At 41.6% G+C, this 122764-nt stretch overlaps 3 protein-coding genes across 7 annotated transcripts; all 3 read left to right on the top strand.

The window, feature by feature from the left end:
- The first annotated feature begins 5245 nt into the window (after positions 1-5245).
- Positions 5246-41160, top strand: rassf1.L (Ras association domain family member 1 L homeolog). Of its 3 annotated transcripts, XM_018256302.2 has the most exons (6): positions 5246-6322; positions 16692-16816; positions 38152-38256; positions 39128-39422; positions 40266-40381; positions 40494-41160. In XM_018256302.2, the coding sequence occupies exons 1-6, from the start codon at positions 6001-6003 to the stop codon at positions 40638-40640; spliced, it is 1110 nt and encodes a 369-aa protein (XP_018111791.1). In that variant the 5' UTR covers positions 5246-6000; the 3' UTR covers positions 40641-41160.
- A 4823-nt stretch (positions 41161-45983) lies between these two features.
- Positions 45984-57790, top strand: tusc2.L (tumor suppressor 2, mitochondrial calcium regulator L homeolog). 2 transcript variants are annotated; one of them, NM_001114836.1, is given in 3 exon segments: positions 45984-46264; positions 54347-54467; positions 56040-57790. In NM_001114836.1, coding segments are annotated over 3 exon segments (321 nt in total). In that variant the 5' UTR covers positions 45984-46130; the 3' UTR covers positions 56106-57790.
- Positions 57791-91934: 34144 nt separating this feature from the next.
- hyal2.L (hyaluronidase 2 L homeolog) lies at positions 91935-104503 on the top strand. 2 transcript variants are annotated; one of them, NM_001171974.1, is given in 8 exon segments: positions 91935-92012; positions 100269-100895; positions 100897-100899; positions 100902-101083; positions 101085-101100; positions 101103-101230; positions 102855-102944; positions 103181-104498. In NM_001171974.1, coding segments are annotated over 7 exon segments (1419 nt in total). In that variant the 5' UTR covers positions 91935-92012; positions 100269-100300; the 3' UTR covers positions 103586-104498.
- Positions 104504-122764: the final 18261 nt, after the last annotated feature.

Here is a 122764-nt window from a genome sequence, read left to right as displayed (position 1 = left end):
CCCAACTCCGACTCATCTGTTTTTAAAGGAACATTAACACCAAAAACTGAAAGTGTATCAAAGTAGTTAAAATATAATGTACATATTGCACTGCACTGGTAAAACTGGTGTGTTTTCTTCAGAAAGACTAATATAGTTTATATAAACAAGCTACTGTGTAGCAATGGGGGCAGCCATTCAAGCTGGAAGAAAGTAGAAAAGACACAGGTTACATAGCAGATAACAGGTAAAACACCATTGTATTGTACAGAGCTTATCTGTTATTTGCTATGTAACCTGTACCTTTTATCCTTTTTTTCAGCTTGAATGGCAGCTCCCATGTCTACACAGCAGCCAGTGGCGTAACTACCGGGGGAGCAGGGGGGTGCTATTGGGCCAGGGCCCGCACCCCCTCAGGGCCCCTCGGCAGCTCGCGCGCAATGAATTCCGTGCAGTTCCGGGCGTACGGAGGGGGCCTGGCTGTGCGTCCCGCGCCAGGGCCCGCCCCACTCTAGTTACATTACTGACAGCAGCTTGTTTATATAAACTAAAATAGTCCTTCTGAAGCAAACACACAGCTTTTACCAGTGCAGAGCAACAGTACATTATATTTTAATTACTTTGATACACTTTCATCTTTTGGTAATTCTAATCCAAAATCAAAGTTAAACTACATAAACCAAAAACAATTGGAAAACCTAAAACAACTTGTATATTAATTGAACCTGGCATATAGCTGTAGAATAGCTGTTAAATATAATCCAAAATGAACTAAAGTATTGTTCTTAGAAACAGAATTGCTTCTGCCATATCCTCCTTCATAGAAGCTCTTCAATCTGATTTGATTATTTTCAGTGCTTGTATTTAAAGTTATTAGGAGTCGGAGTTGGTACACTTTTGGTGACTCCGACTCCAGATACCCAAATTTGCTTCCAACTCCACGACTCTGACTCCATAGCTTTGGCATGCACAATATGAATGCAGAGTTTTAACCCCTTTTATTGTGCCAAGTCACATGGCAGAGCTGGAGAACGCTCAGGTGACAAATTGCTTGCAATCTCCCCATGTACCATTAACCTAACAAATACCAGCAACCAACTTATCAGATTGTTACAGTCTAGAGCAGTGCTGTTCAACTGGCGGCCTATGGGCTGCATCTGGCTCGCGACGCCCCCTGTGTGGCCCCCACAAATCTGCCTGTCTATTTACCTTGTGTAAGCTTTAAAAGGTATCAGTACTGAGATTAAATGGCTCCTGCATTGATTACACTTCAGATTCAGACACCTCATACAAACTGATGGAGTGTGCCATACTCTGCCTGTCCTATGTTCCATGTGTGCCATACTCCGCCTGTCCTATGTTCCCTGTGTGTGCCATACTCCGCCTGTCCTATGTTCCCTGTGTGTGCCATACTCTACCTGTGTGTAACATGTTCTGCATGTGGGAGGTGAACCTGGTGGGAGTTTTCTTATCATTTGGAAATACTTGTTAGGAGTCCCCAAGGTGTATAATCATGTGCCGGGGGTGCTGTGTTATCCAAAGGGAAGGATGAGGCATATGGATTTAAGGGTATATTTTAACATGACTTACATTTTTTACATATGATTGATATCCCTGCAGTGAGCACCAACCATTTGGTTTTTTGGTGTGCACAATTAATGTGGACATGGTCTTGAAAGTTCTTGGTGGTGACATGGGTGTGGTTCAAAGTGGGTGTGGTTCAAAAATAGGGAGTTGTAAACATTGGCTTCCATCATTGTCCATCCACCACATAGGCTAGAAAAATTCCGGTCCTTGGAACCAGGGAAGTTGGACAGCACTGATCTAGAGAATCAGTGACCAGGCTTACTGGAATACCACTGAGAAGCTTTCCTTTTAAAAGTACATTACAGAAAAATGTAAACATTATTAAGCATATTGTTTGAAATCACAAAAAATACCCTTTATTTTTAAAATCCGTAAATCATAAATATACTGGTTAACTTTTTTTTAAACATTTTAATTCTCCAACGGGGGTGCCCTGGTGCCAGCTGTTTGGGGACTGCTCAGCTTACCCATAGGCTAAAGCCATCCCTTTAATCCCAGAGAGGGCTCATTCCCTGCCATTCTTGCTGGGGAAATGGCATGTGTTGTGCCCATGCAGATCTGCTTCTTACGATTCTACAGGATTCCCAGTTTGTTAGTTGCACAAGGAATGTTCAGCCTGGAGGTGGAACAGAGGTTACTATGAGCCAAAACATTAATTCATCTGCTTTTCAGAGGAAGTACTGTATCTGGTTCTGTAGATCTGTTGTCCTAATACAGAGATTTATGTCATGTATTTCTTGCCCTTTATGTGCCAGCCTATAGTCCTCACGGGTCAGATGTGTTTGCTAGTGAAGTACAGGTATGGGACCTGTTATCCAGAATGCTTGGGACCTGGGGCTTTCTGGATAATGGATCTTTCCATAATTTGGATCTTCATACCTTAAGGCTATTAGAAAATCATGTAAACATTAAATAAACCCAATAGGCTGGTTCTGCTTCCAATAAGGATTAATTATATCTTAGTTGGGATCAAGTGCAAGGCACTGTTTTATTATTACAGAGAAAATGGAAATATTTTCTAAAAATTTGGAATATTTGATTATATTGGAGTCTGTGGGGGACGGCCTTTCCATAATTCTGAACTTTCTGGATAACGGGTTTCTGGATAACGGATCCCATACCTGTATTTTATTTCAGCGATTATAGATGAGAATAGGCTAGGCTTCTAACAGGCTCCTATGATGTTAAGAGAAGGCATGGATTGCTGAAACATCTACAAAAGAGAGGCTGTGAGCTGGTGCGGCAGTGAACAGGTTAAAATGTCAGGAAGTGCAGTTGAAAGTGAGGGAAATGAGTGTACAGTGGAAATCTCAGGGGGGCCCCAGCAGTGCGAGGAGCAAAAAGTAGGATGAAAACCATAAGGAACAAACACAGCAAGTTTTACCAGCCACAGATCTAGAAGAAAATCTACAGACACAGAACTTTCTCTGAATGGAAACAAACACATCATTCCGGGGAGGGGTCCAGCACACACAGATTAGGGGTGTCACCATGTGTCTTCCGGCTGTACATTCTAAGGCAAAAATGATTCCTTAACCCTTGTGTAGCTGATTGGTGCAACCAGAGATGCTCATACAAGCACATTGCTAACATATGCGGGGGGGCCCATCACTTGTGGGCCTTGGAATACAAAGACAAGCATTGTTGTTAAAATGGAGGGTTCAGCATCTTTCACTTTCACTGCTGCCATTAAAGTGTGATTGTTACTGCTCCTTCTGTTAATGGGCAACACATGCACAAACTAACACATATAGGGGCAGATTCACTAAGCCCAGAATTTGCCATATCGTCCGCTTTGCTCACATCGCAACACTTCGCCAGGCGTAAATTCGCCAGGACAACGCTAATTCACTAAAATCCAAAGTTGTATCCAGGGCACCGAACGATGGCGAAGTTGTGCTAGTGTTACTGCGGCAAGCGAATCGAAGTTGCGCTAACGTTGGCTAATTTGCATAAGGCGGGAAGTTAAATTTGAATGGGCGTCTATGTTTCATCAAATATATTACACAACACAAGCCCAGGAAACCTTAATAAAATTAAATAGAGTTGTTATATTGCCCAGTGTATAGTTTATGTGCCATATGTTAGGAAATGTAGGGGGGAAGCTGGGTACCCCAGAAAAAAATTACGATCTTTTGCAGCCTATCACCCTGAAAAATGAAAAGTCGCCAGCGTTTTTTCAACTATTTTTTAAGGAAGTCTAATGCACTTCGCCTGGTCTGAGGTGGCGAAGGCAAATCCGCATCTTAGTGAATTTGCGCAGTTACGTCCCTTCGACAGAGCGCAACTTCGCCAGGTGTAATGGAGCGAATTACCGCTAGAATCTATCTCCTTCGCTAGCGAAATTACGCCTGCACCCATCAGTAAATCGGCAAAGTAACAATATGACGTCACGCTGGCGAATTTTCGCCCTTTAGTAAATCTGCCCCATAGTGTACTCCAATAAAAGTCAATGAGTCTTCCTCTGGTTTATTACTCTGCCTATTCAGTGGTACCTGCTTCCTCTAAATATAACAGTCATCTGGTCCCAAGAAAGTATTTTCATTCCCCCCATATATTCATGAATAATGTACAGTATTTACATTATGTTTATTTAGAATAATGGCAGACTGGGTGATTCCTACCAATTTCTCACTCCATAGGAGGAGGACAAAGTGCTAGAAACTGCCTCCTTTTCAATGGCAAATGCCACCAAATGCCATTTCCTGGACCTGGCACTTGGTGGCATTTCTTAATGACTTTAATTTCTAGCATTTTGTCCCCCTTCCACATACAGAGAAAATGCTAGAAATCTAACAGTCAGCCATTTTAGGTAATACAATGAACTCACTTGGATGTGTCTGTGTGTAATGATCCGCTGAAGGTTCTAAAAGCATAATTTACATAATAACTGAATGGTAGACCCCTGCACATATTTATATAATGGGTGGCATGTTTCCTAGATGATGATTTTAATGAGATGCCAAAGTGCAAACCTCAGTCAGTGCCAGTTATGAGACTGGGTTTCTATAGGTGGCACTGAGGATGTTAATTGGGTGCTGACAGGCTGATGCAATATCTGTCAGTCCATTTGCAGACATAAGGTGGAAGCCAGCACTGGTGCATCTACATCAGCAGAAAATGAGCCAAATACTCCTGACCCTAACAAAGAATTAGGCTTCATATGCTACACCTTATGTTTTGGGGTTCATTACGAGCCCAAGGCAACCATAGCTCTTTAGCAGTGAAGATCTGTGAACTTTAACATTATTTATTGTCGTAGCTGGCGCAACCTAGTGTGTCTTTCACCATTGGCAACAACTGATCACATTTTGAGTGACAGGTGACGTTCCAATGGTGGAAACTTGCACCTTCTGTTTTAGACTTTTCTAGCTTCGCAGCTATAGTATTTGTTCTCAGAAACAGGGTCTGATAGAGAATGGCAAGGCATTGACTGACTCATTGGTCATCTTCCAGCTGTTGGCCAGTTCATACCTGGCTGTGCTCTACAGGCATTTGTTCTTTATATAGTGCTGTGCATAGTGAGATATTGTTATTATGAATGTTCCACCATTGAAATATATATAGCATCTGCAGAGTTGCTTTCCCAGTACAGTTGCCTCTGGGCTCACTCCCACCCTCTGTGCTCTCTGTGCAGGAGTCGGACATTGCTCTGCCCAGCCCTCATTCTATCTTTCACTCTCTCTCTCGTTTCTATCTTTCTCTCTCTCTTGTTTGTGACTGGCTTCTCCCAGCTCAGATGCCCCTCTGACTTCTGCCGAATTACCGCTGCGCCTTTTGGCTGCACTTCTTCCCTCCCTCAAACCATCTCCTAATTATTTTAGTGACTCTACATTTTTGTTGTTTTTTTTTTTTTTTTGCCTTCTGACGTGTCCTGTAAGGCTGCTTTTCTTCCAGAGATCTGGATTTCTTTGTCTTGATTCTGCAGGAAACTTGGGGGCTTATTTCAGAGGTGCAACTCTATATTTTGCCAGGACTATGAATTAGTTCCCTGCCAGGAGGAGGCTGCTGCCCTGCATTGTTTTGTGCATTCTTTGCAGTGAGCTGATAAGCATCCTGGGAGCTGCAGGCACAGTCACTAAGGGGCAGTGGATATGGGTCGGTGGCCCCTCTCTGAATTCCTGCTGTCAGTGGGACCCTCCTCCAGCAAGAACTAACTCCATCCTGAGCACCATGGCACAAGCTCTGAGATGAAATGAGGACACCACATACTAGTTGCACGCTTTTGTAAATTTCCTGTTGCTGCTTTTTTTTTTGTTGTTTAAACCCTGCAATCTTAAGTCATGAACAGAGCGGGGTGCTACAGAAATACAAAAAGTCAAAGACACGGGGAGGGCGGAAGCCTGAGACTTTAACATAAGAGAGCAGTTGTCTCATGCCAGAGAAAGACAAGGAGAAGTTATTTGACTCCCCTGCTGACTGGAATCCTGTGAGATGTGGGAAGATGGGGCCGGCTATGAGATAATTGAGCTGAAGGATCTGAAGCCGTGTGATGGCATTGATCTGACGCAAAACTCCCGTGGGGGGCACCGCCTGGAGCGCACCAACGCTGTCAGGATCCCTCCAAGCAGGACACCCCCCATTCTACAGAGGAGCCTGAGAAGGAGAATACTCGGTGGTCAAGGTGACACACAGCCGCCTGGGAAAGCAGGAGAGGGACACTATTTCCAGGCCACATCCAACACTCAGAACACTTGGTGTGACCTCTGTGGGGACTTCATATGGGGCATCTACAGGAAAAGCCTTCGCTGTGTGTGTGAGTATCAGGGGCTAAAGCAAATGATAACCCTTAGTTACCATATCCTATCTACATTCTGTCATAGCCCCATGTTATTTGAACCAGTAAAAATGTGGATATTATATATAAAAATGTCACTTTTTGCCTATATGGATATGAGCTTCTGTGCCACAAAAGCCCTGCTGTGTCGGTACCTGCCCACTGGCATTCTGTGCTGTGGTCACTGTTAGGCTAATGGCACACGGGGAGATCCGCAGCATCTCAAGGATTACAGGTCTGTCACTATTATAGTGATTCTCTTTCACTTTATATGGTGGGTTGCAAAGAGTCAAAACACGGGCAACCTCCCTGTGTGGTGTTACCCTTACAATGTGTTCTGCTGCATGCTACCACTTTCATTAAATTGATACTGATGCTAAAAAACTACTTTTTAAAATATAAATGTACATTACATGTTACCTATAGGTCATGTTTTTTGCTGAGAGGTTTGTTTTTGTAAGTTATTGTTAGATGAAGTTCCTAAAGGTCGCCTTATTCTATAAGATCCGCTCATTTGGCGACATCGCCAAACAAGTGGATCTGCTATATCGGGGGTAATCCTATGGCCGAACGATCGGATTGCGACGAGCACAATGGGCTCCTATGGGTCTGTCAGGAGAAAAATCAAACCTTCCTGATCGATATTGTGTCCAGATATCGATCGGAAAGACCAGTCGGAAGCCCCCATACACGGGCACATAAGCTGTCAAATTGTTCTAAACGACCGATATCGGCAGCTTTATCTGCCCGTGTATGGCCACCTTAAACCTGACTGTTTTGCCAACCTGACTGTCCCATCTCAGCCTGCTGCACAAATATGGCAGCCCCCTCATAGGCGATCACAGGGAGTCAGATAGGCAATGTAAAAGCATTGGGTAAATACTTTATGGCAAAATTATAAGAAGCATGCAAAGTCAATTTTATAGTAGATGTAAAAAAAAGTTTAATTTCTGGTGTCAGTAAGTGGTGGAAATAATAATAAACACAGCTCTGTGTAGATAGAGATGGAGACAATTGCAAAATGAAGAAAATATTACTCCTATAACATTTAATACTAAAGTTGTCTCCATCTCTTTGGGTACAGAGCCTCTTGGATGAATTGCACCAATTGCCAGTAATCAGTAACTATAGGTTATAGGAATATGAAACAATAAGTATTTAACTAAATTCCAAAATGATTGATGTTGAATTTGTTACATCCTTAAACATATCAAGCAGGTTATAGCTATAGGTTCTGACTTTTAGCTTAAAGGGATACTGTCATGGGGGGAAAAAAAAATTTCAAAATAAATCAGTTAATAGTGCTGCTCCAGCAGAATTCTGCACTGAAATTCATTTCTCAAAAGAGCAAACAGATTTTTTTATATTCAATTTTGAAATCTGACATGGGGCTAGACATATGGTCAATTTCTCAGCTGCCCCTGGTCATGTGACTTGTACCTGCACTTTAGGAGAGAAATGCTTTCTGGCAGGCTGTTGTTTTTCCTTCTCAATGTAACTGAATGTGTCTCAGTGGGACATGGGTTTTTACTATTGAGTGTTGTTCTTAGATCTACCTAAACTCAAATTTATCTGGTTGGGCTTTTCGAGTAAAAACTCAAATTGTTCATGGAAAAAAAGTCACATTTTTTGAGATTTATTATACCCTGATGCTTCAAAAAGCCTGAATATGAAAATATGCCATCTCAGACCTGCCGGGGTCATGTATAAGTCAATGGGAGATGTCCCTATCCTAATTTAAAGATATTGTGGTTTGCGCTGGGTTTAGCTTGATAATTCAATCAATTTAGGGTTTTCTGACAAAAACCCCAAAAAAGCAAGCGATTCAACGGAAAAGGTCCGAACAAATCATACGATTCGGATTTTCACTTGATTTTTAAGTTTTTTTTCCCAATCAGATTTATTTGAGTTATATTATTAATAAATAAGGCAAATTCCGGCATGGAAGTTTGGTCGGACTTTTTTTAATTCTAATTACGAGATAAATCCGGATTTTAGTAAATAACCCCATTAATGGGGAATGTAATATGCTTTGTTATTGCAAAAAACATTCTCAAAGATGCTTGCGCAGGTTAACGACCATGTTAGCGCCATTTTTGATTGATTAAGGCTTCCTCGCAAAGTTTGCGACCAAACTGCTTGTGCGAACGTTTGCAGTGTATGTAATAAAATTTTGCAATTGCAAACCATTTTTTGCGACAAAATATTTAACCAAACTCCAAAGCAGCTGTTAAAGGTTCACAATGGGCAATTAAGATTCACTATGCAATAAAAGCCTAACGAATAGTGTAATAGCATTTTAATAAGGAATATTTAGGAACCCTAATGGGATACTCACAAACAGGTCTGGATCGAGAATCAAAATAGGCCCTGGCATTTCAGGTACCCAGAGGCCCCGACAGGCCGCACAAAGGCCCGAACTCTCCCCCACCAGCCCACTAAATAGTGACTTTCTATGGCATCTTACAGCAGCCCCTCTGGCATTTGCCAGACCCCACAGATTGCCAGTCCGGGCCTGCTCACAAACCGAGATTCTATCCCATTTGGGTTTCTATTTATTACACTATTTTGGCGCCCTTTGTTTTCAGTGGATATCCACATAGGATACACAGAAGGTCCCTGATGAGAGATTGATGTTTGGCCTAGCTATACATGCAACTGGTGAGTAGGTGATTCAGCCACGGTATTGGTATTTAGATCACCTTACACCTACACATGATTGTATGGAAAAGATTTGCACTCACACTTTTAAAGGAAATGAAGTAATAATACCGGCACTTTAATTTACTTCATTGAAGGAATTGCCTCTCCCAATCTCCTGGCCCTAAAAAAAAATAAAAAACTTTGCACATGCACGTGGCTCCTTTTGCGCATGTGTGCGGTGTGGCTCTTTTTGCAAATGCACGGCATCACAGTAGGGGGTCCTGGACAGCGGCCCTGGACAGGATTCCCAGGTCCCCCAGTCGGACCCTGGGTTTATTTCTTGCGCTTCCCTATAGAATTGTTGATTTCACTTATTTCATAGAGAGTTGCAACAATTACAGTCCATAAAGCTGTCTAAGGCAGCCAAGCATGACCTGTGTGTAGGAAAAATGGTTCTGTCCCGCCAGATGGGAAATAACACAGACACATGTACAGTATCTATTCTGCAGTGTACTGCAAGTGTGGAGACTCGCACAGCTGTGAGAATAAAAGTTCAACATAAACAACTTAATGTTAAAGAGAGGCACACGTTGGCTCTCCCACCAAATCCCTCAAAGGGAATGTAACATTTTGCCTAATGGAAGCAAATTTTTATAACTTTTTTTTTATAACTTATTGCAATTGAAAGCAGTATGTGTCTGTCCCTTTCTGCACTGCTAGTTCAGCCTTTTGAAACAATGTAGCAGAAGTCAGCCTGGCTTTGCAGGTCTGTTAATCTGCTGTTTTCTGCTCCATTGTTTCCTCCTTTCCTCCAAAACATACAGGCAGGTTACAAAATTGTCTCCAGTGTGTCGTGGGGCAGGGACTGAGCTGATTGATGATCACTGTAAAGCACTGTGTGAGGCTAGGGCCACACCATATGGATCTCGGATCTCCCCCTAATAAATCTGGTTTTCATTGAAACCCTAAAATGAGGACATGTTTACAGCAAAAACTTCATCACTGAAACTTTGTGGGCTGAAAATATGATCTGAACATCAAGGAAAGGGTTACATTTATGAATGGAGCACAGTCATTGCTGCTAAATGGGGAATTCCACCCAAATCCTCAAGAAGTTATTTTGTAAGTGTAATTGCTGGTTCTGACTACATGCGCCATTACAACAACGTAGCAGAAGTCTCCTCCAACCAATACTCCAGTCGCAGCAATGTCCTGTTCTGTAAAGAACAGATCTATGAAAAAGAAGAATTACTGAATCTGTAGGGCATTGTGGGCAATGGAGGAAAGCTGATTCTTGCTACATTGATTCATGGTACAGGAAGTCAAGACCAGCAGTGCAGTGAATTATAAGGTACAGATAGATAATGCTGTCGATAGCAATTACAGAATTATAAATAATCGCTAATGTTTAATTGAGGTATACTGGAAAGCTGCTAAGAAATACATTCTCTTTCATTATGCAAAATGTTATGTATAGTTCACTTTTCGTTTTTTTTACATCCACCAAAATGGGACAGGACATTGTGAAGTTGCAGAGCAGCTGCTGTTCCAGTGTAAATCGACTCACATGTGCCTGGAATCAATTACATCTCGTGGTCAATACGAGGGGATGCGTGGGTGACGGTTGCTAAGGTCTGAATTGATATGTTTTGGTTTCCCCTATATAACATGTTCCTAAAAGAGCCAGTAACACCAAAAATAGAAAATGCCCAAATATGTTATTAGAAATGATTCTTCTTAGTGAGAAGATATACAAGTCAACTCCTTGTGCCGAAATGGTCAAAGCTGACCCTTTCTGTGCCCTCTGGCACTGACCAGTGTATTAGTAGTACAGGTATGGGACCTGTTATCCAGAATGCTCAGGACCTGGGGTTTTCTGGATAACGGATCTTTCTGAAATTTGGATCTTCGTACCTTAAGTCTATTAGAAAATCAAGTAAACATTAAATAAACCCAGTAGGCTAGTTTTGCTTCCAATAAGGATTAATTATATATTAGTTTGGATCAAGTACAAGCTATTCAAGGAAATCGCTCTAAAACTTTTGGATTATTTGGATAAAATGGAGTCTATGGGAGATGGCCTTTCTGTCATTCGGAACACTCTGGATAATGGGTTTTCCGATAATGGATCCCATACCTGTACACACACAAAGGAGATAAGTGCAGGAAAAACTGTCGGATTTGGCAGTTATGCAAATGCAGAATGGCTCATGTATTAAATTCTCTGTTGCAGGTTCTAGAGCAATTGTACTTCCCTCTGGGCTCTGAATTGAACACAAGGTGCAAAGCAAAGCACTGTGGGCACAAAGTAGGTCTGAACTTGTCCTGTTTCATTTAGCACCTAGATTGCAAGATATGGGCATCCAAGAAGACACACACATACCCAGCATCAGACTGGATACTTGGGGCCCATTAGGACTATTGCCAACCGCACACCCTCTTCCAAATCAGACCCGGGCGAAACCAGCAATTTGCAATATCTTATATAGCAGTGCCCGACCTGCCCATGTCTTATATCACCTAGGGTCAGGGTTGGAGAAAAAATACCACTGCAGCACCTCTTTGTTGCAAAAAGTGAAAGGTTGAGAATTTATTATGTCAGACAATCAGGCATCATTTCGGGCTTAGTCTCGCCCTTTCTCAAGTTTGCAACAAAGAGGTGCTGCAGCAGTATTTTTTCTTACATGCCTATGTAACCCCTGGCTAGGGTTCCCGGACTGCTTTGCACCCAACTCACACGTTTATAAAAGGTGGTTGAAGGACACATTATTTCTACTACTTAGGACCAGGGTGGGGCGGGTATATAAGAGATTGAGGCTGCCGGGTTGAGTTGGTGGACTCTTGGCTACAGGGCCCACTAGGAAAGGGGCCCACAGGGAGTCTAGCCAGGTCATCCCTGCTCATACTGACTCCAGCATGCCCTTCATACTGCTAAACACAGTGAGCTCTGCATTCATGGGAAAAGTCTTTGCACTATATTTTGAAGCATTAAGAGTTGCACCTAGGGTGCCCTACCACTTAGTATACGACTCCAATATTTGTACATTCCTCCACCTTATTCTTCATTTAAAAAAAAAAATCATGCTGCAAAGACAATTGACCTGGTATATAATAATAATATAGGGATGTTTTTTTTACATGCTATAGCTGTAATAGCTACTGAGTAAATTAAACCAGCACCGTTCTTGCTGTGGACATTCAGTACCCTTTACTGGCGATTGGAACCGTGGTAATTCTATGGGACCCAGACCCCTAGACCCATCCTAAGGGACAGTTTGGATGGAATATGGGGTTGAATGCTTATATATGAGCTTAGAAATTGCTGGAACCGTAGAAGGTGAATGTGCTGCCAAATACTGGCCAACAGAAAAAGGCCTTTAACCCCAAAACCTCTGCAATAGAGCAACCTGCACTACACTCCCACTCAAGTTAGTGTGTACCATGAACTGGCTTGGTGTTCCATAAACTAATACAATAGTATAACTAACAAAGCCAGCAAAGCTGATAATCTAGATTTATTGCAGGTAGTGGGAACTATATTTCAGCTCTTTCTTGGCTAAAAGATCATTTTAATGAGACAATTCAAATGATTTCTTCTGTGATCTTGTTAGTGTTGAAATATATATTGGCCAATAAAATGTACCCTACAGCCATGCTCCCCACCTGCTCTTAATCTGCAAAACCACTGGGCTTTAACTACCACTAAATGTAAAAATGTCATTTATTAGTAAGGATATACATTTACATGGTATGTACACTTCCTTAGAAGTTACAGGAATTGTTCAGTGTAAAAATAAAAACTAAATAGATAGATAGGCTGTGCAAAATAAAAAAAAATAGAGTTAGCCCAAAATGTAATCTATAAAGACTGGATGTGTAACATAATAACCAGAACGCTACTTCCTGCTTTGTATCTCTCTTGGTTTCCACTGATTGGTTACCAGGCAGTAACCAATCAGTGATTTGGGGGGGGGCACATGTGTCATAACTGTTGCTTTTGAATCTGAGCTGAATGCTGAGGCTCAATTGCAAACTCACTGAACAGTTATGTCCCATGTGGCCCCCCCTTATAGTCACTGACTAACTCAGAGTTAGAGAGCTGCAAAGCAGGAAGTAGTGTTCTGGCTATTATGTTACACATCGTCATTCCAGCCTTTATACATTACATTTTTGGCTAATTAACTATATGAGAAACATTTTTTATGTATACCCTGCAATGTCCCTTTAGAGCCTGTTCAGTATAAAAATAAAAACTGGGTAAATAGATAGTATGCGCAAAATAAAAAAAGTTTCTGGTAACCAATCAGTGGAAACCAAGAGAGATGTAAAGCAGGAAGTAGTGTTCTGGTTATTATGTCAGACATCCAGTCACTCCAGCCTTTATATATTAAATTGTTGGCTAAATAACTAAATTAGAAACATTTTTTGTGTTGCATAGTCTATTTATTTACCCAGTTTTTATTTTGATACTGAACAATTCCTTTAAAGGAATTGTTCACCTTTGAGTTAACTTCTAATATTATGTAGAGAGTGGTATTCAGATTGCTATTTCAGCAATCTGGTTACTAGGGTCTGAATTACCCTAGCAACCATGCACTGATTTGAATTAAGAGACTGGAATGTGAATCGGAGAGGTCCTGAATAGAAAGAGGAGTAATAAAAAGTAGCAATAACAATAAATGTGTAGCCTTACAGAGCATTTGTTGTTAGATGGGCCAGTGACCCCACATTTGAAAGCTGGAAAGAGTCAGAAGAAAAAGCCAAATCATTAAAAAATATGTATATGAATAAATAATCAAGACCAACTGAAAGTTGATTATCATTAGCCATTCTATAACATACTAAAAATTAACTTAAATATGAACCGCCCCTTTAACATTGGGTCCCCAGATGCTGCTGGACTACAGCTCCCAGAATTCTTTATCATATAATCAAGGGTTTTAGCATGGTGGTAATTGTAGATCAACAACATCTGGGGACCCAAGGTTGGTAGAGAAATACACAATAGGTGCTAATCAAACTGTGTGATCTGCACTGCCCCTAGTTAGTGGCAGGGGGGGAGATAAAGTATCAAGGTGTATTCTGTCCCGTCCCAGCAAATCATTATAAACGCACATCTAATCATAGCCCATAGTAGTGCAGTGATATAACCTTCACAGCCTTCATAACCCCTCACATACAGCAGGCCGAGTTGTTAAATCTCCAAAAATTACAAAAAAAATTAAATTAAATTAAATTAAAAAAAACCTCGAATATTAGAAGAAAAAAAACATTTTTTAAAAAAAAGCCAGAATCCGAAAATCCGACTTCTCAGACCTTTCGAGGTCCTGTATAAAGGTGGCCATACACGGGCAGATTAAAGCTGCCGATAACGGTCCTTTAGACAGATTCGGCAGCTTATCTGCCCATGTGTGGGTGCTCCTGACGGGTCCTCCCGATTGATATCAGGCCAAAAATCGGGCAGATATCGATCGGTCAAGTTTGATTTTTCGTACGATCCAGGACCACATCGGCTAGTTAATGTGGTCCTGCGACCTGTCAGAGCCCATTCGTAGTATTGTAATCCGAACGTTCGGCCCCGATCATCCGATATTGCCTAGCCATAAGTGGGCAAATCGGGTTAAGATCCACTCGTTTGGCGACTTTGCCAAACAAGCGGATCTAATGGGAGAGGCATCTATCCCAATTAGAAGTTATTGTGGTCTGCGCTGGGTTTAGTCTAAAAATCCGATTTTTTCGGGGTTTTCGGAAAAAACTTTCATGATCTGATTAGATCAAGTTTTTTTAAAAATAAAGTTAAAATCTGGCATGGGAGTTTGGTAAAGCTTTTTTTTTATTAATATTATGAGATAAATTTGGATTTTAGTAAATAACCCCTAAGTGTGATAAAAGAATAGCAACTCAGAAGCTTTGCTTTTGTCTGCTGATGCTTTTATTTTTAGACTTTAGGTTTTTCCGCTACTTTTCTATCAAACAAAGGCCTCATTCAGTGGCCCCTCAGCAAATTCATTTTAGGCCCCACCCTCCAATATATCCAGAGGTTGACCTTTGTACCAATATATGTTGAAATTGCTAACTAATTCGAGCTTTGTGGGCCCCTATACCTCGTGAGCCCCCTGCAGCCGCAGGGTCTGCATCCTCTGTAGTTATGCCCCTGGCCTCACTCATGCATCTTGGGTCAGTCAGTTGGTTCTATAAATCAGATGGGGAAAAAGACCTGTTTTTTTAATGAGTTTGGTGGCTCCGTTAAAGGGGTATAATGAACTTTAGCATGGTATAGACAGTAGTATTGTAAGATAATATGCAATCAGTCTTAACTTTTTATGGTTTTACATTTAACTTCCCTAGTAACTATTAAGCAGCAGGGATATTATACCGGAAAAGGGCTTAAATAGGAAGATAAGCAATACCAATAAGAATTACAATAAAATTTAGACCTAATTTTGGTTGCTGGGATCAGTGAATCCCAATCACCAGGTTGGAACAGAAAGGCTAATAAATCAAAAACCATAGAAAACTGGTATTGGGTTATAGTGATGTGTGGGCTGACCCGATACCCGCGGGTTCAACTTCCGCATACAATTGTCAGGTCATGGGCAGGTTCAGTTTAAGCTCTTCCTTCCGCTCTCCCCGCCCACAACCTGTGCTGGCTTCCTCCTCCAGGTTTTATAGATTCAGCCTGCATGGCCCCGCTCCTTCTGTGACCTCATTGCGTGGCAGGCGCAAGTCTATAAATTTGGAGGCGTGTCTGGTTAGGAGCGGGTGTGGGTGGTGGAGGGGCAGTTTAGGGTCGGGTGTGGGTTGAATTTTTCTCAGCCCACTCATCACTATTGGGTTAAATATATAAAGCTGGAACTTTGTGTGTTGAGTTTTTATATGCCATATACAAGGCGTTTAAGACTGACATGTTGACCTGATTATAGAGGAATTTCTGTATGTCTGGATTGCTCGGGTTATTTACTTTACATGCAACATGCTTCTAATTTGGGGCCTATACTTACTGTAGGGGGTGAAAGTCAGAAGGAGGGTTAATGCAGTCAAAATACAGAGCTAGCTCATAAAGCATTTGGACCCATCTTGCAGATGTGTTTGGTTTCAGTGCAGTAAATGAGACCTATTATCCAGAATACTCGGGACCTGGGGTTTTCCGGATAATGGATCTTTCGATAATTTATATCTTCATACCTTAAGTCTACTAGAAAATCATGTAAACATTAAATAAACCCAATAGGTTTTGCTTCCAATAAGGATTAATTATATCTTACTTGGGATCAAGTACAAGCTACTGTTTCATTATTACAGAGAAAAAGGAACTATATATTTTTTGGATTATATGGATAAAATGGGAGACTGCCTTTACGTAGTTCTGAGCTTTCTGAATAATGGGTTTCCAGGTAACGGGTCCCATAACAGTACCATATTACGAAACATAATTGTTCATTAAAATAGCCTATTGCCCTATAGCACCACCCAGTGGACAGTATGCTAAATGCATGCAATACATCTGTCAAACTCCTAGGGAAATCCATACACTGAGTTTTACTTTATGGTTTTAGATCATTAAAGAACCAGAGAAGTGTTTAATTAAATAAAATATATGCTGCTTCAAATAAAATCTCTATCCTATTAAATTCCTTGTCCTGTTTAAGATGCCTCTGTCTATGACTTTATACAGTCTCTAAATCTCTCTTGCACCTTCTCTTAGACTGCAGTTTCAGCTGTCACTATCGATGCCGAGCTCTCATACGATTAGACTGCAGCAGAGAGACTGATATAGAGACTGAGAGTGACCCCTCTGAAGATACCTCATGGGAGAAAGAATCGAATGTGGTGAGTCTTTTAAACACATTTTGAACATTATTGCCTTCTGAGGCATATTATTCATATTATTATCCTTTATTTAGTAAGCACTGCTATATTCCACAGTGTTTTATAGAGATTATACAGCATTCACACCAGTCCCTGCCAGTGTTGTATTTCAGTCCAGTGCCAGTGTGCCACCCTAGGAACCAGACCCATTGGACTGGGATTCAAAATAGGCCCTGGCATTCCAAGAACACAGAGGCCCAAATAGCCCCCACCAGCCCACTTAATAGTCACTTTCTATGGCATCTTATAGCAGCCCTTCTGGCATTTGCCAGAAGCCACAGATTGCCAGTCCGGGCTTGAGACCTAGGAATGTCCCCCAGTCACCCAACTACGCATGATGTGTGTGTGATGTCACGTCTGTGCGTTTTTCCTAACTTTGTGCTCCCTAATGACCAAGTTACCCCTCCCCCCTGCTCTGCTGCTAGATTTAGACAGTAAGTCTGGCTGCAGAGACAATTTATTTTTTCTTTTAAAAAATGTACATTTTTATATACCTACCCGAGGTGAGGTAGGTCCCTTTAAATCTGCTGCCCTAGCCACAGGCCTATATATACAGTAAATACGGCCCTGGACCCTGCCCCAGTTGAACTTACAAATGACTTACACAGGGGCACTGGGCAAATGAGGTGAGTTGAAATGCTCAGCTCAGACGGCAGCGCTGACTAGGTTACCAGGGGGGAAAAAAGCCGCCTCTGGTACCTTTAAGAGTTGAAATTCTGGTTTTTAAACTGGAAATTCTGCTTTTCTGATGCCAGAGAGTGCGGGAGCCACCTCAGAAACACCCCTCGGCTTACATTACATTGTGTTACTATGATACAGATCAGACTAATATTTCATTGTGTTACACTTGGCCCAATTGTTTCTGTACAAATACACTCAATTTTGCTTTTACATGAATCAAGTGCAATGGCCTAAATGGGCAGATTTAAGCTGCAGATTCACCCCCCTTCAGAAAATGTAGGTCTGTCTGACGTGCCACCTTCACATTTTACCATCTCTTATGATCTCCACAATTGTAATCACAGCCCCCAAACCGGGGACAGAGTGGCAGTGCTCTGCAGTGATCTTAGTACCCAAATATTTGCATTATTCAAAGACATGCGTGTGCTGTTCCTATTACCCTGTAAAATTGAAGTTTTTGGAGAGTTCTTTCCATATAATGGTGTGTTTTATATATATATACACACACAACAGAGCAGAAAAGCTGATCTGTTGGCTTCTCTGCAGAATCTGCATGTCAACACAAAAACAGACCAGTTTTCAGCATGACAAATGCTTAAAGGGATCCTGTCATTGGAAAACATGTTCAAAACACATCAGTTAATAGTGCTGCTCCAGCAGAATTCTGCACTGAAATCCATTTCTCAAAAGAGCAAACAGATTTTTTTATATTCAATTTTGAAATCTGACATGGGGCTAGACATTTTGTTTATTTCCCAGCTGCCCCTGGTCATGAGACTTGTGCCTGCACTTTAGGAGAGAAATGCTTTCTGGCAGGCTGCTGTTTTTCCTTCTCAATGTAACTGAATGTGTCTCAGTGGGACATGGGTTTTTACTATTGAGTGTTGTTCTTAGATCTACCAGGCAGCTGTTATCTTGTGTTAGGGAGCTGTTATCTGGTTACCTTCCCATTGTTCTTTTGTTAGGCTGCTGGGGGGGGGGGAAAGGGAGGGGGTGATATCACTCCAACTTGCAGTACAGCAGCAAAGAGTGATTGAAGTTTATCAGAGCACAAGTCACATGACTTGGGGCAGATGGGAAATTGACAATATGTCTAGCCCCATGTCAGAATTCAAAATTGAATATAAAAAAATCTGTTTGCTCTTTTGAGAAATGGATTTCAGTGCAGAATTCTGCTGGAGCAGCACTATTAACTGATTCATTTTGAAAAAAAATGTTTTTTCCCATGACAGTATCCCTTTAAGTATACATTCTTCACCAATATCTGCTCTGTGTGTGTGTGTGCTGTGAGAACTCTAACATTACAGTGCACACACATAGAGGGGGTTTATACACACCGGTGTAGAAAACAACCCATGTCTATCTATCTTTATTGAGCTTAAGATGGCCATGTGCAGATCCGTTTGTTTGGAGAGGTCACCCATCTTGAGTAGGTGATATCAGGCTGATCCAAGCATGGGCCCTAGGTCTCAACGACTGGTCTGTACGAGGATCACATCAACAAACCAATGCAGTCCTCAATCCAACTGGATTTTTTAACCTGCCAATCGCGATGTGGGCGATTTTCGGTCAGATATTGGTCAGGGAAGCCCATTGGATACACTGGTCAATTAGCTAGCAAATTAGTCAGTAGGCAGCTTTTATCGGCCGGTGTATGGCCATTTTTAAACGAGACAAAGGGGAAACTCAAATGGATCACTACCCAAAACCTATTGCATATTGTAAGAAAATACAATACTAAGCGCCTTTCCAATATACATATACAACATATAATATACTTAGTTTTACGTAATTTCATTTGTTTTATGAAATTCTAATTAGAAACCAATCCTAATAGACTGTAAGCTCCTTGGGCCTCATCCCAACTGTATATTGAAAGCTCTATGCATAGATTTATTATATTTGTTACTGTATAACTTAATATACCTACTGCATTCTCACCTTGTAAAACACTGTGTACCATTGTAGGGCTATATAAATAAATATATACATACAAATGCCTGTACATACATACATATAATTACCATTGTAAGTCCTAAACTGCTTAGAATGACATTTGCTTTCAAAATAATGAAACAGTGTTTGGGTGGAGGTTCAATTAAACATATAATAATGGTGATCACATTACAATGTACCCAGCACATCACAGCAATTACTCAACAATTAGTGTTACAAATCTAGTAATCACTAGACAAATAAAAGCAAACTCCTGATTGGCTGCTCCTGATTGCAACGTTCAGCCTGTGATTGAGAATATCCATCATATGATAACACTTAGGTCAATAAGTATATTAATGTCAATGTGTTTAACTTAGTGGTGATAACATATCTGTCTGTATCTGACTGTCTACACTCACTGAAGACACTGATGTAAGAACACTGACATTGGTGGCTCTTAAAGGGCAAGTCCAACCCAAAATATAAATTAGCCTAATAAAATAAACCATAATTTTGAGTAACTTTCCAATATACATTTATTAAAAATTGTCAGTGCTTTTAAAGTTCTTTGTTAAAACAATTACTAATTTGACAACGGTTGGTTGTGAATTAAAATAAATCACTTCCCGAAGGGAGGGAGGTGTGTATGAAATTGTTTTTTTGTAAAAGACAGTCAAAGCTGGCTCTTATAGGAAGTGAATTAAACCCAAACCGCCATTTGAGAAAAAAAGTAGGACATTGAAAATAGAGAAGAGGTGGAGCAGTCCCAAGAAACTGATGCCTGGTTGTTTTTCTAGGCCCTGGGACCCCACACGGGGAGAAAGTAGGTCACTGGGGACTGTGGTCTCAAGTCTACTTTGCTATCTTAACAGGAGAACTGAACTTCCCTATAAAACCACAAGTCCACCAGAGCCGTGTAATAAAATATATAAAAGAGGTACAAATGCGGTAAAATCAGGTTAAAATCTCTTAAAGTTAAGTCGGTTATAAAAGCAATGTTCAGTACTGAAAAGGGAGACCTATTGGATTATCAAATTAAACACAGTTTCCCCGAGAGGGATTAATGAACGCATTAAATAAGATATTTTCATTAATCCCTCTCGGGGAAACTGTGTTTAATTTGAAAATCCAATAGGTCTCCCTTTTCAGTACTGAACATTGCTTTTATAATCTACTTAACTTTAAGAGATTTTAAGATGATTTTACCGCATTTGTACGTCTTTTATTTTATTTATTTTATTACACGGCTCTGGTGGATTTGTGGTTTTATAATGAAGTTCAGCTCTCCTGTTAAGATAGCAAGGTAGATTTGAGACCACAGTCCCCAGTGACTTACTTTCTCCCCGTGTGGGGTCCCAGGGCCTAGAAAAACAACCAGGCAGCAGTTTCTTGGGACTGCTCCACCTCTTCTCTATTTTCAATGTCCTACTTTTTTTCTCAAATGCCCGTTAGGGTTTAATTCACATCCTATATGAGACAGCTTTGACAAAACCAATTTTAGTTAATTGTCTCTGCACATGGGCAATATGTCGTGGCACTAGCACTTTATAAGTATTTATCTTAAGGCCCCCATACACGAGCAGATATAATATGTCAATCGGCCAGGCTTAAAAATCCCATCGGAATAAAGACCGTATCAGTTGGTTGGTTGCCCGTTCTCTCCTCGTTGTGATCCGACAGCTCGAAATCACCCACTAGAAGGTGAGGTCCCCAAACGAGCGGATCTCCATATGTGTGGGCAGCTTTATTTCTCCAGCAAAGACAGGTCTGTTAATCAGCTGCCTTGTCTTACATTGTATCTACAGTCTGAGCCATCAGGGCAGAGAATAGAAAGGGACAGACAAACACTGCTTTCAATAGCAATACATGTACAAATAACTTTATAGAAATAGAAAGTTTGTAATGAATGAATATTGCAAAGTTGCTTCGAATTATGTTTTCTTTTATTAGGCAAAAATTTATTTTTGGGTTGACATTCCCTTTAAAGGGTTGGTTCACCTTTAAGTTTTATGTTATAGAAAGGCCAATTCTAAGCAACACTTTCCAGCTTTCAAATGGTGGTCACTAACCTCATCTAAAAAAACAAATGCTTTGTGAGGCTATAAATGTATTGTTATTGCTACTTTTTATTACTCATCTTTCTATTCAGGCCTCTCCTATTCATATTCCAGTCTCTTATTCACATCAATGCATGGTTGCTAGGGTAATTTGGATCCTAGCAACCAGATTGCTGAAATTGCAAACTGGAGAGCTGCTGAATAAAAATTAAAGTAACTCAAAAACCACAAATAATAAAAACCAATTGCAAAATGTCTCAGAATATCACTCTTTACTTAAAGTTAATTTAAAGATGAACAACCCTTTTAAGGTGGCTGATAAAAGCTGCAGATAGACTAAGTTGGAATCTTATTGGCTTGTGTATGGGGCCTTCTGACCAATATCTGGCCAAAAATTGCAGCATGTGATGACATCACTTCAGATGCATGGCTCGCCAGTGTGCCTTAAAGCCCCTTCACTCCCCCCCTTCCACAACCAATCTGCTTTTTCTTTTATCTCAGATCCAGCTCAAGCCTACGTTTAAATATTGCTATTTCCTAATTTTTTAGATTTTTGCCTGCTTTCTAGACTACAATTGTTTGCGCCCTCCACCCTTTTACCTGCACCTCAATTGTGATTATTGCCTCATCCTTGTCTGTTCATCTGCCAAATGTTTATTGCCTTTCTGCTCACCAAAGTGAAGTATGTTCTCTTCCAGTATTGCCACAGTAAGTTCCGGGTACCCAAAAGGGCTTCGGGGGAAGAAGTCATTTTAAATTTTTGGTGATCCCATATGTTTCAGGATATCTCCAATAGAGTAGCAGCCCTGTCAAGCCACAAAACTTCCAAATCAGCTTAAGTAAGCTCTGGAGAACCACAACAATCTCAGTGTATTTTTATTTTTTACAACATGTTTCGGATATAAATATCCTTCATCATGTGCTTGTTACAGTATAAGCTATTTATTAACCCAATTTACACCAACAACAAGTGTGTCAGCTCCAACTTGTTGCTTCGGTGAAGAACCAGAGCTTGTAGGGTTTCAAAGACTACAAACTGTCTTCTAGGGTTCATTCAACAAACAAACCATTACAATGGTATTTCCACTTCAACATTTGGACCCAGTGTTCCTGTGGAAAATGTGTTGGGGTGAAACCTCCCCAACGACCACAACCCAGTCTCCAATATACAAGAAACCTAACAATATTAAGCAGCAATCATAACTAGGGCCCTGGCACAGTTATAGCTGTGATTTTCTGACTTGGTTCCTGACTTATTGTCACATACACACTACCACTAGCACTGGCTTAAGCTGGCCATAGATGTAAAGATTTTTAAAAGATCCAATCGTTATCGTGAGACCACGATTATCTTGAAATCGTTTAAATGTACTAAAAAGACCGTTTCAGGTGATATTGCCAGCAAAACTGAAGAGTAGCTGCCTGCTTGGCCCTGCAAACATAGATAGATTGCACTGGGACCGACAAAGATTTTTAAACCTAGCCGATCAATTTTCTGACAGATGTCGGCTGAAAAATTAGTAAGATGTACGATCGTTCGAATCCCACTAACCGCACGATAATTTGATGGATTGGTCGGACTGCGCTGAAATCGGTCGTTCACCATAGAAGAATCGTCGCGTCTATGGGGACCTTTACACTCACATCGAGAAGGGCAGAAGGGGCCCCAAGCTGATAGCAAAATATTTGTTTTTATTATACATGGATGCCATGTTTTACCTGTGCTTATGTGGCAGCTGTTGGGGCAGCTAATCCCATGGATTTGCTAAAATACAGATGTATATTTGATCAGAATTTTAGAATATAACATATATCCTTACTCTAAGGGGTGGTTCACCTTTAAGTTAACTTTTAGTATGTCATAAAATGGCTAATTATAAGCAACTTTTCAATTGACCTTTGTTTTTTTTTAAATCTTTTTATAGTTTTTGAATGATTCGCATTCTTCTTCTGACTTTTTCCAGCTTTCAAATAGGGGTCCCTGACCCAATCTAAAGACAAATGCTCTGTAAGGCTACACATTTAGGAGCATATTTATCAAGGGTCGAATTTCGAATTGAAAATACTTCGAAATTTGAATTCAAAAAGACCAACCGAAATTAATTAGACGTTTTTTTTTGGTCGAAAAACGTTTTCGATCAAATAGGTACGTATTTGGCCAAATTAGAATCGTTCGAATCAAAGAAATAATGCATTTGATCGAATTCGATTTGAAGTTTGACTCCATTGACTCCAAATGAGTTCTAGAAGGTCCCCCATAGACTAAAACAGCAATTCAGCAGGTTTTAGATGAAGAATGGTCGAATTCTAATTTTTAAAGAGACCGTACATGATAAATTTCGATATTCGAATTTTCAAATTTTTTATAAAGTACAAGTACACAAAAAATAGCTTGAAACTCAAATTTTTTTCATTCGAAAATTCACCTTGACCATTGATAAATCTGCCCCTTATTGTTATGGCTACTTTTTATTGCTCCTATTTCTATTCAGGGCCTCTTCTATTCGTATTCTAGTCTTTTATTCAAGTCAATGCATGGCTGCTAGGGTAATTTGGACCCTAGCAACCAGACTGCTGAAATAGCAATCTGGAGAGCTGCTGAATAAAAAGCTAAATAACTCAAAAACCACAAATAACAGAAAATGAAAACCAATTGCAAATGGTTTCAAAATATCATTCTCTACACCACACAATGTTAATTTAAAGGTGAACAACGCTTTCAACTTTTTACAAACTGATTATTCAATAATAATGTACATTTTGCAGTTGCATTATCACAAGTTATACACCATACTGATCCCACAATGTACATTATTAATGTAATATCCTGACACAGTTTGTAGGTCCATCTGTCAGTCAGCAGAGTTTACATTACCGGGTCTGTGACCTTAGAAATCTGATAGCAGTGGCAGGCAGTCCTGGGGATGGGGTGGTAAAAGGACAACTGTTGGAACACACAGAGTCCCATTCAATGGAAGGTAATATTGTCGGGGCACTGATCTGCTGACATACATATGTGAGCTGGTGTAGCCTCCCCCATTTCTTTGTGTATTCAGATCTTCCTGGGGTGTAACTGTAGAGCTGGTTATCTGTTTGCTGTGAGTACAGTTTATATTGACTTCCTGTAGCCCTAAGGTAGTTAACCTCTACATCAATCACCTCACTGGAAAGGATCAATGAATAGATGAATTCCTTTCTTGGCTTCCCCAGAGCAACTGTGGCACCTCTTTTGTACTGGGGTCAATCCTAAATTCTTTATGGTTGGGTGTGGGAATAGTAGAGTTTATTTATTAAAAGGCTACAGTCAGTATGTCATTTATATTCTTTTAATCATTTTCTGATTTGCGGTTTAATGCTTTCTGAAATAGTGCTGTACAGTTTTCTGGTATCTTAAAGTCAGTGGAACATAAATCTGGTTGCCAATACTTGTTCTGTGGCCAAACAGATATTCTACCAATGAAAAGCAATAGTTGTGAATTATTCATACCATGAAAGCATTATAAGTTACATTGGAAATAGCAAATTCAGAATATCTTGGAAATAACATAGAAACTGTAAAGGGAAAAAAATACCTGTTTTAAAATTAAGGAAGAAGAGAAAAGGAAAAAAATAATACATATAGAAATTACTGCTGGGATAAGTAAGCAATTGAGAACCCCATCACCTAAGGGTGGTGGCAGACGGAGATAAGTCGCCCAGCGACAAATCTTCTCTACTGGGGGTGACTAATCTCCCCAAATGCCAAATGGCATACTAATATCGGATTTCCGAAGTCACCCGAAGTTGCCTCACAAGGAAATCTGGGAAATCTGAAGTGATTCGTATGCCATCCCGCCAGCGATTCATATTCTTGCTGGAAGGAAGGCATTTCGGGGAGATTAGACGCCCGCAGTAGAGAAGATTTGTCGCTGGGCGACTAATCTCCCCGTCTGCCTCCACCCTTATAGAGCATTTGTTTTTAGAAGGGGTCAGTGACCCCTATTTCAAAGCTGGAAACAGTCAGAAGATAAAGGCAATAAATAAAAATATATGTATATTAAAAAAAAGATAAAATGAAAGCCAATTGAAAAGTTGCTTTTCAATTGTTTATCTATTTTTGCCGGTGAAAGAGTCACCCGCAGTAGAGAAAATTTGTCACTGGGTGACTAGTCTCCCCTTCTGCCACCACCCTAAAGATGGCCATACACAGACAGACAGAGTCAGCAGGTAATAATGGCCTGTATATAGGGCCCTCTGATGGGCTTACCTGACCATATCTGGCTGAAAACCGGCAGACAGGTTAGAAAATCCCATTGGAGAAACGGGCAGCGTTGATTCATTAATCGCTCTGACCTTTATTCCTGTTGTGATTTGATCATTGGGGCTTAGCACCCGACAATCGGATCAACCTGATAGCAACTGATATCGCCCACCTCGCCAAAGTAGATCTTCAAGTGTATGAATAGCTTTAGACCTCATGTCAGTTTTGGGCCAATAATTATAAAGTTATAAAAGGACCTCTGAAATCTATAGTGTATCCATGGAGGCCAGATTTTACAAAACGATCCGATCCTTTACATTTTCACTAATGCAAAATGAATAAAGGGGAAGTTCAAAGCTTTTACCTGCCACACTGCCAAGAACATACGTTTCAGCAATCAATGGGGTCTCAGGGATATATATGGGTCTTGTTTCAAGTTAAATTCATGTAATATTGGGGGGAAAAAAAGATGATAAACTCTGATCCAAAACCTAGTGAGTTTCTGGCAGGCCAGAAAATATGCAACATTGTTCCGAGGGAAAAGCAGCCTCTCTAACACTTGCCCCGTGTTCAGCCATCTTTTATCAATTTTCTAAAAAAAGTCCCATTCAGTCTGTATTTAGTAGATGATCAAAAGCACTACCAGTTGTCAGGCTTTCTAGGACAATTGTCAATTATTTCCCTTACTTGTCAAATGACTCATTGACAATGACTCTATTATTAAAAAAAATGATGCTACATCCAGAAACCCGTTATCCAGAAAGCTTCAAATTATGGGAATGCCATCTCCCAAAGACTCCATTTTAATGAAATAATTAAATTGTTTTACAATTATTTCATTTTTCTCAGTAATAAGACGACAGTACCTTGTACTTGATCCAAGCTAAGATATAATTAATCCCTATTAGAGGCAAAACAATCCTATGGTTTTTTTTATGGCGATCCAAATTACGGAAAGATCCTTTATCTGGAATTCCCCAGGTTCTGAGCATTCAGAATAACAGTAAAGTTACCCCTGAGTCCATGAACTTTATGAAAGTATTAGGGCCTCTGGCCAAATCATCACCTCTGATATGCTCTTTATATATATAAAAGGGTTGCTCACCTTTAAATTAACTTTTGGTATGATGTAGAGAGGGATATTCTGAGACAATTTGCAATCGTTTTTCTTTTTTTTTTTTTATTATTTATGTTTTTTATGTTATTTAACAGTTTATTCAGCTGCTTTCCAGTTTGCAATTTCAGCAATTTGGTTGCTAGGGTCCAAATTATCCTAGAACCCATGCATTGATTTGAATAAGAGACTGGAATAGCAATAACAATAAACGGGTAGCCTTAATTAACATTTGTTCTTTAGAAGGGGCTAGTAACCATCCATTTGAAAGCTGGAGTCAGAAGACAAATAATTAAAAAAAAACTATTAAAAATAAATAATGAAGATCAATTGAAAAGTTACTTAGAATTAGGCATTCTATAACATACTAAAGGTTAACCTGAAGGTGAACCACTCCTTAAGGAAGGGATTAGATTATCCACTATATAAATTTGTTCTAAATAACCAGTCTCATAAAACACCTTGGAGTTAGCGCTACTATTGATCTTTTTTATATTGCTGGGCATTCATTTATATACCTAATTAATACCTTGTGTTTTTTTAATCTCGTGTGATGCTTTGTAACTCCTTATTGCCACCACTATAAAGCCAATGGAATAACTGGATTTCCAAGACTATATATCTGCCATTATCTGCTAGTTTTAGGAAGGATGTCTGGTAGAGCAAATTTCCTTCCCTTGGGACTGACCTTAAGGCAGCGGTGCCCCAGAGGATACTATTAGCCAAGAACTATTAAATGCAGGATGTTCCCATATCTGGCAGGAGATCAGGCCCAGGTTACAGTGGCATCATAGTGAGTCCCAGCCAGGAGATAAGCACACTAGTGTTCCACACAAATATCCTGCTTTACTAAAATATAATGTTATACATGGAGTAAATACTGATATGAAATTCTAAATGCTTAGATTGTTTATCTACTACATCTACCAGCACAGTGTCGGACTGGCCCGGCGGGAAACCGGGAAAAAACCCGGTGGGCCCCGACCCTCGTGGGCCCCCGCCGGGCCAGAACCCGTCTCTAAATATTTCCTATCACGGGGAAAAATTTTTTTCCGGCGACGCTGTTGCGCATGCGCGCCGAGCGGCGGTGTTGCTGGCCAGGCGCATTTTTGTAGGGCTGCGGGGGCCGGAGGGGGGCCCCTGGACAGCAGTCCCGGTGGGCCTCGGGCCCCCCAGTCCGACCCTGTACCAGCATCCATAGCCAGCTCAGGATTCTGGCCAATAATGAATAGTTTATAAATACTGAAGGGCGCTAGACTAACAATCACTTTTTTGTATGAATAAAATGAAATGATCACGAATAGCAAAAGAGGGTTTTGTTATAGGGGTAATTTGCCTTAATGTTAACTTTCAAGGGTTCCTCCAACCAAAAGTTATTTTTGCATAAAGAAAGGAAATATCATTGTATTAAAAGCAGGATCTGTCTCACTGTTTATACTTTTTAGCTACTGATTCTAACTTTGGAAACAATGTTGCAAGCTGGCTGATTAACAGACCTGGAAGAGACCAGACTGCTGTTACACTGTTTTATCTTTAAATACGTTTTAGTATGATATAGAGAGTGATGTTCTGAGACAATTTTCAATTATTTTTTTTTATTATTTATGGTTTTTGTGTTATTTAGGTTTTTATTCAGCAGCTCTCCAGTTTGCAGTTTCAGCAATCTGTTTGCTACAGCCCAAATAAGTTTAGCAACGATGCATTAATCTAAATAAGAGACTGAATGGAATAGGATTTGTAGAGAGCCTAAATAGAAAGACTAGTAAAAATAGTAGCAATAACAATAAATCTGTAGCCTTACAGAGCATCTGTTTGTGAGATGGGTCAGTGACCCCCATTTGAAAGCTGGAAAGAGTCAGAAGAAGGCAAATAATTAAAAAAATATGAAAAAAACTATAACAATTGAAATTTGTAATTCTATAACGTACTAAAAGTGATGATAACAGCTAATTTATAGGTGAACTAACCGCAAGATAACATGAAAAGCATGCAAGCTTAGAATGAATGCTATTGAGCTGCACAAGTTCACTGCAATGCAAAGTATCTGTACCAGGGCAGAATGATTCACAGTGCAGCTGAACTTACACTCCCAATGGGGGTCTACTGGGCTTCAGGCCAAAGAAGTTTCTTGTGATTTCTAACATACAGTGGAGAGGTGGCCTGCCCATAGTTTTGCACCAGAGCCCAAAATAATAGGGATGCACTGAATCCAGGATTCAATTCGGGTTTTGGCCAGAATTTGGCCTCTTTCAGCAGATTTCAGATGCGGCCGATTCCTTGTGCCTGGCAGAACCGAATCCTTATTTGCATATGCAAATTAGGGGTGGTAAGGGACATCACATAACTTTTTGTCACAAAACAAGAAAGTACATTTTTCCCCTTCCTGTCCCTAATATGCAAATTAGGATTGGGTTCTGTATTCGGACAAATCTTTGATGAAGGATTCAGGGATTCGGCTGAATACAAAATAGTGGATTTGGTGCATCCCTACAAAATAGTCCTTCAGCTCCTTGGGTGCCCTCTAACTAAAAGACATTGGTGCCGAATGTGAGTCTGCAATAACATGGCCTTGCTCACTGTGAATATCTGTTAAATGGTAATATTTACACTTCCCATGGTCATTACCTACCCCTCATGCCACATCAAAAAAATCTGCCAGACTTTCTTTCTTAAAGGATCAGAGACTAAACTTGTTCCATGGATTACTACAGTGCAGTCCCTGACATGTGCAACTGTCATGCAAGCAAAGAAATTCCAAAGCCACTGCCAAGGGAAAAGTTCCCAGCATCTTGTTAGATGTCACATGGTGCTTTATTACCCTTGTCTGGCAGTTGTACGTGATTTTACAGATCATTGTAAACTTTGTCATGTAATGTTGCTGAGTTGTGTAGAGGGGCAGTAACCCATAGCAATCAAATAATTGCATCTATCTGCTAATTAACCAATATATATATATTTATATATATATATATATATATATATACACTGTGTTATTTATTGACGTGTCATGAACATTGAGTGAACTAACATGACATCCAAAATGCCGCCTGTAATTGTCTAAATTAACCCTAAATCAAGGGGGTTATTTATTAAACTCCGAATACCAAAAACCTTGAAAAAATTCTGTTTTTTATACTATTAAATCCAAATTTTTAGTGGAAAAAAACCCACAAATTTTTTGGGATTTATAATACCCCAGAGAATGTAAAAAGTCAGCATCCGCAAAATCCAGTATCTCAGACCTGCCAAGGTTGCATAATCTGTAAGTCAATGGGAGAATTCCCGTAGATTTCTTGACATGCGCTGGGTTTCGTTCAATAATTCGAAGATTTAATGTTTTTTAGAAAAAATCTGAGTTTTCGAGTCGAAAATCCGAAAAATTCATATGATTCATTTTTTTTTCACTATTTTTTTCTGGGTGTTTTCCCGCACAGGAAATTTTCGGGAAAATTTATTGATAAATAAGGGGGAAAACCCGTGCGGATTTGGTCGGAGTATTTTTCAGAAAGTAATGAGATAAATTCGGACTTTGATAAATGGGCCTCTAATTGTCTAAATTAACAATGACAATATATTTTATGTAACCAGCAGGGGTATTTCTGCTAAAACACAGGACATCACCTTGCAGTGGCGGAACTACCGGGGAAGAAGGGGGTGTGGGCCCTGGCAGCTTGCGCACTGCAAATTTCCGGGCGCATCAGTTGATTTCGGGTAAAATAATCAGGTACGGAGGGGGGCAGGGGGCACGGTAGCACGTCCCACACCAGGGCCCGCCCCCCTCCAGTTACATTACTGTCACCTTGCCCCAAGGAGCTGAATGTCCTACTTTTTACAGGCAAGCCAAATAATATTAGTGCCCAAGGCAATACTATTGGTCAATAGTAATACTAGTATAATGCCTAAATCTATGCTTGCTGCCTGTCTTGATCTCTGTCTAATTATAAAAGATATGGGGGGTCCCTCAGATAATAGTCTGAACTCCTAATATCCCTTTTGGGGTTAAATAGAGACATGAAGGAGCCCTGCTAATTCAGTGTGCTGCTCAGTAAAGTTAAATTACTTCTTAGTACCCACAGCCCTTGCCTGACTCATACTCCCCATTCTGTCCTTCCAGAAGAAAAAGCTTCAGTAAAACAGTTCCATCTCAAGTAGGAAAATTGCTTTTCTGATTCCAAACAGCCGTTTGGATTCTACCCTGGATTCCAACATATCATCGCTTCAGTAACTAGTTATATTTTGCTAAAATGCAATCCAGAGACTTTTGTGAAGCGGTCTCCTCAATCGAGAGCAGGGCTAATAGGCGAATTTGAGTTTGCAAAGAGTATGATAAATATCAAAAATCTAATTCAAATTTTTTTGAAAAACTCGAATTGAATTTGAATAAAAATTCAATTCGAACCTTGATAAATCTGCCCCTTAGTGTTAAATTGATTTTGTATAAGGATTCATTGACATTTTGAAACAGTGTCCACTGGGCCATGGCTTCTAGTACCCCCCACCGACCACTTATATCTTTTAGCAGGGCTGGTTTTACATCTTGGTTGCCCCTAAGCAGGACTGGACTGGCATTCCTACTACACAGAGGCCTAAATAGGCCAAAACAACCAGCCCACTAAATAGTCACTTTCTATGGCATCTTACAGCTGCCCCTCTGGCATTTGCCAGAACCCACAGATTGACAGTCCTGGACTGCCTCTAAGCCCACTGTTTGTTGTCCCCCTCCTTTTATGGGAAATTGAAAAAACGATTGTATCTCCTGCGCATCCTCAGTGGTTCTGAACCAATGTGGGTATGGCTGGGCAGCACGCTGCCCCCTAAATTTCTGCTGTCCTAGACCCGGGCCTTGATAGCCTCTCCACAAATCCCGGCCTGCCTTCTAGCCCCCCCTCCAGCAGTCACAGGGTCAACTCCCTCTATCATTAGACCCCTATCCACTACTGTTAGCAACAGTACAACATTATGGCAGTTGCCCAGTAAAGCGTCGGCAGGATTAGCACTGGTGCAAAGAGCAAGAACGCCTTGGAGGCAGGAAGATCATAAACACTCACAGCTCCCTATATATCTTTTTTTTCCCTTGATGCCTGGCAGAGACTCCAACTGCATGTGCTGCTGCAGAACTTACAAGGGTTGTTTACTTTTGAGTTGACTTTAAGTATAATGTAGAGAGTGATATTCTGAGACAATTTGCAATTGGTTTTCTTTTTTTATTATTTGTGAGAATGGCCCATGATATAACATACGAAAAGTATATGTTAAACTTAAACATGAACCACCCCTTTAGGGACAAGTCTATAACACACAAATTCTGAGATTCTTGGGTTGAAAAAACTGCCAGCATGAGGGGTGACAGTTGCTATTCATGTGGCAGGTGGTGAAATGCACTTTTCTTCTCACAGAAAACAGCAGGTGTGGTATCAGTGTGTATGTCAGTGTGTATATCAGTGTGTATGTCAGTATGTTACAGTGCCACTACTTGTCCCACCACACTGGCAGCTTTTCCCTATAAGTGTACAGGGCATTGCTAAGACACACACAAGTAACTTGCCCTTAATAAGGAGCCGCCATGATGAAGCGCTGCCAGCAGAAGGGCACAAGTCCAGGCCGCACATGTCAGCAGCACAGCTAGAGGAGAGGCCTGTTCTATTTCAGGAGTGCGCTGCCCCCACCCTGCCTTCCCTCCTCCCGTACCCCGGGCTAGTGATGAAAGATCTGTGGCAGGAAGTGGGTGTGTCCGGGCAGAATGAAGTCATGGCTTGCCCCATCCCCCCCACATTATGGTAAAGTGTAGTCTGTGCTCCAATCACAGCGCGCCATTCCGACTTGTGTACTTTCAACTGGGGCATCACAGGGGGAGACTGATAGTGACAGGAGCGCCGGGGAAAGGGGAAGTTATAACCACACAGAGAGACGTGCGCTGAGTTACCTGCTGCTCTACGAGTTCTGTGAAAGAGTCGCTACTATGGGGAAGGGAGACAAGGACACGACAGCTTTCGAAAGGACTTGGGACAGCACCTCCAGCAGTGGCTACTGCAGCCAGGAGGAGTCCGACCCGGAGCTGGAGCTTTTCTATACTGCGCGGACCTCTCTCTTCCCACGGAGGACTCCAGCTCGGCCCCTGGTGAGGCGCTTTCACTCACACTCGTGGGAGGCTGAGGGGGGACACAACTCTGATAAGACTTGAAATTAAGGGATGGGTGTTGTGATGGAACTTGGAGGTTAGTGCTGGAACTAAAGAGTTGGGGGTTTAGTGCCGGAACTAAATAGTTGGGGGTTTAGTGCTGGAACTAAAGAGTTGGGGGTTTAGTGCTGGAACTAAAGAGTTGGGGGTTTAGTGCTGGAACTAAAGAGTTGGGGGTTTAGTGCCGGAACTAAATAGTTGGGGGTTTAGTGCTGGAACTAAAGAGTTGGGGGTTTAGTGCTGGAACTAAAGAGTTGGGGGTTTAGTGCCGGAACTAAATAGTTGGGGGTTTAGTGCTGGAACTAAAGAGTTGGGGGTTTAGTGCTGGAACTAAAGAGTTGGGGGTTTAGTGCCGGAACTAAATAGTTGGGGGTTTAGTGCTGGAACTAAAGAGTTGGGGGTTTAGTGCTGGAACTAAAGAGTTGGGGTTTAGTGCCGGAACTAAATAGTTGGGGGTTTAGTGCTGGAACTAAAGAGTTGGGGGTTTAGTGCTGGAACTAAAGAGTTGGGGGTTTAGTGCCGGAACTAAATAGTTGGGGGTTTAGTGCTGGAACTAAAGAGTTGGGGGTTTAGTGCTGGAACTAAATAGTTGGGGGTTAGTGCCGGAACTAAAGAGTTGGGGGTTAGTGCCGGAACTAAAGAGTTGGGGGTTTAGTGCCGGAACTAAAGAGTTGGGGGTTTAGTGCTGGAACTAAAGAGTTGGGGGTTTAGTGCTGGAACTAAAGAGTTGGGGGTTTAGTGCTGGAACTAAAGAGTTGGGGGTTTAGTGCTGGAACTAAAGAGTTGGGGGTTTAGTGCTGGAACTAAAGAGTTGGGGGTTTAGTGCTGGAACTAAAGAGTTGGGGGTTTAGTGCTGGAACTAAAGAGTTGGGGGTTTAGTGCTGGAACTAAAGAGTTGGGGGTTTAGTGCTGGAACTAAAGAGCTGGGGGTTTAGTGCTGGAACTAAAGAGTTGGGGGTTTAGTGCTGGAACTAAAGAGTTGGGGGTTTAGTGCTGGAACTAAAGAGTTGGGGGTTTAGTGCTGGAACTAAAGAGTTGGGGGTTTAGTGCCGGAACTAAAGAGTTGGGGGTTTAGTGCTGGAACTAAAGAGCTGGGGGTTTAGTGCTGGAACTAAAGAGTTGGGGGTTTAGTGCTGGAACTAAAGAGTTGGGGGTTTAGTGCTGGAACTAAAGAGTTGGGGTTTAGTGCCGGAACTAAATAGTTGGGGGTTAGTGCCGGAACTAAAGAGTTGGGGGTTTAGTGCCGGAACTAAAGAGTTGGGGGTTTAGTGCTGGAACTAAAGAGTTGGGGGTTTAGTGCTGGAACTAAAGAGTTGGGGGTTTAGTGCTGGAACTAAAGAGTTGGGGGTTTAGTGCTGGAACTAAAGAGTTGGGGGGGGGGTTAGTGCCGGAACTGCTGGTTGGGTGAAGATGAAGAGTTGGGTGTTGACAATGGAACGTTAGAGATGGGTGTCAGTGTTGGAACGTTAAAGATGGGTGTCAGTGTTGGACGTTAAGGATGGGTAATTGGTAGAACTGCAGGGATAGATGAGGTGGAATTAGAGGGATGGGATGTAAAAGACTGAAGTACAGAAATGGGTAACTGAACAACTTGCAAGAATTCTAATAGCAGAGAAGTCAGAAGAAGAAGAGGAGGGCAGGGTGAGGCCATTACTCAGTGCTGGAATGACAAAGGTCCATGTGGCAGCTGCAGGGAATGCAGAACAAGCTGTAGACTAGTGGTCATCTCTAGAGGAAGTCCCGGGAGGAATGTGATCATCTGTAGGTTTCAGTATGAGCAGAAGTTCCATTAGAAATCACCCATGACTAAACACAGGAAATGTTTATCAGTTGAGAAAGTGTTACTCATGTCCACCTTGTTTTTAATTGAGTTTAACCCTGTGTTCCATTTACTGGATATCTAATGTAAAGGTCAGACTGCTGGGCCCTGATGATTTTACACATATTCACTTCTATAATAGGGAAGCTGTGCGTCATTTGTGTGAATGCAGCGATACAGAGAAAACAATGTGTGGGTGTATAGCAATCGTACATACACACTGGTGGTTATATAGCTATATCATATACAGAGAGAGAGCCCTAAATTGAATTTATACATAGAAGTGATAATCCAGAGATTACTGTACAGGATATTTTCAGAACAGTTTAGCGGCTGGAGAAAAACCCACTCTGAAAAATCCCCTTTTTTATGTAACAACAATATTGTCATTTGGAAAGTACTGCACCTACTGAGGGTGTATTGGAGATAACCTTATATATATATATATATATATATATATACCGCCCATCATATATATATATATATATATATATATATATATATATATATATATATATATATATATATATATATATATATATATATATACACATATATATATATAGATAGATAAATAGAGAGATAGATATACATAGATGTAGATAGATATATATATATATATATATATATATATATATATATATATATATATATATATATATGTGTGTGTATATATATATATATATATATATATATATATATATATGATGGGCGGTAGTGAAATACAGAAGCAGTGTGCAAGTTGCTAACACAGAGAACCTTTATTCAGAGGGTGTGTGCCGCACTTCCTTCCTTCCGTACTTGCTGTTCTCAGGACATGGAACATAAACACCTCATCCCAAAACCTGCATATCTGAGAAGGGAGCGGGCTGCTGATAAAGGGCAGGACAAGCCCTCCTCCAGCTTCTTTTCTCCATTTCCCTCCCCGCCTTCACCCGTCCCAGTCCCAGACTAGCCTGATGCAACCATGACTAAACTGTGAGATTTAGGAAAGGAGGAGGACTCTACAGAGGAACTGGCTGATAATCGCAGATGGATTTTTTTTTAAAGGGGTGGTTCACCTTTAAATTAACTTTTAATATTTTATAGAATGGTCCATTCTAAGCAACTTTTCTATTGGTCTTTATTTTTTTATAGTTTTTTTTTAGTTATTTGCCTTTTTCTTTGGATTCTTCTCCGCTTTCAACTTGGGTCACTGACCCCATCTAAAAACAAATGCTCTGTAAAGCTGTACATTTATTTTTATTGCTACTTTTTATTACTCATCTTTCTATTCAGTCCCTCTCCTATTCATATGCCTGTCTCTTCAAATCAAATCAGTGCATGGTTGCTAGGCTAATTTGGACCCTAGCAACCTGACTGCTGAAACTGCAAACTGGATTGCTGCTGAATAAAAAGCTAAATAACTCAAAACCCACAAATAATAAAAAATGAAAACCAATTGCTAATTGTCTCAGAATATCACTCTCTACATCATACTAACATTCGCTCTAAAGGTGATGTAACAAACAAGCGAATCCCACTCCGGTATGCCCACATTGAGGTGGGCGATATCTAGCTGATCCGATTATGGGCCCTAGGGCCCAATGATCGGATCAGAATGGAGGCAATGCAGGGTCGGATCATGGGACCGCATCAACGAACAAATGCGGCCGCAATCCAACGTGATTTTTAACCTGCCCAATCGAGATCTGCACGATTTTCGGGCAGCTATCGATCAGGGAAAGCCCGTCGAAGGGCCCCACACGGGCCAATAAGCTGCCGACTCGGTCTGTCGGCAGCTTTTATCGGCCTGTGTATAGGCCTTTAGAGGCATGTTTAATAGTAAGTGTTGAATAGTAAATTCCAATTAGAATTTTCAAATAGTTTTTTGGGGTCAAAATTCAAACATTCGAATTTTAATCGCCCCCTGATTCGAATGTAAGATTTTTCACACCTTGACCATGGAAACTGTTCTAATTTAGAATATTCGCCACCTAAAACCTGCCGATTTCATTTACATGTCAATGGCAGAGGTCCATTGAACCATTTTAATGTGTTAATTGCCTTTCTGACATTCGAGTCTTTTTCAGAGGGAAAACTCTATTCAAATTTTCGGGTTGGGACTATATTGAATATTAGACGTTCAAATTTTTCTTAACCTTCCATTCAAGTATTTTCAAATTTATTAAAAATAAAAAAAAAATGACATTTGAAATTTAACCGTTGATAAATATGCCCACTAGTATGATGAAGAGAGTGATATTCTGAGAATATTGGTTTCTATTATTTGTTGTTTTTGAGTTATTAAGCTTTTTATTCACCAGCTCTCCAGTTTGCAATTTTAGCAAGCTGGTTGCTAGGGTCCAGATGAACTAGCAACCGTGCATTGATTTTGAATAAGATACTGGAATATGAATAGGAGAAGGCCTGAATAGAAAAATGAGTAATAAAAAGGAGCAATAACAATACATTTGGAGCCTTAAAGAGCATTTGTTTTTTTTTAGATGGGGACTATGACCCCCATTTGAAAGCAGGAGAGAGTCAAAAGAAATCATTAAAATACTATAAAAAATAAATAATGGAGACCAACTGAAAAGCTGCTTAGAATAGGCCATTCTATAACTTCTAAAAGTTAACTAAAGTTTCCATATATCTGCAACCCCAGAATCCACCACGTCTGGTATTAGCCCAGTGCCTTTGCCTGCTCTGAGCTTCCCAGTAAGAAAATAATTCTCATTATGAACCAGAAAGGAAACTGAGTCACATGGGAAACAGGAAATGCACATATTCCAAAAGTGACTATTGCTTTTTCAAGATTTCCCAATTCTGCTTTAATCTACACAACGCCTTCAACCCTCAAAGCAGCATTATGTTGTAGATTTTATTTACTGTGTACTCAAAATTAGAGTGCTCTCACCCATGCAGGTATGATAATCATCCGTTGTGATGGTTGGTGCTCGCTTGTAGGTCTCAAGCCTGTAACTGGAGACGTATTTGTAGACAAACCGAAAAATTAGCGGCACACTAGTAGTTGCAAAAAGTGAAACTATTTTACTATTTACTGGTATCAGTTTGGAGTTGGACTAAAGAACTGAACCACAGCAACCAGTCACCTTAGAATTATTAGAATAATACATTGGCTGGTCGCTATGGGTTACTGTGCTGGTACCATTGGAACTAAATGAGCCTTTTGAGTCTATTCTTTGTGACCTATTCTTTGGACTGTCTAACCCTAAGGCTTACAATATTAAATTACGTATGTAATATGTGGTTTATTTTTATTACAGGATGAAAAGCCAGAAAAGCAGCCACAGGCCCTGAGCAAGGCAGAGATAGATCAGAAAATAAAGAATTATAATTCTCAGATAAAGAGCAATCTCTTCATGAGCCTGGTATGTTATGTGTAATGCACAGTGTGTGATTGTGATGCTGAATGTATATTTGTCACCCACTCCAAAGGAATATTGTATTAATTAATTCATTTAGTGGCTTTCACTTTTTATAGTTTAGCCATGAGCCCTACCAAGATGCTGCCTTCCATTGTTCACAATGCCCCAGTAATAATGTATGTATTTTGAGCCACTGAAAGAAGCCTGTATCTCTCTATGTGATAGTATGGCTGAAGGGAAGCCCATTCCTATTTGTGTTACAGAATCACTGACTTGTGACACTTGAATTATGTATATGGCAACTGAAAGACGATTACACACTAATAAGACAGACAGACTAAGAGAAGAATGTACTGTAAGATAATTTAACTGACTAAAAGCTCAATTCTGCAGCAGTCGGTGTGCAGGGCCGGATTTACATAGCGGGCAACCCTAGGCCCACTGCCGTTCGTTGCCCTCCCCCCTCTTTATTTGGGCAAATTTTGTTCACTGGAACCAGAGCAATGGGTATTGGTGCACAGGAAATTTAAAAAACTATCATATCTCCTGTGCATCCCCAGTGTTTCTGAAAAAATGTGGGTGTGGTTGAGCAGCATGCCGCCCCCCCTAAAATCCTGCCGCCCTAGGCCCGGGCCTTGGTGGCCTTTCCACAAATCCAGGCCTGTCGGTGTGGCTGTATGACTGACAGAAGGCTTTACTTGTCAATATAACAGACCAAAAGTATCCTATAGTGTCTATTTGATAATACAGATGACTGTTTGTCTCTGTGAGTGATCGAGGGAATCTCTTGCTGATCTGTGTAACAGTATGCCAGAAGCCCTTACCTTTCTGCTTGAAGGACAGACCACTAATCTACCATTTTCTTTTCTCATAGAATAAGGACGGCTCGTTTACCGGATTCATTAAAGTTCAGCTGAAGCTTATCCGGCCCGTTTCTGTCCCAGCTTCCAAGAAGCCTTCATGTTTGCAGGATCGGAAAGGTAGCGTACGCTCTCAGCCGGTCAAACGCAGGACCTCCTTCTACCTTCCCAAAGATGCTTCAAAGCACCTGCATCTGAGTTCAAGGACGCCAGCTAGTGAGGTCATTCAGGCTCTGCTGCGGAAGTTCACTGTGCTCGATAACCCCAGGAAGTTCGCTCTGTTTGAAAGGGCAGAACAGGGTGGACAAGGTAAGGAAAGAGCATTGGCAGCAGTAATAGTATAGTAATAGTATAGTCTAAAATCAATAACACACGCATATGGTGGATGGAAAAACCAACAGTGTGAGTCTCTCATTGGCACATGGATTAAGATCCCCATACACGGGCCTGATAAAAGCTGCCGACAGACCGAGCTGGCAGCTTATTTTTCCCTTGTGTAGGCCAGATCTCGATCGAGCAGGTTAAAAAATCTCGTCTGATCGCGGCCGCATCTGTCAGTTGATGCGGTCCAGCGATCCGACCGCCCGTATTGACTGCATTGTAATCCAAACTTTGGGGGGCATATCGGGAGACATCGCCAAACGAGCGGATCTCCCTGTGTATGTCAGCCTTAAGGCATACAGAATGAACAGGTGCCAATTCCACATTCTTACTCGTCTTGTAGTGGATAATAAGGGGCAGATTTATCGGGAGTCGAACTGGAAATTCGAAATTCAATTTTTTTTTATGATCAAATGCAACTAGGGAGTTATTCAAATTCGATTTTGTAAAAGTTTGTAAAAAAAATTGGAATTTGATTTTCAAGATTTATCATACTCTGGCCCTTTAAGAATTCAAATTGCCACCAAAACCTGCCGAATTGCTGTTTAAGTCAATGGGAGAGGTCCGGGGATCAATTTTCTCCGAAAAAAAAAATCAAATTGAGTTTTCAGGCCAATTTAATTCATCCGAGTTTTAAAAATTAGATTTTTAAAATAAATTTTGATTGGTCGAAGTTCTAATTTTGGGGAGTTTTTAAAAACTCGCATGAATTCGAAATTTGACCTTTGATAAATGTGCCTCCCCATGTCTAACCCTAATGCCTCCCTACAGTGTCCTTGAGGAAGTTAACGGATGACGAGGAGCCTCTGAAGCTGCGTCTTTTCTCAGGACCATGTGAGAAAACTTTGAGTTTTGTGCTTAAGGAGAACGAGACAGGAGAAGTCAATGTGAGTTATTCCGATTCTTCAGCACAGCTCGTTGTGCTTTTTATTTTTTGTTTTGTCCTGATGCTTCTTTCTTTTTTTTTATCTATTTCAACACAATCTTCCTTTGTTCTAGTGGGATGCATTCAGCATGCCGGAGCTGCACAATTTCTTGCGCATTCTGCAGCGTGAGGAAGAAGAGCACATGCGTCAGATTGTTCAGCGTTACACCAGGTGCCGGGAGAAGATGCAGGAGGCACTGGCATCACGCACACCTGGCTGAAACACCCATCCAGCTCCACCAAAGAGGAGAGTATGAAGACAGTGAGGCTGAAGCTAAAGACGCAAGCACGGTGTGACTGAGACTGAGTGAAGCACTTCCTGAAGTGCATGGGAGGGGGGTGAGCCTCCCTGGGCGAGATGTGAGTGAGAGCATAAGAGAGTGTGTCTGTGTGGGACACGAGATATTGCGAGTGTTCCTGTGAGAGATGCACAATATGAAGGAGGCTTATTAGTGACACTAAGGATGCCTTTCATCACTTTCCACGCTGCAGAGAGGATTCAGAAGAAGCTCTTGTGTACTGATAAATCAGCCCCTTCAAAAAAGTGAATGCCAGAGAGCTTGGCAGATTCTTGTATGTTTCTATGAGGGTCCTAAATGGCAGAGCTGGTGTCACTTCATAGTTCTACCAGTTCAACCTGTACAGAACTGAAGTGACACAGGACTTTCCTGAACGTTTTGCCTGCATTTTGTGATCCAGCTGTGCTTTTGCACATGCCACACATAAAGAATTCTGCTTTTATACCCGTTTGTTGTGTCACTTATTTGATCTATTTAATGCCTGTAATGTGAGTAAAGTACGAGAGTGTATTAATATTTTAAGAGATCTTTTAGTCATAAAATGTTTTGTGTGAGGCAGCATGGTGATACCCCCCTAACCCAGACAACTGCCCATGGAGTTCCCCTTTAACTGCCCATTTCATATTGAATCAACTTATATTTAAATGATTTAGTCCCATTAATAAATTATCAGTGAAAGCAATGTGCTGCACCTTCTAGACCGCAGGATATCGAGGCTCTTTTCAGCAACAGTAAGGATTTTAAATAGACTGCTGACTGAGTGGATGGGGAATACTGATGGCACCATTGTGGTGTAGTTAGATAAGTAAGAGGGCACACACAGACAATTTAACACAGCACCACTTCCTAATCACCAACTTTTCTTTCACAAGATGTGCCACCATTTGTGCCTTTTTGGGCAGCAGGGACCTGTGCCTCATCCTAAAGAGGAGGGTAGCCATTCCAGCTCTGTAATGATTGTGTGTAGGTTCTGCTCTGTCCTTTACAAAATGGTTTACAAGTCATGAACTCAAACGGGGATACAGTTAATATAAACAGTGAGAATATCTACATAAGTGCTTGGAGTTTTAAAACACGGTTGTATGAACAGCTTCCAGTCTATAGTCATTCATGAATGGTCTGTAGGATTGCAGGCATGGGATCCGTTATCTGGAAACCATTATCCAGAAAGCTCCAAATTACAGAAAGGCCATCTCCTATAGGGGCAGATTTACTCGAAGGCGAAGTGGCTAATGCTAGCGTCAATTCACCAGCAGTGCTGCTTTCAGGGACTTTGCCGATCTAGTCACTAGTGAAGGAGAGACGCTAGCAGTGATTCGCACTCTATAACGCCAGGCAACTTTTCGCTCTGGCAAGTGGACATTACTCAATAAATGTGATTTTACTGAACGTTACCTCTTTCGTCAGACTTGCCTTTGCCAGCACAGATCAGACAAAGTGCATTGGAGTGCGTAGAACTTCCTTAATCTTCAGTTACTTACATCATATTCATGCGCCAAAAGTCACGAAGTTTTCCGATGACTTTTGGCACATGCGCAGTAGATCCGTACCGGTAAAATGCTCCTACTGTGCGCATGCGCCAAAAACGCCGGTCAAAGCAGGAAGAAGACCGCTTGGGAGAAGATGGCGCCTTTGAACTCCGTGGGCTGGACCTGCGCAGAGGGGTGAGTAACAAGTTAAGGGCATTTGCCCGACGGGACAGATAGCCCAGGGGGAGGAGGGGTAACACAGGGGAGGGGGGAGGGTTTTTGCGCCCAGGGAATTTCCTTCTCCTTTAAGCAATATCAGGAAGGAGGGTAAAATGCAGAAGGAATCAGTTACCCCATAGTGGGTCCAGGCCCGGACTGGCAATCTGTGAGGGGCTGCTGTAAGGTGCCATAGACAGTGACTACTAAGTGGGCTCGTGTAGGCTGTTTGAACCTCTGTGTACTAGGAATGGCAGGGCCTATTTTGAATCCCAGTCCAGTCTAGGTGGCATCCAGCCTTTTGGAACTACTAACTGTCAACATTAAGGGGTGTTCCTGAAATGCGTTAGGCATCCATTACACTGCAGCCACCTGTTTTTTAATGTTTTAATAAACAGTGTTTTTTACATTATGAGGCAGTGCACCCTTTCAATTTTTTTTTTTGGTCTTTGAATTACTGCAATCCGAAGAGCTCTGCATGGGTGTTGGCGCACTGAACCTCCTGCAGTCCATGAAGGGAGCAAAGGTGAGTCTCAGTTGTATTGTGGCCATCAACGTGGACACATAAAGTGTGCCTGAGAGGTTCAATAAATAACGACAAACACACAAATATCCTTATTAAAACAATAATCAAGTATGTTCAGCATAAACCCTCTTTATTAAACCAATGTTAAAAAAAAGTGTATACTGTGCTTTAAACTTGGCAGCTATGGATGATGTGCCCTTACCGTTCTGAGGTGGGATGATGGTCACGAAAGTCAGATCTGTATGAATGACGCCCCAGGATTTTCTGAGGGTGGGCGGCTCTGCTCATGGAGCTACACAGTTCTCTGCTATAACTATAAATGGAATTCTTGGTTTATGAATGCATGCTGAGATGTTATTTTTCTTACATGCAGCAATTTCCTTCTCCCCACTGAAAAATGCACCAGACTAGGATACTACTGTAGGGAGAACCTCCATAGTGTTTCTGATCCCTGCAATCATTGTTGCTGGGCTGTGCTCATGTCCAATACAACAAAATCCCAATTTTGCTCCATGTGCACAAGTGAGGATCACAGGGAACAGGAGAGGGGGCAAACAAATGGGCACCTCAATGATTTAGCCTTTCCTTGAGCTTTAATGGTAACATAGATGTAAGGGGCAATATCCTTTTAGTTGAGAGAAGCGCTGTGGTGTCTTGATTGGCTCCAGTCTCAAGCTTTTAGTCAGGGTACCCCTTCACTTTAAAACACTTTATACCGAGGTTACAGCAGGGTTGCCAGGTTGGCGGCTTTACAGCCAAATTGGGCTACTAATTTAAAGGGCATGTAAAGTCTAAAATAGAATAAGGCTAGAAATGCTGTATTTTGTATACTAAATATAAACATGAACTTACTGCACCACAAGCCTAATCAAACAAATAATTTATGCTTTCAAAGTTGGCTACAGGGGGTCACCATCTTGTAACTTTGTTATACATCTTTGCAAGACTAAGACTGTGCACATGCTCAGTGTGGTCTGGGCTGCTTAGGGATCATCATAAACAAAGCTGCTTGAGTTCTGCATGGCTGGGAAGTAAGGCGGGGGCTCCCCCTGCTGTTCATAAGTATGATTGTTTCCCTGCTCAGCAGTTAGGGACCGTCTGACAATTCCTATCCACAGCAGTAAATGAAGGGAGAATTTCACTGCATACAGTCAGGTTTCTTATAAAAACGGTACACGTTTTTTAATTAAAGTATATTGGAGATAGGTTTCTTTTTCATTAAAGAAAGTAAAAATGGGATTTTATTATTTTGCCTTTACATGCCCTTTAAAGCCAGGCTGGTTTTGAAAGTATAAACTAGCCAAGGTACGGATTTGGGCTACTTTTTGGGCATTTGGCTGGTTTGTACTTTGGAAACCAGTCACAGTTTTTTCTTGCCCTAATGTGCCGAGCCTGCGATGCATTGAGTAATGTCGTTTTTTTGTTTATCAATCTGCAGACTGCCAAGTTTACTTTAAGACTACACTACCCAGCATGCAATGGGACTGACTTGTGTAGAAGTTGGGAGTTACCAGATTTTGGGCTCTGTACCCCAGTCTCCCGTCCCTCTTAATCACTCACATTTTCCCATGACTTTCCTCAATTTCAGACAATTTGGGGGCAAAAATCTACTGGCCACCAAAATGTCTGACCTGTTTTATCAATTTATATTGAAATTGTATGTGTTTTAGGCCCTTATGGGGCCCCCCATATCTCCTGGGCCACTTTCTGTAGTTACGCCCCTGATGACGAGCGAATCTGTCCCATTTTGCTTCATGGAAAAATTTGTGAAAGTGAAAATTTGAAAAAGGCATGTCTTCACATATATTCATTTCTTTCCAGACTTTTTTCACTGCACATATTGTGCTATTTTTTGGGCTACTTCTGAAGTTCCTCTTGGCTAGTTTTGGGCTGGTTTTGTAGCGGATTTTGAAAATTAGCCCTGGCAACTCTGGGTTACAGCTACATGCGGTGGCAAAACCAGTCCAAAAAAGTAGCCCAAAAATATCACAATATGTGCAGTGAAAAAAAAAGTCTAATAAATAAATACATGTGAAAGTACGCCTTTTTCAAATTTTTACTGTTTGGCAAATTTTTTCATTAAGCAAAATGGGTCAGATTAGCCGGTCCCCAGGGGTGTAGGGGCCCCATGAGGCCCAAATGCATATACAATTTCAATAAATATTGGTAAAACAGGTCAACCTCTAGACATTTAGGTGGCCAGCAAATTTTTGCCCCAAAATTGTCTGAAATTCAGGAAAGTCATAGGAAAACGCAAGAAGGCTTAAGAGTGACAGGAGACTGGGGAACAGAGCCCAAAATCGGGTAACACGCCACTTCGACACAAGTCAGTCCAATTGCATGCTGGGTATTATAGTCTTACATTAAACTTGGCAGTTGCCAAATTGTTAAACAAAAACTACATTGCCCAACGTGCACTGGGAGACACAGGCTTGGCACATTAGGGCAATAAAAGAAAAATTTGGCTGGTTTCCAAAGTAAAAACCAGCCAAAGGCCCAAATCCATACCTTGGCTAGTTTGTATATTCAAAACCCGCCTTGGGCTTTAAATAAGTAGCCCAATTTTCCTGGCAACCCGGCACACACTGACCAGGGTCACCAGGTATAATTTTCAAAACCAGCCAAAGTCAGCTACACAACCAGGCCAAAACTAGCCCAGACTAGAGGCCCGTCAAAAGTAGCCCAAATTAACACATGTGCAGTGAAAAAAAGAACATTTTTCACTGATTTGCACATTTTTAACTGAAGCAAAATGGTAACGATTCTCCCCCTTCATTCGGCAAATTGTTAAACAAAAACGACATTACCCAACATGCACTGGGAGACACAGCCTTGGAACATTAGGGCAAGAAAAAAAACTTTGTCTGATTTCAAAGTAAAAACCAGCCAAAGGCCCAAAAAGAAGCGCAAGAAGATGCCAAAACCCGCCTGGGCTTTAAACCAGTAGCTCAATTTGTCTGGAAACCACCAGCCTGGCAACCCTGACACTTGTTTTTATAGTTCCACGCCCCCAAACCGATATCTAAGTATTGATTGGCTCCCGAGGAGCAGGAGCGCGTTTGTTCGCCGGTCACGTGACGCGGTCTTTTCACGCGAGGAAGTGACGTCGCTGTGGGACGGAGTGTGTGACAGACGTACCAGTGGAGCTGGGATCTGACCTAAGGAAAGATTGTGGGGCTGAGGCAAAGGATTTGCCCTGTCATGGGCGGCAGCGCCTCAAAGGCCCGAGGGCTGTGGCCTTTCTCCTCAGCGACAAACGAGGTGCAGACAGACAACGCCGAGCAGAGTGAGACCCGTATGCGGAAGGCCACCCCGTTTATCTTTACCCGGCGAGGGTGAGAGCTGCTGTTGAGGCGGGGGTCCTGGGGGAGGATGTGCTGCGGTAACAGCTGGTGGGTGGTGGGAAGCTGCTGGCAGTGGAGCAGGTGACTGGCTACAAGCTGTATAAATAAATGATCAGAGACCGCCTCGAGCAATAACACTCCGACCCTGTGATGGACATAGAAGTGAATGGGGCAGGGCTGAGCCGGTCTCTGTGCAGAGTGATTATTCTGTATAAAGACTACAGTCACTTCCGGTAAATCACGTGTGGCTTGGAGCTCTTCAGCCTGTCCTATAGGGGAGTCTGGGAAATGTAGTGCAACTAGCAGGACCATGAACTCTATGACTTCTAGTGATTAGTCCAACACAGAATGTGCCTGCAATGTCAGCCTTGCCCTAGAGCAGATGTTTTGGTTTGATCCTTTTGGGGGTTGAACATTTAGTCAGGGGCTCCCTTAAAGGACCAGTAACATCACATTTTTTTTTAAAGAAAAATCCTTAGTATACATTGAAAAAAAAGACACCAAGACAAATTAAGCTTTAAAATCGCAAAGCCTTTATTAAGAAATAACTTACCGAAACTCCTCTTCAGAAAAGGGACAGGGTGACAATCTATCGTGCGGCGCTCGATTTCTCCTCCCTGGCTGTCTCCTATAATGAAGACAGGGAGGAGAAATCAAGCGCTGCACAATGCATCGCCGTCGCCTTTTCTGAAGAGCAGTGCAAGTGGAGTATCTGTAAGTTATTTCTTAATAAAGCCTAATTTGTCTTATATATATTTTTTTAAATATTTGATGTTACTGGTCCTCCTACCAACCAAGGTTGCAGAAATTTAAAGGAGAACTAAACTCTAATAACAAATATAGGTAGAATTGCTGTATGTTATATACTTTACTTTATACTTTATATGTCTTTACTGCACCAGTCTAAAGTTACAGAATGATTTGGGCTTTCAAACTTGGGAGGGGGGGGGTATTGGATTTTGTTCAGTGACAGTCACCAGCTCTGTGTGGTCTGAGCAGCTGTTGAGAAACAAGGCATAGGGGTTGTCACTAACTGTCAAGCAGAAAGTGAGGTTCACGTGTCATAGAAGCTGATGCTACAGAGCTAATTGTTACTTTCTGATGCAATGATTTCTGTGCTGCCATGAAATGAGAATCTGAAGTAGTTACTGATCAGCCTTATATTGTGACATTTATATTATATATATATATATATATATATATATATATATATATATACATATATATATATATATATACAATTCCAACTTTTATGATGCACTAATCCCAATGTATATCAGAGTCAAGGGTGCTGATCCCAATAGCAGTGAGTAATTCCGCTTCTTAGTTATATTGGTCCAACCAGATCGCACTCCATATTTAAAACATAGCTTTTATTAGCTTGTTAAAATGTATCAAAAAATGGCATTCTTCACAACATAGTAGCAGCGTCATTTGTATCAAGACACTTATCTGTTAAAAGTCCAGCATAAACGCTATATTCATCCACACTCACGCGACGTTTCGGGACACATCCGTTCCCTTTCTCAAGCGTATGTATCGTGTAGTAGCGTGTAGGACTCCATTGCACACACTTTCTGCTTCCTCGTTAGGCGGGGCATACGTGGTAAGTAACTGTGATGATGCTTCCTCACCTGGAGGCCGGATCTGCACGTCAGTCACCACATATCTCCACCCTCCCGTTACTATGCAAAGTCCATAGTTACCAAAGAAAAGAAATATATCAGTAACAGCAAATTACATGGGCATTTTTCACTATATCTGATAATTGTAGTTGTTTGAGCAAATTATGCCAAAATGAAAAGCAAAAGTTGACAGATGAAATGGCAAAAAAGAAAAAAAAAATTTTTTTTAAAAAAATACAAAAGTACTTATAAAGAAAAAATATACACAAAATAATATTAGTTGCCCAAAATATTACTACTCACCCTAAATGGGTACTTTACAGAAATAAATGCAAGTCAAAATCACGATTTAGACCCCTTGGACTGAGAGTCCCTAGCCTGTCAATCCATTTAACTTCTGCTCTTTTTAATGCTAGAACACGATCTCCTCCTCTTTTCAGAGGTGGGACGTGTTGGATAACTCTGAATTTCAGCTCCTCTGATGTATGTCCTTGTTCTAAACAATGTCTAGAGACTGGCAATGATCTGTTGCCCACGTGTATAGTTGATCTATGCTGAGAAAACCTATCCTTCACCCTCTGGGTGGTTTCTCCAACATAGACCAACCCACATGGGCACACCAGCATATATACAACAAAATTGGTATCACACGTATTGTAACCCCTAATTTGATACTTCTGATCCCTATGTGGATGGTCAAAATCAGGACCTACCAATACAAATCGACACTGGGCACAACCCTTACATCTATACATGCCCTCTTTCTTGGGACCCCAAAACATTGCCTTATTAGGTGGTTTCCGTATGTCTGCATTCACTAATCTACTCCCTATGGTTGCTCCTCTGCGATAGGACATCATAGGGCCTTGTTGAAACTCTGGAATTGAGGGATATGCATCTTTTAATAAGTGCCAATGTTTATCTAGTATGCATTTAAATTTGGAACTGGCAGAATTATACTGGGATACATAAGCTAATCTGTTACCTGTAGTACGCCGATCTCTTGATGTACATCCAAGAATCCCTTCCATAGCAGCCTGTTGATTTTTTTGTATTAGCTGATTCGGATATCCCCTATCTGTAAGTTTCCTAGACATTATTTCTAAGTCTTGTTCCAAGACCACCGGATTATTTGTAATTCTACTCACTCTGGTAAACTGGCTGATAGGAATCGATCTCTTAACTGAGGGGGGATGGAAGCTGTCATAAGAAAGAAGTTGATTTCGATCAGTGGGTTTTGTATAGATACGAGTATCAAACCCTGTCTCGGTTCGTGTAACCAATACATCTAAGAAAGTAACTACTTGGAGATCAGCTGTCATCGTGAATTTAATGTCATTATGGGCCCCATTAATTGCCTCACGGAAGACGGCCAAGGAGTCCAGGTCACCCCGCCATAGGAGGAACACGTCATCGATGTACCTCCACCAGGCACAACAGTGCCTAGTGAAGAGTACATTTTGATAGACATGCTCCTCCTCAAACCAACTCATATATATATATATATATAGTATAAAATTGGGGGGTTGTGGAAGCACTCATAAGGCTAAATCAAAGTATATTTAAGTATAATGGAAGTGCTACTTACAATGCACTTCCCTGGGCCCCTGTTTCATAAGCAATTCAGTATAAATGCAAGTGCATGTGTTTACAAAAACAGGGGTTTTTTAGTTACAAAGTTATGATCATAAAGTTGAAAAGCCACCATACCACGTCAAGGTAAACCCCATATGGCGGTCCCTAACTTGTTTATTCTCAGGTCATAATATAAAAAGACAATTCTCTGCATAATAGCATTACCTGTATTCAGTGTTTGTGGATATAGGCTCCAGAGTGAAACCAATGTTCCAGAAACACTGAATACAGGTAATTGCTTATGAGACAGGGGCCCAGGGAAGTGCATTGTAAGTAGCACTTCCATTATACTTAAATATACTTTGATTTAGCCTTAGGAGTGCTTCCACAACCCCCCAATTTTGTATACTATATATATATATATATATATACAGGATATTGCTAGTAGTCCCTAAGCTTATTAAAGGAGAATTCAACCCTAAAGTTAAAAAAACCCCTACCCTACATAAACCGCCTTCCCTCCTCCCCCCAGCCTAAGTTTTAGGCAAATGCCCCTAACATTTACTTAACCCTCGGTGCAGTTTCAGGCATCAGAGTTCACAGGCGCCATCTTCAGCCGCTTCGGTAATCTTCGTAATGAGACCGGCTCTGCTGCAATTTTCACGAGTTTTGGCACATGCGCAGTTGTCACAAAGCACAAAATTGCTCCAACTGCGCATGTGCCGCCACGCCAGTCTCATTCCGAAGCAGCTGATTATGTTTTGAGCTTCTGTACCAGCCCAAGGCAACCACATCCCTTTAGCAGTAAAGATCTGTATCTCCAAAGATGCCCCAGTAGCTCCCCATCTTCTTTTCTGCTGATTCACTGCACATGCTCTGTGTTGCTGTCACTTACTGAGCTTAGGGACCCACTCACAATATACAGTACACATAGAATATAAATTTCACAAAATAAGGCTGATTAGTAATTAATACAGATAATTACTACATGACAGCACAGAAACCAGTGTAATTAGCATCAGAATGTAATAATCATCCCTGTAGCATCAGCTTATATTAGAGATCAACCTCATTTTCTACTTGATAATTAGTGACAACCCCTAAGTTTAGCTTCTCAACAGCTGCTCAGAGCCCACTGAGCATGTGAGTGTCGTAGACACTTTCCAAGATGGTGACCCCCCTGTGACAAGTTTGAAGTCCTGGATCATTGCTGCTATTGACAAGCTGAAACTACTCTGGTGCAATTAGTTCAGTATATAAAAGATGGCATTTTTAGCCATATTCATTTTTTTAGGGTTTAGTTCTCCTTTAAAGGAGAATTCAACCCTAAAGTTAAAAAAACCCTACCCTACATAAACCCCCCTCCCTCCTCCCCCAGCTTAAGTGTTACCTGGGCAAATGCTCCTAACATTCACTTACCCCTCAGTTCAGATTCAGGCATCGGGGTTCATGGGCGCCATCTTCAGCCGCTTCGGTAATCTTCGGAATGAGACCGGCGGTTCAGCAATTTTCGTGAGTTTCGGCTCATGCGCAGTTGACGCAAAGCAGAAAATTGCTCCAACTGCGCATGTGCCGTCACGCCGGTCACATTCTGAAGAGAAGAAGGTGGCGTCCGTGAACTCTGATGCCTGAATCTGCACCGAGGGGTTGAGAAAACAGTAGGGGCATTTGCCCGGGGTAACATTTAGGCTGGGGGGAGGAGGGTTTATGTAAGGTAGGGGTTTTTTAACTCTACGGCTGAATTCTCTTTAAGTGACAGCAGCACAGAGCATGTGCAGTGAATTAGAAGAAAAGAAGCTTGGCAGCTACTGGGGCATCTTTAGAGGTAAAGCGCATGAGCTGAGGTGAAATTGGTGCTGATGTAGGAGCCCAAAACATATTTTGGGCTCCTACATTTCTAGCTACTTCTTTGTTTTCCTTTAAATGTTGCTATATCAGCCTAAGTTTCAAGAATATATAAGCCAGCAGAAAAAAAGATTATCCACCCTGCTTTATAGTCTTGGCTTCAAGTCATATTTTAGGAGAGCCAAGTCGGCATTCTCCCTAAATCTCTGCCTAATTGGTCTTCAGGCTGAAAAACCCTGTCACTGCTTCAAGAGAATTTCATTTATTAGTGTTACTGTTCCTTTAATGCTTACATGATCTTCTAGTAGACTTCAGGTATGAAGATCCAAATTACAGAAAAAGATCCATTATCCAGAAAACCCCAGTATACAAAGTATAATATTTCTAGTTGTGGGACAAGCTCCCCTAATCACCTTGTGTCTTATTCCCTTCCCTTTAGATTGTGAGCTCTTTTGCACAGGGCCTTCCTCACTTTTTGTACCGGTATTGGTGATGTATGTAACGCCATATCTTCTATGTATGTAATCATGTGATTTAGTTGTAGAAACACATTTACTTTACAGCGCTGCACAATATGTTGACGGTCTATAAATACATTTTAACAATGATAATAATATGTCAGTTGTTGTAGTGACTTTGGCCTCAAACGTGGGCAAGGTATTCAACATGAGCTCTTCTATACTAAACTAATGGCACTAATCCAGCTTGTATTTACAAGAATCTCAGAGGTTTCCTTTTTTTTAGATTCAAGCCCCCACACGGGTCATCATTCATCCTGGAAAATACAAGTTCACAGACCGTGTCCAACTGTCCTGCCAAAGGGACAGATGATCTTGTGATGGGCCCCAGCCAAGAACAATTCAGATCAACCCTTTTTATTTTCCTCCTAGTTCCCACCGGAGAACCTGCCATTGAGAGACAACTTGTACACAGTAGACATATAACACCTCTTATATTTAGCTTTGAGAATGAGTGGCCCCCCAATGTCAGCTTCTCTGGTTGTTCCTAGGAAGCCCAGTCTGGTTACAGAAATATAAAATGATTGTTGGCAGTCACTTTGCTGTAGTTTTCAGTTTTCATTACACACAATGACACACATGCATTCACCCCAATTTTCACCTTCATTGCCTTCGGGTTGGGCTTCCTCATCCACTGCTTTGGGCTCCCTTAGTGGGTCAGCCCCATAATTTATTACCCTATTTTTAGGTAATGCCTCTATTTTGTCCTTTTCATTTTTTCTTAATTTGAGATGGAAGATTTTGCTAACAAAGCCCCACATTTTACTCTTTCTCTGTTTTACGTCTGTTCTTGCTACTTGCTGTTTGGTGCTTTAGGGAGCTAGCACATGGGCAGATTTGGGGAGATTTATTCGCCTGGTGACTAATTGCCTTTTCTACGGGGTGACAATCTCCCCGAACTGCCTTCCCCTTGCCTGCCGCTTGCTAAAATGAAAAATCGCCTGCAGCAATGCACTCGCAGCGCTTCGATTTCCGAAGTTTACCTTGTGAGGCAGCTTCGGGTGACTTTGGAATTCGAAGCACCGCAAGTGCATTGCCGCAGGCGATTTTTCATTGTAGCAGGCGGCAGGCAGGGGGAATCTCCCCGAATCTGCTCATGTGTTAGCTTCATTAAAGTAATGTTTCTGTTGTGAACTGTAGAATATAATTACTTCAGGTAATACATTAACCATCTTCTGTTGAATGGCCTTTGTTCTGCTGGTGACTTGATCGTCTCACATGTCTTCTCGTTGCTAAATACACTATACAGAATACACTCACATGGGAAGGGGTTTTTAGGCAGTAATGGATGTTACTTGGCTGTTGGGTTTATATATATATATATATATATATATATATATATATAAATATCAAAACAGGGGGGTTGTGGGAGCACTCTAAAGGCTTTAAAGTATATATAAGTATAATAAATGCTATTGCATATGTACCCAAAACAGGGGTTATTTTGTTACAAAGTTATGATCATAAAATTGATAAGCCACCATACCACATCAAGGTAAACCCCGAATGGCGGTCCCTAACTTGTTTTATATTTTATGTGCATTTTAGCATTACCTGTAATCAATGTCCGTTGAACGCTGTTTTTTCACTGAGGGCTAAATCCTCCCCAGCCAGCAATCAGGCTTTTAAAGGAGAGATATTCCCAAAACAAACGCCCAATTTTAAAAGCATAGGATCACCACTAATTCAAAGGGGGGGTATGGGGTGCTACAACCACTGAAGCTATGCCACAGCTCCTGGCGAAATATACAATATCAAAACAGGGGGGTTGTGATCACTAGTGGTGATCCTATGCTTTTAAAATTGGGCGTTTGTTTTGGGAATATCTCTCCTTTAAAAGCCTGATTGCTGGCTGGGGAGGATTTAGCCCTTAGTGAAAAAACAGCGTTCAACGGACATTGATTACAGGTAATGCTAAAATGCACATAAAATATAAAACAAGTTAGGGACCGCCATTCGGGGTTTACCTTGACGTGGTATGGTGGCTTATCAATTTTATGATCATAACTTTGTAACAAAATAACCCCTGTTTTGGGTACATATGCAATAGCATTTATTATACTTATATATACTTTAAAGCCTTTAGAGTGCTCCCACAACCCCCCTGTTTTGATATTATATATATATATATCACACATGCGAAGGCTCGGGCACACACTGCAAGTACGAGTACCTGGGTGCTGAACAGAAAAATTGTATATCCACTCAAATATGCTGACGCACACCAGGATTTTTCTTCAAGTGATTTATTTTATTTTATCGACGTTTCGATCCCCAGGGGGATCTTTATCAAGATATATATATATATTGGGAGGTAAAAGGCAAGGGCTATTTAATGTTAATTTTATAAATATATACACTGTATATATATATCTATATATATATATCTATCTATATATAGATAGATATAGATATATAAAACACACCCAAATATACCTCCCACCACAAGCTTTTATTCAGGATTCTGTATGATGTGAGTTTTACACCTTGGTTGATCTCCCTTTCCGCAGCTCTATGTATTTTGATGAGGATGGGGATCTGGCCCACGAGTTTTACGAAGAGACGGTTGTGGTGAGAAATGGACGAAAACGGGCAAAGCTGAAGCGAATTCAAAAGAACTTGAGACCTCAGGTAAACTGAAATGCCTTCTGGGCTTTGTACTTGAGGAGGAACAGTAAATAGAAAGAGAGAATGGAAAGAAAACTGTGTAGTCTATTCAACATATTGCTATTTATATCCCCCTTAGTATTTGTATGATTTGTATGATAGTGACCTGAAATCGAATATTTAAGTTCTGTAGCTTTGTTTGACTTATTAGTATTCATTAACATTGGCTATAGGGCATGTGTGCTAATACATTTCCACAATAGATCCTGCATCACATAACATTTTAGGCAAAATGAATGTAGTGGAACATATTTTGTTCATCATTTTGTTCATCTTTTCAGTATATCAGATTCTCTAGCATTACTATTTTAACCAAAATGTGAGGCAATGTTTCCTGCCCTGGATATTCCTGCATGACCATAGTTGCCTCCTCTTTCTTGGCAGCATGCACTACTCCTCTGTCAAAACTCCCCCGTGCCCTATAGCTTTATTATTTATTGTACACTCTGATGGACATCAAGGTACTAATGTGTTTGGCCTACTCATTAGGATATTTAATGCACCGGTGTGTGTGAGGTCCAACACTGCAAGTGTCAGCAGTGACTGAACTCACTAGCATGGTGTTGCATCGGGTACAGGAATGCTATGGGGTGTGGAGGATTATTTACAGAGAAGGATCACAGACTGCCTTGTCCTTAAAGGGGAAGTAAAGTCTAAAATATAACAAAGCTAGAAATGTTGTGTTTTGTATACTAAACATAAACTTACTGCACCACAAGCCTAATTAAACAAATAATTTATGCTTTCAAAGTTGGCCACAGGGGGTCACCAACTTGTAACTTAGTTAAACATCTTTGTAAGACTAGGACTGTGCACATGCTCAGTGTGGTCTGAGCTGCTTAGGGATCGTCATCAATTATCAAAAACAGCACAAGTCAAATAATATCTGCCAGAATCTGATACAGCAAGACTGATTAATAATCAGAATATACAGAATGCACTGGGTCCTGTGTTGTCATGTAATCTAATGTGGATTTTATAGTTTTTGTATTGTTCAAACGTTCTCCAACTCTGCAGAACCAGTGGCTGCAGCAAAATAATCCTCCAAATAGAATCCCAGTTTATCTGTTTCAATCTGGCTCCATGATCTTTGTCCCTGCAGCTGGAGTTGGAAACAGTAAAGGGGATGTAAAAGCAAAAATAATATACAATACAAAAAAAATAAAATCCCATTTTTACTTTCTTTAATGAAAAGAAACCTATCTCCAATATACTTTAATTAAAAAACGTGTACCGTTTTTATAAGAAACCTGACTGTATGCAGTGAAAGTCTCCCTTCATTTACTACAAATAGTCGAATTCGAGTACTTAAAGGGCCAGTGTATGATAAATCTTAAAAATTGAATTTTTTTGAAAACTCTCTGGTCGAATTTGACAGTTTTAAAAAAAAAAAATGGAATTTTCAATTGGACCCTTGATAAATCTGCCCCTTAATGTCAGGTTTTGGTATATATGCACATTTGTGCCGGTAGGTTAAAGTCCTTTCCTGTCTAATGTTCAACATACATTAATACCTTCCTATTTACTTTTCATTAGGGCATCATCAGGTTAGATCATCCATGCCTCCATGTGGACTTTCCGGTTGTAATATGTGAGGTCTGACACTGGCTGAGAACCACTGCCTGCCATGCTGTTCCCTCTTCTACCAACCTCTGTGCCCATTGCTGTGCTCCTGAGATAGGGAGCAGTAATGGGGAAACACAAGAACAGTCCCATACAGAGACTTTAGTACTATCTGTGCTGACTGAAGAAGTATGATAGAGACTGCACTTTCACACTTCGCTGCCGTGAGGCACATTGCCTTTCTTACAGGATCACTCCTGGGCTGTGCTGTAGAAGGAATTCCTGTAACCAATGGGTGAAGTCTGTGCTGTAGAAGAAATCCCTGTAACCAATGGGTGTAGTCGGTGTTTGTCACCCCTTAGGGTTTGTCACTGACTGGGAAAGGAAGGCTGGTGGTACAGGCACCTCTTATTGCTGCCAGGAAATGTGGTTCAGGTTCATAACCTCATTTCTGTCCTAAGCAGACCAGCACATTAATACTATATGCACTACAACACTTCTCACAGGTTTGCCAAAACCTTACTCCCTGTAGTACTCAGTGGGTTACTTATACCTAGCATAGATGCCTTGCTACGTATATGGTGACAGTAACAAATCAGGGATGTCCAAAGTGTGGGTCCCCATCTGTCATGCAGCCACAGACTGCAAAAGACTCTATTTGGAATGCTGACAGTTGCAGTTTAAAGGGGAACTATGAAATGAAAATGTAATATAAGCTTCCTTATACTGAAATAAGAAACTTTCTATATAGAATCAATTAAATATTCAGCATCGTTTCTGAAATAATCAAGTTTATATTCGCTATTCCTCTCTCCGCATCTGTTTCTCCTCATTCAGGAGTTGGGTGTCAGATGAATGATCAAATATATCTTAAAGGGGGCTCCTTTTGCATAGAAGCTCACTCTGTTAAAATCACCAGACATCATGTCTCTCTACGTGCAGAATTTGTGCAAAAGGCAGTTATTTTGTTATATTTTTGTTTGTACTGGAATCAGTTATTTGAGTGAGCTCTAATTCATCTGCTAGGAAAGGAAGCCCCCCCCGCCATAAGATATATTGGATCATTCGTCTGACACCCAACTGCTGCATGAAGACAGAATGAAGAGAAACAGATGCTGAAAGAGGAATAGTGAAGATAAACTTGATTATTTCAGAACCAATGCAGAATTTTAAATTGTATTTAGAAAGTTTCTAATTTCAGTATTCTGAAGCTTATATTACATGTTTGTGATAGTTCTCCTTTAACAACAGCTGGTGATGCACTGGTTTTACTTCCCTGTCTCTTTATTTTCCTTGCTTCAACCTAAATATTTCATAGCTGCCTAGTTCCACAGATGCTGTCTTCTGCATCAGTCTGCTCGTACTTGAGTGCATCAAGCACCAAGTGATAAAATGTGATGTATAGTAGGATTCTATTAATGCACAACTAGCAGCTCTCTGCACTGGGAAGGATCATTCATTGTTGTCTCTACAAGCAATGCAATGGATTTCTGGCAGTTGGCTCTGCCATGGGAGATTGCGCTAGGATTATCAAGCAAATAATTATGTATGTATAATTTTCCCTATATATATATATGTTAATTTATTACCTTTTTATTTGTGTCCTATATGCCTCATGTATTTTCTTTGCCTTGGCCTCACTGCTGTGCCTCTTTCAGCTTGTGTCAGCAGGAAGCACCAGGTGCATGGAATACATATCCCCAATAAAATCCATCTTTGTAATACTAAGGATTTTCTCTGTGTTGAGAATACAATGCAGACGGGAAGCTTATGTATTAAGTTCAGGTCTTTTCTCTAGTGATTGCAAGTAATTGTACACTGCCAGCAATTAAAGGAGAATTCAACCTGTAATTTAAAAAAAAACCCTCCCCCTACCCTGGGTAGAACCCCCTCCCTCCTCCCCCCAGCCTACCTCCCTAATTTTTTACTCACCCCTCCGTGCTGATTCTGGCCTCGTAATTTACGGCAGCCATCTTTTTCTCCGGTAATCTTCCTGTCTTGACTGCATTTTTGTTGCATGCGCAGTTGGAGGCATGCAATGAAAATCTCCACAAATTTTTTTGGACATTTTTGTGACTTTTGGCGCATGCGCAGTAGTTCGGGACCGGAAATTCACACCAACTGAGCATGCGCCGAAACTTCAGGAAAATAATGAAAAAAGAAGATGCCACCTGTGAACTCCGAGGCCAGAATCTGCACGGAGGGGTCAGTAAAAATATGAGGGCATTTGCCCGGGTGGGGATGAAGGCTGGGTGGAGGAGAAAGGGGGGTCTACCCAGGGTAGGGGGGAGGAGTTTTTTTTTTATATTACTGGTTGCATTCTCCTTTAAGGGCTCAATACGGCACTTATGTTCAAAAACAGTTCAGAAATTTGGCATTTTATTTAAAATCTTTGAAAATTACAGAAAGGCTGTATCCCATAGCCTCCAAATTTTTATGATTTCTGTTTTCTCTGTAATAATAAAACAGAACCTTGTACTTGATCCCAACTAAGATATAATTAATCCTTATTGGAAGCAAAACCAGCCAATTGGGTTTATTTAATGTTTACATGATTTTCAAGTAGACTTTAGGTATGAAGATCCAACTACGGAAAGATACATTATTCAGAAAACCCCCAGGTCCCGAGTATTCTGAATAACAGGTCCCATACCTGTACATCGTTCAATCTCCATTCAGTATTCCCATAGGAATATATTGCCCACTGTCTGAGTTGAGTAGAAACAGCAGTAATTATTTTAAAGGAATAGTTCAGTGTAAAAATAAAAACTGTGTAAATATATAGACTGTGCAAAATAAAAAATGTTTCTAACATAGTTAGTTATCCAAATATGTAATGTATAAAGGCTGGAGTGACTGGATGTCTAACATAATAGCCAGAACACTACTTCCTGCTTTGCAGCTCTCTTGGTTTTCACTGATTGGTTACCAGGCAGTAACCAATCAGTGACTTGAGGGGTGGGGAGCACATGGGTAATACCTGTTGCTTTTGAATCTGAGCTGTATACTAAGGAACTGCAGAGAGAGAACGTCGGCTCAGTCCCCAAAATCTAAAATAAGGTTAACGGCTCACCCAGCGCAGAGTAGGACCCAGGTGTTCAAACCCTGTGTCTATCGTAGCAGGGTGTAGCTTAGACCAGTATATAGCATTCAAATCATAGATATCCACAGTAATCTTGTATAAATGGAAACTCACCGAAGATGTTAGGTGGCCCGGGTGCAGCGCAGCTAACCCGTAGCTGGGGGAGTGACTCAATGTAGATAGCGAAGAAGCACGCACTCCATGGGCCAGTCGATGTGATTAAAAGTCTTTATTCAAAAAAACAGCTAAAACAATGGAACCTTACGCGTTTCGTATCCGAGGATACTTACTCATAGGCATGATTGGAAACAGCCGTGAACAGAATTTAAACAGGTAAAAGGGATATGACGTACAAAGTCAGTGATCCTAAACATTAACCCTAAATTATTTTAGCTGAAATGAAACATACGTTTTTATCCTTTTAAATCAATACAAATCATTTCAAATTATTTCAAATCATTTTAAGTCATTTCAAATCATTATAAATCATAATGGAATGCTGAAAAACAGTAAAGTTAATGCTGGCTTTATCGTAAAAAACCATCTTATTACAATAGTTAAAACAATTCATGTCTAAAACTAGAACGATATTATTATCAATGAAAGATTAATGCCACATCAAAACCGATATATTAATTCAAGAGATGCCTATTAACATCGTGTAGCCGATACCAAATATAAATAAATGAAATATAGATATAAATTCATATCATATTATATTGAAATCTCTCCACAGACAAGCTTTCGATGTATAAATAAACATAAACATAAGAAAAGGGGAAGACATTAAAAGAACATGAAAATAACTTCCCAACTTTTTGGTCAACCTATGGGTCAGGCACATCATATTAATAAAGCACATGATGTTAATTATCCAAAAACCTCCAACCTAACTACATCCCTCTATCCTACAATATCTCCATATGATGTAACTATAATTTAACAGTGTATCTAAAGAACTTCCCCGGCGCTGCTATGAAAGAGCTCCCAAGTTCGCATGGGCGCATCTTAGTTCCTCAAAGTAACTCACGGTGTCCCGGTATCACTGTTGAAAGCGGATATAGCAACCAATGGTGTTAAGGCTCAGACAGCTAGTTATTGGTCCAACGGACTCGATTCTTCTACTAGTATCTATCAGACCTCTTACATTGTTATGTGCTTGATGCATTATAATGTCCATTCACCTCCAAAATAAATTCATCAATTGCAAACTCACTGAACAGTTATGTCCCATGTGGCCCCCCCTTAAAGTCGCTGACTAACTCAGAGTTAGAGAGCTGAAAAGCAGGAAGTTCTGTTCTGTTCTGTTAGACATCCAGTCACTCCAGCCTTTATACATGACATTTTTGGCTAACTAACTATATTAGAATTTTTTTTATTTTGCACAGTCTTATCTATTTATCCAGTTTTTATTTTTACGCAGAACTGTTCCTTTAATTCCATATTTCCTGCTGCCCAAACAAGGGAAACATCCACAAGGCTGAATACATGTTGTGAATATTTCACTATAGCTGAATAAGCTCAGCACCCAGACTTCACAGTATAGGAGGGTGAGAGACACACAGAGCAAGTCAGTTAGGGTTGCCACCTTTAATGAAAAAAATAACCGGCCGGTGGGGGGCGGGTACAAAAAGGAGGCGGGCCATGATGCAAAAAGGGGCAGGGCTACATAGCGCGACACAAAAGGGGCGGAGCAACATCGCGGCGATGGGGGTAGGCCGAGGGCTTTTTTTTAAAGGATATTACAAATTACCGACAACTGCATTGCCGGTAAACTTGTAATACCGGCCCCGGCCTTGGCAGGTGTTTAACCGGCTAGGCCGGTAAAATACCAGCCGGGTGGCAACCCTAAAGTCAGTGCAGGGGTAGGATTTGTAGTAGTGCTGCTGAAATGCTACTGTATATGTAGGAAGAGTTTCTGAGAAAAGACCCCGATTCACTGATTCATTCTCACCAGCAGACTGCTTAGAATGAGACACTAATCAGTAGAAGAGTTTTATTACAATAATATGATCCCTACTGGTGTCGGGCAACAATGGTTTCCCTGAAGAATAAAATCTACGGTGCCTGACAGTTGGGTATTTGTCTATTCTCTGTAACAGGTAAGTGGTTAAACGGTGTCGGTGACATCAGGATTCAAAAATATCAGAGCTCTAATAAATAAAATGATTTATTTGGAAAACAAATCCACAATCCTTGTGTTCTTTCATAGCTATTGACTTATTCAGTAATGTTTTTAGACTAAGCTTTTCACTGATTAACAACCGTGTCTTCTCTTTCCTGTTTTTCAACCTATCCCTGGAGCCATTAATTAAACCAGCAAAAAATACACACAACTCTTTTGGGTTAATAATATATGGGCAAGAAAGAAAAAAAAACGTGTGGCAAATGCTGATGACATTTGAATTATTGATCATTAGAAGCGATGATCAGTCTGCTAAAAAATATTGTGAGATTGCAGACACTACACAAAGGGGGAATGGGAGTGCTCCAAGCCTTATATGAGTAACATGCAATGGAAGTGCGACTGACCCAACCAATTTTACTAAAAATAAGTCCGAACTTGGCATTTTAATTACACAATGGCCCACACAGCCACACAGCCCCCCAAATATTGACTGGCATCTTTCAGATGCCCCTCTGGTATTTGCCAGAATCTACAGATTGCCAGTCTGGCATAACAAACCCACAAAAGAAATGGAGCTCATTCACATTTCAGTTCTACTCTCACACATACTAAATTGCTAATAAAACTGGACCAATGGATTAATCGCCTCATTTGTATGTTAAGAAGTACATGTATGGGATCTGTTATCCGGAAGCCTGTTATCTAGAAAGCTCAGAATTACGGAAAGGCTGTTTCCCATAGACTCCATTTTATCCAAATAATCCAAATTTTGAAAAATTATTTCCTTTTTCTCTGTAATAATTAAACAGTACCTTGTTCATGATTGAAACTTAGATATAATTGATCCTAATTGGAAGCAAAACCAGCTTATTGTGTTTATTTAATGTCTACATAATTTTCTAGTAGACTTAGGGCAGAGGGAGACAAGAAGATTCGGGGAGATTTAGGCGCCGAGCAACAAATCGCCTCTTCTTCAGCGACTAATCTCCCCTAACTGCCTCCCCGCTGGCTAGAATCTAAATTGCCAGCGGGGTGGCACTCTGAGCGCTTTGTTTTCCAAAGGTCATCCAGCCAGTGATTCTAACAGAAGAAGAGGCGATTTGCCACTGGGCCACTAAATCTCTATTTCCGAAGTTTAGGGAACTTCGGACGACTTCGGAAAACGGAGCGCTCCGAGTGCCATTCCGCCAGCGATTTAGATTCTAACCAGCAGAGAGGCAGTTTGGGGAGATTACTTGCCCGAATAAGAGGCAATTTGTCACTGGCCAACTAAATCTCTATTTCCGAAGTTTAGGAAACTTCGGAAAACAAAGCGCTACGAGTGCCATCCCGCTGGCGACTTAGATTCTAGCTGTTGGGGAGGCAGTACTGGCAGATTAGTCGCCCGAAGAAGAGGAGATTTATCGCTGGGCACTAATCTCCCTGAATCTTCTAGTCTGTCTCTGCCCTTAAATTATGAAGATCCAAATTACGGAAAAACCCAAGGTCCAGAGCATTCTGGATAACAGGTTCCATACAAACAAAATAGTATAAATTGTGTTTAATTCAACCACCTTGTATAATCTTGGGAAGCCCTTGCCAGAGGATAAAAAAATATATCACTGCAGCACCTCTTTGTTGCAAAAATGAAAAATTTCATTTATTACATTATTATCTTAGAAGAAAAGGATTGCTGAATTTATGGACATTTTTGGTTTAATGAAATCAGCGATCCTAAATAGACCTCAAATAAAAAAAATACCATGTTCCAGATTAAATATTAGGGATTGTTTGCCTGTCTGACATAAGGCTACACTATTTCAACTTTTATGACATTGGGGTCAAAGTTAACTTAATTATATTATAGAATGGCTAATCCCAAGCATATTTTCTATTGGCTTTCATTTTTTATTTGCTAATGTTTTTGAATTATTTGCTATCTGACTGTTTCCAGCTTTCAAATGGGGGTCACTGACCGTATTTAAAAAAAACAAATGGCTACAAATGTATTGTTATTGCTACTTTTTATTACTCCTCTTTCTATTTAGACCCTCTCCTATTCATATTCCAGTCTATTATTCAAATCAGTGCATGGTTGCTAGGGTAATTTGGACCCTAGCAACCAGATTGCTGAAACTGCAGACGGGAGAGCTGTTGAATTAAAAGCTAAAGAACTCAAACACTAATAATAAAAAATGAAAACCAAACGCAAATTGTCTCAGCAGAGCCGGGCCAACCCAGCCAGGCGCCCTAGGTAACCTGGCCGGCCACGGCGCCGGCTTAGTGTGTGCTGAATTGCGCATGTGCGAAAGTACGCGCCAGCGTGCATGCGCAAAAGTACGTGCCAGCGCGCATGCGCGAGACTACGCGCCAGCGCGCAAGCGATTTAGCGCACATTACTAGCGGCGGCCAGGAAGACACAGGACCGGACATGGGGTAGGCGAAAGAGCAGGTACGTGCCTGGCGCCCCCTTAGCTTTGCGCCCTAGGCACGTGCCTACTCTGCCTACCCCTAGTTCCAGCCCTGTGTCTCAGAATATCACTCTCTACATCATACTAAAAGTTTACTCATAGGTGAACAACCCCTTTAAAATCCAATGCACAGCACATTGAAGAGGGTGCAAAGCATTCTTGTACCTGCTATAGAAGGGCAGTTAATACAGGGCTATGTATGTCCTATGCACTATGTGCTCCCTGGCACTCCATTCCAAAGTTAGGGGGGAAGGGTAGGGGACCCCTATATACCGCCCATAGCCTGCTCAGCTTGAGGTCCTTTCACTCTATTCACTGGGTGGGGGAGGAGTCAGTAGGGAGCTTTACTGTATACCAGGCTTTACTTCTTTAAATGAAACATTTAGGGGCACATTTACTATGGGTCGAATATCGAAGGTTAATTAACCCTCGATATTCGACCATCGAAGTTAAATCCTTTGACTTCGAATATCGAAGTCGAAGGATTTACCGCAATTCGTTCGATCAAACGATCGAAGGAACAATCGAACGATTCGAAGGATTTTAATACATCGATCGAACGATTTTCCTTCTATCACAAATTGCTAGGAAAGCTTATGGGGACCTTCCCCATAGGCTAACATTGGTGCTCGGTAGGTTTTAGGTGGCGAAGTAGGTGGTCAAAGTTTTTTTTAAAGAGATAGTACTTTGACTATCGAATAGTCAAACGATTTTTAGTTAGAATCTTTCAATTCGAAGTCGTAGTCAAAGGTCAAAGTAGCCAATTCGATGGTCGAAGTAGCCAAAAAAAAACTTCGAAATTCGAAGTATTTTTTATTCTAATCCTTCACTCGAGCTAAGTAAATGTGCCCCTTAGTATAAATAGTCTCATGTCTGTTGCATTGTAACAAATAACTGTCACTAGATGTCCCTGTTGCACAGAGGGTTGAAGAGATTACAGCGGCTGCAGCAAGTTCACCATGTTACCGTATTTTAATTGTTTATTCATTAAGTGCCAGCATTTTGCTCAGTTCTTTATAATACAGACAATAATAAGGCAATTCAAAGAATTAGAACAAATGGCTGGAGGGCCCTGCTAGTGAGAGCCTACACTTCCTCTTGTACACAAAGATTAATTCGATTTATAAATCAGCTCTTTCTCCTTTGCGTATTGGCTTATACATCTGCACTTGGATATGGCACGTTTGCTCAAGAATCCGGTTTGTTCTCATTTTCTGGAATTGTAAATTGCTATTTATCAACCGGTGCACAAGGCTTTATGCAAAAGAAAAAAAAGGCATCAAATGAAAGTGCTGTTTATCAAACTGTGTTATTCCTCTTGCTCTTATTTTATTTTCCTTTACCATTTCTGAAATCAGAAGGCAGACTCCATTACAAAGAGTTACAAGGTGTGTTTTCTTTTACTCCTGCTCATAAACCCATTCAAGTCAATGCAGCTGAGGATGAAGTCTGTGCAAAGCAGTACTGCTGAATATATAAAGTGTGTGTTTTGACTCTTGTATTTATTATGGTGTGTAGACCACATGTATAGTCATGGGAAGGTTCAACTTTTCTTTAGCCCACATACTGTAGAACTGGTAAATGTATCATTCAACTTCATGATAAATAAAGTGCAAATGAGCTCCACTAAGGGCCAGTTTAATGAAGCAGCATTCTCAAAATGTAGCAGACAGTATCATTTAATGGGGATTACAGATTTCTCAAGAACCAAATATTCTTTTTATTATTTTTGGTTGACATTTACAGTAAGTCTCTTTGTCTTTGGCATTTCCTATACCGACAGCAGATTGGGTTTGATTGCCCATGCAGGAGACTTCTCCATTCCCTATGCAGAATGCTTCTCCATTCCCTGTAAATGAGGTTTATCCTTTTCCTGTGCAGGAGGCTTCTCCATTCCATATGTAGGAGGTTTCTCCATTCCCTTTGCAGGAGGTTTCTCAATTTTTAGTGCAGGGGGCTTTTCCATTCCATATGCGGAGGCTTCTCCATTCCCTATGCTGGAGATTTCTCCATTCCCTATGCAGGAGGTTTATCCATTCAATATACGGAGGCTTCTCCATTCCCTATGCAGGAGATTTCTCCATTCCCTATGCAGGAGGTTTCTCCATTCCATACACAAAGGCTTCTCCATTCCCTATGCAGGAGATTTCTCCATTCCCTATGCAGGAGGCTTCTCCATTCCCTTTGCAGGAGGCTTCTCCATTCCATGTGTAGGAGGTTTCTCCATTCCCTTTGCAGGAGGTTTCTCCATTCCATATGCAAGAGGCTTCTCCATTCACTATGTAGGAGGTTTCTCCATTCCTTTTGCAGATGGTTTCTCCATTTCCAGTGCAGGGGGCATCTCCATTCCATATGCGGAGGCTTCTCCATTCCCTATGCAGGAGGTTTTCCATTACATCTGCAGGAGGTTTCTCCATTCCATATGCAGAAGGCGTCTCCATTCTCTGCGCAGGAATTTTCTCCATTCCCTGTTCAGGAGACAGGGAGACTATACAGGTGGTTCTCCATTCCTATGACACAATCATCTCTGTTCCCTATGCAGGGGGCTTCCCGTGGCTATGCAGGAGGTTTCTTCATTCCCTGTGCAGGAGTTTTCTCTATTCCCTATTTAGGCGCTTCATCCATTCCCTATACAGAAGACTTCTCTGTTGCAGTTTCCCATTCCCTATGCAGATGGCTTCTCTATTTGCTATGTTGGCTATGCAGGCGTTTATTTCATTCCCTTTGCAGAGAGCTACTCTATTCCCTGAGCAGGAGGCTTCTCCATTCCCTATGCAGAAGACTTCTCTGTAGAGTAGACTATGCCAGAGTTTTTTCCATTCCTTATGTAAATGAGGCTTCTCCACTGACCATGGTTCAGTCAGAAGCATCCAGTGTCAATTCTAGTTTAAATTACAATCTGAGTAAGAGAAACATGAAATGATTCAACTGTTATTTACAAAATAAGTAAATAAAGTCCAATTGCAAATTGTCCTAAAATGCCATTGTCTCTATATGATACTAAAGTTGTAACGTAAAGTGAATTTTGCTGTTGTGTAATTTCAGTGGTCATTGTGAGGATGCTCAGGGATCAAAATAATGAAGGAAGGAGAACTCCAGCAGAATCTCTGCAAAACATTTATTCCAGGTTGTGGTTACACGACATGTTTCGAGTAGATACCCTTTATCAAGTGTACCTTTATCAAATGTTTTTGTTTACACTTGATACAGGCTATCCACCTGAAACATGTTGTGTAACCACAACCTGGAATAAAAGTGTTGCAGAGATTCTGCTGGAGTTTTCCTTCCTTTATTATTTTGATTTACTGGCACGGTAGAGTTGTTGGCACAGAGCAACTTAATTGGAAGCAGAACATTCAATTCCTCTTCAGCTGTACAGACCACCAACAAGTCTTTACCTTAGAACGCTCAGGGAATACAGTAGAAAACTTTTTTTACACCCCTGGATTTTACGCTTTCCCAGGATTGATGCCTTTTTTTGCATGGTCCCATGCAGCCAAGCAGTGTTTTAAAAAAACCTAAAATTGGGATTCTAATGTAAATGTGTGTTGTGTTGACAGCTGATACACTTCCCTAGGCCAATACTGCTGATGTGATTGTGGGTAATACAGGGCGTTGAACACGAGACAGCAATAAGGTTATCTCAGGCTGATGTTTTTATCCCAGAACTCTAGCTCTGTACATCCCTTTCTTCTCTTATGTGACAGAATATACGTGCGTCCTGGCCAGATCCTCGCGTGACGGTGAAGCTGACCTGAGAGGATATCCTGGAGGAAGCAGAGGGCAGCATGAGATTTCATTTCCTCTGTCACAGCAAATTAATCTTTCACTCACATCAGGATTCTTTCATGTGCAGTCAGGGGTGCTCCGCCAATGAGGCGAGTTGAGGCTGTCGCCTCAGGCGGCAGCACACCACTAGTTGCCAGGGGCAGCAAAAATGCTGCTCCTGGTACTTTAAGAGCGAATTTCCTGGGGAGGGGGGGCAGCAGCAACTGCTGCTGCCTCAGGCGGCGGAGGGGCCAGGATCGCCCCTGTGTGCAGTGTATTTGCTCCTCTCTACCACGTTAACTCCAGCAGAGGCTTTCTATAGCCTCTTTAAATCTGTGTTGGCCTTTAGACATTGGGGTGTCTAACCATTCTGTTAAAGTGGCCATAGACGTAGAGATGCGAAGTGGGCGATAGTCGCCAAACGAGTGGATCTCTCCCCGATATGCCCACATTGAAGCGGGCGATATCCTAGGGCCCAACGATCGGATCATAATGCATCCAATACGGGCGGTCAGATCGCAGGACCGCATAAACGCACAGATGCGGCTGTGATCCGGACAGACATAGATCGGGAAAGCCGGATGGATGGCCCCACACATGGGCCAATAAGCTGCCAACTCAGTCTGCCGGGAGCTTTTTTCGGCCCGTGTATGGGGGCCTTAAGGCTTATAAGTCTGTTTCACCTACCAACTGCTCCTCAGTCTGGACTCATAACATGAGGAAGATTTGCCATTGAGGTAGCTAGAAATATATATTTTATAGTCTTGAAACTTTTATTTTAAAGGAACAGTAAAAATTAAAGTAATGAAAATATCACGTGCTGTTGTCCTGCACTGGTAAAACCCAAAAATCAGTTTGCTTCAGAAACACTACTATAGTTCATATAAACAAGCTGCTGTGTAGCAATGGCAGGAATTGAAAAAAGGCTATATGGCACAGGTTAAATAGTGGATAACAGATATCCTGAGCCTTTTCTTCTTTGAATGGCTGCCCCCATTGCTACATAGCAGCTTATTTATATAAACAATAGTAGAGTTTCTGAAGCAAACACACCGGTTGTTCCAGTACAGGGCAACATTGCATTAGATTTTTGTTACACTTAAAAACAATGTAATTTTTTGATGTTACTGTTCCTTTAATATTAATTTTGCAACGTTCATACTTCAAGGTAGGGCTAAAATGAAAGACATCTATAGACCTAAACTGTTGGGGGTAAATATTTTTATAGTATATTTCCCAAAGGTTAGGGGGTGCTATAATCTGTAATGGCTTAGCACAGCACAAGAGATAAAATATAGCAGGATAAAATGGAACGTAGGAAGTCACTAAAAGGCAAAAAAAAAATCTAATGTCAAAATAATAACATTAGATGTATATTTATTACATAGTCAAAAGGACAAATGTCTTAGATTCTGATACGACGACTGTGTTTTGGTAAATTGTCTTTTCAGCCTTTGATAAATAAGCACTATAGTCCCTGAAATGAAGTTATTAATCATCCAGTACAGTTGAGTGCATTTTTTTAATCACAGGGACAGTATCCATTTAAAGAAATGGATAACAAGATTCTGCACTCCCTTCAGTGCAATAGACAAGAGCCACAAAATGATTACAAGCTTTGAGCAGTCATTAGACTCCCATGAGATTCCCATGGCGGGATATGGGCTAGTTATTAAACTGCTCACGTATTTAGGTCTGACACTGTCCTAGGCACCAGATCTACACCCCAACCTTCCCTGATCTCTGCATCCCCATCCCCTAAAGTGTCTTTATAGAAATTCCAAGGTCCATTGCTGATTAAAATAGGTAAGTACAACACATGAGTAATCTACAAACAAACAATGATAGTGGGTGGGTATTCTAAATAAACTGCAAAAGAAAAAGAGACCACCCAGGAGAGAGACAAGACTGCTGACACTGACGAGCAATTAGGGAATGGAAATGAAGTTCAACCTTAAAGGAACAGTAACGCCAACAAATGAAAGTGTTTTAAACTAATGAAAATATAATGGTGTAAATTTACTTACCTGTGAAAATTCGCCAGAGCTGGCTTCGCCTAAATTCGCCTGGACAACGCTAATTCACAAAGATCAAAGTTGCGCACAGGGTACCGAACGCTTGCGAAGTTGCGCTAGCGAAAACACGATCAGCAGTTCGAAGTTACGCTAGCGTTGGCTAATTTGCATATGCCGTGCAGCTAAAGTACAATGGGTGTATTTGCTGCAGCAAATACATTACACTACACAAGGCCAAAGAACCTTAATAAAATTATATAGAGTTGTTATAATGCCCTACACATGAGCCCACAGTATAGTTTAGGTGCCATATGTTATCAAATGTAGGGGGGAAGGAGGGTCCACCAAAAATTTTTTTCAATCTTTTTCAACCTATCACCATGTAAAAAGGAAAAGACACCAGCGCTTTTTGGGACTTAGAAAAAATGTCAACTTTTCTGGACCAAGCCCTATCTACTCTATTGCACTTCGCCTGGTCTGAGGTGGCGAAGGCAAGTCTGGCGATAGAGGTAACGGTCAGTAAAATCAAAAACTTTGTGAATTTGTGTAGTAACGCTCTTTCGCCAGAGCGAAAATTCGCTTGGCATTAGAGTTGCGAAGTTGCGCCAGAGTCTATCTCCTTCACTGGCGTAATTACGCCAGCAACCGTTAGTAAGTCGGCGAAGTGCCGAAATTACGTCATGCAGGTGAATTTTCACCAGCGTTAGCCACTTGGGCCCTTCCCCCAATGTTGTGTTGTCCCGCACTGGTAAAACTGGTGTGTTTGCTTCAGACAGACTACTATTGTTTATAAAAAACAAGCTGCTGTGTAGCAATGGGGGCAGCCATTCAAAGATCAGGTTACATAGCAGATAACAGATGGACTCTGCAGAATACAATTGTATTCCATTACAGAGCATTTCTGTTATCTCTAAAGTAACCTGTGTTCTATCTCCTTTTTCAGCTGGAATGGCTGCCTCCATGGCTACACAGCAGCTTGTTTATATAAACTATAGTAGTCTTCCTGAAGCAAACACATAACTTTTGCCAGTGCAGGGCGACAGTATATTATATTTGAATTGCTTTAAAACACTTTCATTCTTTGCTTTTACTGATCCTTTAAGATTTACAAGAATTGGAGAAAGGGAATAAGGCGATGAGGCTTTACACAAAGAAATAGATTCCTTAATAAAAAGGCATCTCATGGCATGAATACAATGAACATGAACAGACTAGATATTCTCCACTGGATATACCCAAAGCAAACAGGAAAATCTGATGATACACATCCTTACCTTAGGTTCAGACAGAGAGATAGAGGCCACAACCTCACTTACACCGATAACATACTTGGTTAAAGTACATATGTCATATTTGCATTATGCAATAGTTAGTGAATATGATATAATGTCACATAATGTCAACAGGAAGGACAGTGAGATCTTAGTGCTGAACACTAAAGCAACAACTATATTATCTATGTTGTTTCAAAGAGGATACAATGTGGCCCTAATCAGGAGCCAACACAGGAACAACTTTAGCAAAGAGTCACATTTAGTGTACACAAGCAGGTCAATGTGCTTTTGGCAGGCTGTATATCCAGTGTACCTTAAGGTATCACAGAAATGGGGCACCGGGCAGATGGGCAAGGCACTCTACCTCGGAACCCTCTGAGATGCATTTATGGGGCCCAGTAATATCTAGTTACTGTACATTACTGATTGTAGCATTCTCTGCAAAAGTGTTTGTCTGTCTGGAGCTGGCAGGGCTGCCTTGGCCTATTATACTGCCCACCCTAGCACCTGTCCATCCCCACTAGTCATGAGCAGGAGGATCACTAACATCTCAGGCGGCAGCCTAAAACGATGCTGCTTGGTGGCAATCGGTTCATGAACATACTACACTATCTTGCTTTTTTTGTTTTGTTTTCAATTTTATCTACTTCCTTGTGCTTGATTTTGTATTACAAGCTATGCTCAGGTAACCAATCACAAGCAACTGAACTTGGCCATGGGGGGGGGGGGGTTCTTCAAATGACTACTTATTGCTTTTTAGGGCACCAAAAAAAGATTGAAGCCAGTGGAGTTCTACCTCCAGAAGCCCATGATGGTTCCTTGAGTTATACTATCCAAGGAAAAATACATTTTTATATAAAGATTATATATTCTCCTTTTAAAGGGACAGTTTTCAGTCCAGGTTCAGTGCATAGGGCTTGTGTTGAATACACTTTTGCCAGGTTGAAATATTTATGTTTTTTTGTTAGTTCTTGAACTGAACAAGTCAACTACAGTATCTGTATTTGTTCATCATTCTAAGGTGTGTGTGTCTTCCATATCTTCTGATGGCATTGCCTCTAGTAGCACTCTCCACGAAGCAACTCAAGGTGCCCACCAGCTGCCTATAACGTGATGAGCAATAGTTGTGCATTTTTATAATTTTGAATCAACATGATCTACTTGAATCACAAATTAATGCAAAACCAGTAGCTCAGGACGGGATCCTATAAAGGTCATACAGGAAATAGGCAATAGGTATGTCAGGGGTGGAAAGTAATCTCACAGACTTATAAAAGGCAGCAAAGTAACATAAACTCAGGAATCCATGGCTGCCAAAGGTGGCACCTTCAAATGGGGCCCATTCAGTATGTCCTTTCTCCGAGTAAGGGATAATTCTGTCAGCTGAAGTTAGAATAGACTGGAGGTGAGATATATGAGAAGTAAGTGGAGGGAAACGGTCTCAGTTACTTTGGTATTTTACTATTCATACATGCTTAGAATGACCCTTGCTATATAAATCACCTGTTAAAAGTAGTAAATGTTCAGTGAACTATAATTGTATATAATTGCATACAAATACAAGAGTCCTCTGCACTCTGCACTCAACCCATTATCAATATATTTAAGACAGAGACATTTTGTGCATACAGCTACTGAAAAATGCCTTACCCTTTAAAAAAAACAGGGATTGTTTGTCCATATATTGCAATATATTTAAGCTGGCCAACTACGTCAAAGTCATCCCATATCTGGCCAGTCCTATGCTCAATTTCCATCTGATTCATTAAGAATTCTATTGCTTCATTATACATTTTACAAAGGGACTAAGTTTTACCTGAGACTTACTCGCTGCTTTCAAAGCAGGGTGTAACTACAGAGGAAGCAGACCCTGCGGCTGCAGGGGGGCCCAGGAGGTACAGGGGGCCAATGAGGCTCTCATTGATGAGCAATTTGAACATATATTGGTAAAACAGGACAAACACTGGATATGTTGGGGGCCCTAAAATTAATTTGCTGTGGGGCCCAGCAGCATCTAGTTATGCCACTGTAAAACTCCCAAACTTGGCTGCCCTTTTATTAGACACCAGTGGGATCACCTGACTATAGCTGGGAAGGGTGGGAGCTACAACATGGAGCTGGTCACTGCTCCTGTATAAACTATAACAAACAAGGGAAAGTTGTGCTCACCACTAATTTTTAAAACCATTAGGCGGGGGTGCAATGAGGCTGTGACCACAAAATACATAAAGACACATACAAGAGTCCTCTGCACTCAACCCATTATCAATATATTTAAGACATAGACATTTTGTGCAGACTGCTACTGAAAAATGCCTAGTTTGGGAGTTTTACTTTGAAAGCAGCTAGTAAGTTGCAGGTAAAACTTAGTCCCTTAGTTCCTTACCCTTCTGCTCCATTGAATTACCCAGCTATCCATGGCCTCACTCTATTCACTGTCCTCTTTTATCTCTTCCCTTCTCATTCTGCAGAGTTACCCCCATACTCAGGCCCGGATTTGTGAAGAGGCCACCAAGGCCCGGGCCTAGAGTGGCAGAATTTCAAGGGGGCGGCATGCCACACAACCACACCCACATTTGTTCAGAAACACTGGGGATGTGCAGGAGATACAATAGTTTCCCATGCACCAATACCCATTGCTGTGGTCCTGATGATGAAAATTTTAACTTATAAAAGGGAGAGGACAAGGGCGACAAACGACAGTGGGCCTAGGGGAGCCCGCTATGTAAATCCAGCCCTGTCCACACTCACCTCTACTTCTCTAATAACCATCTGCCTCACTCTATATATATATATAGAAATATCTATAATATTGTGATATATACTTTTGCACCTCACCCCCTATCCTGCTCCTGTCCTGTATCCACCTCATTGTTTATTTTATTGGATGACTCTTATCTTTTAATCCTCCTGCCACTCTAGGGACAAAGCAGCTTTCCCCTAGATTGAAATAGAATATACTGTATATGTAGATTCTATACTAGTGACATTTCGTTGTGCACAATCTCTTCCTGTTGTTGTTACTCTACTTTATGTACAGTAGAACCCCCATTTTACATTTTTCAGGGGACCAGAAAAAATGGTGTAAACTCAGGGAATTCTAATATGCATTATATATTGGTGGGGCCACAAAAAATAGTATAACATATGGAAAAACTTAAAATGAAGGTATGTAAAATGGAGGCTTCACTGTCTGTATCCAGCTGCAACTAGAGGGAATAACATTCTAAAAAGTGCTGTCCTGACAAACATGGAGTTTGTGTCACTAATATAATGACAATGCTATACATGTGCAACAATTACTACTTTATATATTTATAGAAAAGCTGTTGTATATGGGAAATAGTAATTTGTGTAATATATTTTTTTTCTTGCCCCGCCTGGAAATTTTCCTGCGGACACCCTTGCATCACACACATATAAAACGTTATAGCTAACAATTCTCTCTATACTATATATTAATCCCATAGTCACAAGCCCTTCCCCAGTGTTCTTATCCTCACAGCTACAGGCACCATTGCCCTACTGTTATTCTCATGGCTGCTATGGCATCATCTCTCCCTACTATACCTGCTATCCCACAGTCACACTCCCTTCCCAGAGACTATTACCCCACTGTTACTATAGGCACCATCTCTCCCTACTATGCCTGCTATCCCACAGTCACACTCCCTTCCCAGAGACTATTATCCCACTGTTACTATAGGCACCATCTCTCCCTACTATGCCTGCTATCCCACAGTCACACTCCCTTCCCAGAGACTATTATCCCACTGTTACTATAGGCACCATCTCTCCCTACTATACCTGCTATCCCACAGTCACACTCCCTTCCCAGAGACTATTACCCCACTGTTACTATAGGCACCATCTCTCCCTACTATGCCTGCTATCCCACAGTCACACTCCCTTCCCAGAGACTATTATCCCACTGTTACTATAGGCAACATCTCTCCCTACTATACCTGCTATCCCACAGTCACACTCCCTTCCCAGAGACTATTATCCACTGTTACTATAGGCACCATCTCTCCCTACTATACCTGCTATCCCGCAGTCACAGTCCCTTCCCAGAGACTTTTATCCCACTGTTACTATAGGCACCATCTCTCCCTACTATACCTGCTATCCCACAGTCACAGTCCCTTCCCAGAGACTGTTATCCCACTGTTACTATAGACACCATCTCTCCCTACTATATCTGCTATCCCACAGTCACAGTCCCTTCCCAGAGACTATTATCCCACTGTTACTATAGGCACCATCTCTCCGTACTATACCTGCTATCCCACAGTCACAGTCCCTTTCAGGAGACTATTATCCCACTGTTACTATAGACACCATCTCTCCCTACTATACCTGCTATCCCACAGTCACATTCCCTTCCCAGAGACTATTATCCCACTGTTACTATAGGCACCATCTCTCCCTACTATACCTGCTATCCCACAATCACACTCCCTTCCCAGAGACTATTATCCCACTGTTACTATAGACACCATCTCTCCCTACTATACCTGCTATCCCACAGTCACACTCCCTTCCCAGAGACAATTATTTCACTGTTACAATAGACACCATCTCTCCCTACTATACCTGCTATCCCACAGTCAAACTCCATTCCCAGTGACTATTATCCCACTGCTACTATAGGCACCATCTCTCCCTACTATACCTGCTTTTACAATCACAATTCCTTCCCAGAACTGCTACAGGTATCATCTCACTATTCTAATCCACAATCCTGACTGAAACAATAGGCACTACTGCTCTGACTGGAAGATCAAGAGAAGTGTATGTAGTATATTCAGTGGCATACTTACAAGGTGACCAGACCTCTGTCCATTTATAAACTTTGATGAGGGTCTGAGGACTCTGGATAACTAGACTTTCACACACTCTTAGTCAACGGCAGATTTGCATGGACCTGGGCAGTCACCCTTTCTGCATTGACACCCCCTGGGTGCTGCCGGCATATTACAGTTCTGTACATATTTTCTCCCTGCATAAAAACATCAGTTCTCTGACATTTGGCTAGGAAGCTCAATACTAAGCAGGATTGCTAGAAAGTAGAATTATTATTATTTACAGTATGTTTTACTTGGCTCTGACCTGTTAGTGGCAGTAGAAACCAGAGCATGCGGTGAATGCATTGCGCACCCCATCCCACTTAGAAATAGCACACAGTTTGGAAAGGCCTGGGCTATGTCTGCCCACATGAGACATGTTTCATTAATCTGTGATACTGGAATCACAAGGCATTGCTCTGAGAGTGAAATGGTTAACAGCAACACACAAACAAACACAAGTCTGATATCTGACAGTTGTTCCTGTCGTTCCCAGAACAGGCCATATTTCCTCTCCTGCTGCCAAACCTGAGTTCAGTGGAAGAGGGAGGGTAGTAATGAGTAATGATACAGAGGAAAGCATGAATAGTTAGTCTCGGGCCCTCCAGATGTTGTTGAACTACATCTTTACAGCCTGCAGGTTGCACATCCCGTCTCAGGATGTTTGGATGGAAGTGTGGTTATGGGGTCCATGGAAATGAGGTGAGCAACAAGCAAATACTCATTATGAAAGATGGAATGAGACTGAGGGCTGAATCATAGACAGGTATCCAATGCTGAGAGAGTGGCTAGTGATTGAAGCATAGCAAATATGTGCAACAAATGGAGTGCAAATTCAAATGGAGTGCAAATTCACAGAATCAACGTGTATCTTGCTATGGTTGCACCAACGACGTAACTACAGAAGAAGCAGTCCCTGCAGCTGCAGGGGGCCCCCAGGAAGTGTAGGAGCCCCAAAAGCAGTAAAATATGGTGCCAACATAATCAGGGCTGATCCTATCAAATGTGGGGCCCAATTGGGACCATGTTGGCGGGGCCCCTAGACAAAGTGTTGCTGGCTACTGACACACCAAGTATTTAGGAAAATAAGGGCATACAGGCACAAAATAGAAAGAAAAGGGGCAGACAAGGTAAGAGAGTAAGAGGGATGAAATAGGGGCACACAGGGTAAGAGAGAGAGGGAGGAAATAGGAGAGTGGACTGGGCCAATTAGTTTGGGGCAGGCTGGGCCAATTCAGCTTGGGAGCAGGCTTGTTGGATTGGGGGCAGGCAGGGCCTATCAAGGTTGGAGGAAAGCTGGGCCTATGAGAGTTGGGGGCTCACTAGACCTATGGATTTGGGTTGATAGGCTGGCTTATCAGAGTTGGGGGTGGGCTGGACCTATGGATTTGGGGATGGGCTGGACTCTCAAAGTTGGGGGCAGGCCAGGCAGCATCATGTGCTGAGGGAAATATTATCTGTGCTGCCCTGTGGTGCGGGGCCCCCAGAGGTGCGGGGCCCTATTGGGCCCAATTGGTCCAATAGGCCTAAGGCCGGCCCTGAACATAATATTTACTGTCCTACATCTCTCTTTGCAAATTGCCCATGTAGCTGCACTGTACAGTCCAATTTCCGAAAAGAAATCTCTGCCACTTAAGAAACGGTGGCAATTTCATTACATATTTACTGCAAAGTGCCTAGTATGTTTGAGGGTGCATAGAGGAATCCAAATACATCAGCAACGCAGCTACTAAAAGGGAGGGTGGGCTCTGGGCTGCTGTAAATATTTTATAGTGCCCCACACGGTGTACAAAGGGTACGTCTTAGCCATTTTGGTACCTGCAACATTATTAAAAGGTATGGGACCTGTTATCCAGAATGCTCGTGACCTGGGGTTTTCCAGGTAATGGATCTTTCCGTAATTTGGATCTTCATACCTTAGGCCTACTAGAAAATCATATAAACATTCAATAAACCCAATAGGCTGCTTTTGCTTCCAATAAGGATTAATTATATCAGCAAATAGTATGGATCAGTCTAGTATAGTGGTTTGCAAACTAAAGCTGGCCACAGACGCAAAGATCCCCATCTCCCGACCTGCCACTAACCATTCAGATCAAATAAAGTACAAAAGAACAGATCAGCCGATGTTCTGCCCCTGACACCAATCGTACGAAAGTTATGTCCGACAAAGCTAGTGAAAATCGTATAATCGGCAATACACGCAGAGATATTATCGTCAGCCGACAGAAAACTTTTAAAGGAAAACTATACCCCCAAAATGAACACTTAAGCAACAGATAGTTCATATCATATTAAGTTACCAAACTGGAATATATATTTAAGTAAATATTGCCCTTTTACATCTCTTGCCTTGAGCCACCATTTCGTGATGGTCTCTGTGCTGCCTCAGAGATCACCTGACCAGAAATACTTCAACTCTAACTGTAACAGGAAGAAGTGTGGAAGCAAAAGACACAACTCTGTCTGTTAATTGGCTCATGTGACCTAACATGTATGGTTTGTTGGTATGTTTGTGAGTACAGTGAATCCTACGATCCCAGGGGGCGGCCCTTATTTTTTAAAATGGCAATTTTCTATTTATGATTACCCAATGGCACATACTGCTAGAAAATTATATTATTATGAAAATGGTTTATTTACATGAAGCAGGATTTTACATATGAGCTGTTTTATGCAATATCTTTTTATAGAGACCTACATTGTTTGGGGGGTATAGTTTTCCTTTAACCTGTCTGATCGACCAAACTACCGATCTCCGCCGGAAGAAAAATGTCAGGACTCTCCACACACGCTCCTGAAAATCGTACGAATCCTCTATTCGTACGATTAGATCTTTGCATCTATGACCAGCTTTTGAGCTGTCCCCCTGGGGGGGTTGCAATTAATAAGCATTTATATCGGATGTGGCCCACATCGGAGCTCATCCGGTTTGTATGTCCTCCTGGCAAGACGCTGCTCTCGCGAGATGTCGGCCACTCCATGCCAATACTGTTCCATTAGCAAAAAGAATTCCTGCATACCTCGCCACTGTTCCAGACCTCCATGGAGAACCAATTTAATTTCATAAAAACTTCTTTATTGAAACACACTAAGTGGTACAAATATTGTGCAGTGGGTGCGCTGAACTTATGCGTTTCTTGCCTAAACACTCAGTACTTCCTCAGAATCTCAGAGACTCTGAGGAAGTGCTGAGTGTTTATGCAAGAAACGAATAAGTCCAGTGCACCCACTGCATAATATTTGTACCACTTAGTGTGTCTCAATAAAGCAGTTTTTTGTGGATTGCATTTAAGCCAGATACACATTATGTTATATTTACTGTCTCTCCCAGTCTTCTGACCTAAGAAACTGATGCTTTGGGGGGCTTCACTATGTGCACAGGGCTGAACGGTTGGTTGGCACCCAGCATTTCAATTATACGTGATGGCAATGTTATTAAGGGGCAAGACATACAACAAAGGTAAGAATGCTTTCTCCACAAAAGATGGCAAACATACCAGGCAGTTAGTGTTTATGCAAATGTGAGTTCGGTGACAGTTTAGGACAGGCAAAGGGAGGTGAGGGGGGATACACACCAGGACATTGGGCAAGATATTCTTACAAACACTGTGTTCCTGTTGCTGTTTTTCATCTTTAGTTGAGGAGGGAGAGAATTTCACCTGTCAGCAGATTCTTCATCCTCCCTCCCCTTACATCCCCTATTAGAGCGTCACCTCCTCTCTCACCCCCTGCTGTTTGGTCACAAGACCCTCAGGTGACAATGTTTTAGGATATGCTGGTGGGATAAGATATTGACCCCCTGCCCTTACCAAATTGTTTAAAGGGTAGCAGAGTCCCAAACCCCTCCTTTACCAAGCTACTGGGCAGGGGTGGGAAAGCTTCCCATTTCATTCAACAGAGGAAATAAGTTCAGATTTGGGTGGGGGTGGAAGGGCAGGAAGGAAAGGGGGGGATCAGCAGAAGGGGCAAGAGAGAGAGACTGGACTGTCAGTGAGAAGAGCACAGCTACAAAAGACAGCTGCCTGACAGTTGCACTGACCAGAGAACACACACTGGACACAGGTAAGGTACAGATATGGCTGGTGAGGGGGGTATGGGAAGGAATGTAAAGCAAAACAGTAGAAGAAGGTTTAGAGGAACTGAGGCAATGGTGCACAATATATTCCTCTGGATTAGAGATGTACAGCTCCAACCTGTTTGGCTGCAAATGTTGTTGAATTGTAACTCCCAGTACTCCTGTAAAGACTCTGGCTAAGGGAGGCTGAGATTTACCTTTTTACAACAGCAGTAGAGTATAAGGTTAGTATTACAACGAAGCTAATGCCAAAATAATGTGTGTTTTCATATGAAAGCCTGAGTGATCATTTTACATAAATAATAATCCATAATGCACTTTTTTAGTCAGTATTGTTTTTATCCTTTTTGTACTTTCCTGCCTTGGTTCAAGGCCACCACATACTTGTTTCCCAGATTGCAGTACAGCGTTGGCAGTATCAGTGTGCACCAGACTTGAGATAACTGGATATTAGGGTCAGTGCGGCAGTTAGAAAAATAAGGGGCCTCCGCAATGCAGGAAGAGTGTGCAGGTGGCAGGGACTGTGCAGTTGTATGACACTGTTCCCACAGGTTTTTTTTATAGAATTACCTGCAATGAATTCTAATATAACACCCCTAGCCTCTAAACAACAAAATAATATCATCTTTAACATGATACATAGGGATGCACCGAATTCACGATTCGGTTCGGGATTCGGCCAGGATTCTGTCTTTTTCAGCAGGATTCGGATTCGGCCGAATCCTTCTGCCCGGCCAAACCAAATGCAAATTAGGAGTGGGAGGGAAATCGCATGACTTTTTGTCACAAAACAAGGAAGTAAAAAATGTTTTCCCCTTCCCATCCCTAATTTCCATATGCAAATCAGGATTCGGATTAGGTTCGGTATTCGGCCGAATCTTTCTCAACGGATTTGGGGTTTCGGCCGAATCCAAAATAGTGGATTCGGTGCATACCTTATGATAAATTGTAGTTGTGAGTAGTCTCTTATATATTTTGGACACTGGTGCTGTAGTAGAACTGGACTGACAACCTGTATATTCTGGCAAATGTCTAAAGGTAGCCATATACAGATCGCCAAATGAGTGGATCTCTCCCTGATATGCCCACCTTGAGGTGGGCGATATCGGACTGATCTGATCGTGGGCTCTAGGGCCCAACGATCGGATCATAATGCAGGACTACGGGTGGTCAGATCACGGGACCGCATCAAGGAACAGATGCGGTCCGCAATCCGACTGGATTTTTAACCCTGCCTGATCAACATCAGGCCGACTTTTAGCCAGATAACGATCGGGGAAGCCCGTCGGAGGGCCCCATACAGGGACCATTAAGCTGCCGGCAGCTTTTATTGGCCCGTTTATGGCCAAAGGGGCTGCTGTAAGATGCAATAGACCTTTACTATTTATTGGGCCTGTCAGGGTACAATTTAGTGCTGGGAGGCTTTGAATAGTCTACCCTATAGACTCCAGGCAGGTGTGAGAAACAAAATGAGGTGGGGTAAAGCTGAGTGACTCATTCTAGGGTTCAGGGCTGGGAACAAGCCTATGTATCTTAAATATCCATAAGCATTTAGGGGGTCTGCTAGGTATCTGTGTGCTTACATAACTTGTACATGATTCTGTGCATGTAAGGACATACAGCCACAGCTGGAGGACCTCAGATTTGTTTTCATAGAGCTAGTAGTTCTCCGATTACCGGCAGATATTTAATCCCTTTTATAATGCTTTAAAAGAAAATAATATGAAGGGAGGGATTGTAGTTAAATATGATAAAGAAATAAACTATATGGCTGTGGTCAGGACCGCCATCAGAAATCGCAGGTCCCCATACGACAAAATTTCCTGGGCCCCCTGGGCTGCACCCACCGCAAACCCCACCTACAGGTCCGCCCTCCCCACCCCACAGGTCTGCCCCCAACCAAACAGTACAAAAACAAAAAAAAATTGGTGGCTAGGGTTCCCACATGTTAATAAAAAATAAAAAGATATTGATGGTCAGGGCCCCCCATAAAAAAACATTTGTGGCCAGGGCCCCCCATTAAAAAATATTGGTGGCTAGGACCCCACATAAGAAAAAAAAATTGGTGGCCAAAATCGGTGGCCAGGCCCCCCCCACATTATGAGAAAATTGGTGGCCAGGCCCCCCCCCCCACATTATGAGAAAACAGTTTGTTGTTGTGATTCGTCCATCTAGCAGGACTCCAGGACTTATGAGGCTTCTGGGTAGCTAAGATTTGTTGTAATTGACAATAACTGGAGAATTATAACACAAAAGATAAAATGATAAACAATATGACCTAGTGAGATGATTTGGGAAATCTAGCGCTGCGTGGGTTGACCTGAAATCTGCGGGTTTGGGTTGCTATTTGGCCAACCATTGTGGGATAGGGTTGGGTGTGGGTCAGACTGGGGGGATATACACTTCTCCATTGTTCCCAAACATTCCCTGTTTTTAACCTGAGGTAGGTAAACAGAAGTAGCACAAAGAGCAAGATGATGTGAGTATGGTGCTGGTCCTACAATGGTAATATTTTGTGGATTAGGTTTGGGTGAGGGTTAAGGTTTTGCGGGTTAGTGGCGGGTGTCAGTTGTTCCAGACCCGCACATCACTAGAGCAAACAGATAGTCTAGCAGCACTGACCCAAAGGTGCAAGCTTTTTTCTCTACACCATGCTTTCACCTTGCAGAGAGTCTATAGCAGATGTGACTCTGCATGTTAGCTTTGGCTATATGGCCATTTACACAAAATAAGCAAAACAGAAAGAGGCAGTTGTGGCAGAATAGAAAGAGGGAAGTACAAAGTAATTGAGGCAAAAAAAGGAATCTGGGATTTTCAAGCAGAAGTTTGAAAAATAATAAATGAGATCTGACATTTACATATTGAAGAGGTTCTGTAAGCTGGCCATAAATGCAAAGATCCAGGGGCGCTCCGCCAATGAGGCGAGTTGAGACACTCGCCTCAGGCGGCAGTGCCCCCCTGGTTACCAGGGGCGGCAAAAATGCCGCTCCTGGTAACTAAGAGCCGAATTTCCGGTTTTCAAACCGGAAATTCGGCTCTTCTAGTGCAGAGAGCGCAATTGCGCTCTCTGCACTAGCCTCGTGCATCGCCCCGACCCCCTCCTGCGCAGAAAATGTGAGCGCCGTGAGGAGGGGTCGGGGCGGCAACGGAAGGCCTCCTCAGGCGGCATATAGGCGCGGATCGGCGCTGCAAAGATCCCATCGTTCGAATCCTCGAACGATCGAACTTCCCCATCTCATGACCTGCCACTAACCATTCAGATCAAATAAAGTAGTAAAAGAACAGATGAGATAATGTTCTGCCCCTGACAGCAATCGTACGAAAGTTATGTCCGACAAAAGCTGGTGACAGTTTCCCTCTGAAAATTGTATGATCAGCACTACACACAGAGATATTATCGTCAGCCGACAGAAATCTTTTAAACTGTCCGATCGACCAAACGACCGATCTCCTCAGGACGAAAAATGTAGGGACTCTCCACACACGGACTGAAAATCGTACAATCGGATCTTTGCCTCTATGGCCAGCTTTAGAGGGATAGTAAGGGGGAAATCTTGCTGTAATCTTAGGCTTTCAGTGGATGGTGGGAGTTGTAATTCAGCAGCAGCTTGAGATTCCTGTGCTTCACACTGGGGTGAATAGACATAATACTAAAGAATGGGGTTTTGGTGATTGTTCTTTTCTCTGGAGATCTCTAGATATGCTAACTTGCAAATGCCTACAGGCAAATGTTGTCTATTTCATCATAAGGCACTTAAAGTGCTGCTGAGATCAATGGAAAAAAATATCCTAAACTGAACTAAGGGTCAGGGCTCACCTCCCCTGCTTTCCTGCTGGCTAGAATGGAAATTGCCGGTGGGATGGCACTCGAAGCGATTCATTTTCCGAAGTCGCCCAAAGTTTCCTCGTCAGGCAACTTCGGAAAACGAATCGCTCTGAGTGCCATCCCGCCGGCGATTTACATTTTAGCCGGCGGCAAGGCAGGGGAGGCAGTCCTGGGAGATTAGTCGCCCTGAAGAATAGGAGATTTGTCACCCGGCTACTAATCTCCCTGAATCAGCCTGTGTGCCCTGACCCTAAAACCACTTATATGTTTTCCCTAAGATCTGGTATCCTGGGCATGACAGATTTCACCCTTCCAAAACAAGTGACTATCGGAGGCCCAGCTGCCTAATACTTCCTTGCCTGACTCACTATGGAAGCTTAGGAAGTTGGATTGCTGCCCATATTCCCCTACGCAAGAGTGCGGAATCCTGACTTCCTAAGTGACTCAAGTGACTTGGGCCTGGGAGTTGAAGTGGCTGCAGCTCTAAAAAGGGTTTTATTTATTCTGTATGTGGATTTGATAAGTCTGGTTTTAAAGGGGGAGGGGGGGAATGGCAACACTCGCCTCAATCTGTGTGGGGCCCCCTTTGAAGGTCTTTAAAGACCCTTCAGATCTCAGTGATGTTGCCCTACAGGAAATGTGATGACCTACTGATTCCCACTGATGCAGTGTAGTCCATGTCTGACTGCTTAGTGTAAACAAACTCTTCTTTTCCTTTTAATCCGATTGGTTATTGTGTACATAGCCACAATGATTTGTACACCTGCCTATGAAGATTTTCATTCATCCAGCTCATGGTATATCTAGTATAAGTAATTCTAAAACAACTGGACTTGCTGAGTAATCATTAAAGACATTTCACTACTCATCCCAGCAGCTCAACTGAACTGTCCCTTCTCCAGCACTGGGGTCTCAGGATATCCTCATAGGAGAACAGGTGGTGACTTAAGTGAATGAACAAACAGAATATCCTGCTGCTGAGTGATCCATCTGAGCTACTGTGTGGATAGTCTGAGAACTTCCTCAGTTAGGGGGCTGGGGACCAGTACATAGACTCCAAGGTAAAAATGAAGGAAAAGCATATGGCATGGGGGCTAGGGAATGGTACAACATCTAATTTGAAGGGTTGAAATGCACAGATTCCTCTGTATATAAGGTTATATATTTTGCCTTGAAAGAGAACATATATATATATATATATATATATATATATATATATATATATATATATATATATATATATATATATATATATATATATATCACACATGCATGTAAATTCACTGTCATTGGCATAGTTTGGTCTAATGGGATTATCCATTTTGGTTGAGCAAATCAAGGCATAGTTGCTAAAATCAAGGTCATGGCCAAAATGCCCTAAACATAACAATGTTGAAAGGCATGATTTATTGTTAGACTCTTGGTTTAACATCATGCATTTTATTATCTTTATTTCTTTTGACACTAGAGTCAAGGGTTTCTCTATACAATGCATAAAATATATTTGTAATAACTAAACAAATAAGCAAACCATTCAATAACTAATGAATTTCTGCTCCAAAAAATACATGTTACAGGTACTGGATAGGAATATCTGATATGTCAGGGCTGTTACTGGTATTTAAGTTTTAGAGACTTGCAAAGTAACAGCTTGCTGACTTCATTTCATCTTCATTAGGATAAACTGCAAGCTTTGTGTGACACTTCATCGCAAGTCACATACATCATGTTTGTGTCTATATCACTGTCACCCCGCTGTAGATCTTTCACAGTTTCCCTTTTGTTTGTGTCACAGTGATCTCTTTGTTTAGTCTCATGCCTCTACTTGTGTTACTCTCACACTCGTCCTTTGAATTGGGAGTTTGTGCTGTGGCAGCTGAAGGCTGTCTGTGCAGAGATCACTGGGCGCTGCAAGCACGGGGCATCCCGAGAATGTCATAGTTATGTACAGACACAACTTCAAATAGAGAATCATGTGGGAAGATGAGTGCAAGCACTTATATCGCACCCATACACACTGCATTCATCCATACTGGTGCAAGAACAATTATGAAGGTTCTTATAAGCACAATACAGAGGGGCTGTGCCTTGTAATTACAGTGAAACCTTGATTTTAAGTACCCTGATTTTAAGTTTTCCTGCATTTTACATTTTTTTATTTGTGGTCCCACCAATTTATAATGCATTTCAATGGGAGCATTTCCCTGATTTTAATTAATGTTTTCCCGGATTTTACATCAAAATTTTGTCCTGATGTTCCCAAAAACTGCTTTTTCCCCTCTATGAATGTTATAATTTGTGAAATAAAGAGGTTTAAAATACTAACCCTTTTAGGGTTGCCACCTGGCCGGTATTTTACCGGCCTAGCCGGTAAAATACCTGCCATGGCCGGGGCCGGTATTACAAATTTACCGGCAATGTAGCTGCCGGTAAATTTGTAATATGATTAAAAAGAGCCCTCGGCCTGCCCCCAATCCCCTGGAACTTATCTTTTCTATTGCTTCTTTTAGTGTCTGTGGCGCAGCCCGCCCCTTTTGACATCACAGCCCGCCCCTTTTGACATCACAGCCCGCCCCTTTTGACGTCACAGCCCACCCCTTTGTGTCCCCGCCCCCCACCAGCTGGTAAAGAATTTTTAAAAAGGTGGCAACCCTAAACCCTATGTATATTTTGCCATGGTTCCGGCAGTAAATGGTCAATTCCAATTAGTCTGCCCCTTATACAGTCCTGCACCAATCACTTATTGCTTTAGGTTGTGTATGTGACTGACAGAGAGACTTGCACATGCCCCCATAGTGTAATATTAATGCTGCAAAGTAAAACAGACTCCTGTGCTTATATCCTTCTAGTACTTGAAGAAAAAGTTACTTTAACACATTTCCCTGATTTTACATTTTCCTGGATTTTACATTATTTTGTCCCCTAAAAAAACGTAAAATGGGGGTTCAACTGTACTTGCAACCAAGTATGCTCTGGCATCTATAAGGATTAGAGAGATGTCATTCGCTCTCAATTTGTACAGAGTGTGGCAAATATCAGACAAAACCTAGCTTGCTGTAACTTGGCATAAGAACTGCCACTTACTATAAAACAAAGCTGGCCAGCCATTGCTCCAACAGGTTTACCACTGGTTGGGCCAGTTCTGATTGAAATTTGGCTAACCATTGCACATTAGGGATGGGTGCGGGTTAGACTGGGGAAGTACACTCCTCCTCTGCTCCTGAAGATTCCCTGTCTTGGAACTAGGGGCATGCACAGAAATAGGGTAAAAAGCAAGAAGGTTGGAAACGGGTTCTACGGTGGAAACATTTTGTCGGTTAGGGTCAGGTGTAGGTTGAATTTTCCTTGACCTGCAAGTCCTGAGTGGTGGAAATAATGTTACATTATCTGACCAGAACCAAAGTGTTGTCCGCCAAGGAACTCCTTCATGAAAGCCCTCAACCAACAGGAAGCATCATTCTAGACCCCCAAAATAATATAAGATGTGTACTTGTGAAGTTAGCTTGCACACAATTCAGCTGTGGCCACATTTATTCCTTGTCATGCCCTGTGCCCCTTCCTTGCAGTGGGTAAATGCATTAATAACACACACAGCCTACTGGAGCCTGGTCCAACAAGTTTACCAACTGTACCCAGACTTTGGTGGACTGTATTTGTTGACATAATAAACTTCTTTTTACTTCATTTAAACTGCCTAGTGGAAGAATGCCTTAATAATCTATTTGTTCACTCACCTCCCGGAGCGCCTCTCTTCATGTGCGCAGGCGCACTTCCTGGTTGATTCCTCTGTAGCTCACCGTTTATAACTGATGACATCAGAACTCACCGTTTATAACTGATGACATCAGAACTCACCGTTTATAAGGAAATAACTTACAAGATATTCATAGCTTTTGTGTATTATATCCTTATAATACACAAAAGCCATGAATATCTTGTAAATTATATCTTTATAAACGGTGAGTTCTGATGTCATCAGTTATAAACGGTGAGTTCTGATGTCATTTCTGTCACATGACTCACTGAAATTTGTATTATAATAAATAAAGTACCCCCAGTTGCAAAATATGAGGATATTAGAAGTTACCTCGGAGTTCCATGACCTGTATAAAAACACTCGGCCTTCGGCCTCGTGTTTTTATATGGTCATGAAACTCCTCGGTAACTTATAATATCCTTATATTTTACAAGAGGGGGTACTTTATTCACTATATAATTTACAAGAGGGGGTACTTTATTCAATATTTATATAGTTAGTAGGAAAGCACAAATACAATTCGTGATTCATTCATATTTTATGGCAGCTCAGAAACTAGAAGCTTTTGTGTATTATATATATGTATATTTCATCTGCAGAAATTATGGCATCTATATACTCTTAATAACTATATAAATGTATTTATAGAGATAAGGCCATTGAGGCAGTTGTCAGCACAGGACAGACTTGTCATTATCATACAAAAAAGTCCCACATTACACTCCAATGACTTGAAGCATATGGGTGTTCCTTGGTCCCTAAGGTGTTTCTAGGGCCAGACAGGAAAAAGGAAGGAAACCTCTGCTGGTGGCAGCTCAGGAATCGCGTGTTCCTGGCTAGTCTGCAGCAAGCCTGTCAACTGTCTCTTTAATCCTGGGCTCCGCCCCTCTAATAGTGGATTGTACCACAATGAGGGGTGTCTAATCCCTCAGGCTCCCGAAACTGGGAAAGGGGAGGTGACAATCTGAGCGTGTTCCCCCCCTCCGCCCCACCGAGAGTGGAAGCGAGTGTGCGGCCAGAAAAGTTCTCTTTATGTGAATGAAAGGCCCGGGACTGGGGATAAGTGAATGACACCATGTCTGTGCCCGAGGGACGCGGCTGCCGGGGCTGATAGAACAATGCGGTGACCCTAAACCCAGGGGAGGTGAGGGAGACTGACAGACTGCTGGCAGCGGGTATGTATACAATCTGCTCGCTTTATCCATTCATACACGCGCTATGATTTACCCTCCTGCAACCGGGGAGTCTGTGGCTCAGCTGCTGCCTCTGAACTACAACTCCCATCATCCTCCCCGTGCCAAAGTTACAGACATTACCTTATACTGGAGGGATGACATTCAGCCTCAGTGGGTAACCACTAGTTTTATCTCTGCCTAATATTGATTCTAACCCCTACCAGCCTCTCTATCCGTTTTATTGTATTCCAGACCACACACACACACTGGATCTGAATGTTAGTTCAAACCTATACATTTAATGATAATAATCCACATGGATTTATAAAACATCAGCATATTCCTCCGCAGCCCTTGTCAATAGAGCTTACACTCACGCGCTTCAATTTCCTAAATTTCCTCAAGTCTCCTCAAGTCTCCTCGTGAGGCAGCTTCGGGCGACTTCGGAAATAGAATCGACGTGAGTGCATTGGCGCTCGCGTTTTCTCATTATAGCAGTTCGGGGAGATTGTCGCCCCACAGAAGAGGCGATTAGTCGCCAGGCGACTAAATCTCCCCGAATCTGCCTGTGTGCTAGCTCCCTAAGACATGCGTTATCCTAATCAGTGGCGTAACTAGATATTACTGGGCACCACAGCAAATTATTTTTCAGGCCCCCAAAATGTCTAAAGGTTGACTTGTTTTACCTAATATTTATTGAAATTGTATATGAATTAGGACCTAATGTGGCTCCTATAGCTACTGGGGCCCCTTGCAGCTGCAGGCTCTGCTTCCTCTATGGTTATGCCACTGATCATAATATATTAAAATAGAGACATGTATGTAGGACTCGCTAAAACACTTATATGCCCAGAGATCCTCCTGTCACCCCTCCATGCTCCCATGCATATAGCCTTTGGGGCATGCAAGGAACAAAAGACTTGGAAATGCCTCCCATTCATTCCTATGGGAATCGCCAGCACCCTTAGATCAGATAATTTTTTGTTTGAAAACTCTGCAAACAATAGTCACCTGACCAGCAAGCGTAACTTATTAATTATGGTGGTTGGCCTTGTGCACGGGCATGTTGGCAGCTCATTGCCTAGTGTTTATAGGACTATAGCTGGCCATAGACTAAGCAGCGACATTAAATACTCATTAACTTTATGGCAAGCATGGCATTGAATTAACCAACTATAGACTGAGAGATAATAGAGGGATTGGTTGGGGGGGGGATGAGAGGGGGGATGAGTCAGGATGGGGGTTAGGGTTGCCACCTTTTCTGGAAAAAAAATACCGGCCTTCCTATATTTTATGTTTTTTTTTTCCTATAAATAACATTGGCATCAAGCAACATTTTTACCGGCCAGGTGGCAACGCTAGTGGGGTTTTCCAGCAAGGTGCTGTTAGAATGATTAGTGTTGAACTTTGAAGGACACAGAAAGGACAGACCCCGGTGAGAAGTAACAAAGGGAGTAAGAGCAGGAATGAAGCGGGAGGGCTAAATATACTAAGCCAGGAGTCCGTTCATAGGTTTATATGCAAACTAAATTGCCTGGATGGTTACTGTTATTCATTGTCTTGTCATTCTTCTTGCTCCTAGATTCCCACGGCCCTTAACACTTACATTATAGCTCCCATATGTAAAAAAAAAAAAAAAAAGGCACTAAGTTTGCCCAGGAGCAGTAACCCGTAGCAACCAATAAGATGTTTGCTTTTAAACAGGTGACTAGTAAATTATACCTGCTCATTTGGTTGCTATGGGTTACTGCTCCTGGGCAAACTACGTGCCTTTTATTACATAACCCCCTAACCTATATGTAATATAAGGCACTAAGTTTGCCTGGGAGCAGTAACCAATGGCAACCAATAAGATACTTGCATTTAAACAGGTGACAAGTAAATTTTACATACTGATTGTTTGCTGGGGGTTACTGCCCCTGGGCAAACTTAGAGCCTTTTATTACATAAGTTGGTTGCTTCAGTCTAAAAGCCAGTGGCACACTAGGTACAGGCGGAGAAAATTCCTAGTGTTCCACCGGCCCCATTCTATCCAAATAGAACTATTTTTAGTAATTTCTAGTTGACTGTGGTCATTGATCACCAAGATATTTTCTCTTCTCCATTACCCCCCTCCCTTGTTTCCAGACATCACTTTAGCAACAGTAAAGGTGGCCATACACGGGCAGATTAAAGCTGTCGATATCAGACCTTTAGACCAATTCAGCATCTTATCTGTGGATCTTATGGCTATGGCCACCTTTACTTTGCTGGCCATAGACGTGCCTATTTCGGACGAATGATTGTCCGTGCCAATCTTCCGACCTGCTACTAACCATTCAGATTAATATAAAGTAACACAAGGAACAAATCACACGATGCTTGGGCCATAAATCTTTTAACCTGTCTGATTGACTAAACAACTGCCATGGTATGAAAAATTTGGGACACTCCACACACAGTCTGAAAATAATAGGAACCGTAGTTTCGTACAATGGTTTCTTTGCGTCTATGGCCAGTTTAATCTGTCAAATTCACCCTCTGTATTGATCCTGATGGAGGCAGTAGTCTTTATTTACTCTTGTTAGTATTATCTCACCTTTCATTGTTAACACCACTGTTTACCTTCTCACTACTACTCAAAGGGAAACCAGACAGATTCAACAAAGCAGATTAAAGATGGCCATAGACGTGCAGATTACCTTCTATATCGGACAAACAATCGGACGTCCCAATCTCCCGACCTGCCACTAACCTTTCAGATCAAATAAAGTAGTAAAAGAACAGATCAGCCGATGTTCTGCCCCTGACAGCAATCGTACGAAAGTTTATGTCCGACAAAGCTGGTGACAGTCTCCCACTGAGATCGACAATACATGCAGAGATATTATTGGCAGCCGACAGAAATCTTTTAACCTGTCCGATCGGCATGGCACTAAAAATGTCGGGACACTCCATACACGGTCTGAAAATCGTACAAATTGAGGATTCGTACGATCGGATCTTTGCGTCTATGGCCAGCTTATTGAAATAAATATCAGACCATGTGAACTGGGTCTATACTCTAAAAAATACTCGAAAATGAAATTGACCAATTAAATGAGATTATATATTTATAATGTATGTGGTAGGGCATTAAACCCCATCTCTTAATTATAGGGGCATGAGATAAAATATAGACTTGCTCATTTGACCCATTTGGCTCATTTTGGCTCATTGAAGAACTGATCAGTTTGTTGGAATGGAATGCTCCTTTTGACTGAATGCAAGGCTGGGATAGAGGAACAAATAAGAGGGAGGCAGAAGGACATTAGGAAAATTAGAGACCATCCCCCTAGGGAGGAACATGAAAGGAGAGACAGAAATCAATGGGGAATTGGGGGGAGGGTGAAAGATTGAAAGGGAGCAGCATCGGAGATTATAATAAAAGGAGCAAGTGCACAAACCCGCCCTTCCATTAGGATTGAGCACCTTCTCCCATCTGGACTTGGAGAAGAGTAATGACAAAGCAGAAGCCCCAGACCAGCAAAGAACAGTCTGAGAGGCAATTGGATAAATACAGGGCAGGTAATATCCACTGTGCCTTTAACAACCATAGGGACACATATAAAGCTTCAAACAAAGGTCATTTCATTGTGAAATCTGATTTCCTAGCACATTCCTCTTCTCATACGACTGGTGACATCTTGCCTGTTGTAAGGTTCTTGTCTACCCGGTGGGAATCTAAGGGAACTCAAGGTACTGGTGTTTCTTTATTCTTCCCGGAGTGACACTTAACTCCGGGTACTTGTTCCTTAAAGTCACCAGCAATGATTGAATATTCAATGGATGTAAATTACCACCCTGAGAGCAATAGGCTTTTCTTAAGGACATTTGAACTTGTCACCCGTATTTCTTCTCTTAAGCAACCGCCTTGTCGAATGACAAAGTGGTATTACATTGCCCCAGTTGGTGGTCACTACATTTTTAAAAAGCCCTCTTGTCAAATGCATTTGCCCTTGATTTTGTGTTCGTATTTTTTTTGAGCTTCAGAGATCCTAAATGGTATGTGTTGTTGGTCGGCAGGTGGGGCGGGGGGCTGAATTTTTTATGCTTTAAAAACAAGGCTGTTCAAACAAGACTCAGGAAATGTTCAATAGGTGTCGAATGGACAGGAACGTTGGTTTCCTCTCGTGTAGGAACCCAGAGCAGTTGCAGGTGTTGTCACTTCAGTGGAGGTATGGAAAGCTTTTTATCTGCGAATCCGGCAAGAGTGGAGGAAACCTTTATTTTGGCTGTAATTTTCCTTTCATCCTGTGCTGTGCGAGTTGAAACTGCTGGGAGCTTTTGTTTTTAGTATTAACAGTCGGCTCCTATGAAAGTGTTTTTGGAAGCCGGCCAGTGGAAGGTAGCTCCTCTATTAGGCGGCTGTAAAGTTAGGCCAGTTATACACGTGGAGATCTGTGGCTTCTTTTATCCGGCTACTGACAGCTTCCATTGTTTGCTTTTCTGGTTTCTCTCATAGGCGATCATTAAACCTAGTCTAGCCAGTTACAAGGAGCAGTAGTACCATTGACCAATGCTTTCAGCCTAATAGTCAACCAACTGCATTTTGGTCAGTTTGACCCCATTACTAAATGGCCAGACATCTCCCTTTAAATATGGAATCTTAAAGCATATTCTAAAAACAGACCGGGTCATTTAGCAACATGTGTGTTAAATGCAGTTACTTTTAAATTATATATATATATATATATATATATATATATATACATATATATATATATATATATATATATATATATATATATACATATATATATACACACACACACACACTACAGGTATCGGACCTGTTATCCAGAATGCTAGGGATCTGGGGCTTTACTGATAATGGACCCTTTCATAATTTGGATCACACCTTAAGTCTACTAGAAAATCATGTAAACATTAACCCAATAGGCTGCTTTTACTTCCAATAAGGATTCATTATATTTTAGTTTGGATCAAGTACATGGTACTGTTTTATTATTACAGAGAAATTTAGATAAAAAGGAGCACATGGCAGACCGACTTTATGTAATTCAAAACTTTCTGGATAATGGGATTCCATACCTGTATTTACATAGATTTTTAGAATGTATAATTTCCATTTAAAAGCGCAGATCTTTTTCTGTCGGTGTCATGCCTAAAGGGACTCTATACCTCCTATTCAATGTAACATCAATGTTATGTTGTGCCAAACATACTTTTAATCACAACAAAATCAGGTTTTTTGTTACTCAGTGAACTAAACAGGGCAGACAGAGAAATAGAAGCTACTCCATGTTTGGTCCTTGCGAGGTAGATAATTGGATTGCCAGTGCACAGATCCCCCTGCATAATGGAGTCCTGCTAGGAAAGTGAGGAGGTTGTATACTGGGAATCTCGTTATCTACCCCGCTAGGACCAAACATGGAGTAGCTTCATCCCCCCCCTCATCTTTAATAGGTATGCACCGAATCCAGGATTCGGTTCGGGATTCAGCCTTTCTCAGCAGGATTCGGCCGAATCAAATCCTAATTTGCATATGTAAATGAGGGGCGGGTAACTTTGTAACTTTTTCCCACAAAAAACTAATTTTTTTCCACTTTTTCCTTTCCTGTCCTAATTTGCATATTAGGATTTGGTTCGGTATTCGGACAAATCTTTCACAAAGGATTTGGGGATTCGGCCGAATCCAAAATAGGGGATTCAGGTGCATCCCTAATTTCTAATGATTAATACAATAGGCAAAAGTATGTTTGGAACAAGCCTGATTCATGGCATTCATGTATACATTTATACAACCCCACTAGGTATGACGTGGGGTGAAAGTGTTCTATTGGGGAAAGAAGAAAAGACTTGGGCGTTTCTGTGTTCTAGTACCAGTGAATAACCCAGCACGAGTTGTGGCTTACTACACTGTACATAATAAAGAACCTTTTGGGAAACTCACGAGATAAGATTATTTTCCTGCCCAGCCCATACTTGTTGCCATACCAAACATTCCAAAATGGGAAATCCTCGTCCGTGACAGATCCAGGAACAGTTGGTTTCAACCAGCACCAGTCCATGGCTCTTTGTGGGAATATATTCTCCTTTAATGTCTCAAGCTTCTGTTGTACTTAATATTTTGTAAGCACTTGTTTCCCAACAATATTTTCCTTGTTGAAGGAGGCTCAGTTGTGCAATTCATGTTGCACATATGCAGAGAGCAGTCACCATTTGCTCCTATTATGGTGGTAAAGACCTGCTTTATTAACATTTCTTTGTGGGTTTATATTAAAAAAATAAATAAACTTCAAGTTAAGCTTTTCTGTATCCGTGTAATGTGAGATACTGAAGGCATAGCTGAAGTGGCAGAAGCATAGGGATTCATTTAGTGTGCCGGCTTATGCAATCAGGTGCCTGGAAGCCTCTCCGCATAATATTTGCTCAATCCCCCTGCATTTCCTTGCTGTGCTGCTCTATGTTGGACTGAACAGTTTCACCCTCCCCAGCAAATCATTGTTCTAGTCCTCCTTCATTTTTGTACGAGGTCCTGCTGGAAGGCCAGCATTAACCTCACATTCTAAAATGAAATACACTCTTTAGTCATATCATTTACTGAGGGTGAAGAGTCAGTGCCAGATTTGGGGCATTAAATAAGTCATTCGTTGATGTATGGATGTGTCAAACATATACATACATTTCTGGACATCCACTATCTGAAAGGATCTGAAATACAGGAAGGCTATCTCCTATAGACTCCATTTGAAGAAAATTTATTTTTTTAAATTATATAATTTTTCTCTGTAGTATTAAAACAGTACAGCTAAAGGTCCTGTTATCCGGAAAGCTCCAAATTACTGATAGGCCTTGTCCCATAAACTCCATTTTATCCAATTAATCCACATTTTTAAAATGATTTCCTTTTTCTTTGTAATAATAAAACAGTAGCATGTACTTGATCAAAACTAAGATAAAATTAATCCTTATTGGAGGCAAAACCAGACCATTGAGTTTATTTAATGTTTACATGATTTATTAGCAGACTTAACGTATGGAGGTCCAAATTATGGAAAGATATGTTATCCGGAAAACCCCAGGATCAAAAGCATTCTGGATAACTGGTCCCATACCTGTACTTTGTTCTTGATGGTAACTAAGCAGTATAAATCCATATTAGTAGCAAAACAATCCTTGATTGGTGAGGCCGAAAAAGAAGCCTGAACACCTCTGGCAAAATTTCATACCTGTAATAAACTTGCCAAATGAAAAATGGTGTCCCGTTATATACTGAAATTACTTTTATAATTATAAAAGTATATATAAAATTTATATACCTTCTGTTTCTGTATAAATTGACGTATTCCTTGCAGGTTTGGAAGAATCCATTTATTTCAGTATTGATTGTAGCAAAAGAAAAAGCTTTCGCTTGTTCATGAGATGAGCTGTGGCAGCTTAATGGAGCATAAAGAGCTATTGCCAGTTCCTGGGATATACATGTTATTAGCATTGCATGTCATTCATCAGACTGTTTGCCCCGTGATGTCTCTATAGAGAAGTGGCCCCAGATGGAGCTCACTATGGTTGAAGCGTTGAGTGCCATTTATTTTAGCCACTGGATCCATGATAAATGTTTCTTATTCTCTGGGGTTGTACCATGTATTGCAGACAATTTCTGGAATAAAACAAGCTGCATTTGTTTGAGTAGAGATGGAACACAGTCATCTGCTCAGTCCAACCAAACGAAAAGAAAATTGAAGAAAAGTAGAATGGGGTTTTATTACATTGTCTGTATAGTGTAGCTCATTAATTAGGAAAAATCAGATCAGTGTAGTGTTTTTTAATCCTCATATACTTTCGAACTTTTTTTTAATAGTTTTATTATTCCCTAGTCTAATGAGTATTTATATTAGTCCATGACTCAGGAGGTTGTATTGTCATCCTTGATATAACACTTCAGTGAAGGCGCATTCCTTCAGCTCTGCTACAGACAAACAAATGGCTTATGTCACCTCCTACAACTCTTTTAAAGCCTATGGACTAGGACACATGTTCCATTTTGATCAACAAAACGTTACTCGCCCCAGAATGCTACATTTTTATGCGCTAGAAGCAGGCCCGGAGTGGAAATCTGTGGGTTCTGGCAAATAGCTGAGGGGTTGCTGTAAGATGCCATAGACGCTCCCTATTTATTGGGCTGGCGAGGGCACTGATTGGACCTATGTGTACCTAAAATGCCAGAGCCTATTTTGATTCTCCATCCAGACCTGGCTAGAAGTAGAAAATGGTCCATTGAATGGAATGGAAAGCAAACAGGTGCCGGTATTGATTTGATCATGACCCAAAAAAAAACCACTGCATATATATATGGCTCTTGCAAATATTTGTTTTTCTTGGTTGCTGTCATTCTGAACAGAAAAAGTGAACACATATGCCAGTCGAAAGAAGATACTTCGAAGTACAGAGATCACAAAATATAAAATTTGGTTAGAAGAAATTCAAGCAAATTATATATTTTGGGTCATGTACCTAAAGGTGGCCAATACACACATGTAGAGCTCGGTCATCATATATACAGATAAATATACAGGTAGAAACAATAGAATTTTACCTGTATCTGACGATTCAGAACTAACAATAGCCGATGTTTGGGTGCCTTTAAAGGCACCCGATCAAAATTTTCCGTCCAGCCGATCGACGAGCTGACCGATATCCAAGTCTTCTGCCGATATTGGTCGGCTCTTTTTCCACCATACACGCACCGAATATCGTACGAAAATTTGTTTCGTACGATGTTATCTGTGCGTCTATGTCCAGCTTTAGTCATTTGGCACACAGACAATGTGTAAAATGAGCAATGAGAGGGCTAAATAGGCACTTGAAACATGAACGACAGAACAACCAAATGATATAATAGACAAAAGTATAAATTTGTCTTCATGGGAGCAACTGGGAGTGAATTGTCATCCCAGGGGCCCACAGACAGCAACACTCCCAGACAGGCAGTATCCAAGCCTCCAGTTAATCCTGAAGTGGGTCAATTGTGTTTGCCTCGGGGGGGGGGGGCAATCCTTTATTGGTTTCGGGACGTTCCTCCAACATTTCTGAAGGCATCTCTGCTCTATATAGTATAAGACAAACGAAAGGCTGAGTATTATGCCAGATCAGTTGCCCAATCAGTGTTACAGCAATGGCATATATGTTGCCAACTGACGTTACTGTACTGCAGGCATGACAAGAAGATGGGAAACTGAATATTCCTGGTGCCTTCATATTAGTCAGGTATGAGTCACAGCTTCTCTTTGATATCAATGCCACCATGACATTTCTTTATCTCGTGGTGGGATGATCTATTTAAGGCAAACACATCAAGGGGGCAGCTTTCTACCAGTCAACAGGAGTCCAAAATGGGACAGACATGTATGAGTCACATAGTCACAGCCAACTACTCTCTCTCCACTCTTGTGAGCCATTCTAAAATCAACCTGTAGGCTTAGTGCATGTATTAGGAACTGGGAAAGACTCTCCTTGCCTCGCGTTAGAGCTCTTATTCTGAGCGTCTGACAGAAAGAGGACGTAGCTGCCAGACATCTTTCTCGTCCTGCTGGCACTCTCTGTTAGTAGGTTGCAGGTGACAAATGTCAGCTCATGGAAAGCAAAGGCATGTTTCATCCAAGACAGATGGAAAATTGAAAATAAATCAGTGTAAGTGATGTCTTTAACAAGACTGCTGCCTATTTCACTGTGTAGCTTATTGTTATTATTTTCCTTTCACTGGTCTCCCTGGTGGATCCTATTCCAGGTATATGTTGTCACTTAGTGCAGTGTGTCATTCTGTTGGATTTTCTTACAAACAGGATCCATGCTCTTCCTCCGCTCTTGGATTTTAATGTGACAGCAATGCAGTTTAGTAAGGCCGACCACAGACATACCCTGCCATCATGGAAATGATAATGTCGGACTTTAAGAAACCAAGCTGTTGGCACCTCTGTCCTCTCACAGCTACTCTGTGTATCTCTAGATTGGTTGACAGATTTTTGGGTGTTTATGTTGGAAATGCCAAGGGCTCCGTCTGGCATCATCATCTTTCCTTGGGAACACTGGATTCTTATGCCCAACAAAGAAACTATTGATGTTGCGTGTAGATACATTGGCAGGCTTTATAAGCAGCAGTGGGGATATTTATTTGAATATGACTTTCAAATCTGAACCTCTCCATGTGTTGCCGTATGGATTATGCTTTGGCATTAATGTGCCATCGGTTTGTACACTTCTTATTAACTTACAGGAAGAATTCACCACTCGCTGGAGGTTGAATGAGTTTCAGTGATGGGTTTAATGCTATGCTAACCTAATTCATTTATATGTTTTTATTGGGTATCCTGGAACTGCAGGTTATAGGTATAGAGCACAAAATGAAGCTTTATTTGTCAGTCCGGGGGGGGGTGGCTGATGCAATTTGTAAATTTAATAACTTGAATAATTTAAATGCATGGAATATAAATGCTGTTTAAAAGAATTTGAACTATGCCTTTATATTGTTGACTGGCTACTGTAAAGTTGACACACTGGAGTTCTGTGCCAGGTCAGAAGTAGTAATGTACTAATATCAACAGAATGTTCCCAAGTCCTGGAATCTATAGCAACCAATAAGCAGTTTGCTTTCATTGGTCCAATACAGTTAGAATCATTAAATCAAGCTGCCGATTGGTTACTGGAATGAGCATGTTGCTTTATAAACCTCATTTATGTACTGACTGCAAAGGGCAGTTTACATATAATATGTTAGTTACATCCAGTTACCTTTGGTGTTAGTCAGTGGTGTAACTAGGGGACCACAGGCCCAGGTACAAAAACAATGCCCACTGTCCCTCTGCCTGAACATGCACTGCACACATTTTTTGGAGCATGCTTGATGACTCTGGCAGGCCCTACTGGATGTGGGACCTGGGTGTAATCTCACCCACTGCCCCCCCCCCCAGGTAGTTATGCCTCTGGTGTTTGTGGAGGGTATTCTACATACAAGATATACCAGGTTAACATGTATCTATCCTGCTGACAAGTTTCAAACCTGTGATTACGTCTAAGGGTGGTGGCATATGGGGAGATTTAGTCGCCTGCAATAAATTTTCCCTACTGCGGACGACTAATCTCCCCAAAATGCCTTCCCAGCCGCAAGATTGTGAATCGCTGGCGGGATGGCATAAACGTTGCTTTGGTTTTTTGAAGTCGTCCAAAGTTGCCTCACAAGGAATCTTCGGGCGACTTCGGTAAACCAAAGCAACGCTTGTGCCATCCCAATTGGAAGGCATTTTGGGGACATTAGTGACCCGCAGTAGTAAAGATTTAGGGCAGGCAACTAAATCTCCCCATGTGCCACCACTGGTGGCCATACACATAGAGATCCACTCGGGCCCAACATACGGGCGGCCAAATTGTGGTAACGCATCAACAAACACATGCGATTTGTGATCTGAGTGGATTTTTACCCCTGCCTGATCAATGGCCAGATATCGATCGGTGAAGCCCTTCGGTGGGCCCCACACATGGGCCAAAAAGCTGCCGGCTCAGTCTGTTGGCAGCTTTTATCGGCCCGTGTATGGAGACCTTAACTGGTTGCGGCACTAGTCCTCTGCCATTATTGTTTGCTAATTAGTGAAGGTAATCCTCTTATCACTTGTTGATTGATATCGCACGGGCTTTGATCCTAATAAGGTTTGTTGAATCTAAATACACATTGGACTGCAGACACATAAAAAAAAACTGTTTATGTCATGAAAAAATAAATATGTGGTTACTATTTTACTCATAGTCCACCTTCTTTCTCTCTTTCAGGTCTCTCCTTGGCCTCTGTCCCCTATTTCAGGATGCCTTGCTGCCTTACCTTTCTGTGGCTTTTCCTTGGAGCTGCTGCCAATGCCCAGTTAAGTGATAGCTGGATGAACAAACCTACCTTCAGGCCTGTTTTTACTCGCCGACCTTTTATTATTGCTTGGAATGCTCCCACCCAAGATTGCCCACCAAGGTTTGATGTACACTTGGACCTAAAACTCTTTGACCTTAATGCTTCACCTAATGAGGGCTTTGTTGACCAAAATCTCACAATCTTCTACAAGGAACGCCTAGGCATGTACCCGTATTACGATGAGCACGGGGGACCAGTGGCTGGAGGGTTACCTCAGAATGCCAGTCTACGTGCACACTTAGACAAGCTACCAGAGGGTATCCAAAAATATATACGTTCTCGGGACAGGGATGGGCTGGCAGTAATTGACTGGGAGGAGTGGCGTCCTATATGGATGCGAAACTGGCAAACCAAGAATGTGTACCGTAATAATTCACGCAACTTAGTGGCCTCTCGGCACCCATCTTGGTCGCGTGAACAGGTGGAAAAAGAGTCACTTTATGATTTTGAGAATGCTGCTCGTGAGTTCATGATGGAAACCCTGCGTCATGCAAAGAACTACCGCCCACGTCAGTTGTGGGGCTTTTATCTCTTTCCAGACTGCTATAACCACGATTACATAAAAAACCGTGACAGCTACACGGGGCAATGCCCAGACGTAGAAATATCCCGAAATGATCAGTTATCTTGGCTCTGGGAAGAGAGCACGGCACTTTATCCCTCTATTTACTTGGACCAGGTACTGGCGTCGTCTGAGAACGGGCGCAAGTTTGTGCGTTCCCGTGTGAGAGAAGCCATGAGGATCTCCTATAGGCATCACAAAGACTACTCCCTCCCTGTCTTTGTATATACCAGACCAACATACATACGCAAGCTTGATTTCTTGAGCCAGGTAAGTGGTCATATTATAGGCACATACTTATCTATTTTAGAAAGGCAGTTAGTGCTCAGTTGAGTGCAGACTTTATGTACGACCCAGTGAAGACCAGTAAAGCAGGTAAACCCAGTTCAGGTATCGCAGTATATAAACAGAATATAAACAGCAATGAGGTCAATAGTATAGGTATGGGATCTGTTATCTAGAAACCAGTTATCCAGAACGTTCCAAATGATGGGAAGGCCATCTCCCATATACTTTCTATTTAATCAAGTAATTCTCTGTGAAAATAAAACAGTAACTTGTACTTGATCCCAACCAAGACATAATTAATCCTGACTGGACGCACATCAATCCTGTTGGGTTTAATTAATGTTTAAATAATTTTTGTAGTAAATTTAAAGGGATTCTATCATGTTTTATATGATGTCGTTTTTATTTCTAAATTATACTGTTTACACTGCAAATAATTCACTGTACTATATAAAATTTCATTCCTAAACCGGCAAGTGTATTTTTTTAGTTGTAATATTGGTGTAGGCTCCATCTCAGTCCATTTTGCCTGGTCATTTGCTTTCAGAAAGAGCCAGCACTTTAGGATGGAACTGCTTTCTGACAGGCTGTTGTTTCGCCTACTCAATGTAACGGAATGTGATGTTGTGGGACATGGATTTAACTATTGAGTGATATTCTTAAATCTACCAGGCAGCTGTTATCTTGTGTTAGGGAGCTGTTATCTGGTTACCTTCCCATTGTTCTGTTGTTAGGCTAGTTGGGGGGGAAAAGGAAGGGGGTGATATCACTCCAACTTGCAGTACATCAGTAAAGAGTGATTTAAAGTTTATCAGAGCACAAGTCACTTGACTGGGGTCAGCTGGGAAACTGACAATATGTCTAGCCTCATGTCAGATTTCAAAAGTAAATATAAAAAGATATGTTTGCTCTTTTGAGAAACTGATTTCAGTGCAGAATTCTGCTGGAGCAGCACTATTCATTGTTGCGTTTTGAAAAAAAGTTTTTTCCCATGACAGTATCCCTTTAAGGTATGGAGATCCAAATGACAGAAAAAAAACCCTTATCTGGAAAACCCCATACATGTATGGGGCCACAGACTACCAGAGGTTCCCGTTGTCTAGACCATGTGCAAAACGATCAGAGTGGTTTAAGTCTGACCATTTGCTCTGTGTATACTTAGTTTTCATTGTCTGGGTCAAACTTTGACCATGATACTACAGAAGCTTTTCAATTCTATGTTAGTTGTTCTATGTTACTTCTTGGTTGATATATTTAGTAGTTCACTTGGGATCCGTACAGAATGTTTAAGCGTATTCCGTTGTGAATTCTGGAGTTTGGAGGCTAGTGAGAGATGTTGTAACCCAGCATGTGGCCTAATGCAAGTCATCTGATTCACACGTGTGCCTATATGATTGGCTGTGAGTACATTGCCATTGTATCCTTCCAGCATACGGCTTTCATGCAGCACAACATCTAGGCTGCACACCCGTACTTTACGTACTGTATTTCTGCCAGGCATTCTTCCTCCTGTTATTCTGCATTGGTGGAATATAAGTCACAAACGTAAGGAGCACTGCTTATCATTGATGTATTTTTTTATAAATATCTCATTATTTCTTTACAGATGGATCTAATTTCCACAATTGGGGAGAGTGCAGCACAAGGAGCAGCAGGAGTGATATTCTGGGGGGATGCAGAATACACAAAGAGTAAGGTGTGTGAATATCTATCATTCTGATCATTCCTGTTATCTTTTTCATGCCTTTTATTCCTTCTGCCATCATCAGCAGCTTTTTATAGTTTTGCAGTTATACCAATACTTTCTTTTATTGCCACAAAACATGTGGTCTAAATTAGTTTACAACCGTGTCTCCAACCATTGTCATTAAAAGAGAACATGATGCCTGGAAGCAGCAACTACTTGTACTAATAATGCAGCACTTTTCTTAGGAAACCTGCCAAATGATTAAGAGGTATCTGGAAGAGGATTTGGGCCGCTACATTGTGAATGTGACCACTGCGGCGGAGCTTTGCAGCCAGTCCCTCTGTAATGGAAACGGCCGCTGCCTACGGCAAGACAATATCACCGACGCCTTCCTTCATCTTAACTCGGCCAACTTCCAAATCGTGAGTGCCCCTAAAGATTCCCAGGGACCTTCTTTGCGTGCAGAAGGCAAGTTGTCTGCAGAGGACATTGCTGTTCTGCGTTCGCAGTTCCGTTGTCAGTGTTATGTGGACTGGTATGGAGACTCGTGCGGATTTCAGCGGAGAACGAATGGCGGTGCAGTGGCAACCGGCCCTTGTGGCATTGTGCTCGTGGTATCTTTAGTCGCACTCATCCTCGCACTGCTCTGAAAGGAGTGACCAGCTTTTTTTAAAAAAAAATTATTGGAACATTTGTAAACACTAAAAGGGACACCGTCAATTGTGGCCCGTCATGGGAGAGCCAACCAGTCTCAGAGAAGATTGTGGTTGCTGCACAAAATGGGCCTTCTGACCTCTATTTATAAAATTTCTTACTTTCCGTCTTGTTTGAGATGGCTTAGAACATTCCTACCTCTAGGACTTGAAGCTGACCCCATCACCTCTTAGGCCATACAGCAGAGGAAGCAAGGGTTTAATGGCTGATGGGTCTAGCAAGCTACAAAAAACAGGGGTTGATATCAGAGCCTTCAGCAGCTAGGAATATGCAATATCCTTTATCTTTTACTGTCCTGTGAAGGCCAGGCAGTGCCATTACCTCCTTGCTGCCAAAAATGTGATTGGCTGTGCAGTTCCTCATACGCTATAGACCACTGAACAACAGACAAGCAAACAAGGAGTTATGGGTAATAACTTAATCCACTGTTGCTGAAATACAAACAGCCTTATGGGTGGTGTTGGGAGTTGTAGTCCAACAACTGTTAGAGATGCCTGCAGTAAGGCAATCAGGGATCACAATACCTGCCAATTACCAATGTGCCTTCCTCTACAATCACCCAATAGCTGCAGTACTGAATAGATAGCATAGTGCCTTCAGATAGATTTATTATGCCTATTCCCGGCAAAAACCTCACTGCCTCTTTATATCAGCGTGTTTTTGGGCTGTAGAGCCATTTCATTAAATCCTGTATGAATCATTTGGGCTTTTCTGCCCACCACCGACGTCTAGAGCAAAAGCAGACATCTTTGTTTCCCATCCACTCCCTAATGCCTCTCTCCTCCCTGGCCAGCTCTCAGCCAAGTATGACTACAGAGGAGAAGGGGTACAATAAAGTAATGAAAAGACCAAAAGTGTGTTGTGTTCTTGTTACTGCTGACTATAGACCCTATGGCAGATGTTCAACTATTGGGACATACAATACACTGCAGCTTTTTTTTTTTTTTGTAACATAACGTACACAATATTATTTCAACATGAATAAAAACATGAATTAGAAATCTTTTTTTTTTAAAAAGCAGAAATTATGTTTAATATTTGTTGCTGGGGCAGATGTAAACTTGGAAATGAAATCTTTATTGGTGTGTGTGTGTGTGTGTGTATAAATATATATACACACACTAACATCTCCCATGCTTTTTCCTGTTTAAGTGAGAAAATGCGCCTGATTTACCACAGTAGGGGGATATTTCCAGTTACAATGGAAGTTATGTGGTATTTGTGTCTTCTGTGGATCTGGTATTCAAGTCACTACAACATGCCCATTGTGATGCTATACAAAAATGAACAAGTAGTATAATTATATCCCCCATTTGACGCTCCAGTGAGTCTGATTGTACCATTTTAGCTGAGAGCATTAACTAATCAGATCCTCAGCAGCTCATTCACGGTGTCAGAAGCATAAAATCCAGGCGCTCAAATTCAGGGCTATTTTCTATGCTTATCACACTGAATGTTAAGGGTCAGGGCACACGCTCAGATTCAGGGAGATTAGTCGCCCAAGGACTAATCTCCTCTTCTTTGGGGCGACTAATCTCTCAAACTACCTCCCGCTAGAGTCGTAAATCGCTGGCAGGATGGCACTCGGAGCGGTTAGTTTTCCAAAGTTTCCTGAACTTTAGGCAAACTCCCATCAGATTTTACATTCTAGCCGACGAGAAGCGGTTTGGGGAGATTAGACGCCCCGAAGAAGAGGGGATTTGTGGTGGTTAACTTTTAGTAAATTATAGAATGGTCTTCATTTTTTCTGGTTTATAGTTTTTTAATTATTTGCCTTCTTCTTCTGACTCTTTCCATCTTTCAAACAGGGATCCCGGACCTCATCTAAAAACAAATTCTCTGTAAAGCTACACATTTATTGTTCTTGCTACTTTTTATTACTCATCTTTCTATTCAGGCCTCTCCTATTCAAATTCAGGGGGGGGGGGCAAGAGCTCTGCTGCCTGATTTCTCAGAAAGTGTTCGATGGTTGACTAGAAAATTAAACAAGTGGGAATTTTTGTGCAAGGGTCACCCTGTGGAGGCTACTGCATCACTGTCCTGTGGCTGCCTATATAGAAAGTGCAGCCCTGCTAAAAGCTTCAGCACTGAAACCGTAATCAAGAACAGATGGTGAATACGCAAAACCCAAGGATTTATCCTCCTTTCCATGCACAACAATGACATGTGAAGTTAATTATTATATATTTATTATTAATGTATTTATTATTTTTATCATACATGGCAGATATGAGTGCTAATGAACAGAACACACAGTGCCCTATGATTTCAAGAGTGACTGTGTCACACCATTTCACTCATACATGAGGTGATACCCTGATAACTCTCACATGCCCAACCTAAATCATATCCAGTACTGACAGATAATACCATAGTAATATACGGTACCAGCTGAAGCCTTGCACACACGCATACACACAGATTCAAATAATTTATATAGTGTAATTAAAGTTAATTTTGCTTGACTAATATGATAAAATAGGATTTTGAATAATTATTTTGGGTGATGGGTCCCCTTTAAAGAGAGACTGGCTCATCTGATGATAAAAATACATCTTTGTAGGCCAGACTGTGCTGATTCACTCTCAGCCTCACTGTAAGTGTTTTTATTATCTGTCCTCTGTGATTTGGCCACCGTGGCTCGGCTAGAATTTCACTTGCTGAAACAGAACCTCTAGTCTTGCCGGGAAACAGCACTGCTATGTCCAGTAAGAGAAATTCTAACTTTCATCTAGGGTATCAGCCAGCATCAGACACACGGGCAAGTCATCAAAACTAGTGGTGCAAAAGGATACAGACCCTGCTCTTAGGAAAATACAGAACGTATATGCATGATACTAGCACATGCATGTTACAGTCTACTGCTATATCCTCTACTAACCCTGGGAGATCCACTGGGGCCGTGGGTGTTCTGGTTAATGTTCAGGTATGACGATCAAAACTGCTTCCTGCGTAGACGGAGGAAACTCTGGCTCCTCATACAATATGGGGTGGGGTGGAGGGGATATCAGTAAGGTAACTTATTGCAGGGGGAATTCCAGCAATAGGAATATGCTGCCTCTTGGCCTGTGTTTTAAATCAGCACGTGTGTGTGGCCATAGAGAGTAGAAAAATGGGTTATAAATAACAATACAGTGGTGTGAGCTGTCAGAGATGTGCTGCCTGATAGAATATAGCAAGTTGTGCTGCTTTCTTGTATAGAACATACAAGCACTTTTATACCCGGAAACCCTTTATCCAGAAAGTTCCAAATTACGGAAAGGCCATCTCCCATAGACTACATTATAATCAAATAATCCAAGTTTTAAAAAAATATTTCCTTTTTCTCTGTAATAATAAAACAGTACCTTGTACTTGATCCCAAATGAGATATAAATACCAATTGGAAGCAGAACCAGCCTATTGGGTTTATTTAATGTTCGCATGATTTTCTAGTAGACTTAAGGTATGAAGATCCAAATTACGTAAAGACTCGTTATCCAGAAAACCCCAGGTCCCAGGCATTCTGGATAATAGGTCCCATGCCTGTATTATGATTCATTAGTTTGCTACTTCTGTTATTAGAAGATCAGCTGGTTCCGAGCATATATATCAAATGGCAGTATGAAAGTGATCCAAGGCAGCCACAAAAATGAGAGCAAGGCTGACTTGAAGTGTTTGGCATGTACATGAAAACTGGGCATGGACAATATGATTCACTCACTTGGCAAGGTCTCCAGACAAGCAGATATTTACCCAAATTAGGATCATACTGCAAGTCAGTGTCGGACTGGCCCACCGGGATACCCGGAAAAACCATGATGGAATGTAGTCCTTGAGGCCCCTCTGGAATAAACGTTCAACAAACCGATCATAAAATAAATTCAACCCAGCAGACGTCATTATATACTGATGCCCAACCTGCCCCCTTTGAGATCAGATCAGGAGAGGGACCCATGAATACACATAGTCCCATCAGGATTTTTGTACCTGCAGATATTGGCAATGACGACCATCAGAGGGGCCCCATACAGGGCCAATAAGCTGGAAGGAGCATACTGGCAACTTGTATTAGCACTTGTATGGCCAGTATTAGTTTTAGATGTTAATGATCTGGCATCAAGGGAAATATTAAGCAGGGATAAGCAACCAAGTAAATAAACTGGGTTACCCTAGCTTATGATTATTAAATATTTAAATGACCAAAAGATGTAAGAAATGAAAGCACCAAATATAAAAAAAACACAGAGTATGAATGCTGAAAGAGATAAAAGAAAGAAAACAAAATCAAGGAGCGGCCCCAACGTTCCCAGCACTAAATTCCAAACAACTCCCACCAGTAAGTGGAATAAGCAACTCAACCTTGTCAGACTCCAGTTTTCAACGAGATCATCAAATACTCCAATGATTCAGATAAAATTCCCCTTCCCCAGATTTCAAGGTGTCAAGGTGCATTTATGTCAACTGCTTTATTGGATAAAGGAATATTCTAGCAGTGTCTCCTCTAATCTTAAAGAGGTGGTTCACCTTTTAGTTAACTTTTAGTAATAAGGATTAATTATAACTTGGCTGGGATCAAGTCCAAGCTACTGTTTTAACAATATAGAGAAAAACAAAATAATTAAAAAAAAATTCGAAATTTGAAGAAAAAAGAGTTTATGGGGCAAATTCACTAAGATTCGTAGTTGCGCCAGGCGTAACTTCGCCACACTTCGCCGCACTTCGCCAGGCGTAGTTTCGCCAGCGCTTCGCAAATTCACTAAAATCCGAAGTTGCGGTCAGGGGTAGCGTAAGGTTGCGAAGTTGCGCTAGCATTGATTCGCTAAGCGAATCGAAGTTACGCTAGCGATGGTTAATTTGCATACGGCGCCAAATTCAAATTTCAATGGAGGAATATGTATAATCACTACAAATGCCTGGGAAACCTTCAAAACATCAAATGTGCCCACTGTATAGGTAAGTTGCCATGAGTCAGGAAATGTAGGGGGGAAGGAGGGGAGCCCCAAAAAATTTTTAGATCTTTTTCAGCCTATCACCCATAATGTAGAAAACACGCCAGCGTTTTTTGGGACTTAGAAAAATTTTTGACTTTTTTTGAAGCAATCCCTATCTACTCTATTGCGCTTCGCCTGGTCTGAGGTGGCGAAGGAAGTCTAGCGTAAAAGGTAGCGTTCAGTACATTGCGCGCGTTAGTGAATTTGCGTAGTTACGTCCGTAGCGAAAATTCGCCAGGCGTAAGTGTGCGAAGTAACACTAGCGAATCTACGCCAGCGTTCGTTAGTGAATTTGCGCAGTAACCTTCGGCGCTTAGTGAATTTGCCCCTATGGGAGATAGCTTTCCCATAATTTGGAAATTTCTGTATAATAGGTTTCTGGATAAATGATCCAATACCTGTACTAATGGAACCACTAGCCAGCCTAAAAAACTGCACTACTTGAACTGTGTTTACCTGGTTTTCATCACTAGGTCGTACATGTAGTCTGAACTCAACAGGGATCAACTGAATTGTCAACTATGAACTGATCTAAGTTCTATTAAAGGGGTGCTTCTCCATTTATTTAATGTTAATATATTAGAAATGGCCAAAATTTAAAAAAAAAATTGCCTTCTGCTTCTGACCCTTTCCAGCTTTCAAATGGGGGTCACTGACCCCATCTGAAAAACAAATGCTCTGTAAGGTTACACATGTATTGTTTTTTTATTACTTATCTTTCTACCAAAGCCCTCTCCTATTCCTAATCCAGTCTCTTATTCAAACCAATGCATGGTTACTAGGGTCATCTGGACTTTAGCAACCAGGTTGCTAAATTGCAAACTGGAGAAGCTGCTTACTAGAAAGATAAAAAAAACTCAAAAATAAAAAATTAAAACCAATTGCAAATTGCATCAGAATATCATGCTTTACATCATTTTAAAATGTATTTCAAAGGTGAACAACCCCTTTAAAGGTTGTTTATAGTCATCTCCTGGGACCTACAGATTCCGACTGGGAACAGAATCTATGTGGGCTAGAATTATGTTCCACATATTATTTTAGATTATGTTATTATTATGTGCAGTGTGAGCTCAAGGGACTATTTATCAGTATGGTACTAAAACATCTAGCTTCTATAATCCCAGAATTACTCAGCGTGTTATTACTAGTGATGGGGAATAAAGTCGCCAGACAAATTTTCTGCTAATTTCCATGTTTTGCTTTTAGCTAATTAATTTGTGAAACTGCGGCGACAATTTGGTGGCAAAATTGCCGCACGCATAAAAAAGTCGGACGCCAATGCATTTGGACCAAATAGTCGTACGTATAAAATTGATGCTCGCGTCAAAATGAATTTGACACTCATTGACTTCAACGCAGTTCACAAATTTTTCGCTGTTTCGCAAATTGCGCAAAGCAAAACTGCATAGATTCGCCCATCACTAGTTATTACATATTTACTACAGTTATTGGCCTTGATAACTGGAGGAGCTATCATATGTAATAGTGGCACTAGAATGGTATAAATTCTCATTTCTTTATAGTTTGTGGGTGTCAGATGTCCTGGATATATGTTAGCCTATAGAAACAATAAAGGGGTTGTTCAATTGTTTTCAGATTGTTCTCCAGAAATAAAGACTTTTTTTCAATTGCTTTGCATTTTTTAAGTTTTTTCCAAAATCTAAAGGCCCCCATACACGGGCCGATAAAAGCTGGTGACAGACCGAGTCGCAGTGGCGTAACTAGATATTACTGGGCCCCACAGCAAATTATTTTTCAGGCCCCCAAAATGTTTTGGGGTTGACTTGTTTCCCCAATATTTATTGAAATTTTATATGAATTAGGGCCTCATGGGGCCCCTATACCTCCTAGGCCCCCCTGCAGCCGCAGGGTCTGCTTCCTCTGTAGTTACGCCCCTGCCGAGTCGGCAGCTTATCGGCCCGTGCGTAGAGCCCCCCGACGGGATTTCCAGACCGATATCTGGCCGAAAGTCGGCCTCCACGATTGGATCAGCCCGATATCGCCCACTTCAATGTGGGCATATAGGGGAGAGATCGGATCTCTACGTTTATGGCCACCTTAAGTTTAACGTTTATGTTCCTGTCTCTGGTGTTTCAGTCTGGCAGCCCAGTAATTCAGGTGCCGACTCTAAACTGTTACAATTTTGCAACATTTAGTTTCAGTGGCATCTCTGGAGTATTAGCAACTATTGTATCAATTCTAACAGCTGCCTTTAATGAAACCCAGGGATTATGCTCAGCAGGGACAAAGATAAGAAATGTATCAACTAAATGTATTAAGTTAGAACAGTTTACAGGGTTGGCGACCCCCCTTCCAGGGCTGCTTTAGAAGGTGAAAAATGACACTTTACGCTTCAATATTAGAAAGATGGTCACCCATAGAAAATAGAAAGTAATTGGAAAAAGTCTTTATTCCTGGTGAACTATCTGAAACCAACTGAACTGAAAAAGTTTGGAATGTGAACAACCCCTTTAAGAACATGAATGAGAGCAAGCACAGACAAGGAGCCGTGTGTGTGGGGAATACTAATAACAACTTGACATCCAGTGTGGATGATATGTATATATGTTATGCATACTTGGTAAGAGCATCTCCCTGCTTTAACATGTCCCAAGAAATAGATTAATTATCCTCAACAGATGGGATTACCTTGTCATTGTTACTTTTGTCCTGCTATGTTTATGGCTTTGGGAAATTTAAGGAGCCATATGAGTTATGGAAGAATTTTTTTTTTTTTCGGGGAAATAGTCTAACATTCATTCTAGCATTCAATTCAACCCTAGAGAAAAAAAATCCTGTACCCCCCAAACCTCGTAGACCCCCCTCCCTCCTCTACCCAGCCTAACTGCCCCCCCAGAAATGCTCTATACTTTATACTTAACCCTTGTTGCAGATTCTGGCATCGGACTTCACGGCATCCATCTTCCAGGTCTTCGTGTCTTCTTCTGGCGCTTCGGCAATTTCCGTCCAATTCGGTGCATGCGCAGTTGTCCAAACCAGCAAACTGCTCCAACTGCGCATGCGCCGTCATACCGATCTCCCAGTCAGCTTACCGAGCACCCGGAAGATGGATACCATGAAATCTGATGCCGTGAAACCAGATGCCGTGAATTTTCCTTTAAGTAACACTAGGCAAATTTGCATTGGTGTTGTATCCTAGAGCAACCAGTCAGAGATGTGCTTTTTTAAAGAAAAAATTTGGAAGGGTTGTCTTAGGGACTCAGAGTTCAATCAAACTCTGAATAGTTATGTGTGTATATAGGGTCGCCATCAGGGGGCATAGGGGGTACCGTTGTACCGGGCCCAGGTCTAATGGGGGGCCGGCTGTACTGAACTTTTTTAATTCGTCGGGTCCCCCTTGACAGCACCAAAATCATGCACCGAACCGTAGAAGAGACGAAGTCCTGAAACGGTGAAGAGCCAAAGTCCCGAACTGCAAAAGTCCCAAACCACCGAAGATCCAAAGTGCTAAAGATCCGAAGTGTCTAAAACCTGAAGCTGCGGACAGAGCTGAAGCCATGAAAACACCCAAAGCCACAAAAAGACCAGGCATTGAAGTCCTGAAGCCGCAAAAAGACCCAAAGCCAGGAAAGGAGCCTAAGGTAAGTTCCACTGAACAGGATCTGGGGTAGGGCTTGGGCACTGGGCTGAGGTGAGGGGGACAGGGACCAGAAAATGTTGTTGCACAGGATTTCTGATGGTGGCCCTGTGTTTAAATATGTATTATATTGGTTAACATAATTGAGTTCATTGGTGATCTTAAAAATGTGTTATTCAGGTAGCTGTTATTTTGTCTGAATTTAGTTTTTTTTTGTATCTTAACAGTGGGAGCATACGGCTTTTAGAAATCCATTTTCATCTGATATAGGCAAGCGCTGCAAAAGTCAGTTTAGCAGGTTGAAAATAACCTTTCCCACAAGGCATCAGGGAGTGAGAAGCCAACTGATCGAGGTAATGGTTCAGTGTTAAAGGTTCTTATTTGCTTCATGAAGCGTATAGTCAGGTCCTACAGGCAGGCAATATATTCTGCAACATAAACAGGAACGAGGAATGTTAATGATATACAATCTCTCACCACTGATTAACAGCATTCTCACATTCACTTGCACATTTATCTGTGTGCATTGGCACAACAAAATTAACCCTCTAATGCAACTTCTATACTGAAGTAGTGTATAGACTGGGCCTAACCCTACAGGCTTACTCGCGGCATAACACTATGCATTGACACCTGCCCACAGCATCAAATATTAGATATATATATATTATATATATTTATATAGTCACACTATTGAGGCATCTTATAAAGAACTTACTTTTTTTCCTTAAAAGGGAACAAGTCTGGAGAAAATGTAGTAATTTTGACTAATATATTGCCCACCAAGTGAATTTGGTTTCCCTTGTTCATTATTGCCCAATATCACTCTTCAGTAAATCAATATCTTAGTCCACATTTCTGCTTATGATTTATTTATCCAAATTGTTTAGAGAAAACACAAGGGACTTGCTAAACTTGCCTACTGTTGGCCTGGACTATATTTTGTGTGCTATATGTGTTTGCTGTAAATGCTACGCCACTTTCCTGCCAATGACGACATTTCCTATTGATTTAAATAGAATGGGGATCCACGCCCAAATTCCTGCCCCACTGCCTGCTGCAGCAATGGCCTGAAAGCACTAGTACAAGCACTTGCCAATTGTTTATAGTTTGGAAACATGGACCCTGCCCTCTTCCTCTTTCCTCTTTAAATAATTATCAACATAATGAATGCAATGCAAGCCATACTTACCCTAACTTTACCTTTTGAGTAATATAAGTACTTGGAAATCATCAGTTTAACAGCAGCATTGCTTTTCAAACTTAGGCTTTTGCCAGAAAGGGGAAATAATGTAGGACTGAACCATAAATGCAGCTTCTCTGAGAACTTAGGACGTGCACTTCATTTTTGTCATGCTTGATAAATAGCATTGTCATCTGTCCTTTCCATCATTTTCCTTCCTTATTAATAACATTGCCATTTATATAATTTTTATTGTTTGGGCTAGTAAATAATAGTGTGTAGTAAATAAAGTGTATTTATATGTATGCCAGATGCAGCCTACCTACCTTTAAAGAATTATCTCTGCTTTATCTGCCCTAATTCTCTTATCATTATACTAAATGCCTTCTCTATGGAATAATAGTAGACAGCACCCATAAAACAATAGATGTATCTCTGATGACAGATTTGAATAATAGTTTGTCTGTCTTCCACTTCATCTCTGACATAGAAGAGCAAGGCTTAGTTTAGCAAAAATTAGTTTCTTTTGTACAGGTATGGGATCCGTTATCCAGAAAACCATTATCTAGAAAGCCAGGGCCGCCATCAAGGGGGCCAAGCAGGTACAGCTGTACCAGACCCAGGGCTAAAGGGGGTCCGGCCAGCGCCGATTCGGACCTAAGCGCCGCCTGAGGCGGCTCCTGCAATGCCGCCCCCCCTCGCCGACTTACTTGTCGGGAGGGGAGGCAGGAACACTAATGCCGAGAGCGCAATTGCGCTCTCTCGCATTAGTAAAGCCGAATTTCCGGTTTAAAAACCGGAAATTCGGCTCTTAAAGGTGCAGGAGCGGCTTTTTGCCGCCCCTGGAAACCTCTTCGGCGTTGCCGCCTGAGGCGAGCGTCTCAGCTCGCCTCATTGGCGGCGCACCCCTGGGTCCGGCTGTGCTGGAAAGATCATGCGGTGCTGAAGACCCAAAGTCGCACCAAAGACCCGAAAAAAAGGAGCCAAAAGAGCTGAAGAAGAATCTATGGTAAGTTTCACTGAACACCAATGGTTTTGTTTTTTATTTTATTTAACCCCTGGCCACAAATAATTTTTTAAAATATTATATGGGGCCCCTGACCACCAACATTTTTGAAAACCTTCTATGGGGGGCCCTGACCACCAATGTTTTTATAAAAACTTTTATGTGAAACCTTGGCTGACAATTTTTTTTTAAATTATAAGGGGGCCCTGACCACCAATGGCTTTTTATAACTTGTGAGTGAGGGGGTTTACTGTTTTTAAGTGGTGGTGTCTATGTGGAATTTTGCTGTACGGGGCCCTGTGATTTCTGATGGCGGCCCTGCAGAAAGCTCCAAATTTCAGAAGATCTGTGATAATGAAACAGTAACTTGTACTTGATCCAAACTAAGATACAATTAATCATTACTTGAAGCAAAACCAGCCGCTACAGTTTCTTTAATATCTACAGTAAATGATTTTCTATTGGACTTAATGTATGAAGATCCAAATTACAGAAAGATCTTTTACCCAGATAACCCCCAGGTCCCGAGCATCCTGGATAACAGATCCCATACCTGTATTTGTACTGATTTACTCTTGACAGAAGGAGATCCGACTCCATCACAAACTTGACCTAAATACCATTTCATACGTCCTGTCTGTCTCACTGAACAGTCGAGTCCTAGTTAAATAATAAACAGCATTTAGGGTATATCTGGGTTTATCTGAACATAAGTTGGAATAATAAAGCCATATCAGGGGAGTGACTTGCGATTTTTCCCCTTTGTTTTATTGCAAGGGCTCTTGCAAAATGGCTTGATTACTGGGCAAGCCCAGAATATATGTAGTAATGTGCCTTCCTGACCGCATCCCCTCCAGCATTGAGACGGTACAGACTGTGGAAACCACTTATGCAGTAAAGAGGGAGTGTGATACCATCCCATTAATGTTTTGTAGATGTTTTCCTTCAGGGTGACACATATAGGCGTTTTTGTTGCGTTTTCCCATATATTATACCAGACATCTAAATTTATGGGTTGACCCAATGCCTCTTCCCATTTTTTCATATATACATGGGGAGCGGAATCGAGATCCCTGTCACTGAGGAGACCATACCAATGAGATATCAGCTTCCTCTGGGAGAACCCTGCCTTGCAGATTCTCACTACCGCGTTGGTTTCTGGGGCTTGACCCTGTGGGCAGTGAGAGAGTGCAAAATGTCTCAATTGGAGGTATTGCATTTTAGTAAGATTGTCTAGATTCGCCTCCTCTCGCAACTCCTGGAACTGTTTAAGCTTCCCCAAAAGGGCGTGGAACAATGTGAAATAAGTTCCCTTCTCTTGCCAAAACCACAAAATTCTCCGAAAAACCTGGGGGGAAGTCTGGGTTCTTGACCAGAGGGGTTAGGTACGCCGGGGGGCTATCCCACTTCCATTTTTTCATTGTCTTCCACCAGAGGGTTAATATATGTATAGTGGAGCAGAGCATCTTATCTCTGTCTTCTAGTGGAAGTGGCCGTTTTGACCATAACCATGATGCCAAATGCGAGGGACCACTAAAGTCACGGGGTTTCCTTTATTTATCACCCTCAAATGAAAATAAACACCCTGTTATTCTACAGATTGAGGCCTAGCAATTTGACAATGGCTGTAATGTATATAAAATAACTCAGACTATTAGGCATATGAAATGGCTGCCGTTGTCTGCTCCCTCCCTCCACTGTTGCCTGAAAGTCAGGATCCTAAAAACAAATTCAAAGGCTGCCTTTGTCCTACCCAAGGACCTGCCCTGTACACTACACTAACTGCAGACAATGACTTTCAGCAGAACAAGAAATCCTTTTAGCTGCAGAATCCAGAATGGCAACATGACCGTAGGTTTAGAGAGCATGTTCTTTTGATCTCAGCTAACGTCTGTGTACACCTTGGTTAAATCATTTTGTGCAATCACAAAATGACTTCACTACACCCATCATCTTTCATGTACCCAACAGGAGAAATTATTAGTACATGTTAAGACAAGTCTGTACATTGAAGGGCACCCACTCACACACTGTAACAGGCTAATCAACTGGGTGCCGGTTAAAAAAAATATATCATGAGTAAAATAAAAAAAAATATTTCAACATTTTGGGCCCATGCTGAGCCCTTGAACATCCTGGAATGTGATAGGTCGTTTGATAGAAGCCATCACTTGAATTTATTTTCCCATCAAATATGAGAAGTGCAATTTAAAGGGGTTCACACACATCTCTCCAGGTCTGGACTGAGAATTAAAATAGGCCTTGGCATTTCAGCAGAGCCGGGCCAACCCGGCCAGGCGCCCTAGGCAACCTGGCGGACCACGGCACCGGCTCAGTTCGCGAAACGTCGCTCCAGCGCGCATGGGCGAAACTTCGCTCCAGTGCGCATGTGGGAAATGGCGTGCGCGCATTTACTCGAAAGATACCAGCGGCAGTCAGGGAGAGTGGCGGACCACGGCGCCTGCTCAGTGCGCTGTCGACTGCGCATGCGCGAAACTTCGCTGCAGCACGCATGCGCGAAACTTCGCTGCAGCAAGCATGCACGAAACTTTGCTCCATCGTGCATGTGCGAAATGGCGTGCACGCATGCACAGAAGCGCATTTACGCGAAATATACCAGCGGCAGTCGGGAAGAGACGGGACCGGACACAGGGTAGGCGACAGAGCAGGTACGTACCTGGCGCCCCCCCAGCTTTGCGCCCTAGGCACGTGCCTACTCTGCCTACCCCTAGTTCCGGCCCTGCATTTCAGATACACAGAGGCCCAATCAGCCCACACAGAGGCCCAAACAGCCCCCATCAGCCCACTAAATAGTGACTTTCTATGGCACCTTATAGCAGCCCCTCTGGCATTTGCCAGAACCCACAGATTGCCAGTCCGGCCCTGCATCTCTCTGTATATGTAATAACTATCATGTAAATTGCAGTTCCAACCCTTTCACAGTGAAGCGCCAGTCTTTATTCTGTCAGAAATTATGTTTGATTGCTCACCCTGAATGTCTGCTGTTTTATTTGAAATGTCACTGTTCATACTGCAGTGTATCCATGTGGTGGTGTAGGGCAGAACTACTTTAATTTGTTTCAGTTCCACTATAATAAATGGGCTTAATGTTTCTAGTGTACAATGCTGTCATGGCATTGCTTATGGATAAATTGCTTTATACAGTGAAAAAGCTATTTATCCCTTCACTTTTATGCACAATTATAACAGTTGGAAAGGAATTTGGCCATTGTTTGCCCAGACCATGGAAATCATGAAGGAATTTTTCAGATTCCGTCCTTTGCTTTCCAGAATATTGAGCTAAAGTCAATTTGTTTTAGCAGCAGGCAATAGACAGCAATCCAGCTGTGTCCTTGGTGCAAAAGGAGAAAATGAGATTTCTTCCACTGGGAAAAGTTATCATCATTTAGTGTCACCCTTTTTTTCTTCTAGCCATTCTCCATGTACTGGTTGCCATGGAAACACATTCCACAGCCCAGGCAAGCCCAATTAATATAACATTTTTCATGCCATTTATGAAAATTGATTTTTTTTTTTTCCTCACACAGCTGTTCTGCCTGAATGCTCTGCACTTATCATTCTCAGCAATAGGATTTTGGGAGTACAGGCAAAACCTTCACTTTTCTCAAATGATTTCCAATGATACATCTTAGTACCTGGAAAGAGATCAACCAAAATGGTACATAAATGGTACATAAAAAGGAGAACTAAAGCTAAAAAAAATGACATCTTAGGGCTCATGTACATCTGTTCTGCTCTACTTAGTGATAGTCTCCTTAGATCTGGATTAGAATCTATATAGATCACTATTCTCTGATATTAGCTGTTTCTGTTTTCATCCAGAGATTCTGTTGCCATCAAAGTCTCCTTGAGGAACTAGGATCATATCAGTCTTCTTTGTAAGAAGAGAGTTTGGAGTCGGCTTGTTGGAAAGTTTGCAGATATTATTTCAAATGTTTCTTTAGTAGAGTGATCAATTGCTAGTTTATCAGTAAGTAAAAATTGTAGTCCATCATCTACATAGAGTTTCTCTCAATATACTGATGAGCACCCTCTTGGGCAGTCCTATGACTTTTGGGTTGCCAAATCTCTGTTCTAGCAGCGGCAAGACCTGTAGCTACATTTCAGAGTCCTAATGCATTGTGAAGACTAAGTAGTAGATCCAATCCTGCTGTAATACCAAGATCTGCTATAGTGGGATTGGCGACCTCAAATGTACTCTTCCAGCGACTAGTTTTCTGGTCATTCGTCAAGCTTTGAAAGACTACTGGTGAGTTCCTGGTGAGCCATGAATTGCTGATGTCTGTTATTTCAGTTCTATCAGGCTTTAGTCAAAGAGCTGCTGTTTGAGGAGAGTCAGGCCATGTGTAGCATATTAGTGTGAAATGATTTAGGGAAGTTAGGTGATGCTACATAGGTATAGGCAGGACCGCCATCAGGGGGGGACAGGGGGGACAAGTGTCCCGGGCCCGGCAGTGCTGCAGTTTTGAAAGGAGCCGGGCCCCCCTTGCGAGCGACTAATCCGGGCGTGCGGCCAGCCTGGCCTGACTTTGGACATACCTGGTCTACATTCTTGTAAATAAAGAATTATACTTTGCTTGAAGAACCATTGGTGCCCAATTGATTTAATCAAACTGAGGGTTGAAGATCTGCAACACCCTTCATCCACTAAGTCTGAGAGAGCCCATCCCATTGGGCAACAAAGGTTTAAAACCCAAATGTGCTGAGAAAAGTGAAGTATTATGAGAATAGGTCTTTATAGCAGGAATTAACTGCTAAAAAAAGTGTTTATTTTCCATCCAACATGTTTTAGCCTAGTAGGCTCTTTGTCAAGTGTCACACTTACAAACAGCCTACTAAGCACAAAACATGTTGTGTGGAAAGGTATTCCAAACTGTATATTTTTTTCATACAGGAAATCAATCCAGTTAGTCATAGAATATTTGCAGAGCTGTCAAGTCTACTGGATTCTTTTGGGAGTCTCACAAAATATCCTACCTGCCCCCCATTGATCTCTCTACATTGATTAAATAGATTGCAGCGGGTGGGCAAGATTTCCTGCAGTACAGTGGCTATAGAAGAAGCAGACCCCATGGTCTGGGCCCACTGTCTCCCAGCCCCTCTGCAACTGTGGGGTCTGCTTCCTCTATAGTTACATCCCTGTGTTCTACTGCTGATGACTTTAATCAGCACCCAGCTGCCCCCTAGAACTTTTTGAGAACCACACTTTCTTCAATAAAGGAGAGAAAAAGCTCTCTATATAAGGAGGCATTCTGTTCTGACAGGCTTCTGTCTGATTATCAGTGTGAACTGAAAAAGTTACACTAAATGGATCCTCCAAAGAGAATCATTCTGCATTGCCCCGGGCATTAGAGCTTACATAGTTACATCGGGTTGAAATAAGACTAAGCCCATCAAGTTCAACCCCTCCAAATGAAAACCCAACATCCACACCCCCCCATACCTTCACATAAATTATATATACCCATATCTATACTAACTATAGAATTTAGTATCACAACAGTCTTTGATATTATGTCTGTCCAAAAAATCATCCAAGCCATTCTTAAAGGCATTAACTGAATCAGCCATCACCTCACCTCATCATTCCACAACCTCACTGTCCTGACTGTGAAGAACCCCCTATGTTACTTCAAATGAAAGTTATTTTCTTCTAGTCTAAAGGGGTGGCCTCTGGTACAGTGATCCACTTTATGGGTAAAAAGGTCCTCTGCTATTTGTCTATAATGTCCTCTAATGTACTTGTAAAGTCTAATCATGTCCCCTCGCAAGCGCCTTTTTTCCAGAGAAAACAACCCCAACCTTCTCTTCTCTCATAATTTAAGTCTTCCACCCCTCTAACCAGTTTAGTTGCACTTAGTCTCTGCACTCTCTCCAGCTCATTTATATCCCTCTTAAGGACTGGAGTCCAAAACTGCACTGCATACTCCAGATGAGGCCTCACCAGGGACATATAAAGAGGCATAATTATGTTTTCATCCCTTGAGTTAATTCCCTTTTTTATGCAAGACAGAACTTTATTTGCTTTAGTAGCCACAGAATGACACTGCCCAGAATTAGACAACTTGTTATCTACAAAAACGCCAAACACACAGTACAGTGGCTATAGAAGAAGCAGACCCAATGGTCTGGGCAGCACTGTCTCCCAGCCCCTCTGCAACTGCAGGGTCTGCTTCCTTTATAGTTACATCACTGGGTTACACTGCTGATGACTTTAATCAGCACCCAGCTGCCTCCTAGAACTTTATGAAAACCACACTTTCTTCATAAAAGGAGAGAAAAAGCTCTATATAAGGAGACATTCTGTTCTGACAGGCTTCTGTCTGATTATCAGAGTGAAGATAAACAGAGTCTTTAAAGTTAAATGATGGAAACATCCTTAAAAGAGAATCCTTCTGCATTGCCCCGGGCATTAGAGCTTGAAAAGGGAATCCCAGCTGGGAAAGGTTGCAGTAAATGGAAACTTTTTTATTGTGACTCCAGCTGTTGTCTGAATTATAGAAGCTGTGGTGCCCAATTGCTGGTTGTACACAGGCAGAGATGGCTTGAAATATAGACCTCAATAGTCTTACTGAGATTCAGCTGCCATTAGATGGAGTATGCTCTCAAAACAAAAGAAGAATCCTTGGAAACTGGCATTGCCGAAAAGGTTGCAGGAATCACTGCAGCATACCCTTCCAGTATTCTTTCATTCCCCTCTAGAAAAATGGTAAAGTCAGGGAGCAGATTACCGCCTTAGACTTCTTAGGGTCTGATCTAATGGAATATATGGCATCTGAATATGGATAAGAGAGACCTGATCTGCACTGTTTATAATAATAAGACTTGAGGCTATTTTGAGTCTTTACCAAAATATTTTTATTATATTGCTTCCCATGCAAAGCACAAGGTAGCAGCTTACATGTTGCTCACCAACCCCTTGGTTGTTGCACCCATTGGCCTCAAAGCAGGTGCTTATTTTTAAATTCCAGGTTTGGAGGCAAGTTTTGGTTGTATAAAAACCAGGTGCACTGCCAAACAGAGCCTGATATATGCTGTCAGTCCACATAGAAGCTACCAATTGTCACAGCATTTGTTTGCACCAACCAGGAAAATTTTTCATGCTTGTGTTGCTCTCCAACTCTTTTTACATCTGAATGTTGCTCACGGGTAAAAAAAAGTTGGGTACCTAAAGGAGGAGCCAAGTTTACTTATAGGTATTTATCTGATTAGGTAGGGTAACTCCTTTTTTTAAATTATTTTCAATAAACAAACTGGACATACTGAGGCTTAACCCCCTTCCCTCCTAGTACAGCCTCAGTAGCTGCAAATAATGTACGACTGCTCCTGCTGGATAATATTCCCATGTATATTGTTATGGCATGAGAAGGGATTGTGTGCAGAACTGTCCAAGTGCATGGGTACATAATTTGTGGTCCTATTAATTTATTGCATTTATGTCGGACTGGAGACCCAAATGCCCACCAGAGGACATGTCCTCCAGAGCTCTGCCACCAACAAACACTTGCTGCATTGACTCGAAGTGGTGGAACCCACTGGGATTTCTCCAGGTGGGCCAGTCAAACAAATGTCTTGTCCCACCACTGATTGTTGTTGCCTTTCTATAGTTAATAGATATAAAAATAATTATAAGTTGAAAGCAATGTGCATGAATCATAACCACTCTTCATAAAGGAAGCTACTGGCTTCTGTAGTTTGGGGGTATGCATTTGCCTCATGTTACCAAGTCTAGTGACCCATAGCAACCAACAGCTAGCATTTTCCAGGATTATTAGACCTGGTGGAAATGGGATTACATTACCTCTTATATATTAGAGTTTAACACTAAGGTTTTTTTTGTGTGTGCTTATTTTCACCAGGGCCACTCCTGCCATGAGGCAAGGTGAGAACTTCGCCTCAGGTGGCAGTGAGCTGCCAGTTACAAGAGGCGGCAAAAGGCTGCCTCCTGTAATTATAAGAGCCGAGTTTCCATTTTTTAAACCAGAAATTCGGCTCTGCTAGTGTAGAAAGCGATGTAGCGCTCATTGCGCTAGTGATGCAGCCTGTTTTGACCCACTATGACGCTAAACTTTTGAGCGCAGAGCGAGAGAGGGGGGAGGCAGCAGCCGACGGATCGCACGTTTTTCACTGTGTTCTCAATGTATGTAATAATTTAATCAATACCCAAGGGCCATGCCCTAAAGCTGCTATCCTAGGCACGTGCCCTCCATTGCCTATATAGAAAATACAACCCTGGCAGTAAAACTCGTTTACTAACCCAGGCCACATGTTTTTGTCGACTGCTAATGTCTAAACTCATATTGAATGTCAATTCACTAATTGTGGCTACAT

Source organism: Xenopus laevis, chromosome 4L, assembly GCF_017654675.1.
Source record: "Xenopus laevis strain J_2021 chromosome 4L, Xenopus_laevis_v10.1, whole genome shotgun sequence".
Taxonomy (NCBI): Eukaryota; Metazoa; Chordata; class Amphibia; order Anura; family Pipidae; genus Xenopus; species Xenopus laevis.
The sequence above is the reverse complement of the archived record's forward strand: the minus strand, read 5'-3'. Positions and strand labels throughout refer to the sequence as shown.

Bases quoted from the DNA above. Each gene is read 5' to 3' on its own strand.
- rassf1.L (XM_018256302.2), top strand. From the start codon at position 6,001: ATGTGGGAAGATGGGGCCGGCTATGAGATAATTGAGCTGAAGGATCTG. The intron at 6,323-16,691 runs GTGAGTATCAGG...ACCTTCTCTTAG, and splicing joins GAAAAGCCTTCGCTGTGTGT to ACTGCAGTTTCAGCTGTCAC. The intron at 16,817-38,151 runs GTGAGTCTTTTA...TTTTTATTACAG, and splicing joins GGGAGAAAGAATCGAATGTG to GATGAAAAGCCAGAAAAGCA.
- tusc2.L (XM_018256352.2), top strand. From the start codon at position 46,424: ATGGACATAGAAGTGAATGGGGCAGGGCTGAGCCGGTCTCTGTGCAGA. The intron at 46,507-54,346 runs GTAAATCACGTG...CCCTTTCCGCAG, and splicing joins AAAGACTACAGTCACTTCCG to CTCTATGTATTTTGATGAGG. The intron at 54,468-56,039 runs GTAAACTGAAAT...ACTTTTCATTAG, and splicing joins AAAAGAACTTGAGACCTCAG to GGCATCATCAGGTTAGATCA.
- hyal2.L (XM_041589105.1), top strand. From the start codon at position 98,072: ATGTCAGCTCATGGAAAGCAAAGGCATGTTTCATCCAAGACAGATGGA. The intron at 101,231-102,854 runs GTAAGTGGTCAT...ATTTCTTTACAG, and splicing joins AGCTTGATTTCTTGAGCCAG to ATGGATCTAATTTCCACAAT. The intron at 102,945-103,180 runs GTGTGTGAATAT...CACTTTTCTTAG, and splicing joins CAGAATACACAAAGAGTAAG to GAAACCTGCCAAATGATTAA.